At 39.5% G+C, this 112989-nt stretch overlaps 1 protein-coding gene across 1 annotated transcript; it reads right to left on the bottom strand.

The window, feature by feature from the left end:
- Positions 1 to 30360: 30360 nt before the first annotated feature.
- On the bottom strand, positions 30361 to 85314 carry TFAP2D (transcription factor AP-2 delta). The gene is made up of 8 exons (XM_044237664.1): positions 85276 to 85314; positions 83752 to 84249; positions 80128 to 80188; positions 70042 to 70207; positions 69752 to 69870; positions 55697 to 55838; positions 50579 to 50692; positions 30361 to 30806 (listed from the first exon to the last, which is right to left on the bottom strand). The coding sequence occupies exons 1-8, from the start codon at positions 85312 to 85314 to the stop codon at positions 30587 to 30589; spliced, it is 1359 nt and encodes a 452-aa protein (XP_044093599.1). The 3' UTR covers positions 30361 to 30586.
- Between the last annotated feature and the right edge of the window lie 27675 nt (positions 85315 to 112989).

Genomic DNA, 112989 nt, shown 5'->3' with positions numbered 1-112989 from the left:
AGCCTGACCATTGTTTATTCTTAACCTGGCATCTTGGGGCAAGGGCTCTCTCTCTCTCTTCTCTCTCTAAATCAGTGAGCTTGGTGTTATTTTTTACAAATACCTTTCATTTCAGATCTAGTTACAAGGACAGTACCAGAAAATGAGAAACACAATTTTATTTATTTTATTTATTTATTTATTTATTTTTTTGAGAAACACAATTTTAGAGACTGTGATGATGATGCAAAGTGGCCTTTTGCTCAAGTGACTCCAAAGAACAAAGTAACTTTGGCTACAGAGACAAGAGGTCTAAGGCTTTCCTAGTCCCATTAGAGCTATCTGAAGGGTAGAAGTATACTAGCTCTAACCTTTCAGAATCAGGGTGTTTCAAAACTTTCTCTCAACATAATTTGGTGAGTTGAATTATTGTTTCCAGCCAATGGTTATATTTTCTTCAAAAGAAGAAGGGAGCCATAGCTTTTGGAAGGATTATTATGAATAAATTCTAGTACTACCAGCTTACATTTGAGGATAAATGCAGCTTTTCCTCTGCGCATTGGTCACATTACAGACACTTCAATTAAATTAGCAATTTGTGGTTTAACTGGGTAGAAAGACTCAAAGCATAGCCATCATTAATTTTGCCCTTAACATTTATTTTCTTTAGATTGATTAGCTTCTACAGATTTGATGACTGACAATAATAATGCTTCAATTTCTATTACGAGCTCTTCCACTCTTAAATTTCTTCACTGTGATCAAAGCACAGCCTCCCTCTTTCTAGTAGCCTAGTATGACTCAATAATAACTACCATTGGTTGAAATCTCACTGTGTCCCATGCTTTAAGCTAAGCATACTAAGCACTTGAGCTAACTTTATTTATTCTTTGCAAGACCTATGAAAAAGGCATTATTAATTGCGGTTTTCAGATGAGGAAACCAAAGTCCAAAGAGGTTTAGCAACCTTCCCAGACTGTCATAAAATGGGTCAATTACAGAAACAGGATTTGAGCCCCACTCTGACTTCAGAACTATCCCTTTAGCCTGACTGCTAGTCTATTGCTTTTCATTGAGGCTCAGAGTCAGCTTTTCTCTGGCTTCCAAGGGCCAGTGGTGTGTATGATGGCAAAACCAGGTCTTACGTATTAGAGGCAAAAAAGAGAAAAGGAGAACAATAAAATGAGGAGTAAAAAGGAATCAAATGGAGGAAAGGAAAGAAAGATGAATGAAGAAAGAGAAAAAATGAACATAAAGGAAAGAAAACGGATACAGTGTGTGGCAGGCTGTTGGCTTTCTGTCCAGGCAGTGAACCTAATGTGGGGGTAAACTTCACCCCCAGGAAACACTTGGAAACATCTAGAGACATTTTCTTCTTTTAAATATTTTATTTATTATTTATTTGAGAGAGAGAGAGAGAGACAGCACAAGTGGGTAGAGCAGAGGGAGAGGGAGAGAGAATCCCAAGCAGACTCCCCGCTGAGTGAGGAGCCCAAGTTGGGGCTTGATCCCAGGATCTCAACATCATGACCTCAGCTAAAACCAAGAGTAGAACACTTAACCAACTGAGCCTCCCAGGTGCCCCATCTGGAGACATTTTCTGATTGTCCTCATTAGGGGTGTGGGGGTGCTGCTACTCTAGTGGGTAGAGACCAGGAATGATGTTAAACATTAAACAACACCTACAACAGGCACCTGGGGGGCTCAGTCGCTTAAGTCTGAATTGTTGAATTCTTGGTTTCAGGTCAGGACACGATCTCGGGTTCGTGAGATAGAGCCCAGAATTTGACTATGCACCTAGCACTCAGTGCTCAGTGTGCAGTCCTTTCTTTTCTTGCCTCTGGCCCTCACTGAGCTTGCTGGCATGCTCTCTCTCTCTCATTCTAAAATAAATAAGTAAGTAAATAAATAAATAAAATATTGGGAAAACAAAACAAAACCCCACAACACATAGGAGAGCTTCCAGAACAAAGAATTAACAAAATGTCAACAGTGCTGAGGTTGAGAAATGCTGGTCTAGGGTTTGATGGTCCAACCATTAAGATGGGACATTTTAGAATAACTCAACACTTTAGAATAATTCTCAAAGAAATCTTACATCATAATCTTCAAACAAGTCTGGGGTATACAAAACATGAGAGAAGACTTAGTACTGTTAATCTCTTTCTTTCCCTGAAGGTCTGAGAGAGGAAAAAAAAATCTATAATGTAGTTTTGGAGTGGTACATTTTATATCCTTAATATAAATTGGATCTAGGTAATGTTTTTTAATATAAATTACAATTCAACTAAATGTAGTCAACTCGAAAGAAGTAGAACCAGACGGAACAATGTTCTAACTGTTCTGTGTGGGGAATTTGAAGCCTGGTGTTAGAACTGGGAGGAGCCGAAGGAACCATTACACCAGGCCCATCATTTTACAGAGGAGGAACTTAGGGCTCAGACAGGTGAATCACTTGCCTAAGGTGGTAAGTGGCTAGGCTGGGACGAAACCCCAGTTCTTCTACCTCTTAGTTCTCCTCCTCCACCAAGTTTGCTCACAACTAACACACATCATGGAAACACTTAAGCACCTGCCCTTATGATTGCTCAGGACTGTTAGCTAAAATCAGACAAGGACACAAACACATCTCTAACACACGTGAACATTTACAGACTCTCTTGAAAGTTTTGTGATGATTGATAAAATATTAGCTCTTTCCTCTGAGAAATGTAATAATGATGAAGTACTGGACTGTTTTTAATTGAACCAGATTATAGTTTTTTTTTTAATATATTTTATTTATTTATTTCATAGACAGCGATCCCAAGTCAGACAGAGATCACAAGTAGGCAGAGAGGCAGGTAGAGAGAGAAGGGGATTTAGGCTCCCTGCAGAGCAGAGAGCCGGATGAGGGTCTCATTCCAGGTCTCTGAGACCATGACCTGAGCTGAAGGCAGAGGCTTTAACCGACTGAGTCACCCAGGCACCCCGAACCAGATTATAGTTTTGCAACGATGGCTGTTTGTGAACTTTCTTGGGAAAGATTTATTTATTTATTTCAGAGAAAGAGAGAGTGCGTGAGTGGTGGCTTGGGGGCAGGGGCTGAAGGACAGGGGAACCAGACTCCCTGCTGAGTGGGGAGCCGATTTCATTTGATTGGGGGCTCAATCTCTCCACCCTGAGATCATGCCCTGAGCCGAAGTCGGATGCTTAACCAACTGAGACCCCCAGGGGTTCCAGGAGTTTGTGAGTAACTGATGAAAACACTACAAATTCATTGCTGCCCTTTATTTTTTTTTTTAATTTTTAATTTTTTATAAACATATAATATATTTTTATCCCCAGGGGTACAGGTCTGTGAATCGCCAGGTTTACACATTTCACAGCATTCATCATAGCACATACCCTCCCCAATGTCCATAACCCCCCTCCTTCTCCCAACCACCCCCTCCCGCAACCCTCAGTTTGTTTTGTGAGATTAAGAGTCACTTATGGTTTGTCTCTCTCCCAATCCCATCTTGTTTCATTTATTCTTCTCCTACCCACTTAACCCCCCATGTTGCATCACCACTTCCTCATATCAGGGAGATCATATGATAGTTGTCTTTCTCTGATTGACTTATTTCGCTAAGCATGATACGCTTTAGTTCCATCCACGTTGTCGCAAATTGCTGCCCTTTATTTTAATGAAGTTTTCAAATGCGTGTAACTTCCTCATGAGTGTAACTTAACCATGGGAGAATGGAGCTCAAAAATTAAAATCGAATACATGAATGAACTAACCTTTGTTAGTTGTCTGTTGCTTACCTCCAGCTCACGGAGGCAGTGACCAAGATGGCTAATGCTTGTTGGGGGCTTCTCTGCGCCAGGCCAGGGTCTAAGTGTATGTGCTGTATGCATTATCCCACATGCTGCACTGGCTGCTGTACACGGAGATGAAAAGCTTTGCAGTAGGATTCTTCGGTCCTTTGGGAATGTATTTTATTAGGGAAACAATACATATGAGGCTGGAACCCACTTACATATGGAAATGCTTGACCCAGTCTAAAAGGAAAATGGATAAGAGGGAAAGCCAGTACCAGTCAGAACATGATTTGAATCAGAAAGAATTGCTGGGAAAAGGTGGATGTACAGCTAAAACCTAAGGTAAGCAGGGGTGCAGAAAGAAACACAAAAAAAGAGACGCAGGAGGAACGCGTGCTAGGTATTGTGAAAAAACAAAAACAAAAACAAAACAAAACCCTTCCAAAAGTGAGAAACCATGCTAATGATACTGGAATGTGCATTTCATAAACTGATATTTTTTATGGTCCTATTTAAGGTGGAGTTCTAAGGCTAATAAAGTGACTCAAGTGAACTGGATTCAACTTGACCACCCCCGCCCCCTTGAACTTGGGACCTGAAGCCTTTGTGTGCAAAGTCAGAGGGAAGCTGGCCAGAGTGAGGAGGGGTTCTGAGCAGAGAGACTGAGATCTTCAGGGATGTGGAAATAAGTGGAATTTTCTTAACAAGATTGTGCCATTCAGACAGTCCACACCTAAAAAACACATCTAATAATTTGTTTCTTCATCTAGCCAGCAATCTCCCTAAGTGGGAGTAAAAAAGAAAAAAACACAATTCAATTTTCTCAGTGATCAGAAATGTGCATAGGATAAAGGCATAATTGGCTCACTGATGTAGTCAAATATTTTTGTTCTGCAGAGTAACTCACTCAAATATTACATACAGTGAACTGATAAAAAAAAAAGAGCAGCAATAACACCATCTTTTTTTAAAAAACACTACTTAATTAGTTTAAAACAATATTCTAGAGAAATTGTAACAAAATACTAAAGCCTAGGTGTGAAATTTCATTATGTGGTTCATTAAAAATATGTTTAAAAAACACATTCTACTAATTTACCATAATAATTGGGGGGGAGGGCGACCTAATAAAAAAGTTGACCTAATACAAGAAAGGTCTGGTTATCATCTTGTTCTCTAGGGAAAACAGGAAGAATGACAAGGTTAAGAGACAATCCTGGGCTCATGTAGTGAGTGAGAAGCATCACTTGTGTCATTAGGGAGGAGACCATTCTGTTTTGAAAGCAAATCTGGCTCTATTTTTACTTACTGATTTATGTTTGCTTTTACCTTCTTTGGTTTTTTTTCCACTGGTTCTCATTTGGTCCATTCCCTGGATCATTACTCATGTAATCCTTAAAAGGAAGTTATTAGAAGCTGTTGACATTCCTTGTCCACAGGATTTGAAGTCAGGAATAAATTATGTGAAAAATCGTATTTAAAAAGTTCTGTATAAAGGAGATTTATAATTAAAATCAGACATTCCAGATTAATCCCTGATACAAAATGAAAGGAATAAAATGAATGAAATATGACAAAGGAAGATAAATAACACGTGCTGATAAAGAAAACATGTTTCTTTTCATTTCCATGTAGCTTGAGTTTCATGAGGAATGAAACTTCACATGACTCTGAAAATTTGAATTTTGGCATACTTTGACATTTGACAGTGGGAGAAAATATAGCTTTCATTCTCTATGCAAATAATAGCAATATTATACTTGGGCATTCATGGGGAAAAGAGACCGAAAGTTCATTTTAACAAATACTTCAAGTTTTCCTTAAAATATTTTGATCTGAATGAGAAGCCTAAACCGATTTCAGGAATTGGGTCAAAAATAATACAATGAACAATAGTGTCTTTCTAATTCTGAAATATTGGATGGGAATTAAATCTTCCCTTCAACTTCCTGGATTCTGGGTCTACATATTTATATACAAGGGGATAGTGAGAACATAAGTCATTGGACACAAAGGGTGGAGCACATCGTGGAAACTCAGAAACCCGAAGGTGAACATGAGCAAGAAAACATACTTGGCATTCTTTTTGCAGCATTCACCCTCTCCTGTAAATGATCTAGATCTTAAAGCAAATAAGTTAGTTGAACTCAGTACTCGTGGTGTAATTTCACATGGTTCATCATGCAATGACAACAGAGAGACAAGGGAAGCATGAAAAAGAAGTCATTTTGCTTGAATGGTTTTTGCATGTTACAAAAACTAAAAGAAGGACATCAGATTCAGTTTTATGCGTTTTTGGCAGGAATAGCACAGAAATTATGTGCTCTTATTGCATCATATCAGAAAGCAGGGGCGCCTGGATGGCTTAGTCCTTGAGTGTCTCCCTTTAGCTCAGGTCATGATCCCGGGGTCCTGGGATTGAGCCCTGCATGGTTCACCCTGCTCCGCGGGAAGCCTCCTTCTCCCACTGCCCCTGCTTGTGCTCCCTCTCCCCTCTCTCACTTCTCTCTCTGTCAAATAAATAAATAAAATCTTTCTTTTTTTTTTTAAAGAAAGCAAATGATGTCAATGTGTGCTACAGTTGGGGATATCAATGTTGATCATTTGGCTCTAACATTGTCTGCTGGGTGTCTCTGCTATAGTCACTCTTTTTCCCTTATGAGGAGGGAATGCTAGACAAAATTTAGAACCATACTACAAAATAATTGTTAATATAATAAAAGAAACCCAAAGACCTGCTCCATATTCAAATAGATTAAAGAGATATGACAACAGAATGCAATGTGAGATCCCATACTTTCTTTTAGTATAAAAGATGTTGTTGGTGAAATTGCCAAAATCTAAATCAGGTGTAGATTTTAAATAGTATTCTATCAATAATAAATTCCTGATTTTGAGAATTGGGCTGTGGCAATAGAAAATAACGTCTTTGAATTTAGGAAATAGACAATGAGGTATTTAAGCATAAAGCATTATGTCTGCAATTTATTCTTGAAAGGATATATACATAAAACATATGAGGTACGACGTTAATATTTGAAAAATAGGAGTTAAATGTAAAGATCTGTAAAGACTTTCTCAGACTTTCAAATGCAGTTACTTTATAGTCTTGGTGAGCTCAGTTTTACTAGGAATAAACCTTGCTGAAAGGCTGTCTCTCAGGCTCAGCTGATCATAGAGTCAAAATGATTAGTGAACTCTCAGTGCAGTGTGGTGTGACATTTCAGGAAGGGTGCTCAAATGTAGCAGACTTTCAGCCAAGGAAGGCACATTTGACCTTCTCTCTCTCCCTCACTCCTCTTGACTGCATGGCTATGATAGCAGGCATCGTGGACCATGAATAGAATCTTAAAGTTGGAAGCTAGGGCTCAGACAGTGGAAGTGAAGGATGGAAGGAGGCTGGCCATTGATGATTAGAGTTACTGCCCTACTAATAAACTGTCCTTCTCTGAATTTCTTTCATACAAGAGAAATAAACTTTTATCTCACTTAAGCCTTTGGTATTTTGGATTTTCTGTTGAACTCTTTCCCAACTGATTGGCCGCATGACTCTGAGATTCTCAAGAAGACAGTTTCTCCAGGCACTTACTTTATTAAGATATCAAACCTATGTTAATGATATTTTCCCCGGCTTTTCAAGTTTGGAACACATTATGGAATGAGTCTATGCTGAAGACTAAGTTATTGTTCTTCAGCTTAGTGGAGGAAGATTGAGTCAAAACTTCTGCTTCACCTTTTGGATCTTCCCATACAGGTACAGGTGGAGGACCCAAAGGAGTAGTGATGATGGTTTTCTTCTGGTACACAGGTGGTATATAGGTTTCTTCTCTTATTCCAACGCTTTAGAAATTCACGAGGTCTGGGAAGGGAAGGCTTCCACTCATTGGGAGAGGCCTACAATGTTAGGACACGCCTACTGTTAAGAGAAACTTAAAGTAGAATCAGTCGCCAGCACATACCCTTCTAAGACAAACTTGTCAATACCTCCTTCATGTTGGAGAATTCCACTGGCTCTCTAACACATCAAACCCTCTGCCTGGACTGGAAGGCCTCCAAAATGTTTTTCCATGCCCTTTATTTCACCGATCATTTCTCTCAATCTTATCAAGAAATTATGATCTTTGTAAAATCAGCTACGTAATTCCAGTTCCCATTACTAAACTTTTCTTACTCTCTGCCTAATTTCACTTCAGGTTTTATTTTTTGATCTTCCTAATTTTAATATTATTTGGGAACCAGTCCCAGTTTCACCTTCTTTTTTATTTTTTATTTTTTTAAAGATTTTATTTATTTATTTGACAGAGAGAAATCACAAGTAGGCAGAGAGGCACACAGAGAGAGAGGAGGAAGCAGGCTCCCTGCTGAGCAGAGAGCCCGATGCGGAGCTCAATCCCAGGACCCTGAGATCACGACCTGAGCTGAAGGCAGCAGCTTAACCCACTGAGCCACCCAGGCGCCCCTCAGTTTCACCTTCTTGAACTGGCCCCCAGTTATTCGAGTGCTCACTGATTTCTCCAGTTGCAGTGGGGTCAGCACACATAGTTTAGTAATGAATCATTGTTTTATCTGTCATTCTGTGACCATCTCCTTGGACAAGATTAACACTTCCTTGAGAGTGGACAATATGGCTCTATCCCTCAATATATTCCATAGACCTATGGGATATATTCTCTTGTGTACATGGCTTTCTGTATCCATGCTGCTTAATTAGATTTAAAAACATTTGAATGAAGCAAGTAAAAGGTATTTCAAAAAACAATCACTTAACAGGAATGAAAGCTGTGAGGCTAATGGAAGTGAAATAATAATAGAAAATAAATTGAAAAAATAAGAATTAAAGCTTGTTTCCTAGATCATCCTCTTTTGTTAGGTAACACATGTTAGAATGCGAGCTCCATGAGGGCAGGCACAGTAGTTTATTTTATTTGCTGATAGATCCCTGGTGCTTATAAGAGTGTATGGAGCATAGTAGGTCCTCAATAAACATTCATTAATTAACTGAATGGAGGCTTTTGAACCTAGACAAGAATTAGGCTCATTATTAAAAAGGATTATGGACATATCTTCAAAAAGGTGCCAAAGAAGCTTAGTCTATTTGACTGCAAGAAGCAAATAAAAAAAATAGAAGGTGTCATTTATAATAAAGAAAAATACACACAAATATATATGAAGCACCTATTTCTTTCATGTTCTTAGCTGATTAAATGAGGCTATTTTTTGTGTTTATGAAACAAAGCACATTTTTGAAACATGAAGATAAATCATTTTATAAAAATAGAAACTAATTTATTTTAAGAAGTGAAGAATTCTCTACAATTGTGAATTTATCACTATATAAATTTGTATACTCATGTGACAGGTTTGCCTGAAGTGCGGCCAACTGATGATGAAGGAATGAAGACCAGGTTCTTTTACCCATCAACCTTCCACAAACATCACATCCTCGTTAAGAATTATCCTTATTGATAGATGGTCGGACTCCTGGATGGAAATATTTACAGAAGTAGGAATTTAGAGCATTTTTAAAAGTAGAACTATTACATGTTGCTGGGATGCCCTGATAAGTACCATAGAAACCAACCTCAAGTTAAATGGAAAGCCCCTCAAACTGTCCAACCTGGAGTCGTAAAGGCGTATTTCCCCGGAGGGTTTATAAATGAACCATATAATTTTGTGGCTCACAAGTAAGGTACAGTAATGATGTCTTCTCATTTGGTATTTACTTCTACAGGTTGGAGCAGCAGACACATGAGGAAAGATCTAAAGATTAACGTTTGGATCCTCTGGAGGAACCACATCAAATGGTGGAGGCAACCAAGGAGTGTAAACATTCTCCCCAGGAGGAGACATTATGGAAGGGTTACTGGAGGAACCAGGGCCGAAGACTTGCTGCCAGGAAACAACAGACATCTCTCCTAATACCACAGAAACTTTGGGGAGGACACCCACATTGCCCTAGAGTTCTCTGTTCATCAGGAATGGCAACTAATACATCTCTACTGTGGGCTCCAGATCTTAACGTTGCTTCTAAATAATAAAAATAATAATTATTATTATTCCAAATAAGAATAAATGGATTCTCACTTTTTCTATGCATTTGGGACATGTAGATTCTTAGAACATAAGTAATTAGTTCAATTAGAATGAAATAGCCCCGATCTAAGTGAATCATGGGATTGCTCCATCAGTGAAGATGTGAGCACTAGAGGTAGAAAAATGTCACCTTTCCAGCCACTGTGGTTGTATATAAAATTTCAAGTAGGGAGGGGCATCTGGGTGGCTCAGTGGCTTAAGCCTCTGCATTCGGCTTGGGCTGTGATCTCAGGTCCTGGGGTCAGGCCCCGCATCAGGCTCTCTGCTCCGCGGGTAGCCTGCTTCCCCCCCACCTCTGCCTACTTATCATCTCTCTCTCTCTGTCAAATAACTAACTAAATAAATAAATTCAAGTGGGGAAGGGGAAACAATCCTAGGGCTGTGTCTACCATCTTGGTCATAGAGAGGTGAGGGGGGAAAGAAGAGCCAGGGATGTCATGGCACATGTGAAGTGAAGGGTATTATTCTCTCCCTTTCCAATGCCCCATGGGGACTCCATTTTCTCTCAGCTTATCACCTTCTCATGGACCTCCACAATGCTTTTAGTTAGCCCTTCCATCTCCTGGCCCCCCATCCCTCCTTTATTCTGGACTCTCTGGCAGGCTTGAGCTATTGAGGGAGACAGGTGGGCTTTTCTGTGCGTCCTTCTGTCCTCTACTTCATTTTCTCAGCAGACTGGCTGAGAGGAGTCCTTGAAACCCACTGACCCTACAAAGTCCTGAGATGACCTCATTCTATGCGATTAACTCCCCAAACTACCTAGGGATTCCGTAGAGATTTTGCCAGGTTTGAAAAGGTATTATGATACTGAACCTCAATAACCACAATAAGTTAAGGAATGTGATTAAAACCAACAATCCTAGCACACACCCATACACATCCATAAACACTGCTCTGAAAAATCATACAGGTGTCTTCTAGCCTACACAGTTCCCATTTTTTACCAAGAAAACAAAAGGCAATAAAGAAACAGAAAGAGACAGAGAGGGAAGGGGAGAGAGATTATGGTGGATGGGGGTAGATGGATGGTGGGAGAAGAGAAGAAAATTAGGGAATCAAAACAGACTCAGTCCTGATGATGCAGGTATCAGAGGTGTGCTTTCCTGCCCTCTCTGTTCTAACCTTAGTTCTTTGTTCTAAGGTAGTAATTTCCAAACTTGAAGGTGCTTTAATGGGGACTGCACAGGTAATATGAATTCTCAGGCTCACCCCTAAACATCATGATTCTGTGAATCAGGAGTAGGGTCTAGGATTTTCCTTTTAACAAAGACTCCAGATAATTCAGATTCAGGTAGTCCTAAAAAAGTTTGTAGGTGGTAGTGTGTGTGTGTGCATGTGTGTGTGTGTGTGTGTGTGAGAGAGAGAGAGAGAGAGAGAGAGAGAGAAAGAGAGAGAGAGAGAGAGACCTTATTTGAAATAAATGTGACCATACTGGAAATTCAGGGCTAAGTTATTTTGACAAAAAAGGAAGGATATCCAAATCAAAGAAGGAAAGGGAAAATTTCATCAAATAGGGGAGATGTACTGTAATTATTTTTCTGTTGTACTTTTTCAACTGACATATGTGACGTGATGAGATTTAAGATCTGTGCTCCCCAAAATGGCAGTCTAGGCTTCCTCACAAAACTTTCAGTCGGTGGGACCATTCAGACAACAAGCTATATTGGGAGAAAACAGAGTGATAGAAATAACATACCAAACTGACAGCGTGGAGTTCTGGGTTCAGCTTTGGTGCTGTTGGGGGCAAATTTTCTGTTCTTTAGCATCATTACTCTTACCTCTAAAATAAAAAGTCTGGGAAAGATGGTCTTTTGGTTCTCTTCTAGAGCTGAGTTCTGCAGGAAGACTCTATAGTGGCCTTATTGGGTGATCCACTGTTTTTAAAAACTGGATGTCAGGTCAGCCCACAGGCACCAAGTTGTTAAAAGACAAAATACCAGCAACAATTTTACTCAGGTACCAGGATCTGGTACCAGGATCAGCACTTCACTGTGATGTGTATTTTCCCCATTCTCTTCCAAATCCAGTAAGCTGGGTTTCTTTGCTATCATTTTGTAAATGAGGAAAGTATGAGTGAGGGAAGAGAGGTGGCATAATGTAGGGCTTGAGATTCTAGGATTCTAGAACCTCGAGCCGTGGGTTTGAATCCTGACTCCACCACCTACTGACTCAGGGACTTTAAGTCCAGAAAAGGTATTTAACACTCTCTGTGCTTTAGTTTCCTCATTGGTGAATGAGGATTATAATGGCATTTCCTTCAGGGGGCTCTTGTCCACGATACATATTATGTAAGTGTCTGCTTCAATGGTTATTAAATGTTTTGTTAGAGCTGAGATTCAAAGCCAAGTTTGTTTGAATCTGAAACCCATGCTAGTTCCTTGTCCAGTGACTGGAATAACATTGCCGAGCCAGTGTCCAAACCCAAACACGCATTCTACTAACCCAGTGGTTTAAGATGCGTCACCCAAAAGTGAAGGTCAACAGTAGCTGGCAAAGGAGCATTCAATCTGTCCCCAGAGTAGGACTGATTAAAATTTTAAACCATTATATTTCCTATAAACCTTCCAGAAACTTTGAATAAAACTCATGGTTCTGATTAAAATTATGTGATTAAATCTAAAAACCATATTTTAAGAAAATTCACACATACACATAAATACATGGTTTGTCGTCCTCAGTCGCCTTGTTATGTTAGAGTAAAAACTTTAAAGGTCGGTGAACTGAAGCAAAAAAACAGGCAATTATTCACTGAATGTTAAGTATTCTCTTGGACTCGACAGTCCAGTAGGGCTCAGAAGTAAATTAGGAAGTGTATTAAAGAATTGTTGTGATAAGGTCTTTACCACACATTTATTATTTATTTATTGTTTGACAATTTTCCCATGTTCTACCCAAGACCTTTTCCCTCTGTGGAGCACTTCAGTTTTTCAGTTATCTGGACATTGTGTAGGATTCCTACTCATCACACCCGTATCATTTCAAGTGTTATCCCAGTTTTATTCTGCAGGTTTGTAGAAGTTTAGCCTAGTTCTGTAAATACATCATAAATAGTTGCAGAATATAGATACTCAGTATCTTCCCTAAATAATCTACCTATCTATAATCTATATCAAATGATTCAATGGCTAGCAAGCGGTAAATAACAAGCTGATGAATGAAATAAAGGGAGAGCAGCCATTTCTGCCACTGGCTCTGGCAATCTAGTTGATGAGCGATAACGTGCCCCATCTTCCAGCAGAGGGCAGTAGAATACGCTTTCTAGCTTATCAAGACCTTCGGAGCTACTGCTGATATTTTGAAAGCAACTACAGTGTTCAGATACATTTTGAAGAAAGAGTAATGTAAGAGATTTTGCTGAAAATAAATTTAGAGAAAAGTGGGGGTTATGAATCAAAAGAAAAAATTATTTCATTGTAACTTTCTTCTTTAGGGAATTGGTAATTGGTACGTCATTCAAAAACATTCATCACCACACAATCCTGTACTTTTTAAGAATCTTTATTAATTATCTTCTACATTTACATAATATTTTATCTGTATTGTATTTCCCTGTGAAATAGGTTACAGGGAATAAATATCTGCCTTTAGGGTACTAGTTTATTTAATAAAGTAAAACTGTGCCTTGTAATTACTAAAATATTTAGTGGATAAATTCATTTATTTATTTGTTTTTTATTAGTTTATTTATTAGTTATTCAGATAACATTTAAAAATACCTTTAAAATATTTTTAGGACAGAGATAATATTCCAGAGCCTCACCTCTATAGATAATTTTTTCCCCCAAACATTGTTTGGTCATGCCAAACCTGTCAATGGGAAAGGAATGCAGAAAGCTTTCTCAGTCCTCGCCCTTTGATCTCACTACCTACTAGATCATATTTGCATATTCTTTCACTTACGTGTACATATCTTTTTCGTCCACAAATATCCAGACTTCCCTTGTCCTTCCTTCCCCTCTGGTTATCACTGTGCATGCCAATTTTCAATGAGGAAGATAAGAAGTTAAATAAATAAAAGAAGACCCAAACGTTCCTGCAGATCACAACTCCTTGAAATATCCTGGTGTTGGAGACATTTAGCTGTCCCTCAGCCACCATGAAGGTGAAATTGGAATTTGGAGAAACAAACGAATGGAGAAAGAGGGGCCACAACAGAGAGAAAGAAGGGTTTGCTGAGCAAAATCGTCTTCACAGCACTTGTGTCCTCGATAAGATTTAAAGGCATTATCACCTTAAATATTACATTAATTCTTATTTTTTTATAGAACTAAGGGACTGGATCATAGTCCATCTATGACTGGATCATGGTCCATCTATGGTTCCTTCCAACTTCAAATTCTCTAAGTAACTCCTCTTACCTTAGTGTTTATCTGAGCGGTCTGATGTAACAATCTTCACCAACAACTTTTTCTGCCATCCCAGGCACTGTAGGAATAACCTAGATGAGGTTTCTGTTCTCTTGTAGACTTTACAGTCCAGTAGAGATCATAAATGAATACAGAGAATAGTAAATACAGATTTATATAGGATAACAGATGGTAACTTAAACTTATTGTGATGATCATTTCATAACATATATATATGTCAAGTCACTATGTTGTACACCTGAAAGTAATATAATGCAGTCTATCAAGTATACTTAAAAAATAAAAGAAAATGCAAATACCTTTTGATGAAAAAAAAAAAGAATTATAATGTTGCCCCTCCATTTAGCTTTTGCTTATTTATTTGACTAACATTTATTGATGACCTACTCTGTGTCAGGTACCCCATCTCCATGGAGACAGGAAATAAATCATTCAACAAATCAACAGGGTAACTTCAGATATGGCAAGTGCTATGACAAAAGTAAATATAGTCACATAACATGGATTGAATGGGAGAAGAATGTACTCTGATTGGACCTAATTTGGTTTATATGATAGTTTTGGTGGTAGTGAGGGGTATCACAGAAAGCTTACCAAAGGATGTGATGTATAAATTGAAGCCCAAAGATTCGTAAGTGGGAGAGGGAAAGGGAAGGTGGTGGGTAGAGAGCATTCCAGCATGTGCAAGATCTAGGTGGTGCTATTTGCTTTCCCAGGTTGCTGAAAATCTGCAGAATCTTCCCAGGATCTCTGGGGATGGTAGGGTTGGGGAGGCTGGCTGGGCAAAAACAGTGCATGTCTCTGTATCTTGTTAAGGTGTAGGAAAACCTATACCTTTTAGCATGCTTCAAGACTGCCTTTTCTATTTATGTTGAATTTGTGTGTTTATGTAAAATGAAAAGAACTAGGTATCATAAAATGTGCTCAAAAATAGGTTTCTTCTTAAAAATTAATTAGGGGAAGCCTAGGTGGCTCAGCTGGTTAAGCGGCTGCCTTCGGCTCAGGTCATGATCCCAGCGTCCTGGGATCGAGTCCCACATCGGGCTCCTTGCTCGGCGGGGAGCCTGCTTCTCCCTCTGCCTCTGCCTGCCATTCTGTCTGCCTGTGCTCACTCGCTATCTCTCCCTCTCTCTCTCTGACAAATAAATAAATAAATCTTTAAAAAATTAATTAGTAAAATGGTCAAGGTCATAGCTCTTTTGGAGCTACAACTCTGAGATCAAGACCTGAGCTGAATCAAAATCCTAGAGGAGAATGTAAGCAGTAACCTCTTTGACATTGACCACAACTTCTTTCAAAACACGTCTCTGAAGACAAAGGAAACAAAAGCAAAAATGAACTTTTGGGAATTCATCAAGGTCAAAAGCTTCTGCACAGCAAAGGAAACAGTCAACAAAACAAAGAGGCAACTCATGGAATGGGAGAAGATATTCACAAATGACAGTACAAAGGGCTGACATCCAAGATCTATAAAGAACTCCTCAAATTCAATATTCAAAAACATCAAAAAATGGGCAGAAGATATGAACAGACGCTTCTCCAAAGAAGACAAACAAATGGCTAACAGATGCATGAAAAAATCTTCATCATCATTAACCATCAGAGAGTTTCAAATCAAAACCACATTGAGATACCACCCTTACACAAGTTAAAATGGCCCAAATTACAAGACAGTAAACAACAACTGTTGGAGAGGATGTGGAGAAAGGGGAACCCTCTTACCCTGTTGGTGGGAATGCAAGTTGGTGCAGCCACTTTGGAAAACAGTGTGGAGATTCCTTAAGAAATTAAGGGCCATCTGTACCCCGATGTTCATAGCAGCAATATCCACAATTGCTAAACTGTGGTAAGAACCAAGATGCCCTTCAATAGACGAATGGATAAAGAAGATATGGTTTATATATACAATGGAGTATTATGCCTCCATCAGAAAGGATGAATACCCAACTTTTGTATCAACATGGACGGGACCGCAGGAGATTATGCTGAGTGAAATAAGTTGAGCAAAGAGAGTCAATTATCATATGGTTTCATTTACTTGTGGAGCATAAGGAGTAACACAGAGGACATTAGGAGAAGGAAAGGAGAAGTGAATTGGGAGAAATTGGGGTTGAAGGGAGATGAAGCATGAGAGACTGTGGACTCTGAGAAATAAACTGAGGGTTTTGGAGGGGAGGGGGCAGGGGGTTAGGTGAGCCTGGTGGTGGGTATTAAGGAGGGCACGTATGGCATGGAGCACTGGGTGAGGTGCATACACAATGAATCTTGGAACACTGAAAAAATAAAATAAAATTAAATTAAATAAAAAAAAGAAATGGTTATGAAGAATTTCCCTGCCAAACACTTTTTAAAATGTAAATCAAATTAGCCAAAGTATAGTACATCATTAGTTTTTTTTTTTTAAAGATTTTATTTATTTATTTGACAGAGATCACAAGTAGGCAGAGAGGCAGGCAGAGAGAGAGGAGGAAGCAGGCTCCCTGCTGAGCAGAGAGCCCGATGCGGGGCTCGATCCCAGGACCCTGGGATCATGACCTGAGCCGAAGGCAGAGGCTTGAACCCACTGAGCCACCCAGGCGCCCCACATCATTAGTTTTTGATATAATATTCAATGATTCATTAGTTGAATGTAACACCCAGTGCTCATCATATTACAAGTCCCTGGTCAAACTTTTAACAGATTTTTAAGATTAGGGGTCCTTTTGATGGCTACTTGCCAGTGCCTTTAAATGATTTTCAATCTTATACAGAGTATTTTAATTATGACTAATTACTTTTAACTCTAGAAGTCTAGTTAATTTGAAATTCAATATTACAGTATTTTCATGGAACATATTTAATTATTTATGCAATAATTATTATGGCTTTTTATTTTTTTATTCTTTTTAAAGATTGTATTTATTTGAGAGAGAGAAAGAGAGAGAAAACATGAGCAGGGAGAGGGGCAGATGGAGAAGTGGTCTCCCCAGGGAGTAGGGAGATGGACACTGGGTTCCAAGCCCTGGGATCATGACCTGAGCCAAAGTCAGATGCCCAACTGACCAAGCCAGGTGCCCCATTATTATGATTTTTTAAAAAGAGAAATACTACACTTGTGAAACATACAGAAACATCCAACTTTTGGGGTTGCCTGGATAAATGTATTTTCAAAGTACTATAGGAGACAAGACCAATGACTTACTTAGGTAGGCATGGGATTTTTTTAGAAAAAAAAAAAAATTCACTCTTGAAAGATTCATTTTGTTTAAAATGGTTGTTCAATCCAAAGCAATATTCAACTTTGAATACTCTCTTTTTTTGAAAAACAATTGCATGGTAAATCCAGAAGAATTTTACCTGAAATATTTAAACTGGTATAGATTTTCCATTTTTTTCTCTCAAAGATGATAAGGTTGGAATTCTTTTAAAAGAGCTTATTTATTTATTTGAAAGAGAGAGAGAGAGCATGCTTGCACATGCACACAGGGAGAGGGGGAGAGGGAAAGAGAGAATTCCAAGCAGCCAGGCAGACCCTACATTGAGTGTGGAGCCGCCCCAGACCTGGGACTTGGTCTCCAATTCCTGAGATCATTACCTGAGTTGAACTCAACAGTGGGTTGCTCAACCAACTGAGCCACCCAGGCACCTCTGACCTTGTCTATATAGAAAATTAAGTTGAGTTAAAACATTTGAGTATGTATGGTGATGGATGGTAACTACACTTACAATGTTGATCATCTCACAATATATACAAATATGGAATCAATACGTTGTAGACCTGAAACTAATATAATGTTATATGTCAATTATATCTCAAATAAAAACAAAACAAAAACAAACGAATCCACAAAAAGCATGGAGTATTGTTTCCAGAAATACTTGGAATATGTCTAAAACGTCAAGTTCACTTTCTAAGGAATCAACACTGAAAGTAAAAGAAGATGTTGCTTAAGTCTGCAAATCAATTGATTGTCAGAGCCGCTATCAACAAGCATCCTCCCAGGAACTAGAAATCTTGGACACCGAAAGGAGTGGCTCCATGATGATCTTTGGTTGCGTGTCTGCACTGAGGACATCAGCAACCCTGGGTTTTGAAGATGAGCATCATCTTGCTCATGTGATGTGTGTCTCTGTGTCTCTGTGTCTCAGGGTTAGGATGGGTGCTGAGGGCAGGGCAAATACTAGAGTCTGCCCTTGGAATCTCGCTAATGCTCCTTGTCTACCTGGTCTCACGGGCACACACCTGCTTTCTTAATAAGATTTTATTTAATTTTTTAATATTAGTTTCAGGTGCATACAAATTCTATTTTGATTTTTAGAATATTTCAATTTGTTTGGACCCAATGTGAATTACACTTGTAACACAACCAATTCAAAATCCATTTCTACTCCATAGATTTTGGCACCAAAATTATTTTTAGTATGATGATAGTCTCAGAAAAAAAAATTGTATTTGTGTTATTGCTGAACAATGATTTAAAAACACTTACCTCCAAGCTCTCCATATCACCTATCTGCTTTCAAACTAGAAAACAAGTTGGAGGAAAAAAGAATGAGTGGGATAAGAGGTCTAAAGGGTAGATGTTAAGAGACTTCTAGGACCGAAAACCTCAACTGGTTTGCCCACTTTCTGGTTTTAAAACCCTCGCTGGTTCCCTATTTTTCTTGTGATGGAATATGGGATCTTCCATAGGGCCACACAGCCCAGAACATTCCTTCAGCCTCATCTTCATCCTTACTCCTGGCTCACCTGGCACTGGTTTGCTGTATGGCCATCTCTGACCACTGCTGTATGACCTCTGTTTGATGTACTACCTCTGACTGCTCCTATAAACTCCAAGCTCTCTCCCCACTCAGGGGCTCCGCAGATAGTATTCCTTCACCAGGTATGCTCTTTCTTTCCCCCTCGGACTGTTTAACTACGACTTATCCTTCTCCCACCCATTGGAGAGTTTTGCCCTCTCTCTCTTCATCTGAATTAATTCTCTGCCATTTTGTTTATTTATTAATTAATTTTTATAAAATTATAGATTAATGAATATTTACTGTGAGTCAGGTATATGTTAAGTACTATCCATCATTTATCTCTTTTAATTCTCCTTATATTATTTATCCCACCTTACAAGATTTAGAGAGGCTTCGGAACTCCCCAGGGCACACAGCTCCAAGGGGTTCGGTCCATTTTCCAACTGAAACAGTCTGACTCCAGCACCCCCATCACTCCTAACCCTTTGCAAAACTGACTCCAAAAGAACTCTCTCTGTGTGAGGCTCTCTGGTAAACAACTTGCATGCACTTGTTCAGTCAAACCTTACCACAATCCTGGAAGGTAGTGCTGTTAGTATAAACATCCTCATATCACAGATAAGAAAAATAAGGCATTGAGACTAATTAGCCTTAGGTTATATCCAATTTGAAAGTGCCGATTTGCACAAGCAAAAGACCTCATGGGAACATGGCTTAGCCAAGATTACCATCCAGACAGCTTGATTCCAGTTTCGGCTTTAAACCAGTCTATATATGCCCCCCAGGGCTGCTCTCCAATTCTGGGGCTATGGGTGTCAGTTTTGTTTAGCACCACGTACCCAGCACAATGCCAAGGTCAGAAGAGTAAATCAAGGTGAAGTTGTCCTATGAATGAAAAGACAGTGTTCGTTTTTTTAGTCATGGCTGGAAATTTTGTTTGCTTAAATCAACATGTATATTATCATCAGAAATTATTTTCCAGAAACTTACAAATCCATTTGTTCTAGTAAGCTGTTGAAATACTTTCCTCCCTTTGACCATGGGTCCAGTGCTTTTGACAACTCTGTGGAGCATTTCCAACAGACAAATCAAAACTGTCTCACTCAGAGCAAAGGTGACGCACCCTTCCTTTGTCTCTCCGTTTTTCAAAAAGGATGTCAACCTGTTGACAGTTTTTAATTGGCAATTGTTAGTTGCATATTGCTGGGTAACATACTACCTCAAAACTTAGTGGATGTTTGCAGCAACTATTATTTCTTGTAAGTCTGATGGTTGCTGAGCCATCCTGCTGATCTGAGTTAGCTCCATTGTGCTTGGTGGGTCTTGTTGTCATGTATCTGGCTTGAGCAGATTTGCATGAGCAGGTGATCATGTGGTAGGTTGCCTGGTGGCTCATCTGTTTTCCACAAAGTCCCTTCTTTTCCAGTTAGTGAGTCTAGATTTGTCCTCTAGACAGAGGGAGAGAGGGAGAAAGGGAGAAAGAGAACAAACAAGTGCTTTCTCAAGGCTCTGCTTGCATTGAGTTTGTTACTTTCTCATGAACTAAAGAAGGTTATATGGCTAAGCCCTGACCTGGTGTGGGAGGGCACCTCCAAAGTGTGTAAGAGTACTGGAATGTGGGAAAATTAGAACCAGCAGTATCAATAAGCAAAAGGTCAAATAATATTTACCTAAAATGTAGTCACTGCAACCCAGCATCCATTAGAAGTTCAGCTCTGAGGAATAGTTTTCTTAAAGTTCTGACTGATGGATATCAGTTAGTTACTCTAAATATAACCTAGAATTAAGTCAGGCCAATAGAGGGCTGAGTAACTGGGTTATTGTTCTGGCCCCAAACGGTCTTGTTTTCACTAAACTATGTTTTGATATTATGCCATTTGTCTACGAAGCAGTCTTTCTTTTGTTGGACCTATTAAAGTGGTTCTTAATGGACAAAGCATGCCAGGGGGCGTGGCCTCCAGGGACAGTTAGCGGTGTCTGGAGACGTTTGTGGCTGTTGCAGCTGGGGAGCAGTGCTACTGTCATTAAATGGAGAGTCCAGGAATTTCTGCTAAAAAACCCATAATGCATGGGACATAACTGCACAACAAAGAATTATCCAGTGGGTATGTTAAGAATGCTAAGGTTGAGGAACTTCAATCTGCTGAAAGAGTGTTATTCTTGGACCTTTTTCCAAGGATTCTTTGAAAATTCGTTTTGCCCTATAAGTGTCAGAAATAGTTGCATTTCTGCAGAGCAATGGTTTTGGCTTAATCTTCAACACAAATACAAATACAACACAAAATTGAATCAGTCATCAACTTTTCCATTTTTCAATGTCTATTGGAAAGCTCAGAGGGGTGTCTGGGTGGCTTAGTGAGTTAAGTGTCTGACTTGATTTTGGCTCAGGTCATGACCTCAGGGTCATGCTTAGCATGGAGCCTGCTTAAGATTCTCTCTCTCTCCCTCTCCTCCTTCTCCCCCCCCAAAACAAAAGAAAACAAAACAAACAAACAAAGCAAAAAAGGAAGCTCAGAGTTAAATTTGTTATATACCTGTATGTAGCAAATACTCATAATTCTATTTTTATTAGCCTCATTTCTGATTCTATTTTTATTCCTTTACCATTTATTTTCCTTTTTATTTCTCAGCTATTTCTAATTTATAGTAATTTATTATTTGCATAAGTTCCTGAAAGTTATATTAAATCTTAGTTTTGAAGAGTCTAGAAACATAAATGAATAAATGCATAAAATAAAATAAAGTACTTCTAGTCTGTGACCAAGACTTACTTAACAATAAATACATAATGAGAATTGCTACTTATAGCCACTGGAAATGAGCATGAGCTCTCAGATCCAGGACTTGAAAGTAATACGAATCTTGAAGAAACAAGACCAATGAAAACAAAGGACTGAAAAAGATTTAAAGTTCTTGTGCCCAACATATGGGACATCTTCTGGTATATGATTAGCATAGTGACTAGCATATACTGACTTCTCAGTAAATATTTGTTGAATGAATGAATGAATGAATGAATGAGTTTAATTAGTCTCCATTATGATACAGGCTGTAAAAGAGTTTTATTTTAAGCATTTCTGGGTTTAAGAAAGTCTCATTGATTAAATATGATTTATTTCTGATGATTGGAATTTTAGCCTGACTAATTTGCAAAAAAAAATCTGGAATTTCCTAAGTTATCTTTATGTGCTCCAGGAATAAAATACACCTACACATATGTCAGAATAATGCATGTCTAGCCAGACAGCAGGGGGAAAACATACACAGTGTGCCTGGAACACAGGGGTGCTTTTTCTTTCACGTTCTAAAGAAGTTATAGGCAATCTCCAAATCCTTTTCCATAAAACCATTACAACAGTCTTCTGTCTCAAAGTCATTGTAATAGCTTTATAACCTCTAGGATAAAAGACTATAATTTCCAGTGGAATTCTGTCATTCATTAAGAAAACAAAAACTTATCCACTCTAAAATGAAGTTAACTAATTAAAGAAAACATTTATGAAGCCAGAAAGGAAATGCAGCCTTTTCATACCCCCTCAACTACCCTCAGAAAAAAAAAAAATCTCTACTGTGTTAGTAAATAGGCTTCAAATAGATAATTAGGATAATTGGGAACAATAAGCATTTATACTGATTTCAGTGCTGTTTGAGGATATAATTTGTACAAAGAATGCTTTGCTGTAGATGAGACAATAAGTTGTCAGTTTTATTTTCCATTACTCTTTTATTTAAAATTGTAGCTTTAACAATGCGCTTCCAGGATTTATACACTGGAGACATGAGTGTGATAATGACTTTCTGTGTTAATGCATGAGATGTTTTGTGCCTATCACTTTCTACTCTGACACTGTGAATCTGAAAACACTCCTAGGGCTTCTAGTAATTTATGGTTTTTCACCATTTCTTCCAAAGCATATGATGTATTTTCTCTATAGAACTTGGATTGGTATTGAATTTCATCTTCATTCATTTGTCTATCAGTCATTCCTGCCAGGCAGGAGTTTGCTAGGTAGGTACTGGGCTAGTTGCTGGAATTACAAAGATAGGCAAGATACATGGATTCCCTCCTCAAAACCTAATGCTAGTATTGACAATTCCATGGAGACACCTGGCTGGCCCAGTCAGAAGGGCACGGGACTATTCATCTCGGGATTGTGAGTTTGAGCCCCACATGAGGTGCAGAGATTACTTAAATAGATAGAACTTAAAAAAAAAAAAGCAACACAATTCCACTATTTGCAGTAATATATTAATGCTAACTCATTTGGGCCCTTACTATGTCTCAGGCACTGTTATTCTTGTTTTACGTGGAAAATTTAATTTAATTCTTATAATAATGTAATGTGTGTAAATGATATAAATAATATAATCATATTTAATATGGTATTTACACTGATGTAAATACTAAATGTAATATTAATATATGTAATACTAAATATAATATATAATATATATAAATATACATATATAAATAATATATGTAATATAAATATAAATTTACATCAATGATGTAAATACTATAATTGTCCTCATTTAGGCAACTGGGGATTATCTAATAGGAAAGATAATTAAGTAAATAATTATTTAAAAAATTTTAGTAAGTGACATGCTGAGAGAAATGGTAGTAAAGGAGTACAAAGGAGGGAAAAGCAACTTGGTTTAGAGAATGAGAGAAGGCCTCTTTAGTAGGAAGTGTTCTAAAGATGAACTTCCAAGATTTCCCACCTACTCTCCAGGACTCTGAATATAATGTAGTATCACATTAGTAATTACATTACATCTTAGGTGATAAAGGAGTTTTGTGGATGTAATTAATGCTACTGATCAGTTGACTTTAAGTAAATCAAAAGAGAGATACACAATCTAATCATGTGAGCCCCTTAAAAGCAGAAGTTTTCTCCACCTGACAGCTGAAGGGAAAGTCAAATTCACTGTTGATTCAATGCACTGTTGCTGGCCTTGAACACCGAGGGGTCCATGTAATAAAGAAATGAGAATGGAGTCCGGGAGCTCTGAGTGACTCCTGGCTGAAAACCAGCAAGGAAAGGGGGCCTTCATTCGATAACCACAAGGAAATGAATTTTGCCAACCACCTGAAGGAGTTTGGAAGTGGATACTCCCCCTAGAAGCTTTAGATAAGAGTCTGGGCTTGCTCTTATCTTGAGTCAATCTAATGAGAGACTAGGCAGAGACCCAGTTGAGCCTGGCTGGACTTGTGACCTATAGAAATGGCACTAATGAATGGATGCTAATTTAACCCATTAAGTTTGTGGTACTATGTTATGTAACAATAGAAAATCTATATAGTTGCACTGAATTAGTGACTTTTAAGCTGATATCTAAAACATTAGTAGAAGCTGGCTTGGTTAAGGAGGTTAGGTGGAACCTAATGTTCCAAGCTTAGACAACTATAGAGTCAGTCTTAGTTTGTGGATAGTTTCAGGAATTCAAAGAAGCTTGATGTGACTGGACCATGGAGTGTGTATGTGGTGGGCCATAGGAGGGGATATGATGAGGAACATCCTGATTGGACTTGGAACACTAAACAGAAATCACTGTAAGTTCCTTGCTCCAAATACCTCTTGACATAAATGAAGTAATTGAGGAAATACAATGTTAAAGGAAGAATAGCTTTGAAACTTACATCAGACTGGCAATAACTCACATGTACAGATTTACTTATTCTTATTTTTTTCTGCCTCTTACGGGAATTATTATTTCAGATTTTCCTGTGTCTCATTCTTTTTGAATTCTCTGTGATGCAGATGGAAAGTAGCTGAAGTTTAGTTTTTAAGTGTAGTGGATATGAATGTCCGTCTGCCAATTTGGATATGAGAAATTTCACTTTTTTCTGTGACATGATGCAATTTTTATATGTTAGTCTTCTTTTCAATGTGGCAGAAATTTAGTATTAGTCCATTTAGGGTCTTCTTGGGTTGCGTCAACGTCCCACATTTGGAGGAGGAGGGCTTACGTAGAACGATGCTGTGTGGAGGAATATATGGTCTGGATCTTTGTCTACTGATTCTTTGTCTACTGGCACCTGCAGAGACCCTCTTCTATATTGTGGGAGCCTGGGGTAGAAGTCTGAAAGCCATCTTTCTCACAACCCTTTGCCAGCTGGCTTCTAACTGGACTCTGACAATGGAGACACTGGTAGGAATTCAAAGGAATGAGGAGGTGAAAAGAATGCTCCATGTATTTCTCATTTCTGTCAGCTTCCCTTGAGCAGTAGCAGAACATTCTGGTTCCAGCCCCCAACTCCTTTTGTATTCCTGGAGTTAGCCATGCTCTAGCCCTCAGAGGTACCACCAGCATCTATTTCTGAGGTTCAACAATTGTGGGGGGAGGGATGTCTCGGGAGCTCCCACATGCAGGTAACCTCACCTTTTTCCTTATGTCCTTCTATCTGTAAGAGTGATCGCTGCTTTTTTTCAATTATTAATATTTGGGTGAGACTGTGTCTCATTTTTTACTCTTTTAACTTGTAACCCCTGACCAACCTATTTTCTTCAATATATCCTTTCTCTTTGAAAACCCTAGCAGGTTTCTTTTCTCCTAAATGGACTCTAATTGATGTGCTTGAATTCCCATCTGGTCTTTGACACAGGTCTCAGGTTTCTCCTGGGCATGTTTGTGTCCGACCTGTGAGGACTCTGTATGCATCTGGGGGCACCTATAATATCCTCTTTGTGCTGCACCCTCCCTGGGGTGTGGGAATTCCTGCTGTTCTGTTGTCTGCTTCCACCCACATCATCCTGGTACATTTGCACCATGTTGAAGAGAAACTCTTTGGGAGAAAGCCCATGGGGCTGAGACCTATCTGCCTACAGACACACACACACACACACACACACACACACACACACAGAGCTCTGCTAACTGTTTCTGCATTCTGCTGGAAGTTCTTCCTCCCTGGCCTTTCCTCTGGGGATGGGGACATATTTCCTTCTGCCCCCAACCTCACCCCCAGGACATGGCCCATTCTCTGAGAGATCGATCACAGCTGAGCTTCCCTACATTTTTGTCTTCTTCTTTTCCCAAAACAGGACTATTTTCTGGGCCTGTGTGTGTGTGTGTAAGAAAAATCTCCTGACTGAGATGCTTTTAAACCTCCATTCCTCCTTAGGGCCCAAGATTTTAAAACGGTAAACTTTTACAAAAGTTCAACTCTTTTATTACCTGCATTCCATCGGGTCGCCTTCCTGCCTTTAGGCAGTACAGGCAAAATGTTAGCTGCTCAAAGATGGGGGAGGAAGGTAGGAATAACCAGAAATAAAAGGTGCATCCGTTAGTTTTCAAAATAGCATCCTGCTCCAACTATTTTCAATTCACCCAGAACCATAATGTCTCTTTTCCTAATCATCTTTCCCTGTCCCCAGACATAATCCCCACCCCTCCTTTCCAGTTTCCTGGACCGTGCTCTGGTTGGTGTTGGGGCAACTGCTGCATATTTTCACTATAACACTTACCATGTTCTAAGGGCTGGGGTCTTCACAGGAGACTGGGATAAGCTTGCAAAACAATGTTCTATTCTACTCTGTATTTACAGCCTCTAGGACAGAGCCTGGCATATAGAAAAGGTCCAGTAAACTGAGGGAAAACCGATTTCTAGATTAAAAATAGTTTGTCCAAACTAAGTATTAGAGGCCATAGCTAAGAGTCACATAGCACTAGCTATGCCCCTGTTTGCTCTCAGCCTATGGGATACATTAACTCTTTGGTTCTGACAGTAATTATGGAAGTAGGTATCTATTAGTGTCCTCACTTACAGATGGGGAAGTGGGCATACAGAGACATTTGGTACTTTGCCCAAGGTCACGCTGTAGCAAGTGGAAAAAGCCATGGTTTGAGCTGGGTTATTTAGCTTCAGAGTCTATGCTCTTAGTCAGGAGGCCAGGCCACCTTGCGCATAGTGACTTTTTCTGGGCCTGTGCAAGTGACTTGGCTTTTATAAGGACACTGTATGCTCCTTGTGTAAAGGAGTCTCTAAAATGTCCCCAAAGAGGCATAAAAGGAAGAACATACAGGGAAATGGAATAATATTATTTTACTTATCATTAACAAGGACAATTTACTCATACATTTACCTTAAAAGCACCAGGTGACAGAAGATCAAATTCTTATCACTGTCACCACAGGATCAGGATTCTCGTAGGGGTGCTAAAGGGTGATGTTCTGTCCCAGACATTAAAGAGAATATACCCTCAAAGAAGGGAAAAGAAAAAGGAACTGCAAAGCCATGAAGAATTATCCCTGTTTTTAAAGCATCTGAGAAGAGGGGAGCAGGATAATAGACTAGGAGTCTTACCAAGTGCTCTGATATTTCCAGAGGAGAAAAATATAGTGTAATTCAGTTTCATTTACTTTTCTAGAACCACTAAACTTAAGTCAAATGGTAACTCTAATGAAATAGCCATAGAGGTGGCATTTATAAATTGGTTATTGAAATAGCCTTAGACATTTATTTTCATAGGAATTTGGCCTAATCTTTCACAAGTTTAAATATAAAAATTGTACATTTATTAATTGTGGGAGAGTATGAAATTCAGACAGTTTTTCTAGGCAACTAATAGTTAATCTGAAAAATTTTCCATTGCTCTATTATTTCTTTTAACACTGAAAATCAAATAGATTTTTATTGGAACCTCTCTGTACACCCATTTCCTCGTCTGTTAAGTGAGGACACTAACAGATACCTACTCTCATAATTACTGTCAGAACCATAGTTAATTATCCCATCTGCTAAGAGCAAACAGGGGCATAGTTAGTGCTATGTGAATTTTAGCTATTGTCTCTAATACTTAGTTTGGACAAACTATTTTTAATATCTAGAAATCAGTTTCTCCTCAGGTAACCTTCCTTTACTATAAATTGTGAAACTGATTATAACTTCACTTTTGTTAAAGTTCGGGTATCTACATAGTTTTCTTTATTGTCCTATACTGAGTATATCTACTTGAAACTAATATGATATAGTGAAAATTTTACCTTATTGAAATAAAAAGAGCTATTTATAAATTACTATGGAAGAAGCAATCCACATTGAAACACTGAGTTTTGGGGAGGAAAAAAAGTAATAGGTCCTTTGGCCCATCTTGGACAAAGAACACACACACATTCATTTACTCATTTATTTAAAAAGTGTTGAGTACCTATTATATACAAGGCAAAAGTTGGTATGTTAACAATGTCAATTAGAATATGATAATAAATGACTCTAAACATGACCAGTCCATCAATTCATTTATGGCCTAATGGCTGGTTAAGTTAAACAATGGGTGCTGTCCTTTTAAGGCTCTTAAGACACCCAGAATCCTGGTAAATAATATGCACTGTAGTTATTTATAGTTATGCTTTTGTTTCCAAGGCTAATAGATAATAACACCCCACTGAGGTGTTAAGAACCCCAGCTAGTCACAACTATGGGTGGAGGAGGTGGTACTATAAGTCAGATCTAATTTTTTATCTGATTATTGGTGAACATTTGACATGGTATATAACTACATTAAATATCTAGCAGATATGCATATCAAAATGCCATATTAAATACATATGTAATTGGTAATAATAAAAGGAATAAAAGAAAGTGAATATGGAAAATTCATTAAGGAAATATTAGTAGCCCATATTATCTGTATAGAGCCTTCCTATTACTTATCAAGCTGAAATATTCATCATTTTTGTTTCATGTGTATATTTTACAATATGGGAAATTTCATGTAAAATGGAATTGTTTACTTTGTGATGAAATTTGGAATGGCAGCAGAATCCCTGCTTTATTCTATTTTATTTCAAAAACTTTAATCCATGAACAATGGCAAAATTTAAAAAATGGAACTAGATAAACACATGAAATCACAATTCATTACTTTTACATTTATTTTAAGCTCTTCTATGGTATAACTATAAAACACCTTTATCATAGAATTCCTCAGTAGTGTCTTCTCTTTACTGAATTTAGTTTAGAAAATTTAGAGTTTCATTGATTATGGTTCTTTTCTGTACAAGACTGAAGATAAAGATCAAATAATTTTAAGAATTATTGTTAGGTAAAAATATTTTGTGTGCTTTCCCCATGAAAAATCTCGAGCAGTTTCCTCTCAATTAAAAATAATACTAATATTCCCCGTGGGCTTATAATACGGCAAACACTTTTTGAAAGCAATTGAAATGTGTTAGTAAGAGGACATATCTTCATGCTAAACGTGTATCAGGAGTCCATATATTATTAAAATAATTATTTTCATAGACGATGACCTATATCTTTATTTGCCTAGAAGTCTGAAAATTGTTAACAATAGAAAGGTCAGTACAATGTGATACCAGTCAGGTTTCTTGACACATTCAAGTTTAAATGGACCAAACTTTCATTCAATTAGCATCTGGCTTTTGCAGCCAGGAAGCTCTTATTTTCAGTGTCTTAACTAAAGGACAACGAAGGTATAAGAACAAGCTATTAAAAAAAGGAAGGATCTTAAAAGCAAAAGTCTTCTCTGATCATCCTGGTTTTGTTTTCTTTGTCGAACACAGACCCGGATGTTTCTGTGCCTCTAAAGGTTTAGAACACAGCCATCAGGCATTTAGAAGAAGAAGGTAGAAAAAGAATGGCTCTTATTGTAACCAGATAATCATTGGCCACCAGCGCTTCAAGACGCCTCCACCGGTCCCCTGGACTTGTCTCCTATCTCTGAGGGGCAAGAATCCCTGGAAACATCACTGTTCCTATTCCTGTGCCTTTCCAGGCAGCAAAATAGCACTGCTTTCCTTCAGGAGCCCAAGAGTAGCAAAGCTACCCTTCCCTGTATCCATCCTGCCCCAAGCCACTAAGTGCAAGTCTATTTCCTTGAACTGTGAGGTTGGGGATATGAAGAAAATGAATAGAAGAGTTCATCTCTTAGCTCTTCCATATTATGCTGTCTCTTCTTAGTTATGGGTGGAGGGGGGTCCTAGGGTGGGTTGGGAATCATCATACATAAACAGGGCAGATTTTTCTGGAATTTTTAAATACCACCAAGGCACTGGTAGTTAAGTAGGGTAGGGGTGACCAAAATTTCAGGATTTCTGTCAATCCACAAGACAAAGATTTGTGACTGCCCTTTTCAGTTCCCAAAGCATTTATTGATGGATTGATTGCCAGACTAGTCTATTTAATGGGAAGAGGCACTCTTCTGTTCCCAGGGGATTAAGTGAAGAAAGACTGGAGCAGTAAGCACTGGTGGTGGATTCCAGTTGGTCATGCTTTCTAATCCCTAACTACATGGTTGGATAAGAAAGTGCATCAGTTAGATGTGAAAAAGCATGTGCTGTCTCTCCAGAGTCCAGAAGTTCTTAAAAACTGTGATGTATATCATCTGGAACAATAAATTACGTGCACAAAAAGAGTTTATCATAACATAAAATTAAAAAGTGACAATTTCATCACACAGTTACACTGCTGTTTTCCTTTTTTTTTTCTTTTTTTGGGGTGGGGTTTGTCCTTTTTGTTTCATTTTTCATTTCCATTTTTGTTTTTTATGGAGGGTTGGGGAAGGGTAGAGATTTGGTCCACTGAAGATTAATCACCCTCAATGATATATATATTAGAAAAAATATCAGCAGCAAGACTCTCTAGAAATAGATTCTGTTTGATGTAGCTAGTCTGTCTTTTCTGTTTTGCCCTCTTTCACGGCAGCCTCTGAAGTTTTCCGCAGGGGGGCTTTCTCCGAGTTGGCATGTCCTTGGCCAGAATCCGCTGCTCCGCCATTTTTGTGGGTAGTGTGTTTTTCCAAGTAGTTCAGCATTTCACTGAGGACTGTCTGGAAAGTGCTTAGGGCTGCACATATTGCTGGAGTCCCAAAGCCATGAGTGATCAAACTGGAAATGAGAAGTGGTAAGGAAAAAGAAATGAACAACTTGCAGTATGATACAGAACAAGCATCTGATCCAGAACATTCAATCAAACAGGCATTTATTGCGTTCCTAAGGGGTGTCAAGCAGTAGGAAAGATAGAACACAAGTCAATGTATATTTTTTGGCCATAACAAATTCAGGATGCACGTAGATTTGTCATTGATAGACTGGAAAAACACGAATGATCAGCAAACCTAAATATTTAACACAGGATTTGGCTCTGATTCTCTATCTCATTAAGAAAGCCAAAATTAAAAAAAAAAGGCAGAATTACAACTTTCTGTACGTGGGAAGCATCTCATTTCTAAGAATGGCATTTATATTTGTGTGAGTATAGTTCGTACAAGAAGAACTAAAGATTGGCTGAGTATTCTTGATGGTTAGCTGTTCCTTTGACTTCATTCTTCTCTCCTTCACAGTAACAAGTTTTATCTGGGTACACAGTCATCTAGCTGGACATGACATTTTTAAGCTTTCCTTGTAGTTATGTTTGGACATGGGACCAACTTTCCCACCCTAGAACATGAAGTGAAGAGTTGTATGTGATTCCCACCTGCTTACAAGGAAATTGAGTGCTCTTTATTTTTCTTTCAAAATAGTTATGCAGCTCTGCAGACGAAGATCATCATCCTGGTGGTACAGGTAGAACACGGCTGAAGAAACTCACTCACCTTCAGTGTCCTCAGTGAGAGGAAAACAAAATTCTCTCTTATGTAAGCCACTTCATGTTTGGGTTTTAGTGGCTAACTAATTAACTAATAATCATAAATAGTGAGAAAATGTAGAGAGAGTTGTTGGCAACTGCAGCACATGTAACCCTTCCAGTCATGACCACCTCTAGCTGAACAAATACGTAATTGTAGATTCACTGCTGTGAACAGAACACCCCTAGCTTGTTCATTTCGTCAATTGTTTCTGAAGTGAGACTCTGCCTGGCTGCTCCCCATAATTAATATCTTGTAATAATATGGAAATATATGTTTGGCATATATAATGCATATGTTATATACAACACAATATGTATTATACATTCAACAGATAGAGCTAGTAACTGCTCACAAGTCCTAGTATCATTGTTATGACATTAACGGTTTTTAAATCAGACAGTATCATCCTCCAAAATATGTTAACTTGCTTGCTATCCCTCGTAAGTTATGTAATCTTTAGGAGCAAAATAAGGAGATTTTAAAACAATGCAAATGAAGGATTTACAGTCCAAGACAGCCTGTGGATACGCCTGAATGGTGATAATAACAGGATCTATCACATGAAATTGCTTCTATTAGTCCATAAAAAGGGCTCAGGATGTTGCCAACCTATAGTAAGTGGTCAATAAATGGTAGGTGTTGTTGGCTATGGGATACTCATGGTAAGAGTAAAATTTTCTGCAAGTCTCACACTATACTGCACAGGTTGCCAGCACATTTCAACTGAACATTTTACAAATGTCATAATCTGTGCCTGGGTCATAATAAACATATATTAAAAAGGAAAGTCTTCAGTCTTCGATTATTTAGAAAATAAGATCTGTTAGTGCTTAGACAACTATGCATGCCAATATTTGTAGTATAAGACATGATCATAATTCAAGCATCTGCATATCTTTGTTACAGTATCTTGCATTGCTGAGCTGGAAAACTGATCTCAGCTCTGTTTCTCAGTGAGATAACTAGAAGGGAACCCATATGCTTTAAGATCTATCAGGGAATCTGGACAAGAAATGGAATTGATTGGAGTGGTGGAAGAATTAATCGTGGCGGCTGCCACAAAAACAACTGAGTGAACCCGTTCATTAGTGTCGAAATACTTGGCTCTGGTTACAATATGCCTCTCTGCTCACGCTTCATTCCTTTGAGCTCCTTGTACCACAGGATGAATTTTATTGTTCTTTCTAGTGCCATGTCCTCTTGGTGAAGACTGCCCTCTTTATCTATGGCAGAGTATGCAGAATTCAGTTTCACTAGGTTAAATATTCAAGTTAATAAGCCAATATTTGAGTTCGGAACATATGCCAGGCCCTGCTCTACATGCTTCCTTCTGTATCACCTTCTACAATCCTGGAAACGATGCTAAGAATTAGGTATGATTATTTCCATATAATCATATGAAAATAATGTGCAGAGTTAAGTAATTTCTCTGGGAAATCTGATATTCTGCATTGCCTCTGTGCCTATGTTCTCAGGATGTGGGTGTGTTTTATTTTATTTTATTTTTTTAGAAATCACATTCTGTTGGCAGTTTTAGCTTTGTTTTTCAAAGTTGGTTCTGTAGGCAGACTAGTAGACCTGGAAAATGAGAATACTTCTTACTCTTTTAAGACTGAGGTTTTTAAAAATCAAGCACAAAGTGGGTAGATCTATAGAAATGCTTTAATTCTCCATGTGAAGAAGTAGTGTCTCCATAATGAAAGATACTTATGCTGGTCTCCTTCCTTGGCTGATGGTCCTGCTTGCTTTTACACGATGCAATATCATTAGTAGGATACACTTTCATCTGTGCCCTGCACTGAGAACCCACCATGCCATCTTCACACGGGCTCTGGCTGTAGGCACTTTGTGATCTGGAAGAAGTTATTTAGCTTGGTAAGACGACAATAGTCTGACTAGGACATCTGAAAGTTCTTTCCAACCCTGACCTTCAACCCACAGGTGCTAATGCTCTTCTTTAAAGCCAGGACATGGAAAGAAGGTTATGAAAACTGGAAGACCACTGAGCTCAACCGAGAAGTCTAAAATGGATTGTGGAATCTTCAACACCAGGAAAGTAACTGTTTATGTTGTATGCCTGAAACTTAATATAACAGTGTACTTCAATAAAAATAAACAAAACTTAAAAAAAAAAGAAAGGTAATTGTTTGGAATGTTATCTTTCAACATGGGAAACACCACGTAAATAGTTAGTTTCTTTCACTTAACACTACCTACATATCAAAAAACATACATGGCACACTATGTAGGATGATAATAAGTAGAAAAGATAGCTTCTGTTCTAGCAGTTTTCAGTGAGGTCTACTAATCCAATAATTAAAGCAATTTAATATTGTGTTAGAATAGTGTTGAAAATAGGTGTATATCTCATTCATAGTGGCAGACAAAAAGGTGGAAAGGAATAATGTAGAGTTCACAGAAAAAAAAATAAAAGAAAAAAGAGAAATATTAAGGCTGACTTTCAGTCTTAGAAAATAAGCTGAGGTCATCTGTTTATAATCTCTAAAATCTTTGGTAACAGAGATCAATTTTGCCTTTAGAAGTATATTTTTCAGCGTACACTTAATATTGATGTTATACTTGGCAGGTGCATGTATTTTCATCAGATCAACAGGAGAGGGCATTTCACAGGCAAGTATTACCTGGGTTAAATGGTAGCCATGAACGGTTTGAAGTAGGTAGGCAAAATTTAGAAGTTCTTCTAAATTCAAATTCATCTAAAAGTGTATCCTCAGGAACAAGAGAAGTGAAAGAGACAGCTAGCATTGTGCTCCACATGTCCTCGTCATGCCACATTTTCAAAATTGTTGAAGGTGGCAGCCAAGATAAATGCTGTATCAGATTTCCTATCATATTTGCATTTCTCAGGCCTCCTTCCTCCCCTCTTTGCAATCATGTGTTCTAGGTCTTTATTTTTGAAAGGCTGATCTCAGTTTCCTCACTTCTCTATCCCCAAACCTGGTCATTCCTACTTGGGCACCTTCGTTTGACCTCCCTTTTTTTCTCAGCCGAACTGAAGTCCACTGGCCCACTAAAGCTCCTTGGATGATATGGGGGGGGGGGAGTTAGTTTCCTGGTCCCTTGATTAAGACATTGAAAAAGATGTGCTCCTGCCGAAGGATAGAAACTCACCAAAGTGATAAAAGAACTTAAATAGAATTTTTAGGAGAAAGGAATAACATCTCTTCCCCTTGCTACCAAACTGTAAAACCAGAGCCTGGAAGGATCACAGGAAGACAGGGTTAGATCTCAGTCACAAAGGGATGAAAAGCACTGGGAGCCATATTCATGGACTCATAATTCAAGTATGCTAGATCTTAGTAGAATGGTGAATAATATGCCATATGTGTCTCTAAAATTCTGTGGTAATATAAATCTAAATCGGTAATCTAAAGTTATAGTCTCATCTTAAAAAAAAATACAGGGGCGCCTGAGAGGTTAAGTTGTTAAGTGTCTGCCTTCAGCTCAGGTCATGATCCTAGCGTCCTAGGATGGAGCCCCGCATCAGGCTCCCTGCTTAGCGGGAAGTCTGCTTCTCCCTCTCCCACTCCCCCTGCTCCTGTTCCCTCTATCACTATGTCTCTCTGTCAAATAAATAAAAAAAAATCTTCAAAAGAAAGAAAATTAAAAACTCCTTAAAAAATACAAAGTTGTTAAAATAAAAATAAACCATGAATGAACAACAGCAACAAAAACAAACAGGCTGCGTTAGGACACTATCATCAACCTGTACTCTATCAGCCGCCAGCACTTAACTACTGCTGACCTCCAGAGGCAGGAGCCTCAGGCGAGAGTAGTGACAGGGGGCGGGGTACCTCAGTGTCTTGAAAGACTGACTTCATGAAAGGCTAACGTTTCCCAGGCTTCATCTGGGAGTCTCTGAAGCCCATGGTAGTAAGATTCAGTGTAAAGTTGGGTTCCAAGAATGGGAAAGAGGAATGCGGCAGAGAAGGGCAGGGAGGGGAGGGGAGATGGTGCAATGTTAGCAGAAGAAAGATGAAATGGTAATTAAGATACTTGGCCTTCTTTTCAAACAGTTTAATGTTAAAACTGGCAATGATATAATGAATGGAGTTGAGACTTTTTTTTTTTAAGTATAGGAAACTCTTATTTCAGGATAAAGAAAATAGGCACGTGTTTTTGAGAGACTGGAGTTGCTAGGTAATCTTTAAAAAATCTAGGAAGATGGGAGAGAAGGTGTGAAAGAGAACAGAGCAATCTTCCTTAATAATCGAAGGGGGGGGGTGGTGGAAGGACACAGACTTTGGGAACTCTAGTTTATTAAATTACATTTAATTCATCCCTTAACAAGTTTCTTGCAATGGGACATTTAAAAAAATGAAGATTTATTTATTTTAGAGACAGAAAGAGAGTAGGAAGGAACAGAGGAGAAGGGGAGCGAGAGAAAGAATCTCCAGCAGACACTGATGAGCTAAGCTTGGGGCTGGGCTGGACCTCATAACCCTGAGATCAGGATCCTGACGTTACAACCCCAAGCCGAAATCAAGAGTGGAATGCTGAACTGACTGTGCCACCCAGGCGCCCCGGTAATGGAACCTTTTTAAAATCAGGAGCATTGAATGTTAGTTTACATAGGGTAAGATTGACCCTTTTAAGGAACACAGACTGCTGAATTTTGACAAATGCATGCAGTTGTGTTACCACTACAATTACCCAAAACGTTTTCTCATGTTCCTTGCCCATCAATGCCTTTTCTCCCAGCTCCTGGGAATCAGTGCTCTAATTTCTATCCGTGTAGTTATTACTTTTTCCCATAAACTGAATAATAAAGTCTGTAGACTGTTATAACTTGGCATAATAATTTTGAGATTCATCCATGTTGCGGTGCTTATCAATAGATCATTTTTTATTGCTGGTTAAGTATTCCGTTGAATGGATTTAATTACCATTTGTTCATATAGTGGGCCCTTACAATTCTGAAATGTTAATATTTTAAGAGACCACGGAAGGGTTCAGTAAGGAGCCCAATAAAGTAACTGCATTTATTTAAAATATTTTTTTATTTTTAAGTAATCTCTATACCAACATGGGGCTTCAACTTATAACCCCGAGATCCACAGTTGCATGTTCCACTGATTGAGGCAGCCAAACCCCAGTAACAGTATTTTTTAACAAAGTATTATAAAGGACTAAAAATGCATGTTACTATAGGATTTTTACAAAGCACCTTACAAGAATCTCCCCAAATACCCTGTGATAGGTTGAGAGGACACGTGAATAGATGAAGACCAACTTAGGGAGACTCACAGCTGGTTGGGCAATGAGACCCAAAGTGTAGACCTAGGGCACTTGTCAGCTTTGAAGGACGTTTCCGGATGAGTGCACCCAAGACTCTCCCATTCATCCCCCTCTGCCTGCCATGTTAACTGACAGTAAGATTGAAGGCATCCTAGATTTAAGTGCTGGCATTAAAATAGAGAGGAAAATTCCTGCCTTGGATAATGGAACCAACATTTTAAAATATCTTAATGTGGTTAAAAAAAGCATTGTGGTGGGCCAAAATCAAAGGTGTGAAATTTAGGGGAGATTAAAAACATATCCATTTGCACTATCCTGACAGAGAGAACTGACCCAAGAGCAATTCTTTGGGAAAGGCTCACCAAATCAGTAAATCTAAGCTAAACAAACAAACAAACAAAAAAACCCCAAAAACAAAAAACAAAAAACAAAAAGCAAGGGTCAAATTTTAGGTTTGGATCACAACTAGTCAGGCTTACAAGCTGTATTTACCTTGAACTATTCTCTCTCTCTCCCTAACTAGATTCCAGCTCATTGATTTCATTTTCCTATTACAGTTTCACACCGAGGAACAGGAAGGTTCTGACAACTCACTGTGAGCAACACAATTACCCATTGAGAAAATCCAGGCTTGCTATAGTTTATGGCACCTGATGTCAGAGAAAATGCAACTTCTATTTAATTGTCATGGTCTTAATTTTATTCATGGTTTTAAAAACTCCTATTCTGCTCAATCCCCCAATAAACATTCTCAAGAGCATCCTTCTGCAACATAAACCATCTTTTCAAATTGGCTGAGCTCAGAGACAGTAACTATGGCTGGATCTAAAAGATGAAATTCTACTTCTGACTTTCCCCTAAGTGTTAGGATATGTTCAGATTACAACAATTGGAGGGATGGCTCAGAGCAGAACCACCCTTTTTAGGGAGAGAGTATGACTGTGTGCACACATGTACCTGCCGACTTATACTGTTCTTTGTCTTTTATAAGGTGGCATTCCAGGGTCACCCAGGTGGCTCAGCCCGTTAAGCATCAGACTCTTTGATCTCAGCTCAGGTTATGATCTCAGGGTTGTGAATTCAAGCTCCCTGCATTGGGCACCATGCTGGGCAGGGAGACTCCTTAAGATAAATACATAAATGAATGAATGAATAAATGAATGAATGAATGAATAAAATTAAAGTAAAATAAAATAATTAAAATATAAGGTGGCATTCTGGTCTCCTCTTGACCAATATGCTTGACCTGAATAAATTCTGATTATAGACCTCAACTTTTTTTTTTTTTAAGATTTTTTTATTTATTCATTTGACAGACAGAGATCACAAGTAGGCAGAGAGGCAGGCAGAGAGAGGGGGAAGCAGGCTCCCCACTGAGCAGAGAGCTCGATGTGGGGCTCGATCCCAGGACCCTGGTATCATGACCTGAGCCGAAGGCAGAGGCCTTAACCCACTGAGCCACCCAGGTGCCCCTAGACTTCAACTTTTTAAGGGAAAATATATTATCATAGTTCAAACTGTATCCTCTACCAATAAGGTTAAAAATGAAGAAATGGAGACAGAAATGACAGAGGTAATAATAGAAGATGGAAAAGAAGAAATTGCTATTTGAGAGAGAATAAATTATAATCCTCTTCTTTTTCCCTGTGTGGTTTTGCCAATAAGACATCAGGAAAAATCCAGCTTTAACTCAGGGTTTATGCTTATAAACCACTTGCCATAAATGATGAGAATCTATCAGGAAACTTCTGTATAATTGAAATTTCACAAACTTCTCATCACACCCTGTGGTATCTCATTAAGTGCATTTTTTGTTTGTGGCTAAGGCCTTATAAGTAAGTTTTTCTTGAAAATCTTCAGTCATGGCTGGGCAGCTCAGTCCGTTAAGCATTTGCCTACAGCTCAAGTCCTGATCCTGGGGTCCTGGGATTAAGCCAGGCATTAAGCTCACATGGAGCCCTGCATCAGACTCCTTGCTCCATGGGGGGCTGCTTTTCCTTCTCCCTCTGCCTGCTGCTCCCCCAGCTTTTGTGCATGCACTCTCTGTGTCAAATAGCTAAATGAAATCTTCTATTTAAAAAAAAAAGGAGGGGGCCTGGGTGGCTCAGTGGGTTAAGCCGCTGCCTTCGGCTCAGGTTATGATCTCAGGGTCCTGGGATCGAGTCCCGCATCGGGCTCTCTGCTCAGCAGGGAGCCTGCTTCCTCCTCTCTCTCTCTCTGCCTGCCTCTCTGCCTACTTGTGATCTCTCTCTGTCAAATAAATAAATAAAATATTAAAAAAAAAAAAAAAAAAAGGAGGGACACCTGAGTGGCTCAGTTGGTTAAGCGTCTGCTTTCAGCTCGGGTCATGATCCCAGAGTTCTGGGACTGACTCCCACATGGGTCTCCCTGCTCAGCAGGGAGTCTGCTTCTCCCTCTCTCTCTCTCTGCCTGCTGCTCCCCCTGCTTGTGTTTGCTCATTCTCTCACTCTCTCTCTCTGACAAATAAATAAATAAAATATTAGAAAAAAAGGAGACAATCTCTAAAGCTTCAGCCCTTACTTGGAATATAAATTAAGAGAGGATTCTGAAAAGACAACTGCCTAAGCAATAAGAGTTATTTTACTTCCCGTAATCTAAGTAAATATGGTTTATACTTCAGTAGCTTTGTTGTATGCTAGAGAAATGTTAAAAACTGTTTCCATATTGCTCTAGTTGTCATTCAGAAATGCTTTAATTGATCTGTCTAAACTGATTTAAATTAAAACACTAAAGCTATTTTCTAAAACATAGCCTAGAGCAAATGCCTATGGAAACTCCCCCTGAATTCTTTCTACCTAAAGAGTTGGGCCTAGGGTCCAGCACATCCTTTCTAAATACCAATAAGGAAACACTAGTTTAAAATGTATTGAAAAGGTGGGGCACCTGCTGGCTCAGTCAGTAGACCATGTGACTCTTGATCTTGGGGTTGTCAGTTCAAGCCCCACATCAGGGGTGGAGTCTACTTAATAATTAAAAAAAGAAAAAAAAAAGTAAAGAATAGCAAATAAATAAATAAAACATACCGAAAAGGAAATACCAGTCTCGTTAGTATTTTCAGGTGTGTCTGACAACAGTGGATGGATTTTTCTAGATTTCTTTTGGGATACAAAAAGCTGAACGTATTTAGATATTTTTTATACTACAAACTAGGAGACAGAACATGCGTAGAAAATAGCCCATTGTCATCATTTAGGAATCTGAGTAAAAGCTGACTTTATTTTGTCAAATTTCAACTTTCTACCTGGAAAATGTCTGACAAGCAACCATCTCTTCTTCTTTCAGTGCGTATAAAAGTTGAAATAGTTGCGTTATTATTCTCATTACTTTGTTCTGTTGCATCATTCCAATGGGTATTTGCTATCATGTATCTTTGATTCCCCGAATTACATACAGATGCAACTGTCACCAACCTCAGCTCTGTTTTGGCCTCCGGGAGGCAGGCAGGCAGCAAGATTTAAAGGGAAGATAAGCCTCTGTCTCTTTCCCTCCTGGATTATTCAGCTACTCCAAGTTTAGGTCCAAATGTAGCCTGAGGCTCAGTCTGTACTCCCCACTATGGTTTTAGGGGGCAGTCAGAAAAATGCCTTCTTCCACTCATGAAAACAGTGGTGAGTGCAGCAGGCTGGGGAACACCCCTGGAGAACACCAGCAAAGGATTATGGGGCTTCTCTGCAGAACCTTACTTCTTTTCAGAGCTAGGAGGGTAAGGTACTTCACCTCTCGGAAGCAGCGCAAATCCTGAATATAAGTCGTGGACAGAGAGTAGAGGAAAGTAGCTGGGGCTTATCCTCTTAAAAGTTGATAATATCTACCCTTTGTAGCCTATGTCTTGGCCATGGACACAGAGGAAGAGAGGGACTGTCTGATTGTGCTTATTTTCTACATAGATTATATTGTCCCATGGCCCCAGTGGAGTTTAATTAAACTCCATTAAATGGTTCCAATGGGGTTTAATTAAAGTGCATAATGAAGGTATACAGTTCTCTGGTGGTGAGAAATTATTGAAATCTACTCACTAGCAAGACCTTGATAGCACTCACAAACTTTCTGTGCTTCCTTCAGCTAGTGGTTCTCAACCACAGATACATAGAAAAGTCACCTGGAGAGCTTATTAAAAAAAATATCAATGTGTAGGTTCCCTTCCAGAGATCCTGATTTAATTTACTTGGCATGGGTCTAAAACATCAGCATTGTTAAAATAATACCTATTCAATTTAAATGCAGCCAGGAAGCTGGGTATGTTCCCATAGGGCCAAGAAGTAAACCCTTCTTGGGAAGGATAGGCTGCTATCCTTCTCAGGAAAAACAGAATGAAGAACTTCAGCATTTTCCCCTAGAACATCTGTAGAACCTTAGTTCCATGGGCTGTTAATAGTGACTCTGAGATAAAAAGAATTCCTGTGATCACATTTTGGAAACATGGAGCTGAGTATTTCTTCTATTCAAAAAGGGTACTGGGAGTTTTTGAAATGCTAATTTGTAACTGGCATATGTCAAGCAGATTATAATAGGCAGGGTTTCCTGAGCCATAAAACACTTGACCATGAGACACTTTCAAGGAGTACCTCATGGGGCTAGAGTTCTACAAAATTCAAAACCTCTCTTTGGAGAAGTTTATTTATGACTGCCTTAATCTCTGCCAGATTGGGATATGTGCTGCCCATCTACTGCCCTAAGGTCATGTTCCTCCTGCTCTTCTCAGCTACTTACTCAGGTCCCAAAGGGGATTGAGTCCTTGTGATTCCATTTTACTTCAGTCCAGCTCATTAGCAAAGGAGGCTACGGATATAATCATTGCACACGCATTTGAAACACCAAAGTCAATCACATTCAAGTCAACTTTCTGAAGGTAAAGACATTTTTAACACTTGCACCCTACTTTTGCATATAAGAATACAGATTTTAGGAATAAATGGACTATCTCCTTACATTTCTCCCTATCAGACAATTCATATTTTCTATATAGAATAAGGGAATGGAAAGGCTGAGTTTAGGGCTCTTGTGCTTTTTTAGATGAATTCTATTCAGTTATTGACTTTTTACTTATCTCCCTCTCTCTCTCTCTCTTTTTGGTTTAGATTTTATTTATTTATTTCATACAGAACGAGAGAGAGAGAGCATGCATGACCACAAACAAGGCAGAGGGTCTGAGAGAGAAGCAGGCTCCCAGCTGAGCCGGGAGCCCAATGTGGGGCTTGATCCCAGGACCCTGGGGTCCTGACCCGAGCTGCAGGCAGGCTCTTAACTGACTGAGCCACTTAAGTGCCCCAATTATTGACTTCTTAAAATGAACAAATTTTTAAAACATAAAGAGGAAAAGATGAGCTCATACAGAAACACAGCATAAATAATGATTTAACTAACGCAGAACGGTGAATGGAGAATGGGGTAAAATGTCATTGGTCTAGAAGAAGCCTTAGAGATCATCTAGCTTAACTGTATCAATATGTGGATGAATGTACAGAGGCCAGACTGGTAAAAGTTCTCCTCTAAATCCACACTATCAACTGGTAACAAGAGGACACCGGGGTAGGTTCCTGAAACCCATCCCGAGTGCTTCCTGCAGTCCTGTGCTCTCTCCAGACTGTCCTCCAATCCACAGCTCAACAAAGACAGAAATTATTTAAATTCCCAAATATCTTCACCAACTATGCATTCCCCAATTATTCACACATGTTGTTTCTACAGTGCCATGTTTGGAACTTGTTAGAAACAGTTGCCTCTCATTTCTGTCGTTTGAATTACTAGTCTCCCATGTGCTATACCTAAAAATCATTTAACATGTCATCAAGTGATCTTCGAGGGATGCTTTTATACATAGATCTCCAGCAGGCTTTGGTTTGGTGCCATGCAACTTGTGAAGTACAATAAATATTGGCAACTGATTTAATTCAATTTCCTGCTTAATGTTAAATAAACGTAAGTAACTTAACGTAGATTCATACAAGAAGTTCATCATAGCTCCACCTGTCTGCTAAGGGGGTGAAAACTGTTGCCTGTTTTATTTTTAGCCGACATTTTTACTAGTGAAAATTTTACTTCAAGGGAGACTATTTTTACTCTTATGTAAATAGACACTATCCATATTTAACTAGTGAATAAGACCTGACCATTTACAGATATGTTTTTCTTTGCACCTGGGAATGCCACACAGTTTTTGAAGTTTGAGTTTTAAAGTTGAATTTCAATCTTACATAGAGAAGGTTAAGTGGAAATACAGGACTTTTTTTCCTTCATAGTTCAGTCCTGTTATTTTGAATATTCTTAAACAAAATGGTCCTGGAAGTCCTCTTGAATGGGCAGAACATCCAGAAGGAGGCTTACTAATTTTATTTCTTACATGCTAAGAAGCCTCGTTGTATGATTCAATTCATGATGTTTTCTTTTGAGATTAGCAATTAAATGGAAATTTCTTCATTTCTCTTCTGATGCTGAGTAATTTCATAGGATTAATAGAATCATCCATTGCTGATTACCTTCCCTACCACTTTCTCATTCAACTAAAAGAAGAAAAAAAAAAATCTATATACACTTTAGGCTCCTTAGAGGCAACCAAACAGGTCGCGTTCAAGTAGAGACGTGTGCACTCTCCTGCGTCAGCTGCCGAAAGTATGGCTTTTAGAAGATAGTAGCTGACTGGAATTCATGTCATATGTGGAACAAAAAGAAAACAGGGATGGCGCATCTGGGTGGCTCAGTTGGTTGGGCGACTGCCTTCGGCTCAGGTCGTGATCCTGGAGTCCCTGGATGGAGTTCCGCATTGTGCTACCTGCTCAGCAGGGAGTCTGCTTCGCCCTCTGACCCTCCCCCTCTCGTGCTCGCTCTCTCTCTCTCATTCTCTCTCTCAAATAAGTAAATAAAATTTAAAAAAAATAGAAAAGAAAAGAAAAGGGGGATGAATGGCACAGCAAGAGAAAACTCAGACACCAGAGCTGTCTCAGAAATTGAGAGGGAAATGGAATTAAAATGACTATGGAAGGCCCCCAAGGAGTGGGACATTAAGGAGACAGATGTTGCCTCAGTGGAAGAAAGGCATTTCAGATAGATTGTCAGAGATAGAAAGGACATGTAAGCAATGAAAGAACGGCCTATCATTGAAAGTTTTAAAATCTGGAATGGGTGACAACCTAACAAGTACACTGGAGAGAAGATCCAAATGTTGAAGGAGAGTAGAAATTGTAAGGGATCTCCTAACATTGAGAATCAATGAAGAAGATGTTGTCACCAGCAAATATACAGATATCTGGGAAGCACCTTTCTATTTCTTGCTTTCAGGAATTATGGGAAGAGTAGGAGGGTTTATTTCTAAGAAGGTGTGATGTCAATTCACTTTTTGACTAAAAGGGAAGAATTAAGCCTATTGATTATTTCACTTCCCTAACCCATGCTTCAGTTAAAACATCATGGCCCTGGGAATAACCCAGTGGAGAATACATCCAGGACCTAACAGAGATATTATCATAATCCACATCAATGAACATATTTATTGGGTATATACTACACGCTAAGTACTATGGATAGATAGAGGAAAGCATTTCCTAATTACCCCAGGTAATTACCTGTATTGTGCTTAATCCTTTCTTACAAAATCTCTCATGTATTATAAGTTTTTGAAAGTAATTTTCCTCCACATTGCAAGTTCCTAAGAATGGGACAATCCTTGAGTCCCAATCTTTGCACCACTGGCCATGACCACTGTAAAATACAAGGAACAATAACACTTCAGGCTCCTAAGGTGGGTGATGAGAAAGAAAGCTTCCTCCTTTTTCTGACTGGCTGTTTTTTCTGAACAGAGCATTAAAGATAGTCTGACTCCCTCCCCTTCCTTATATTGTCAGACATGTTTTTGCTTGACTTCAGATTCAAGGTGATTATGAGAACGTAAGAGATCAAGAAGGGAAAAGTTCCTATGACCTCCTTGAGATCGCAAATAGGGAAGTTCTTAACATTGCAGAAAATGAGGGCCCTGGGCTTCTGTCTGAGCTGAATCTGTTCTGTCCATGAGGCCCCATACCACCTTTGTCTAACTGCCACTGTTGTTCCTGGGAATTGTATCTGTGGGGTCTTGTGCAGATTTCAATCAATTCTCTTCCCCTTTCCAGGAGTGTTAGAGTGTCTGCGGTGTGCTCTACACTTTTGGTGGTACTCGGTACATTATAAATAATGAATGGGCCTGACTGCTATCATTTTGATGGAAACAAGCAGGTTTCCAGGCTATAGGTTGTGAGAAAGATCACTGCTGTACAGTGTCCCAGAGCACACAGGTATGTCAACTACCACAGAAAACTGGAAGTAGTTATCTGTGCTTTATGAGGTCAGATCATTCCCTAGCTTTATCTGGACATATTCAATGGACTGAAAGGAAGCCACAGCCCTCGAGGTACCAAATCAACCACCCTGTAAGGTATAATTCAAGTGGTCCACATTAGGAAGTATTTTTGACCAAATAAAATAATAGCGAAAGTCAATGTTACTAATTAGAGCATTCTCCATGCTTATCTGATTACACTCTCTCCTTAGTTCTTTCCCAGCCAGAACTCAGCAAACACAGTAGAAAACTCAGATTCCACCAATGGACTGTTTTCAAAGTCGAATGTGTTATGCTTCTTTTCTAACTCATTTTTCTCTTGAACTTATCCTTCTATCAAAATTAAAGTTACCGCTGTCAGTAGGAAATTGTGAAAGAGACACATTCCATGCTGACATGTTTTTACCCAGATTATTAGCAGAATAATAAATGTAGAATCCTTTCAATACAAGACAGAACTTTATATAATTCTCAGTGTCACTTTAAAAATGAATTAGAATTGTTTTTCTTCCAAAGTAAAAAAAAAAAAAAAAGCTAATAGTCTAGAAACATCCTAGGGCTGCAGTCCCTAAAGCTGTCTAACTATTAGAACCAACTTCAGAATTCTGCAAACAACCCAGATGCTCAAGTCTAATGCTAGACTTGACCTGTTAAATTAGAACTTTTAAAGTGTATTCCTCTCTTTGAGTTTGTTTTTGTTTTTGTTTTTGTTTTTTTTTGTTTGTTTTTTTTAAGAAGCTCCAAGAGAGATTTTGCTGTGAAACCAGGTTTAAGGGCTACACTTAAAAAATGTGAATGAAGTCTTTTTCAAGGTCAGGCTACAAACTGACCATTATTGCCCTATTAAGCTATTCTTTTGAGGATTTTTTAAATAAATGTAGAGTAAAAAAAAAAGACATACATTTAACCTTGATATACATCAGGAGACTTTGATTTGGGTTTTAACTGGAAATGTTAACCATGTATCTTTTGTTTAAAAGGACATATAGTTTAAGACATGTAGAAAAATGAAAGTGGACATCTACCTTACCTTATATATAAAAATTAACTCAAAATCCATCAAAGACCTAAACATAAGACCTACAACTATAAAACTCTTAGAAGAAAATGGGGGAAAGCTTCAAGACTTTGAATTTGCCAAGGATTTCGTGGATATGACACAGGCAACAAAAGTTAAAAAAAAAAAAGGCAAGATGAACAACATAAAAATTTTGGTACATCGAAGGACATAATCAACAGAATCAACAGAATAAAAAGGCAACCTGCAGAATGAAAGAAAATATTTTCAAACCCTATATCTAAAAGAGGCTAATATCCAGACTATATAAAGAACTTACAATTCAATAGCAAAAAACGAATAACCAGATTAAAAATGGGTAAAGGACGTGAATACACCTTTCTTCAAAAAATGGCATAGAAACAGTCAAAGGCTTATGTAAAGATGCCTCACATCATTCATCACTAGGGACATACAAATCAAAACCACAATGAGATATCATGTCATACCCATTAGGATAGCTACTATTAAAAACAAAAATAGAGGGGCACCTCGGTGGCTCAGTGGGTTAAAGCCTCTGCCTTCGGCTCAGGTCATGATTCCAGAGTCCTGGGATGGAGCCCCACACTGGGCTCTCTGCTCAGCAGGGAGACTGCTTCCTCCTCTTTCTCTCTCTGCCTGCCTCTCTGCCTACTTGTGATCTGTATTTGTCAAATAAATAAAATCTTCTAAAAAAATAGAAACAGTAAATAGTAAGTGTTGGTATGGATGTGGGGGAATTAGAACCCTTGTGTCCTGTTGGTGGGAATGTAAAATGGTGCAGACACTAAGAAAAACAACTAACATATTTAATTGGGTACATACCATGTGTCAAGTACTGTGGATAGAAAGATGAACGCATTATCTAACTACCCCAGGTAGTTACTGTACTCTGCTTAATCTTCTATTATAAAATCTCTTTCATGTATTATAAGTCTATGACAATTTCTCAAAAAATTAAAAAGAATTACTATAGAATATACGAATTCTTTTCTGGGTATATATCCAAAAGAATTGAAGCAAGATCTCAAAGAGGTATTTGCATATCCATTTTGATAGCAGTACTATTCACAATAGCCAAGAGGTAGAAGCAACCCAAGTACCCATTAAGGAGCCAGTAGAAAAGCAAATGTAGTATATACAGACAATGACTATTACTCAGTTTTAAAAAGGAAGGAAATTCTGACACATGCTACAATATGGATGAACCTTGAGAACATTAAACTAAGTGAAATAAGCTAGTCACAAAAAGACATACTGTAGGATTCCACTTACAGGAGTCATGTAGAGACACAGAGTTAAAATTAAAATCGCAGAGACAGAAAGTAGAATGAGAGTTGCCATGGGCTAGGGGGAGAGGAAATGGGGAGTTGTTTAATGGTTATAGAGTTTCAGATTTGCCAAATGAAAAAGTCCGGGAGAGTTGTTGGCACAACAAGGTGCCTGTACTTAACACTGCTAAATTGTTCATTCAAAAGTGGTTAAGATGGTAAATTTTATGTAAGTGCTTATTATCACAATAAAAAAAGATATAATTTAGGAAGTTTGCTATAAAGTGAATTTTAGTTAAGTGATTTCTATCATCCTACTACCTTCCATTATGAAATCGGAACATCTCAACAAAATAAATAATCTGGAATGTAGTGAAAGCAAAGCAAATAAAAAATCTGGAGAATCTTAAAAAGGGAAAATAAATAGGAAATCATAACTTTCTGATACTTAATATATACTTAAGTATACTTAATATATAACAATATTTATAATACTTAAATAATACTTATAATAACAAAATACTTAATATATAACAATATTCATAATAATAATATATTATATTTGTGCCCATATATATTAATATATAAATAATAAATCCAAAAATTTATTAATGATACTTTTATAAGTAGATATACCATGTAGTGTTAAATTCTTTTAACATATGGCTGTATATTTCCAGTTGCTGTGACTAAGAATCTGCAGCCATACATAACCTTAAGAGTTTTAACCCAAAATATAATCTCTTTTTTAACTGAGGATGGGAGGAGGGGGGAGCAATTTTCAGTATTTGTAGCTTTTTTCTGGACAACACCAGACTAGCTTATTACCATATTCTGCATAGGGGGGAGGTAAATACAAGCAAATAAAGCCTAGGAAGGAAACACTCAGCTCAAGTTTAGAAGTCAAAGTTTTCTCTTTAAGGAGTTCTATGGCATTGATTTGGCAACTAACTACAGTATCAGTAAATTAGCAGATTGTGCCTATGCTGAGCAAACACATGGCTTGCCTATTTATATTACACTGTCGCTAGTATTCAATTTACACATTGATGCTGTATTTTGTTTTGAGTCTGAAAAAGGACAGCTCACTGTCTGACGAAGGCTGTGGCACCTGTAACTAGAAATAACCTCGAAGCTATGATATAAAATCTGAATTCCCCGTGTTTTAACAGTCAATTCTTCTATAGAGTGTATTTGTCACTTCACAAACTTCCTTAAATCAAGACTTGATTTTGCATAAAAATTAAGTTCAGAACTGAACTTCTGTAAAAATTACAAATATCTTTAGTGTGGATAAAAAAATATGAAAAATATTTGTACAGATAGGACAGTGGAGCAAACCATACCTTCTAAACCTTGATTGGCAGCAAAGTAAACAACCCATCATTCACTGAATGCTTACTTTATATTCATTATCTCACTTTATTTTTCACGTATTAATTTATTTAAAGTAAGCTCTATGCCCCAGGTGGGACTTGAACTCACAGCCTCAAGATCCAGAATTACAAGCCAGGCCGGCTCCCCTATATGTGTTCTGTCATGTTAGCTTACTACTGTCATATAATGGAAGGCTTCTTATTTGATTTAAAGCTAGGGAGATTGAGGGTTGGAAAGAATGCATGCTACCCCAAAACTACCCAGCTCACCAGAATGAGGGTCTGGATTTGAAGATGGTTCTATGGACTTCGAAGCCTCTTCCTCTTAACTTCTGGGCATTGCAATTTCTACCAGTGTTATTATACTCACTTTCACTAACCCAACTGAGTGCTGGGAGAAAAGTCCTGTGAGATAGATTTTTGGTCTATCTGGTGCATTTTTAGAAAGTAAACCCAAAATATAGTCTTCCAAGATGTATCTACCATATCTGAAGGAGACTTGTGGCATGATGCCAGATAAAATACTCTATTTAAAAGTCTCTGGTGTTGCAGATAAAATTCCAACTCATCAAAATATCTACTATTTTATATAATGGAGTGTCCTCCCTGACAGCATTATCATTAGTGAGAGGTACTGAAAACATTTTAAAATTTAATGTACGATTGTCTTTACTTAACATTGTTTTTATTTGTTTGCTTGCTTTGTTTTGTTTTAAGTAGGCTCCAAGCCAGTGCAGAGCCCAACGTGGGACTTGAACTCAAGACCTGAGCTGAGATCCACATGGTGAGCCAACTGAACCACCCAGGACCCCCTGCTTAACATTGTTTTTTAAACCAAATAGTGATAGTTAAAAGAGGATAAAATATTTTTTTACATTGATGAGAAATATCATGTAAGGCTTAGAATTTTAGGGCTTTGAAACTGGAAGTTACCTGAGTAATTATCTTCTTCCTTTCCATATTGCATGTAGGGTATAAATTAACCAGAAAAAAAATTCTATTCTTTTTCAAAGCATCTCAGAAAATAAAATATTAAATGCGCTTTCAATAACACATTCCAGGAGCTTTAAAATATACGTGTGTGATCTAATTTGAGTCATTTGCAGCTTCTAATTGGGCAGAAATTATTAATATACACTTGTAAAATCAGTGTATGATGTCCCATTAGTTTGTGTCATATCACCTGTCCATTCAACAATGTACCTCACCAAGATAAAGAAGTTATTTAAATGGTTTCAGAATCCTGATTCAAAAGTGTCTTTACTTGGGGCACCTGGGTGGCTCAGTGGGTTAAAGCCTCTGCCTTGGCTCAGGTCATGATCTCAGGGTCCTGGGATTGAGCCCCGCATCGGGCTCTCTGCTCTGCAGGGAGCCTGCTTCCCTTCCCCTCTCTCTGCCTGCCTCTCTGCCTACTTGTAATCTCTGTCTGTCACATAAATAAATGAAATCTTTAAAAAAAAACAAAAAAACCCCAAAAGTGTCTTTACTTGAAATAATATTGTTCACTGGCAAAGTCACAATTTCCTCAAAATTGCAAAAAGACGCTAAATTTTCTGATCTAAAATGTTTCATGCATTAGTTATTTTTATAATTTGATCTTATATGCTTACAATTTTAAAAGATCCAGTCAGTCACTATATGAATATATAAGTGCTGTCTTTAAATAGAACTGTGATAGGAATACGAAAGTATCTGGGTTAATAAAGATGATTTAAGAATTTAAAAGAGAGTCTGAGGAGATTGGAAAACCAGTCTTACCTGAAATGTGTTAGGTGTCTCTGGATGTCAAGGTCTAGAATTGGAGTGGGTCTGGAGGATCCCAGTGGTGATCTATCTTGGCTCAAGAGATCTTGGAATTCTTTACAAATTTGTCTAAAATAAAAGATTCATCATTGAAGTTGAACTCTTAATATGGGGCTTTAATTTCATCCCACGATATTTACCAAAAGTTTGTTTTCTCATTTAAAGAAGGATGAGATTTAAAAATTATAATTAATTAATTAGATAATTAATTAATTAAAAGAGGACTAGGTTAATGTTCATAAAGCAACCTCCAAAGTTCCATCTACAACAAACAGATGAGGTTCACAATGGTGACTTTGCTCCCAAACTATAAGAAAACTATAAAAATTTTGGAAGTGATCAACAGCCCATGACACTGACAAAACTGTGTTCATTTTTAAGGTGAATATTCACAGATCAACCTCAGCATAAAGATATCTATATGACAGAATCACACTGAACCATTGTTTTTTTAAGAAATTAAAATATGAGTTTTGGAGGGGATATCACGTTTGTAAAAAGTTTAAATCAAGTTACAGTTTCCTTTCAAGGCCATGATTCAAGCAAACTTTGGAAAATACTGTTTCCCAGCATTTCATTAGAATTTAGAATCCTGTGAACTAAATTCATATTTTACTATTTAAAGTACAAAGTCATTTACTATAATTCAGCCCACTAGCTTCACAAAAATGATTGTTATGTTCCATGTAATACTGTTTCTTGCAAAAGGTACCCTTAAGTGTGATTTTCAGATAGTGTGAGTTCACAGAAATTGCCCTTTTCATTGTGAACCCAATTGAAAGTAAAAGCGGATCATAAGGAGAGGAAAAACAAAAAACCAGAAAGAGCCCTGATCTGCTCTAAATCAAACAGGATCCTCCATATCTTCCAGCTAATGTTTTAGTCTCTGAGATATAGCATCTTAATGCATCCTTTTAACAACTGCATGTGTAAATGTTCATTGAGAATATTTGATCTGAATTTATCACTTTTTCTGTTCTGAGTTAGACTTAGTTGATTGACTTTCAGATTTATTACAATTTAAACTAAGTTTTTGATGCCAGTCGGTAGCATCAAATGATGTAATTTGGTAGGGCATCATTATCTGTTACTTTGTGTTACTGAATAGAGTTAGATATATTGTTATCTTTATTTTTTAGGCAATTTCTAAATAAAATTTAAAATCCAGATTCATGCTATCATTTTTCAGACTGGCAATATGAATTACTATTTGGTAGGTCATCAGTAGGAACCATTATTATAAAAAATATTGGAGTTGTTTAAGATGAGTCTTTTAATTTTATATCAGATTAAAATATATTTAAAAATTCAAATGTCGAAACATTGCTTTAGTTCTTGTGGTATGATATTGGAATTATTTGGATGATTGAATAAATTAGTTTATAAGCTGGTAAATCAACTTCCTTATACTGTATAAATAATACAGCAAGTTACAATAAACTTAAAGTTGCTGAAGAAATGAGGAAAAGGCCAAGTGTGGAAAAATTGAACTTACGCTAAGCAATTCAGCTACACTATAAAGGAAGCTGTACCAGGAGCAGCTCCAGAATTCTCGACCTCTGGTATTTGATTCCGCTGCTCTTAACTCACTGATTTAGGACAGCTTCTTGACTTAAAAACAGATGACAATTTTGGAGACTCCCCTTGGGCAATTATGATCATCATCTCATTATGACAGTTACGGAATTATTATTTTTATGAGTAGTTTCGTCCTTATTTTAAATTTTATTTATAAAACTACAATAAGAAATACTCATTTCTCAAAACAAAATGACACATTATGAATTATGTAACACAAGATGATCTTCGGTGAATCATAAATTCTAACTTTATCACTTACGTCACTGTCCTTAAGGACATAATTTTTAAGCCGATGTCTGAATTTCAAATTCTGTGTTTCCCTTTTTGACAATTATTGTTATGGTAACAATTAAAACGTGTTAATGATTCTGCTTTACCTTAATGCAGATCAAATGTTAAGCATATTTAGTTCTAAATTCAATGAAGAAGTTTAATGTGTTTTCTATGAATCAAATGTTTTGTCCAGTACATTTTTAGAATTCAAAAATGGTCTATTTCAGTGTCTGTCCTTCCTATATAATTGTCTACACCAAGATATTTGGTTAATCAACAAAACACAAGAAATTAAGGGGAATTAGGAGGCTCTACCCTTCGTCAATAGGCCTTTCATTTAATTATACAGTTGGCAACACAATTACATACAACTGAATCCATTATTCATAGAGGTAAAAGAGAAACATGTAAGCCAATCCAACAATGCAGATCAGTTATTGGATCTCTTATCCAAAGATTTTGAAATTCATATGTATTTTTGATGCCATTGTCACAGTCTTGTGAACAAAGACGAGCTAACTAGAATGCATGGGTATCCATGTAGGCTACTTAATTTCAATGTTGAAGATTTTAATTGAAAATATCCAAAACTTCACTATTAGGATATTAGAAACTGCTCAGAACACATATTGGATCCATTCATATATTGTAGGAAAAGCTTGTTATTCCTACACATCCCTTAACTTATCCACTTAGGTTGATGACTCCTTGTCTTGTATATATTTGTAATGACTACACAGTCTCTCATTCTTGTTTCACATTGTCCAATAAGAAGATGGGACGGATATACACAACCAAAAAGACAAAGAAAAATTATACAGGCTCTCTCCTAATTTCTAAATGTTTATGACCTATTTACTTATACAAAACTTAAGGTTATTGGAATCAGTGAGCTCAATTCTTGATTATTTAATGGTTTACAAATGTCCAGCTATGGGCAGAAGGATTGAAGAAAAATACATGTTTTCTGTTCTCACAATATTTTATGAAACCAAAGTCCAAAATATCATCTAAAAATAGACATTTTTGAGATCCTAGGCAAAAGGAAAATACTACTCCCAAGTTGAATCCACTACTGTAAAATAGATGTCTCAGCACAACTTGGGCAAATATGAAAATACTTCTCTTAATCTCCTCAAGTTCTAACATTGGACTTCCATGAAAACAAAATCTCTGCATCGGTTTGAATGTACACACATTTAAACAGAGTTATGGGAACTCTCAAGAAAATGGGTACTTGAATGTTAATGGCGGCATTGCTGTAGGCGGTAGAGGTGAGCAGCTATGGAACCCTTGTGGGGTAAGGGGCACAAAAAGAAGGACTGCTCTAGAGTAGGGAGTGAAAGTCTTATAATAAGCCTGATGAAACTATAACAAACGAATTTTGAGGTAGAAAATATAAAGGTGACTTCTCTTAGATAACGCATATCTGGGGATAACCGAGTCATTCAGAAGTGTCTTATGGGTATACATATTGGAAAAATCTGTATAATCCTGCTGGCTAGAAAGAGACCAAGCTTTGGAAACACCTGCAGGACACTAGCTAACTTGTAGCAGTGTATTCTCTTGATCTGAACACGTCTTTATGATATTGAGAATTCGTACTGACGATGTGTACTTTCTGCTCCTCCTGGAGAAACTGAAATATTACTGATGAAGACCCCTCTGGGTCCTCCCATGTAAGGGGTAAGAGCAGAAGCAAAACCAAAGAAAAGATCCCCCAGGAGATAAGCCACACAAAAAATCCAGGTTCAGCTCTTTCTAACAGCAAGTTTTCAGAAGCTTGCACACAATAAGATCTATTCCAAAATCTTAAATCCACATTTTATACCTGCCTTAAAAGTTTCTTTTCTAACTCTTGGTCTTCATTTTCTTTCTCAGTTGTTCCTTTCCCTTTCGTTTTCTTGTTTTACTTTTTTTCTCCTTTTGCCACCACCTTTTGTTTTCCTTCTCTCTGGGGCAAGACGAACCATCTAAGTTATTCTCAGAAGAGTAATACACAGGTATATCCCAAACCCAAACAGTGCAGCCACAAGCAGCACCAATCCCAAATAAGGGACTCAATATCGTGAGCAAGACTGTTGGATGGTAGGTATCCTATTTAAGCCCTTAAACTTGTAAAAACACACAAAAAGACCTATGTGACATTAGAAGTTGGTAGAAGAAATATTTAGTTTTGATTTTATGCATTTTGAGGCCATTTAGACTTTAGCTAACCTGTTGTGAATTCTTTTTCCATCAGTTTCTAAGAAGCAACGTCTTTAATGCAATCTACCTTATATTCTCTCTTTGAAAGTTTTCCCCAAATAAGAAACTAATTTAGAGATGATAGTTTAACCCACTTGAGACTATTAGTTCTAAAATTTGAATATAAAGTTAGGAAATTAGCAAGATTATTAAGTCTATTATGTAGCATAACTTATTTTAATAAAGAGAAGAGAGTAAGAATTAGCTACTGTCTGAAAGATTTTTCTCTAAAAGTTTGAACATGACTTGCAGCACGGTTTGACTATTTTGTTGGGTTTTCATACCATCTATGGTAGTTCTTCCATTCCTTATCAAAGAACTGTCAAGTTTGAAGGAGTTTGAACTCATCTTATGCAAGCTTCCCCTTTCTTACATCATCTCTGTCATTATTTTAATTCACATTTTTGTTGGACTTTTTACAATTTTCAGAAGATTTCTCATACATGACATCTTTTCTTTTTGACAGTATCAACACTTCAGGTGGGGCAGGATAGGGATTGTTTGCTTAATTATACACTAGAAAAGATGGGGGCAGTGATAGTGATCCCTTGGTCCTAGAGGACTCTGTGTTACCTCTCACATACCTGGGTCCTCTTTTTTCATATTCTCCAGACATTCACAGTGTTTAGAGATCTTCACCCTCATGTATCAAGGTGCAGTGAGTGGTTTAGACCAAACCACATAGAAGTTAATGACATATTTGCCTGGAATCTACATTTCCTAATACTTTTCTCCTAAGAATGCCTGCATATTCTGAAGAGGTTTTCTAAAAACTCATCATCACTAAACAAAGGCAGTTTGTAAATCTTGCAATGGCACAAGGCCGGGGCTAAGGGTGTGTCCTTGTGTAATATATCTGCTGAAACATGAGACCCCCTGCTTTAGAGAGCTGGTACTTTCTAGACTCTTTCCCTCACTCAAAGAAAATGGAAAAACTGAGAGAAGGCATACAGAGCTTCCCATTCTGCTTACTTGGTCGCTAGGATCATCTTTTTTCGTGCTGTCTGTTCTTTCTGTTCCATATGTTGTCTGGCAAGATGTTCTCCTACAGCTTTGGCTGGAAACTCTGTTTCACAAGTGTAGCCAAAATCCCGAGCCAAGTGTAAAGCTTCCCCTGTTGGCAGACAATAAAAGTCAGTTTTCCACAAATGTCTAAACTCAGTAAGAGTAACACTTTATATTTTCCTCAAGCCTCCTCCTTCCTTGTGGTCAGATAGATCATTTTTTCCTATTTGTTCTAAATAATACTAAGGAAAAGACTTTTGGGGTGGGGGTAGATTAGGAGGAGGAGAAACTGAGGAACAGAGAAGCTACTTACCAGGCAGGGGCGTGTGAAAAACTGTGGCAGAAAACAAGAAAAACAATCTAGGAGTTTTGATTTTCCTAGAGACCAGTTTAGCTTCTCAGATCCTACAGGTTAATGCCAGAGGGAAAAACTCCATGGGTTTGCCATTCTGTTGTTGATCAACCTAAAACCTAACCTTAGTGTATTTGAAACATTCAGATATCTTTCCTAGGAGTTCTATCAAAATATTGACAAAGGGTCCAAGTAACTTTCCAAAGAACCTGGAACACATTGGAAAGGGGAGAACAATGAATTTTATCGATTTCATACCACTCTGTTTGCAAGGATACAATATTCTGTGATTATAGTACCAGCATATCAGGCTTCATGGCAGTCTTCAGTACCTTTTAGCACAGTGTGCAATGCTTCTTATGCACACTAATAAAAACATAGTGCTTTTTAAGTATAGTAAAATCATAAGTAACTTTTAGTCTTCCACAAAAATCTTAAACCTGAATAAATTGGTAAGAAATGAGGTAAAAATGGCTTATCTGCCAAGTAAGATTTGGGGATAAAGTTCAACCTTGAAAACAATAGTAGTTTTAAAGCTCAAGCCAAATTTCACTTGAGCACGAAAACTCAAAAAAACAAAACAAAAACAAAAACAAGCTTTCACTGCACATATACTGAGCTCCTACTTTGCTCAAGGTGCAGTGCATATGTAGGAGTAATGAGGGATATAAAAGGGCAACGACAACTACTCCCATAACAGTAGCAAAAAACACCTTAGTAGCACTTTCTAATTTACGCAGCAACCTATATGAGCGCTATCATCTGCTCATGTTTACTGACATTATGTTGTTATTATTTATAACACAAGCTATTGTACTACAAGCATCACGTGAGTGTTAGAGAGAAAACGTTTTACTGATGTTCAAAGGGGGAAAAGGTGGTCAACATGGGGAAATTAGATCAGATAATGCTGTGTGAATTAGGGATCATGATTTCCACACCCTCCCCCCCATTTCAAAGCAGTGGCCAGTTTTTAGTTAAGATTCACATATTCACATGGTAGGAAACATCCTTCTTAGTCATCCACTCTAAATAGGAAGAGGGCATAACTACATGCAGAGGGTCCCTATGTTGAGGAGTCTGGATAGGGCTGGTTATTGAAGGGTCACGGTTTTAGATAAAGCTGCAAGGTACAAGAAATATTTTTAAAGGGCTTATTACTAGCAGTTTATCCCCCTAACCAATTGAGAAAGAAAATTTATGCATATTTGACAGGAAAGTGGCACAAAGTTTTTTTGGAAAAAAATAAAGGCATCGTGGGATGCTTGGGTGGCTCAGTCGGTTAAGTGTCTGCCTTTGGCTCAGGTCATGATTCCAGGGTTCTGGGACCAAGTTTCGTATCAGGCTCCCTGCTCAGTGGGGAGCCTGCTTCTCGCCTTGCCTGCCATTCCCCCTGCTTATGCTCGCTTTCTCTCTGGTAAACCAATAAACAAAATCTTAAAAAAAAAAAAAAAGACATTGTAATGCCATATAGGACGGTCACTTTTGCTAGAAAAATGACAGAAGGGAGATAATTCAAGACATTTCAAATTTGAGGCATATAGTCTAAAGCAGTGACCCTAACACATGACAGAGGATAAGCTCATGTGATCTTGGGATTTACAAGTATCTTACCACTAACACAATAACCCATTCGCAGTGTCATCTTTGTACATTGTGTTGAGTTATGGATATTGATATATCTGCATATTGCAATATTGTCACAGAAAGATATTTGGAAAGCATTTTCACAGGTATACACACACACACACACACACACACACACACATTTGTCTTCTACTGTTTGTGCAGTAGTGAGAGAAGTGAAACAGTATAAATGGGAGGGTGGCCGCATGTCCCTTAAATTTGACGTTAAAACCTGACTCTGGTCCATTATATGCAAAGCTCTCACCGTGTGTAGTTTTTAAAGCAGTTTGAACGGAACAGCTGCTATTTACATTTACACTGACAGCCAGATCCTTCTTTCCCTTAGTTCTGTTTACTGCTTTCTCTCGCTTGCAATGTAACATTGTTACTGGATGTATAGCTATGTTACATTAAAAGAAGTGGCAAGTGAAGGCACTCTGATACGTAGTTAAAATATGTGTATCACGCTACAAAAGCTTTGTGTGTAAGGACCCAAGAATGAATGAGTAAATGAATTGTGAATTAAAATACACATGATATCCAGCAAGGAGGACAAATCTGTATTTAAATTCTGTACAGCAGGTACCTTAGAATGAACAAGTTTAAGAAAAATAGGAATTTTAGGATCATAAAAAGCATGTGAAGGGGAGTCTGGGTGGTTCAGTAAGTTAAGCATCAGACTCTTTAGTTTCCACTCAGGTCATGATCTTGTGGGTTATGAGATCAAACCCCACAATTGGGGGGGGTCCATGCTCAGTGGGGAGTCTGTTTGATGCTCATATAATATTCTGTAATTTTACTTCTGTTAACTTTTTGAGAGAGTTACGCAGTGTGTCACCTACTGCTGATGTTAGCATTGAAAAAAATGAATACTTCTTAGGGGTTTCTATTTTTTATTGGAAAGGGAGATAAGGACTACTTAGCTTATAGATCCTAAAGACTTGCACTTAACATACTCTTATACAAACAATAACCCTAACCCCAAATATCCATCCTACATCTAAAATATCCTTGAAATAATACAATATAAGGTGGTCATCCATGCTGGAGTCAGTGTATTGCCTGGTCGTGTGAAAAAGGGTGGAAGGTCCTGGTTGGTCAAGTGGCACAGTGCATTAAGATTTCAAAATGACTTAAACTTGTTTTGCAAACAAAAACTAGGGCATCCTACCTCATCTTACAAGGCTATGAGGTGACACGGCAGTATTTGCCATATGGAAACAGAAGGAAAAATGTTCTCAGCCCTTCCTGAATCATTCTTCTACCACAGGTTGCTATACCTGCTTTTGCCCTACCAAGGAGACACAGAAGTTCATTGATCTTTACCTTCACAAATCAGTCAGATCCCCTAGAATCTTATACACACGCTTTCTTTTTAAAAAAGAATTTGCTCCCTGATGTCAGGGCACTCATTTTTCACTCAAAAGCAAAAAGTGAACAACTAGGGGAAATTATTAAGAAAAGTTTAAATGAACTTCACTGATGCAGCGTAGAAGTAGAAAGTTAATGGGAAAATGTTTTCTGGATTACCTGTTTTACCGACTTTCTGGGCTCCTACATTATTTTACAAGAAGATCTAAACGTACATTTATTTATTTATTTATTTTTAAAGATTTTATTTATTCATTTGACAGACAGAGATGACAAGTAGGCAGAGAGGCAGGTGGTGGTGGGGCGGTGGGAGGCAAGCTCCCCGCTGAGCAGAGAGCCTAAGGTAGGGCTCAATTCCAGAACTCTGAGATCATCACCTCAGCCAAAGGCAGAGGCTTTAACACACTGAGCCACCCAGGCTCCCTTAAATGTATTTTTAAATAGAAATAAATAACCAGCTTGTCAACCTTCTATGTCACTAAGGATTTTTCCCTTCCTTTAGAATTGTCGTATTTTAGAGAAAAATGTACTTCAGATAATGAAAAATCAACATCTAGTACACTAATTTGCACTAAAGGATACCTCTATATTGTGATTACCAGATACTGCCACTGTAACAGTATTGCCTTAACAACAATTTGTTTAACTTAGTATTGCAATACCCGATGTTATTAGATAAAAGCAATGACTCATAAGTGTTAACCTCTAGTCACATGTCTATGATTCCAATTTTACTTATATGTATGGCAAACTAGCACGCTGAAATCTATCTGTGGGATTATTCTAAGAAGTACGTATTAGAAAGCAAATCTGAGAGACACCTGACTTCCTCAGTCGGTAGAGCATGTGACTCTTGATCTCAAGATTGTGAGTTCGAGCTCCACACTGGGTGTGGAGATTACTTAAAAACGAAATCTTAAAAAAACAAACAAACAAACAAAAAACAAATTTGAGAACATTTTTAAACCTGGATAAGATACTCTATTAAATAAACTGTAATACCAAGCCATAGTAAACCCTAGAGCTAAAGGATAAAATTAATATATTATAGGTTTCCCAAACTATTCAGAAAAGGATGTAGTCTATATCACTACATATAATATAACCTATGATATAAGTAATTGTCTTATAATTTAGTAATTCCCTAGTTTAATGATGATTTTATTTAAACAACGCTTTGTTTTTCAAAGCAATAGTTTTATTCCCCATCGCATGCCATACACTTAGCACAGCCCTGATTCAAAATAGGTACTCAGTAAACATCTGTCATGTGAAAAAGCTTTGAAATATCTTATTGGTTAATTACAACAATAGTCTTGTGAAGACTTCTAATGAAAATGGTGAAAAACTAGAACAAAGGATTGGTAGAAAGAATGAACATATAGTTCATTCTAGAAGATCCACAAAAATAGAGTATATCCTTCTATCAGTGGAACCATTTTATAAAATAGACTATACCTATACTTTTCAACACTCGCTACTCCCATAACCTGGGGTTTGTGTTTTGGTTTTTAATGTCCGGGTGTCACTCCATATCATTCTCAGGGTATTTGCCTATTCTGAGGCTCCTGAAATAATCTCAGGCCAACATTAAGAACTACTGTCCCAAGGTGAAGGGAAAGTGTTACATAGGGATTAATTGTACACTGTCATGAAATACAAGAATTCTGTGGCTTATACAAAAGGAAAGCAGTCACTATACAGTCAATTTTAAACTATAAAGATCTTTGTCTATCAGGGCTTTTGCAAAAAGGGTTCTGCCTTACTTGGCTGACATAGTATAAACTCTAAAAACAAAACAAAAATTAAAAAAAAAAAAAAAAGAGAGGCACCCGGCTGGCTCAGTTGATAGAGTATTCAAATTTTGATCTCAGGGTCATGAGTTCAAGCCCCACACTGGGAGTAGAGCCCACTTTAAATAAATAAATAAATGTTTTAAAAAATAAAAACAAAAAAATTGAAATGTAATGGTAGAAGGAGAAACAGATAGCACTGTTAAGGAAACGAAATAAGTCTACTGAAAAAGTCTATGTGTATGGAGAGATATAGTGTGAAATGAAGCTTGCTTTTCTTTTACTAGTAGGGAAAATATAGGTTTTCAAGAAAAGGTGTTGGGACAACTGGGTGGCCATCTGGAAATAAGCAAATAAAATTGGATCTATACCATGCATCTAACAACAAGGTCCAGATGGATTAACAATTTAAACATAAAAGGTAGAACCACAAAGTAATTAGAACATGACAGAATTCTTTCACAGTCTGGGGATAAAAAAGTCTTTTAAAATATTACAAGTAAAACTAAAAACTATGATATAAAATATATGAGACATATGATTATACTCATATCAAAAATTCTGTAAGACACAGACCTAAACAAATAAGCAACCAACAGAAAACTCATAACGGCAAACAGACAAACTAAAGCTCGTGGTTGGGAGTCCTTGCAATGCAGATCAGAGACACACAGCCAGCTTCCTGTTACATAATGAGCACTTACCAATCAATAAGAAAATATTTAAAAATATCCCATAAGGACAAAGTAAATGAATAGGCAGCAAAGCTCTCTAAATTCTTCTAGGAATACTCAACTCAACCTCTTTCATAACCAAGGTATCCCCCCCCTTTTTTTTAACCCATCAGATTAGCAAAGATCTGAAAGTTGCCTATCTGCAGAATTATTTATGTAAGTGTGAAGTTACTCATTGTAGCATGATTTGTGATAGCTGAAGATTGAAAACATCTATATAATATTCAGTAGGGAACTGGTTAAATAAATTATGAAACACTCAAATAAGGAATATCATGAGTGTTTAAAGGAATGGACAAGTTGTAAGCCCTGAGAAAAAACACTATTATAATAATGTGAAAAAAAGAACCCAACAGTAGAATAGTGTGTACAGAATACTATAATTTCTTTAAAAAATGAAAATGTTCCACACACACACACACACACACACACACACACACATCATTGGAAGGAAACAGAGAAACCGTTTGTTTAATAGAACATTTGTTTTCTGCCAGGAGGGGAACTGGCCAACTAGGGAATAGAGTGAAAAACAAATATTTTACTGTATGCTCTTTTGTAACTTTTAAATTTTCTTCTAATATCTGAATAAATTATCTACTTAAATTATATTAATTCAAAAGTAAAATTACTCTTTGACTCCATTCTTAGAGAGATTTCATTCTAAACTCAAATATTTGTTGTAAATTAAAACACAAACAATTCTAAAACTGCCATTGCTATTCAGCAGGATATGGACCTCAGTAGGAAGAACTACACTCTATACTTTTATTAAAATGTCTATGAATTTTGATAACTCTAAATCATGGAAATAAAGAAGAAACCGAGTGTTTGAAAAGCACTTTAGTCAAGGCATATGTGTTGAAAGAGAGAAGAATGGAAAGAAGACAATAAAATCACGAGGGAGGTAACACAGTGGCGTGTTTTTAAGTGAGTAGCGCAGCCTGCAAGACTGAGAAGTGAAAAGGACCAAAGTGGGCAAGGGCAGGCAGGACTCAGCCAAGTGGGAAAGAAGCTGTGTACTTCTGCCACCATGGCTCTCTTTCTTGTGAGCTTAATGAATGGGGTTCCGAGGACCTAGAGAAGGGAATAGTTACAGAGGGAAGGACTCTGGGTCCTTGACTGAAACTGTGAGAAAAGGCCCTTGGTGAGGTACACCCACATCAAACTATGATGAGAAACCGGCTTCTATCATGGTAAGCCGCTGATAATTTGGGAATTAACTGTTATAATAACTAACATTATCCTAACCACTATAGTTATTATTATCTTTATTTATAAACTAAGAAAATAAAGCTGAGTCAGGTTAAGTAACCACCTCAAAGTCTGACAAAATTTCAACAGTGACTTTATTGGGGACTCGGGAGGCATACTTGCCCAAGGGGAAATACATCTAGCTCATGCGGGACAACTGGTTCATGTGAAGATGTGCAGGGCAGGGTCTGGAAGGTTACATTTTTTGAAACTAAAGAATGAAACAACAACAAAGAAGGATTTTAACTCAAAATCCTTCGACTCCTGAATGGAGATTATTTTACAATATTTGTAAATGATCCCTTTCCTGTTGCTGATGTATATTCACATCCTTCTCTGCCCCATGGTTTTGAAATACACACACACACACACACAGAGGATTTGACCTCCTGTCACAACAAACTACAAGTCAAGGTATTTATGTTTAGGGACTTAAATGGTGCTTTCAAAACTCCTGGTGTTGCCCGAGAATGTTAGATGAGCTTTTCCAAATTCAGCAGAACTGTCCCAGGAAAACATCCCACTCTGGAGCACAAAACCAGCCACACTCTGGTTTTGTGCAACACTCTGCAGCTTTGGCCATCCTGGAAAACGTCAAGTGAGGGGGAAGCAATGGGTATGAATAACTACATCATTGACTCCTCATGTTTATTTTAACAACCACCAACTCCACAAAGATTATTCTGGAATAAAATACAGAGGAGGCAGCTAACAGAAACTGCTGATTCATAAATAATAAATATATAGTAAGAGTATTAGAATCAGAACAATAATATTGGCCATATTCTTTGAATGTTTTCCAAAGATAGAATTATTACCACTATACAAGAGGTGGGGATTACCCCACGATCTCCTCAGGAAGAATCATGCATTGGGTTAAACAGCTCTAACCCACCACATTTTCTGGAGAGTAGCATCTCTCTGATGTCATAGATAACCAGAAAGAGACAAAAGAGAAGTCACAGGAATATAACTAAAACAAGGGGAAACAAAAAGGACATCAAGTTTATGATAAAGTGGGGAAGAAGATGTTCCAACCATTAGTTATATATCTAAAACCCATTCGGTGAAGATGGATAAAAAGGGGAAATTATCTACTACTACATTCTGAGGACTCTGGATTCAAATAATCATATCATATTCTAGCTCAGTTATGTCTGTTACATGGACGCCCCCTCCCAATAACTGACTTACCAGAATGTTCACTTTTCAAACAACTCTATGAGGGGAAAAGAAGTCAGTTTTAAGTTCTTCATCTGGTGGTCACTAGGTACAATGATATTTGTAACAAATGTTGTGATTTAAGTATAAATTTGTATTAAATAGTCTTCTCCCTTAAATTCCTAAAATAATCCCCAAATAATTACTTCAATATGTTGATTTGAGAACAATGCTAGGGTGGTCCTATCAACTGAGTGACTCCATTTAAAAGAAACACAGGAGATTTATTATAAAACAATTAAAAACAGAATGATGGTAAAGCCCAAGGCAAGCATGGAAATTTGGACTATCATAATGAAAGTAATGTTATTTATGTCAGTGAGAGGGATAGTTCTTGAAAAACCAATGTTTGGGTGTTTTTATTTGCTAATTTCAATATCCATTTAAAATGCACCTTGCTGTTCACCAATTGGATCTTTACAAAGGTTATATAATTTCTTTTTTTTTAACATTTACTTATTCATTTACTTATTTATTTTTAAATATTTTATTTATTTATTTGACAGAGAGAGAGATCACAAGTAGGCAGAGAGTGAGGAGGAAGCAGGCTCCCCAGTGAGCAGAGAGCCCAATGCGGGGCTCTATCCCAGGATTCTGGGATCATGACCTGAGCCAGAGGTAGAGGCTTTAACCCACTGAGCCACCCAGGTGCCCCGGTTATATAATTTCTGCATGGGATGCCTACCAGAGTTTCCATGAACTACCTTTTTTTTTTTTTTTAAAATTTTTCTATCAAAATAGAAACAATGGCAAGGCTGTATTCAATCCTCCCCAGAAAAGGCCTGACAAGTATGGTAACATCATGGAAAGCTGACTTTCATGAACTTTATTTCAAAGTCTGGTGTATGAGAAATAAAGCCAGTTAGATATTATCTCACTTATGCTCAAGTCCTGTAGCAAAATGGGGATGGCGTGGGGTGTGTGATTTAATGCTAATAATATATTGGACCATCAGGATGTTTGAGAAATAACTATAAGAGTCTTAATCAAGGGCCTTAAGAGATATTTAAGATACATCAAAATAAAAAGTTGTACAGCGGGGGCGCCTGGGTGGCTCAGTGGGTTAAGCCGCTGCCTTCGGCTCAGGTCAGGATCTCAGGGTCCTGGGATCGAGTCCTGCATCGGGTTCTCTGCTCAGCAGGGAGCCTGCTTCCTCCTCTCTCTCTCTGCCTGCCTCTCTGCCTACTCATGATCTCTCTCTGTCAAATAAACAAATAAAATCTTAAAAAAAAAAGTTGTACAGCAAAAGACATAATCAGCAAAACTAAAAGGCAACCTACAGAATGGGAAAAGATATTTGCAAATGATATATCTGATAAATTGTTAGTACCCAAAAGATATAAAGAGCTTAGAAAACTCAAACTCCAAAAGACAAATAATCTAATTTAAAAATGGGCAGAGGACCTGAATAGACATTTTCCCAAAGAAGACATCCAGATGACTAACAGACACATGAAAAGATGTCCATCATCACTTACCATCAGGGAAATACAAATCAAAACCATGGTAAGATATCACCTCACATCTTTCAGAATGGTTAAAATCAACAACCCAAGAAACAACAGGTGTTGGAGAGAACGTAGAGGAAAAGAGCACTGGTACACTGTTGGTGGAAATGCAAACTAGTGGAACCACTGTGGAAAACAGTATGGAGGATCCTTAAAAAATTAAAAATAGAACTGCCCTACCATCCAGCAATCACACTGCTGGGTATTTACACTAATTCAAAGGGATACATGCAACCTCATGTTTATAGCAGCCTTATTTACAATAGCCAAGATAGGGAAACAGTCCAAGTGTCCATCGATTGATGAATGGATAAAGAAGCTGTGATATATATAATGGAATATTATTCAGTCAAAGACAAGAATGAAATCTTGCCATTTGCAATGACATGGAGGAAGCTAGGATTAATAAGTCGGTCTGAGAAAGACAAATACCATATCATCTCACTCATATGCGAATTCAGGAAACAAAACAAATGAGTAAGGGGGAGGAGAAAAAGAGAGAGAGGGGGAAAAACCAAGAAACAGATTCTTAACTATAGAGAACAAACCAGTGGTTACAGGGGTCAGGGGAGAGATGGGGTAATTTGGCGATGGGGATGAAGGAGGGCACTTACTATGATGAGCACCAGGTGACGTATGAATTTGTTGAATCACTATATTGCACATCTGAACTTAATATTATACTGTAACTTAACTAACAAATTAAAAGACAAACTTTTAAAAAAGCCATTTAAGAGAAGCTAAATTACTAGGTATGGGTATTCAAATATATATGTGGGTTATTGCAGAAAATCTAGGAGGTAAAAAGGAGATATCAATACAAATGGTAAGAAAAATACTATTCCTGGGGCGCCTGGGTGGCTCAGTGGGTTAAGCCGCTGCCTTCGGCTCGGGTCATGATTTCAGGGTCCTGGGATCGAGTCCCGCATCAGGCTCTCTGCTCGGCAGGGAAGCTGCTTCCTCCTCTCTCTCTCTCTGCCTGCGTCTATGCCTACTTGTGATCTCTCTCTGTCAAATAAATAAATTAAAAAAAAATACTATTCCTTCCCATAAGACCACCGATTCATAAGAGAGTTGATGGACCATTTCTTGATGACTAGGAATCTAGTTTTGGAATTTCTGAAAAAATTGACCTGAAACGTTGCTGGCTCTTACAGAATATGTTTGATAGAAAGAGGAAAAAAGGATCACTCAAAGACAGGCTCAACTCAAAGTCTTAGGGACACCAACTGGTAAATATGGGAAAGTTTTAATTTACCACTTAAAACTACACAAGCAAAACAAATCCAAAAGAACTAAATCAGACCCATGTTAGTTCAAAAAAGATCAAGTTTCCAAAAGTACTGAAGAGAAGCATTAGCTATGTCAATCTTCCAGGGGCTTGACAAATCCAAACTGAGTCACTGTTATTTCGTATCCATCCAGCATCACCTACACGATTCCAATGACTATGAGCCTAATGCAGAAAGAAAATGGCATCTTGGTGGCTGGAGAAAGTCATCGGCTGTCATCATCAACCCAACCAAAATGTGGGAATAAAAAGATACAGGAGAGTCCTCAACTCTACAACTGCTTTTCCTGTTAGCCAGGGATAAAATAAAGCCTATTTTAATTTAGATGGAATGTCCCTGTTCTTCGAGTATTAAGTTCTCTCCGTGTCCTCAGACAACTTGTAGTTTTTTAAACTGTGTGTCATGACTCAGGGTGAGTCTTGAAATAAATTCAGTAGGTTTATCATCAGCATTAGAAAGAACAGAAAAATATGGACCAGAATAGAAATCAGAGAATATAACACACTGTAATAAAACTTTTAAGTGTGTGTGTGTGTGAGAGAGAGATAGAGAGAAAGTGTGCATGTGTATTTGTGGGTTATAACTTGTGGGGAGTTAAGGGATGCAAGAGGTCCTTTGCCTCTGAAGTTCTTTTCCTCGGTTCCATCACAGTCTGGAATTAAACAAAAAATATGTATTTCTTTATATCATGAAGATTTGGGGGATTTCAAAAGGATCCAATTAAAGTATCTGGAAAGAATTAAATCTTGGGTTTCATCCGCCAAGGCTAATTGTGACTCCTCCATGAACACAAGCCAGAAGAACAGAGAACACAGATATTTCTGTGGTACCATGAAGATCACCCTAGGGGTTCACATATTTAACTTTCACCTCCTCTGTTACTACAGATTGAGAATTCCCACTCAGAATACTTTAGTGCTTGGCCTCCATAAAAAATCAGTAAGAAGGTTTGTGAATATACCCTTTCATATTTGGCTCTTCAGCTTCTATTAGCCAGGATATTCACGGACACCCCAGAAAATGGTCTTTCTTAGGGCCTTTAATTTTCACACCAGTTACAAATCTCACAAGAATTCAGTCAGTGCATCCTAGGAAGTGGAAAGGATCTCAAGAAACATTTAGACCAATGATCCTTAAACTTCATATACATTAGATTCACTGGGGATATTGAAAAAGAAGTGTAGATGCCTGGGTCATACCCCCTTACAGACTGAGTTTCAATTGGTTTAGGGAAGGGTCCCAGGTATTTTTTAATAAACGTCCAGAGCTGATTCTCCTACAGAGTTGGGTTTAAGATCTAGTCAACTCTTACTACCCATATGATTCTTTTTTTGTTTGTTTTTAAAGATTTATTTATTTGACAGAGAGAGAGAGAAAGGAGAGAGACAGCGAGAGAGGGAACAAGCAGGAGGAGTGTGAGAAGGAGAAGCAGACTTCCCACTGAACAGGGTGCCAGATGTGGGGCTCGATCCCAGTATCCTGGGATCATGACCTGAGCCAAAGGCAGATGCTTAATGGCTGAACCACCCAGGCCCATACCCATATGATTCTTGAATCCACCTCATTATATTCTGAATAAGTGTTTTGTTCTATTGTTAAACAGCTATAATTATAATTATCTTCTTCCTTAAATTGAGCAGGAATCTGTCTCCCTTTAGAATCAACCCATGTGTCATTTTTTTCTACCAGGTCCTTCCCCAGTACCTCCAACCCATATGAGTGGATGACACATCAACTTCCTCTGGCGTCTGTTAATTCTTAGTATTAGCATCGACAAGCAAACACATCATAAGACATAAAATGCAGTAACAGTAACTAACTTATTAAATGTGGGTGGTCAGTAATATTACTGTTGTTATCACTATTATAATTAGGGAACAAAGCGAAGATAATAATTAATAGCAAAATCACCAAAGCAATTTTGCCCAGACTAATGTCTAGAACATACTACTTCAGAAAGTGGTACAGTAAAAGGTATGAATTGATAATCTGGATAAAGTCAAGATGTTTGTGTTTGTGTTTCCCTTACTCTTCACATTATGAGACTCTTTACTTCCCATAGTGCCTTGTAGACAAGAGAGTAACCAGTTCAAGAAAAGTGTCACAGGTGTGTTCAGGTGAGAATGAAAATAACAGCATTCTGGGTTATGGGAGAACTCTAATTTGGCATTCAAAAGTTCTCCCATAAAGTCAAAAATAAGTCTCTGGTAATACCTCTTCTTAAAATAAGTTTGAATAAGATTATGTAGTTTAGTCCCTACAGAAGAAACAAAAGGGAAAGGGGGAGTTGGAAAAAAAAATAACTTCTGGGGAGATATTTTTACCTCTGTCTCTATATCACTGATTAACCTTAACCTTCTGGGACTCAGCTCCACCTAGAAAGCCATGGAATGCCACTGTACCTTAAGAGATGCCTACTAGGATTAACCCAAAATGCTCTCAGGCTTGGTATCATGCCTAGACTCCTGTGATCCCTATATAAAGTGTGATTAATTCTCCTATAGGTCAGGGTGCACTGAATAAGTTAAGCTAGATTTATCTGAACCCTAAAATAAACACTAATAAAAATGACAAAACCCAGCCAGCTTTTTGGTTACTGTTATTTAGGAAATACTGGTTGAAGTACTTAAATCTTGTATTATCTTCCATATTATTGTCAAGATTAGCATATTAAATGACATTTTATGAATTATCTGAGCCTTATGCTGTCTAATGTAGTCATCTTTATCATGATTAATTGGGAAATTCACCCAATTTGTTAACTGTCCTACTTAATACCATAGTCAAAAATAAAACAGCATATTCTAACAAGACTGAGTTCCAAGAATTGTTAACTTTGTACCATTCCTTTGCCGAGCTGAAAAATCATACCTTCAACTAAGGAAGTGAGGAGGGTAACGTTGGCCGCTTTCCGTCTTCCTGCTGGCAAATTCAGGCCAAGCCTATCCAGTTTCTCTCTCAGGCAGCGACCCCCATTCTTGGATTTTGCTCTGTCCAAAAACAAAATAAAAACTAAGTTTTGAAAGTTCATATTCTGAGGGAAATGATGAGAAGATTGACCACCAATTCAACGTGAGACAGAAGGCCGAAGGACTGAGGGTTGAGGAGTACGGTGTCAGTACAGTTAGAAGACACGATGTGCCAGAAAACAGGTATCTTACCTTCTCAAAATGCCTCCCAGGAGTGAAGCATTGAGGCATTCCGGTGGTGAGAGGCGTCTCTTCACCTCGGCAATCGTCACCTTGTATTTGGAAGTTGAACTGAGAAGGGACAAACGGCCAGGGACAGAGCAAAACAAGTCTGTGGGGTTCACCACACAGGTGCCACCTTGTGGGGGGAGGGGAAGTATATTACATATTAGTGACAGTGAGAGAAGATAATTGCATGAAAGACAGTTAACATCAAGGCACCACTTGGGATTTGGGAATACACAACAATTGTTCTCGTATATACATCATCGGGATCATCTCAGAAAGCTGCTCTGAAGATGTCCTTTCAGATAACAATAAAAGTTTTACCTTTCAAATATCATATAGAACATGTTTGTGGGGGTACAGTTTTTTTTTTATTTTTTTCCCAATTTATTTATTTTCAGAAAAACAGTATTCATTATTTTTTCACCACACCCAGTGCTCCATGCAAGCCGTGCCCTCTATAATACCCACCACCTGGTACCCCAACCTCCCACCCCTCCGCCACTTCAAACCCCTCAGATTGTTTTTCAGAGTCCATAGTCTCTCATGGTTCACCACCCCTTCCAATTTACCCAAAAGCACATACCCTCCCCAATGTCCATAACCCTACCTTCTCCCAACCCCCCTCCCCCCAGCAACCCACAGTTTGTTTCGTGAGATTAAGAGTCACTTATGGTTTGTCTCCCTCCCTATCCCATCTTGTTTCATGGATTCTTCTCCTACCCACTTAAGCCCTGTGGGGGTACAGTTTTTTAATTTAAGCAAAAATTATCCTACGTATCGCTGGCTGGGCCATCAGTGCTAATTTTGACATCATACACACAAAAAAACCATTTCAATTAATTGAAAATCCCAAACTCTGCCAGTTGAACCCACAGAGGGCCTGTATTACTTTTCCATGGCTCTGTATACGTGTGTGCTTGTCTGTGCAATAGACACAATGGATGGCTATATTTTATCCATGATTTATTATACAGACCAAAGTTTTGGAATCTCTTTTCCAAATTTCTTGAAAACTGCCATCTCTTTTCCCTCCTCCACCTACCAACTATAGGGACTAGAATCACTCACTTCTCAGGCACCACCAAAAATAATCTGCCCATTGTCATAAACTTTCAACCCATGTGGGTAGATGGTAGGTCACATCTCTCTACCACATGTCAGCCCTTAGGACTGGCACACACAGTCAAATACAGCACAAGAGGAGAACATAATAAGAGCCACGTTAAGTGTTAGTGGCCAATAATATTATTGTTTTGGTTGTTGTTTTCATTATTACTATTAGGGAACAAAGCAAGATAACTGGTAATAGCAAAATCACCAAAGCAATCATGCCTTTGGCCTCTGAGTTCCAGAAAGCCCCTAGAGCTTTACTCTCCTCCAAGACAAAAGAGTACATTCCCTAACCTCAGGCACCTAAAGGAGACTTGAGAACCCAAGATGATAATCCCTGAGAGCTTCCTGCTGCCCAGTCTTCCCATACTGCAAAAATCCTGATCCAGTGTCCATACTACCAACATGGTGGCTACACAGCCCTGGCATTCAAGGCTGCCTCTTCATGTACTGAGCCATCTGAGGGCAGAGCTAATGAGGTTCACTGGCAAGTTCCAATTCAAGGCTTGCTTTCCTAAGCATGCATTTTATTTCTTCAACTATGGGAGACCTTAAGACTCATCTCTACAAAAGGTCAAGTTCTATGAGAGAAAAGACAGAAAAGTAGCTGGAAGAAGAAAAACAAGCAAAAGACTGTTGCCCCAAATCCTTTTACTCAAAGGGTGGTTCTCAACTGGCAGCATTGGCATCTCCTGAGAGCTTGATAGACATGTGGAATCCCAAGCCTAACTCCAGACCTTCTGAGTCAGAATCTGCATTTTAACAAGATCCCCATGGGGTTCATGGGCACATTACAGTTTGAGAAGTCCTAGTCTGCGGCTCACCACTTGCTGCCCACAAAGCTCCTCCCCTCCTTTACTAAGCTGCTCAGGGAGGATGTTGTATTGCTGGAGTCTCTGGCATTCAGGTTTGGGTATGTTCTCTGAGCACAGTGCTTAAGGAACCAGGGAAGATGTTTAAAACGGTGAAGAGGTCCTGGATCCTGGTGGAAAGAACAGGTTAGTTCTACCCCTGTCTTAAAATGTTTCTACCCCTGTACTACCTGGAATTCTTCCAGGCTGTCTTAGAGTCATCCAAGGTTCCCCTGAAAGTGCTGCAACTCTTTCTCCTTAAGCATTCTAAGGCTGGCAATCACCCTGAATGACTCCCCCAAACAGAAGAGAGGGTACTGAGAACCTTAGAGTAACCAGCCCTCTCCAGACCTGAAGATGAGTCCTGCATGCTTGGCCCACATTCCCAATGTTAGTGCTGGTGCCAGGAAACTGACCCTCAGTCTGAAATCTGAGAGGTCACAATTTCATCTGTCAATTTGAAATCCTTTTCCCGGCATTAAACTTGTGGTCAACATAGTGGAAAACCATGCAAATGCCTGTCTTGGGAGCCCCAAACAGGAATTCATCTGCACTTCCCCACTTAACCTTGTCACAGAGAATTTTAAAGCTGATCCTCCTCCCTCGTCCCTCCTCTTCCTCATCATCATAGTTTTCGCAGATTTGGGGGCCTGGAACTACCATTATCCTCATTCACTGATGCTCTCTCTTTATACCTATAGATGCAAAATGTATTTTACAAAAAACTCGTGACTTCTCAAAAATTATGATGAACAGGCTATCAGTGAAGCTGGCCTTTAGCATCTTATTGTCAGAATCAGGAGCCTGGTAACTTTAGGACTTTGGTCACTGTGGGGTCATCTGAAGTAAAACATGTTAAAGAATCATAATATCTATATTCAAAATTCACAGAGCCCTCTTCTGAAAATGGGCTTCCATCCATTGTTATGGAATCATAAACAAATTCACATTTTACATAAACCCTCCTCTCTGGTAAAATAGCCAATACGAAACTGAGGACACAAGCAGTCTCACCTAATGGGTCTCAAGTAAATTATGAGAGAAGAATGTTTGTGCATGTGCTACTTTCCCAGTAAGTCAAGGGAAAAGAAGGACACAGCTTTAGACCTTTCCTATATTCACCAATCTACAATGGATCAGAAACCTAATTTAGGGAGATACAGAAGATTATAAAAGATCTTTGTTGAAAAAAAAAAAGAGTCAAATAAGATTTTCTCCAACTGAAAAATTGCCCCCTTTTGGCAAAGTGAACCCTGTGTGGTGAAAGCTAGCTGCTTCCAGGGAAGTCATTGGATCTGCTATCTAGCCAAGTGCTACCATCTTGGGCTCTGGGTCTTTCCTGCACGCAGGTTAGGCTTCTGGCTTTAGCTCAAATAAGCATTTATTAGGTAAGTTACACCAGCTGTATATTAAGAGTATGCTTTATGCACACACAAACTGCCTGGAAGATTTATTTTGTATTCAGGATTAGCCATCAACTCTAGAGTCTTTTATTTTTTATGTCACAGCATCTTTAAAGGGAATTTCTGTTGCTTTGATAGTTGGCATTGCTGCAGCCTTGGGGAACTCTCTCTTCCTGGCTAAAGATTTGGCAACTTGTAGAGTTTACAGCAGCTAGGGGAACCTGATATCTTTCTTCCCAGTGGTTTATTTTGGGGGGAGGAAGAAGAGATTAATAGGTCAACATAACCAGATTTTTGTGTTTAGAATGAAGGTCCGAGGAGGGGACCCAGACTAGAGATAGCAATGACGAGATTTCAAAGGAAAGCCATGAGAGTCATCCATGCCAAGGCATTTGCAGTATTCATCCCCAGGGTTACCAGTTCTTCATGGTACCTGTGTTTCAGGTGGGCTCTTATTGAAATTACATAACGTTCATTCTAGATCCAGCACTCCAGTTAAAGATGCCTATGGAGCCAGAACCAGGGCACTCATGCAGAGCTTTTCTCGAGTACATCCCTTTTCCATCATAGTGCACAGAAGGAATACTCTTATGGAGGGCACTATTTTCAAAATTGAAATTTGGTCATGGGGCTTCCTATTTCCAGTGATACTCAAACTCAGATCTGTAGCGACAGAAACAGCATAAGAAGTCAGGGACTATCTACTTAAAGTCATTTGTCTAGAGCATGACTAGCATAAAACGGATAACTCTGCCATAGCTACAGGGAAAAGTCAGGCAAAGAAACTGCGCAGGGGACAAAACTGGGCACAAAACACACAGAATCAGATCCTTCAGCTGCCAGACCTTGTTAGATCCCATGAGGCCAAAGAAAAACGGAGTCGGGCTGTGCCCTTCCGGGAGTGGCTGGAGATATCTGGGCCTGTGTTGGCAGGCACAGCCTAGGGAGTGGGAAAAAGAGTGCAAGTAAGAGGCTGGCCAACTAGCGACCCATGGGACCTCTGATGAATAACTCTGGGCCCTGGTCTGTCCATCTGAAAAATGGGGATGCTCACGCCTGCTCAACTTAATTCCCCAGCTCATGGGAGGTGCAACGGGAAAGGGACGCACACGTGCTCAGCATCCTGAATAAAGCCCACCGAACTCCACCATCCTGTCGAGCAACTACCACCGCTCAGGGGCACGAGCTTTGGAGCACAACAAGATCCCCACCCACCCTTTGCGCGGCTATGGGATAGAAAGACAAGCGCCCACGCCTGAGTGCGCTTTTCCTTTTCTTATCCAGGCAATTAGGGCAGAGGAAACAGCCGCGACCGTCTCCAAGGAGCTGTGGCTCTCCTGGCGCCCCTAAGGCTGCCTGTAAGCCACGCGCCCCCTCTGGGTGCCTTCCTCTCAAAGAACGGAGCTGGTGATGGCTAGAGGCCCTGCGCGCTCTCCAGGTGCAATCAATACTTCCTGGCTGGCTTCCGGGCGCGGGCCTGACGCGCGCAGCCTCTCCAAAGCCGCAGCGCCGCCCCACTCCCCGTCGCTTCGGTGTTGACATAATTAGACCAAATCTTGAGAGCAAAATAAATGTTCTGTTCGCCTTACAGCCAAACAGATGTTTACAATTCAAATGAAAGAAATACAAACGGCAGGGATTTTTTTCTCCCCTTCTTCATCTCCAGTGATCGCTCGTTTTTTCTGACACATTAAAAATGTGTAAGCGATTATAGGAGTTTCCTGTCCCTGTTTGTTCTGCGGGTGCATTTCTGTGAGGTGCGCGTGTAAACTGGGTGGGGTAGGATCATTCTCGGCTGCTTCCTTTCTAGCCCCTCACCCTGCTCAATCCCAAACCCCTCGGGTAATCCCCTCCCCGCTTCTTCCCACCCCTTCGCCGCAGATACTCATTGTAATCAAACAGCAAAGGGATAGCGGTTTAACTGCAATCAAATAGGCCTCAAATGATGCATCAGCCGCTTACTGCGTTGTTTGAGGGGGAGAATGTATCCTTCCAGGTATAACTGGATTACGAGGTTTGGACACGCTCCTCCCTGTGCAGATTCCAGGCAGAACAAAAGAAAGGGAGGTCTGCACAGAGAGACATTGGTTTAATGTGCCGGTGGGTGTGTAGTTGTGTGTGTGTGTGTGTGTGTGTGTATTAATCCCCATTTCTCAATGCAGGGATTGCTTTGGTTTTGGTGATTTTCACAGCGATAAAGAAAATGGAGAGATGGCAGTGGGCTACGGAAAGGAGCTCCCCTCCCCCACAAAATTTTTCCCCCCAAAACCAAACCTATAGATCCTTTGGTATATAAATTTTCGCCTTCATATAAAGGAGATTGAGTTCTGAATCTGCAGCATCTGTATTTGGGGACTAACAAGGCAGGAGAGGTGTGTTTCTGGTTCTATTTTCAAAATGGATGAGCTATACAGATGATTTGGGGTAATTCTAGTGAAGAGAGGTTCTGGGGGCCCTGACAAAAGAAGAAGAGGAATGCTTCCCACGCCACTCCAATTGTACTCCTCCTGGAAGTCGCTGAAAGAGCCAGAGGCTCTTTCTAACTCGAGTTCCAAAACTCAGCACCCCGGCAAAACTGAAAGAGCAGAAGCAGCTCATCTTCCTGCCCAAGCAGCTTGTGGGCAGCCAGCTGTGGGGACTGTAGAAGGGGAGAGTGGTCAGGTCCATCCACCCTCTTTTTGGCAGACTGGGCGAGTGCTGCTAAACTCCGTTTCACAGAAGCATTTTTAAAAAATTAAATCAGATCTGACAATGTTTGTACCTCAGTGTAAATGCCTCCTCCTCAGCGTGCCAGTCACCTCTAAGCGATCTGACAAATTCCAGCTCCCTTAAAACGTGCAGAGTTCAGATCATATTAATTCCCCCAAAATGTTTGATTCAAAGTAGTTTGTATTTTGTGTAGCCACGGGCAATCCGGAAAGTGCTCCTGCCTGCCCATAGCTGGGTCCGCTCCCTCTCTGCGTGGCCCAGAGGCTATGGCGGTATTTAAGCGTCTGAAATTAGCCTGGGGCTGCAAGGCAGAGTGATCACAAAGCAAAACAAGGGCGCTTCCCCTCTTCACTTTTTTCATTTTTTTCTTTCTTCTTCTTCTTCTTCTTCTTTTTTTTTTTTTTTTTCCGAGTTGCCATTCCGATTTCTCAAAAAAGACCAGGGCCAAAATGTCACTTCCCACCCAAATATGGAAAAGCTGGGTCTTCTCATCTCATCTCCATCTGCGTCTGCAGGCCATAGCCCCCTACCCACTCGAACCCCTACCCCTGCCATTCCAACCTGGATCCATTCATTCTTAGCAACATCATCATCGTCGTCGTCGTCATCAACATTGTTCTCCTACTATTAAATTCTCAGAGTGAGAAATGAAAGGGACCAGTGCCTGACAAAGGGGAGGGGGCCATGAGGGAGCCTCAGAAGATTCATGGGGAAAAGAAGAGTGGGTTTTTCTTTCTTTTTTTAATGATTAAAAACACAGACGACTCCTGTAAATAGAAGCCTCATTTCTTCAAGAGACGCCTTTTGAAACCTAGTATCTGAATATTCAACGAAGGCAAAGCTCCACTCTGTACGTACAACATTAATATGATCTCTGCAGAATTTGCTACTCAGAAATATTAACATATCAAAGCCGAAGCCGGAGGCGAGAGAAGCTATCGATACGAGAGCACAGGGTAAAGTAAAGATTATTGGTTCTGATGGTTGGAGTGGCGGAGCTGCGGGCAAAATCACGCACACCATTAAGTGAGAGTGAGCGTGCGGGAGCTGCATCTCAGAGGCGGTGGCAAATATTTTATCTAGGTGGTAATTACATTGCCGCTGCCCCTCTTCCACGCTTCCTTTGGCTCCTTGGCCTTCATTATAGGCAAAGACAACGTAACTGCCACTTACTGAAGTGAGTCAGAGAAATGGTATTTTGTTCTTTGCAAATAGAGATAGCTAAATTTAAAGAACTGAGTGCCCCCCCCGCCCCACATACCCTGTAAACCAGGACAGCCTCTCCCTGGTGAACTCATAGGAGGAACTTAGGGATCTTTCTTCTAGAAGAGGAGACTTTGGAAGTGAAATCTGTTTTGTTCCTCCCACAATAAATCCTAGAAATCATTAGAAATGTAAGTTTATCAGAGAACATAGCAAGGGAGGGAAAATTGGCAAAAAGTTGTGGTTTTCAAGAAATCATGTTTCCTGTGGAGAGTTACCTGTAAACATGGATTAGAAGAGAAACAGACATTCCTACCTAAACAAAACCATGACACAATATGGCAATACGGCAGAGTGCTTAACTTAATACCCTCCTGGTTTTTGATGAACGAAGGTGACTCTATTTAGTTTAAGATTCTGGTGCACTACCATGACAAGAGAGAGAAGGGCCTTCCTCAGCTTTTCTTCAAAAACGAGGAGTCCTGAGATGAGGGGCTGGGCAGGTTCTAGTAGGATGTACAAAACCTTTTAAGCAAGAATTCCTTGCTCTCCATTTGTAAATTGTCATGAACATTGATTGTTTCAGAGTAACAGACACACACTTGGTCTCCAGAGCTCAACCAAGTTAATTGGCCTTTCTCTAAGACATGTGGAAATGCAATAAATTCAGCAGCTAAATTCTGAATTCCTTTGCAGGGAGCGGGGCTGGGGTGGGGGGTGAAGCCTGGGATTTAGTCAAACAATACAGATGGACGCCCCCAGTTACCACCCCTTTCTCTTTGGAGCTATGCTGTTCTCCTAAAAGATCAATGTTTGGTTTAAAATCACAGGCTCCATGCTGATTTTCAGGTGAAACGAAGTGACACGGGATTCTGTAAATAAAACATGACCCAAGGAAGACCATTTCTGTGGCTCTAATAGGACAGGACCACAGTTCCCATTTTGTGGTTATCCAGGATCGTAGGCCTTTCTCGGGGGAATGCTGAGCGTGTGTCCCCTAAATCTCTCTCCAAAAACTTCAACTGATTACACAGCCACTTCCCTGCCCGCTCTCGCCCTCGGTCTCAAATAATTCCCACCCTCTGCCAGCTATTGTAAGGTCTGATGCGATTTCCAAGCATTTGAGAAGGTGATCTTGGACTAAGTGCGCAACTGAACGGGTCTACCGCAGTCGCGCCAGCCGGGCTCTGGGAGGAGCCGGCTTCGGGCGCTAATTAGTGGCGCTGTCCTTCAGCACCACCGACATCTCCGTGCGCCCTGAGTGCTCAGCCTCACCTTTAGCGTGACCGCCGCGGCAGACCCAGGTCCGCACACCTCACCTGACCCTTCTTTCACCATGCATATTAATGCCTCCCTCCAATAGCATGTGAATTTTATTTCAATTTTTACTAGTCTTGGGCCTATTTCATCTCACTTTAACATGGCTGAATATTAGCCTAACTGACAAGCTTACTATTACTCATTAAAAAAAAAAAAAAAAATCCTTACTGAACAACACTAGTGGTTATTAGAAAAATAGTTTCAAATCTCCCTGGAGTAAAACAACGGAGTCTAATAGCTATTTTACATTTAGTGGAAGTTCCAAGTGTCCACTATGACAATCCTTAAGTTCCAAAAGAAAAGCAGTCTTTGTTTTTGTTCCTCCTAAATTTAAATGGAATTTCACATTGGACACTGGGTTGTAAAACCTGTACTTTAAACATGAAAGAATCCATTGCTTTCTTTGGAAAAGCACTGGACTCTTTCAATAAGCTTTGAAGAGGATGGACAGGGACTGAAGGACATTTATTTGGTGCCACCAGAAGTGACTCAGTCTTTAGTAGTTCTGTTACTAAAGACAACTGCGGCCCTGGAGCTGGAATTAGTCCTGGTGAATAGGCCACATCTTATTAATTCGTATGAAGTTGGGATAACAGCTGGTCCCCTTGCCTGTGTGCTCCTCGGGTTACTCAGCTTTGCTGGGAAAATAAGCTTCAGAGGCTCTGGGTACAGTTAAGTGGGGAAGCCAGCAAAATCTGCACCGCCTTGAGGCCCTTAAAATGTCATAGTTCAAAACCTTTTGTCAAAATGGAACATCTGAGATGCAGCCCCCTTCAGTGTCTGAGCCAAAATCAACAGCTCTCAACTCTTGCCTTCCCCCCACCTTCCAATTCCATGGGTAACTCTGGATTCAGATGTTTTCCTCAACAGATGGGAACAAGAAAGCTTTATCCGGTACAGTTAACACCACCTCCTCCTCCCACCTCCCTTAAAGAAAGAAATGTTCTGGACACTTAGAAAAATAAGGGCAGCTACAATATTGGTGTTTCATTAGCCTTCCCCAAAGCCTCAATGAATCTAGCCTTTCATAGAATCCTTCAAAGCCTCAAGCTAACACCATCACCTCAATCACCCAGGCTGTGGCTGGCACATTCAGGACTAAAAGAGACCAGAAATTCTGCTTGAGGTTGTGGTGATGGGGAAAGGAGGTGTGACAAGGATTTTTTCCCCTTTCTTTTCTTTCTTTCTTCTTTTTTTTCTTTTTCTCCCCCTCTAACTTTGATTGTGTCACTGTTCCATGGAGAATAGCAAATCTCTTCTATCATAGCTCTTTGGGGCACAGTGTGGGTTCAAGCCTCAGTGAAGGAGGGGAGTATACCATGTGGGACCAAAGTAATTGACCAAAAGTAATTGTTTTCTTAATCATCAGGCAAGGGATCCAATGCTCAAAAACACCACCAGATCTTCAAAGTATCAGATGAGAGAAGAACATTTCATTTTAACATGTCACTTACCTCTTCTTATCACTCCACCTTGACCATTGAGAACAAGTCCACACTGGGCTTCCACGGAGCCCTTAATAAAAGAAAAATAAATAAAAGCACTCTAATAGGTACTAATAGGTATGACCACATGAGTTAAGTCTTTCAATCTACCCCATTCCTGAACCCCATATCCCTGTAGTAGACAGTTAAAAGCAACCACTGAGCTGGAACAAGTTTGGCAGCACACATGATTTTAAGGGGGAAAAAGTGTCAGAAAAACCACAATCTAAAAGTTGTATAAATCTTAAGGTATGCATTTTGCAGCACCATACAATATTACACTTCAAAGTACCTGAGAGTCTTTCATCTTGGCATAAGGGAATGAGAAGCCCTTTGAGTCCCCATCAAGGCAGATAGCATATATACAGACAGTTTCCACGGCACTTTCTGCGTGGAGCAAATTATACTAAAAGTGTCAAGTCTGGCACTGTGGGTTTCTGGGGAGCTCAGAGGAGCCATTTCAAGTGCAGCCTTCAAGATATCTGATGTTGGTTCTGCTTTACCACAGAAGTAGTAGTATCCTACCCAAAATATGCCTTAGAGAGGAAACATCTTCAGGTTCACTCACTGTAGATCTTCAGGCTCCTAATGGATTGAGGGATCATTTGAGCTGGGAAGTAGGAAAGGGTTTGCTGATTTTTGATAAAGAAAAATAAAAATTTCTCTCTCTGTCTTTTTTCCCCTGAGTTGAAATGTGTTAAAGGCTCATTTTCCTTTACAAACAAACGAGGTATTGGACATGAAAGAGGCCTTGAAGGGTGTTAACCTACCCAACAGCCCGTGAAGAGTTAAGTAAATGCGGAGAGAGTCGGTGCATAATAAAAACCCACTTTACAAAACAACCTTTACAGCCCTGGCTCCCTTTTGCTTCCCCATTTTCACCATATTGAGGCAGGCCTGTAAGACCCCCCTTTTCAACCTACTCACGAGCTCTTTCTTATTTTAAATGTTCTGCCTTAAAGTGATTATCAAATCAATATGAAAAAAAAAAACTTGGAGACTGAGCATAAATTAAAGCGGTGATGGGAAAAGGTGTGACAGTTTCCTTTGTTGGCCATAGCAAATCTTTTTAGGGGACTCAAAGATGGAACTGAAGCCACAAGACTGTTTGCATCTGTTAGGCAGACTTAGACCGCCCTGCAAACCATTGGACTTTCACTTAAAATTCTGTGCAGGGAAAAGTATATTTACATTTGTTGCATTTGAAATGAGGCATATGCTGATGAATGTTTTAAAAAGGAAGAAATAAAAGGAGAGAGACGGGTTTCTCCCACACATCCCCTCCCTATTTCTCTTTTTAAAAGTAGCTATTACTTTTTTTCTCTTTCCTTTTCATTCTGCCAACTAAGTCCAAGAGGAGTGCAAGAAAATAACTTACCAGATTTACAACTTGTTTCATATATATATATATATATATAATATATATACACACACACATATATAGCATATATATACACACACATACACAATGATATGTACATATATAGATATGTCTATAGACATAGATACATAAATACATCACATATCAAACTCTTCAACTTCTTCTAAAATGTTGGAGTGTTTCTCTCAGTATGAATATTCCCTCAGTATGAGCAATAAACTAAAAAACTAAAAAAAGACTATAAATATAAAAAAGACATAAACTGAAGAAAAGGTCTTTAAATATCTGAAATGTAGAAGGTAAAGAGCCTCGAAGCTCTCCAAGGGAGCGAACCACTCTCCCTCCCGTTCTCTGGCGCACTGTTAAGATGTTTATTTTCTCAGAAGAAACGAATCTTGGTCTCTACACTTAACAAACTTTTCCCCCTCATAAGTAAAACATGTTGTTTGGTCGGATGACATTGCATAAATGACCAGTTGAATGGCACTAAGTCGAAAATTGGATAAACTACGGTGTTCTTTTGCACGGGATTCGCCCTTTGTTTGGTGCTTGCAAATGTTCTAATCCCCTCTTTTGAAAAATGCCCGGCTTTGTGCCTAGCACAGAAAAAAAATTTGTACAGATACAAAAAAATCAGCAGCAGACGCGGCTATTAAAAGGAGTAAATAGGTTTTAGTTGAGCTAAGCATTGAATGGCAGATTTTTCCCCCCTTGAGACATAAGGGGATCCTTGTGAAAAATGTAAAAATGTTCTGAGCGTATAAAATTATTTTGTGAATATAAATGTAGAAAGTCAAGGTTTATGGAGCCAAATCTTTTTTCTTGTGTGCCGATCTTGTGCCCACGGCTCTTTGTTGGGACTGTAAGGGCTTTCACTTTAATTTTAAAATGATCCCTTGCTTGGAGGTAAATGAGAGGCAAAGATTTTCCGTGCGCAAAAAGGGATCTCTTACGTCTCCAACTTGTGCTCTTGGAGTATCTCCCCTTTCGTTATGGAGGCTGTGGAGAGGGTGGCCAGCTTTGTGTGGACTGAAAAAGTAGACACTCAGCTCAAGCTGTCCTTTCAGCCAGGAGAAGCTATAAATTCATGTCTTTTCAGTTCTTTTTTGGGATATTTGTGGGTTTATTTGTTTGCAATGTGGTTGTGGCAGTATGTCTGAAAAATTATAAATTCTATTGTTGGCAAAAATGTGCAAAAATACATTAAGAAAAATGTAAGAGAGAGAGATCATCTGATTGATGGCTTCCACAGTATCTAGATTCCTCCCTCCCTCCCTCCCTTCCTTCCTCTCTTTTTGCTCTCTCTCATCCCTCCTTTCTTTTTCTCACTTCTTCCTTCCTTATTTCTTTCCCCTCTCCCCTCATTTATTTCTTAATTTCCTTCTTTTTAAGAAGTTGCATCTTGTGTAAAAGTTAATAACCCGGTGAGAAAAATAAAGTTGTGAATTACCCAACTGAGTGGTGGGATTGGGTCTCCTTAGACAGACTTGGGTTCAACTCCACAGCCTGGTGAAGTGCATTGTGCAGATTCTTTGATTGGTGTGAATTTTGAGACTTTCAATTGCAATTCTTTACTATCCACAGCAATCTAGTATATTCGGGGAAACTTTTGCTAGAGCCCAACAAAGTCGCAGTACAAACCAGCGCCACCCCCCCCCCGCCCCCGCCCAGGTCTTAGTAAGTTTCCACAAGCTCAGTCTGGGACAGACACCTAAGACGCCGGCGGGTAGACCCAGCAAAACGCAGAGAATGAAGGTGCGATTGGTCATCATCTTATCGAGTCTTACTCGGAGTCCAGTCGGCTCAACCCAGCCTCCCCGATCTCCTCCGCCCCATCCCCTCAGGGACAGAAACGAGGATTCACAACCGATTTCTGTGCAGACCGACTGAAAGTGGGGGCCCGCAGCTAGCCAGACTCCCGGGCGTCCAGGTGAAATGCCTTGATCCAATGAGAGTGACAGAATGGCGCACGCCTCCTCTAATTGTTTTGATAACTTTCCATAATAAGTGGGGTGTGTGTGTGTGTGTGTGAGAGAGAGAGAGAGAGAGAGAGACAGAGAGACAGAGAGACAGAGACAGAGAGAGGAGAAGAGAGGAGAGGAGGGAAGAGAAGAGGAGAGAGGAGAGGCGGCTTACAGTTAGAGCTTTAACGGTTCGGGAGGGGGAGGGCAAAGAGGGGAGGGCGCAGACAAATTGGCTGCATGCTTATTTACCTGCAAGTCGTCCGCTCCCGCGGCGGCCAGCCCCAGGCTGGGCCCAGGCAGGAGTCTTTGATCTGGGTGCATTCCATACTGAGAGCCATGGCTCATGAGGGACAGGTCGTGCCGGCGGTAGGCATCGAGGCAGCCCAGCTCCCGCCTCTGCTCGTCCAGGCAGGACGACTTGAGCGCCCGCGCATTGTGCAGGTTAATAAAGTCGGTGGGCTCCCCGTGGTGGATCTGCTGGTAGTACTGTTGCGAGTGGTGGAGCGAGTTCAGAGAGTAGGCGTCGGGGGTGACGGCCGGGTGGCTGTGCTGAAACTCGTAATGGAAGGACTGGTGGTGGAGCGGGGTGTACTGGTGGTTAGTGGAGAAGTAGGGGGACGCGAACTCGGTGCCGGTGGTGGAGTAAGTTAAAGGAGAGGAGGAGGAATAGGCGACAGTGGAATTGGCTACGGACTCCAGACAGCCAAGCTGCATCAAACGGTAGCTGTTTGATCCGTCGTGACGTATCTGGAAGGAAGAGGGGGAAAAGGGAGAGCAGAAAAACTTGAGGTTTGTCATTTTGCAACCGAGACGCCGCTCTCCCGGAGCCAGAAGCTTTCTCTGGCTCTCCAAGGGGAGCGAGCACGCAGGGCTGGGGCCGAGCCGCAGCCCCGGCTCAGCGCCTTTGCCAGAGAGCCTTTGCGAGCAGGCGAACTGGGGGTGGGCGGCCTCGTCCTCACAGTCGAGAGGGCGGAAAAAAATCCCCCACCCTATATAGGTGCGGGTGACACACCACACACACACACATACACACACACGCGCGCGCACACACACATACACACACACACAGCCCCTGCCTAACTTGCACAGGGAGCTGGGCGCTGAGAGCCAGGTTTACGCCTGACTCCGGGGCGGCGGGGAGCAGAACCCGAGTCCACACGCACAGAACGCGGGCCGGCGCCTCGCCGCTGCAACCAGATCCCAACACCGGGATTCCGCGGCTGTCCTTGCTGAGTTGTTCCGCCAGAGCTGCTCAAAATCATTATCCATATATTTACAAAATCCAGTCTGTGCAAATCGTTCAACTTGTTCATTTCCTTAACCATTTGGGGCAAGGAATCCGACTCCCCTCTTTCTGCTTCACTTTCCTAGAATAAGCCCATTCCAAAGGGGTGCGTTGTTCCCCACCCCCTTGTCCACCTACCGCCCCCCATCAATCTCTTTACTTTGCCTTTCTGAGTATCTTTTTTTCCATCTTTATCTCTTTCTCCTCACCCCCTCCTTCCTTTCTTTATTATTAGGATTATGTTTTTCCCCTCATTATGGCAAATGTTTCTTAACATGGCAGAGAGTTGCCCTTCCTGGCGACAGATGTCATAACGAACTTTCTCCCCTTTCCTTCCTTAACTTCTCCCGAAAGCCAGATTATAATTAAACGTAACGGTCCAATATAGATTAGAGACAGGGAAAGCTGCCACCACCGCAGCCACCGCCGCCGCCGCCGCCACACACACGCGCGCTCAAAAAAAAAAAAAAAAAAAAAAGTAATAATACCTCGGCATCGTGGACTAGTCCCGGAAAGGTAGTTGACATGTTGGGTTTCTCCGAAAGCTTACGATGCAATTTCCCTCTCCAAAAAAAGAATCGGGAAAAAAATCCAAACTTCTTGTATTTTCCAATTTTTTTTAAGGAAAAAAAAATGTTCTATAGATAGAGATCTAAATTGTAATGGCTTTGCCCGGATCAGATAGCTCCTTGCCTTGTACCCACTTAAAAACCTGTAGGAACAAAATTTTCCCTCTGCACAAAAGCAGCTCCCTGGAACAGATTTTGTACTTGCTGAGTATTTCTTTGGCTGATGTCGTAGGTCCCTTGGTAATATAGAAGTTTTGAAAATTAAGCATCAGCACTGAGAACTGGGAGGACAATAGGCAGAAGAGATTTATCCCAGGAGACAAGGAATAAATATTGTATCTTCGCCTAATAAGGAACTGGAGGTTCTTTCAACATTTTTATCCATTTTTTCCAACCTTTATCATGCTTTTCTATACCGACTGAGGTGGGGACTCATCTCTAAAGAGAGCATTTGCACACATTTTATTGTGAAGATAAAGATCCAGCCCCGATATGTGTATATTAGAGATAGAAATATATAGTAATTAAAGCTTCCTTTTACATGAGTAAGTGTTCATTCCTATTGGTTCCACTCCCTAGATGCTGAAGACTGCTTTTCCCAACAAGCACCCAAATCAATTTCACCCAGATTGGGGTGTCTGCCTTTACCCAAGTGGAAACAGTATTGCTCTTTCAATATTTACATCGAATTTGGGTTCTTTCCCCTTTTTTGAAAGGCAACACCCTGTGGTAGCTTACACTTTCAGCAGCTTTTAAAATAAATAGCCTCGGTGGACAGCCCCAACTTTTCATCATAAAGAAATGGTGTAACTGGCAATATATTTAAGAAAAATACAAGAGAATAAAGACGTGTGGCAAGATTCTACATTTAGGTAAAACGTTGTCTTCCACTCCCCAACCCAGCCCATTTTCCCCCTCTTTTGTGTTTTCCTTTTTCCCTTTCTGAAACAGAGCTGGATTGGGGAGGAGGGTGAAGACCATTTAGCAGTGACACCAGGTATTTGAACACTACTAACCCAAAATAACCCTTAAATGTTTGAAAGTTATATTTTACAAAGAGAGGGCAGAAAGGAGGCAGTGCACACCTATCTCTGTCTCTTTGATGGATTTCTTGACTTTCAAACAGTATTTGAGCTTTACTTCGTTCAAAATTCAGCTTCCTGCACCAAGTGTTCCAGCACCTGGCAGGGGTAGCGGTGGCTACATGCCGGGAATACTGAGGCTTTGCAAGGTCCTCTCTCCAGCCCTATCCCGTCAGAACTGGCTGGCCCCACAGACTCATCTCAGAGATAGAAGGAGTAATTTAGTCTTAATTGCCATTTCATTTGGTTAGCTTTTAAGTGTTTAAGCTGAGAAGGTGTCTTAATAATAAGCCGCAGGCAAGCAGGCATGTGGCTTTTTTTTTTTTTTTTTAGGTCGGGGTTTGGGAGGGTTTATTAGGATCTGCTCATGCAGGCTAACTGGGGCTGTCACTCAGCGCTCTTTGCTTTATATAAATGGACAAAGGCACACGACAAGAATTGAAATGCACTGTCTGAAATGGAGATCCGTGATACTTCAGTCCTGCACAAGGGTCAGCCCCCAACACTTGCACCCTTTTTCAAGGTGCGCAAGCGCCCCCGCCCTCACCCCACCCCCCCTTGAAATTCTATATTTTGGTCTAATGAAGTCAGGAGAATGAAAACCCAGTGAAGATGAAAAGAAAGAATGCCCAACTTAATCTTTAAGCAGGAGGGGGTAAGATGAGTGCCCTTGGCACCGAGGGGCTGAATCCCAAAATGCTTGCAGCGGAATCTTTTGTTTGTCAGGACTGAGTGAGGCCTCTATATTCCACCCACAGAGGAAAAAAATAACCGTCTGTGGGAGCTCGACCGGCCCCCTCGACCTTACCCCAGGAACCCCCGCCTCTGCGACGGTGTGACCTCTCTCACCACCACCAGCCCCCATCCTGGGAGGGGGTAGAACCCGCAGGTTCTCTGGGGAATTGCCAGACACGCTTTTCTAAGTAGATGATGTTGGTCTGAGCTCAAATGGAAAAGGATGGCCCCTTCTCAGACAAGCTGTAAACCCCTCCCCCAACTGCTCTACTGTCAGATACGTCTTCATTGAAGGCGAAGGGACCTTCTTTCCCCGGCTTAGGTCCAGGCAGCAGGCGCAAAACCCTCTCCCCTGGGAATGACCAGGAGGCTCAGGACGCGGTGGCCGCCTGCTCTGCCTGGTGTGCCAGCGCGTTTGGCCCATGTGTTTGTCCCCGTCCGGGAGAAGATCCACACGCAGCCCCCGCACTGCTGACACTCTTGGTAATGAGCTCTGGCCTGGAGCTGGGTACATCCACAGAATGACCTCTAGCTGTCTCGTCCCTCTAAGTCCTTCTGGACATCACGGAAGAACAGGCAATCTGAACTCTCCATTCCACTCCTTATCCCCATTTCGTTTTCCCGAGTGACTTCTAGATACCAAGACAAAAGGTGTCCAGGGTTCATTTACTGTTTCTCGAACCTTTGTGGAGTTAGAGGAAACTAAAGATCTGGCAGAATGAGAAAAAAAACAAACTTGTATTTGTATTTAAAGGAAACGAAAATGGGAGGGTGACGTGCGTTTCTTAGCTTAAGGGTCTACTTTGCCAGGGTCCACATCTGCCTTGAAAAGCTGTCCCCCCACTCCAGTGTCCCAGCTTCCCACACCAGTATCTGAACGGTAGGGAAACTCCATTTGGCCAACTGCTCCCTCTCGCCTCATCCCAACAAAAAGAAAAAGGAAAAAAAAAAAAAAAAAAGCTGTCTGTCCCTGAAAGAAAAGTTGGGGAAATCATCCGCGCCATATGCACATACTGGTCAGCGCTCCCTTCCATCTGCTATGGGGTTGCTCGGCGCGCCCCTTTTCTAAAGAAACTCTTCGAGGCAGGTGTATGGCTGCGCTTGTTGTGTGTGTGTGTGTGTGTGTGTGTGTGTGTTCCGCGCGCACGCGCGCGCACGCGATTTGTTTCTGTCATTCTCCCCGCCCCCCACCATCTCCCCTTCCCATCCAATTAATAGTCTTGAGCAATTAATAAGTGCCATCCTGCTTGACCCAAAGACTGGGCTTTTCAGCAAAGCTAATTCCTTTCTCTGCTTTGCCCTTTTGCGGGAGAGCGATTGGCCACACATTCTCCAGCGGGCGCTTAATTGAATTAACTGGCCACGGCGCGTTGGAGACTTGGCGACAATCGCCTGGGGCTCCCTCCCTGGAGAAACCGGTAGTGAGCATCCTAGCCTGAGCCTAAGGCCCGGCCAGCTCCCGCCCACTCGAGAGAGCTCATAAAAGCACAGGAGAACCCCCCCGCCAGCCTCAGGCCCTAGAAGCTGAAGAAGGATCTCCCCTAGCACCCAGAGCTTCTGTTCTGCCTTCTGATTCCATGTTCCACACCCCAGGAGGGATTGTTCTACTGCAGTCGCTTTAGGAATCTTCAATATATCTATATTATATCTATTATTATTATTATCTATTATTATATTTTATATATATTAAATCTATCATTACTGTCTTAGTTAGGGTCCAAGGTAGAAAAGGGAGGTTTTGAACTGTTTCTTACAGTTCAGATGCTGGGGTGGGAAGCGCAGGTCTGTTCCTGAGCTGCTTCTGTGCTGGTTATCATACAACTCGCCTCAGTCGTCCTCCAATCCCAAACATCTCTACTGAAAGAGTCCTCCACCCATCGCGTTTTTGAAGTTGGTGAACAATCACCAGCAAACAAGTGTTTACCCTAACTTCATTAAACACATTTCTCCTTTTCCTTCTCCTCTCCCACCCCCTTCTCCCTCAACCCTCCTCTTCTTTCTTTTTCCTACTTGGGATTTTCCTTGCTCCTCCAAACAGATTTTGTGTGTTTTCCTGTTGTCTAAATAGATTTTCCTCACAAAATTGCCTGTATAATGCTAAATGAAATGGAGTAGAGATTGTAATTAATGCAATTATTTGGACACTTTTAACCCAAATTATTTCCTTCGATATATTAATTAATCTGAATCAACCAGAGTATCTTCTTTCTCTCTTTTTCCTTCCTTCTTTCTTCCTTCCCTCCCTTCCTTCCTTTCTTCCTTACCCTTCCTTCCTTCCTCCCTCTTTAGAGAAAGGTAGAAATGAGACTGAATCCATTAAACTTATGCCATATCAGGGCATGTGTGTACATTATCTAACAATGAAGTTTAATGTCTTCTGCTCCAGTGGGGCATGCAGTTCCATAACCCAGACATGAGTTGAGGAGATAATTTTACAAAACCCGGCTTTGGTAGGATACTAGTATGGGGGAAAAAGCAGAGCACTGAAGATCCAACATAGTAGGCAGACCTTCTTTCCACAAAGCAAAACAAGAGGTGTAGATCTGAATATCAGTACCTCTCCTAATCCTTCCAATCCTTTCCTTCCACTTTCTGTTTTGGATGCGCGTACAGAGCAGAGGGGCCTTTAGAGAGCCTAAAGAAAGCCAATGACCGCTGTGTCCTATCTTTTTTTCTTTTAAAGTAAGTTCTGCACCCAATGTGAGGCTTGAATTCAGGACCGAGAGGTGACTGCTCTATGGTCTGAGCCAGCCAGGCACCCCTGCTCTGTCCTATCTTAGTGTGTCTGGTTCTATTCTCTCTCAGGCACCCTTCCACCTGTTCTTGAGTCCCCTGCCCCCCCAGTGCCTCCATCCTGGCTGGATAAGCTTCTGAGCTCAGCCTGGGGTTCCTAGTGCCACACAGAGGGAGGTCTCAGGGCCCTCTGGGGGGAGGGAGTCCAAGTTTCACAATCTCTCAGGATTTTAATGACAATGGAAAGGTCTTATCCAAGGACTTCCTCAGGTTTGGTTCCTCTTATCTCTCCCAATTACAGGTAGGCAGGCGGGGGGTGGGGCGGGGGAGAACAATCCTTCAAGTCTTTGAAAAGCAAAGGGGTTGGGTCCAGGACACAGTATTCTGAACCCTGGATCATTCATTTTTTTCCTCATTAGTAATGAATGCAAGATGGAGAGAGAATAGTGTTCCAAATACCAGGAAAATTCTGGTCAGAAGCCAAGAAGCTAAAACTTGGCCCAGTTACAAGGGCCAGGATATTTGAAGAGAAAAGGCTTGTGCAGGACGGGCATTCATGCGTGGGCACTCCAGGTGAAACACCCCACCCCCCACCCCAGCTTGCCTTTCCTACTTCTGTTAGCCTAAGCTGATGCTGACCCTGAATGTCTTTTTCCAGTCAGGATGTGGTAACTCTTCTGCCTTCTTTTGGTATCTCGCCCGCCACCTCCACTTGAACAACAGAAGGACCCCTTTGCGTAAAATGTTACCTAATTCCAAACGAGAAAAGGCAGACCATTTTAAAAAAGAGCTTTGGAGTATTTAACGGAAATTAACATTTCTGACAGACTCTCCAGTCATTTCAGTTTAAGGGTTGTCATTGATTTTTCTAAATTCCTTTTTCTTACTTACTTTTTTTTTTTTTTCTTACTTACTTTTTTTTAAACCTCCTCCCGCACGACCCTACCCCGCCCTCCGCGCTGTTTGTCAAAAGCCTAGCGCGGATCTGTATTCCGCTTCAGCCTTGCAGCCGACAGGCAACACGGATTCCATAATCGTACAGAGAAGATGCATTTGCAAGCAATTAAAAAGCCTCGCGAATGTATTAGTCGAAAATTAAATAGAGGAACTCGCGTCTGAAGTCTTGTCTTTGATAACAGTGCAAGTTGGAGCCAAGGCCCTCACGCGAGAGGGCAGTCTCCTCGCCCTTCTGCCTCGGCTGCCGAATGGGACCCAGGCAGGGCACGGGCACAGGCTCGCGCACCCTCTCCGCGCGGCCCGGGCGCCGGGGGAGCCGGTCTCGACAGCCCGGCGGCATCCTGGGGGGCACTCACCCCTGGCAGCCTTGAGCCCGGGAGCGAGGGGCGCCCCGGAGGCCTCCTGGCTCTTCAGCTAAGGTCTTGCTCTCTCGGGGGAAACTTGCTCCCTTCCGCGAAGACTTGCGTGAGTTCACAAAGGGCCGCTCTCTGTCCTCCTCCCCGCCCCCAGTATTTCAGTGTTTCACCTTCCGGGGCGCTAGGGGTGTTCGGGGTCATTCGGGTCGTCCATGGCGCCTTCCTTCAACAAGCACCTTTGCAAGTATTGACTCATTTGATCCTGAGAACACTCTGGTCCCCACAACGCAAGGAGGGAGGATTTGCATAGTTATTACTTTGTTTTTATAGAGCAAAGACTAGCAACAAAGTAATAGCAGGAGCCAGCATTTAGGGAGCACTTGCTGTTTTCAGACTCCTTACAAGCATTAGGTCGGTTAATCCCGACAACAGTCCTAGGAGGTAGGTAGAGGGTGTGCTGATATTAGTTGGAGGTGCGGCAGGGTAAGTGCCCCTCTCAGGGGAAACTGAAGCACTTGGAAGTTGCTCAAGATTCACCCGCCCCCGCAGGTTAGGCAAGCCTCCAGAAAGTGAGGCTTAAAAGGGTAGGAGTGATCGCCCAGGTGTCCTACTGCTACATCTTCTGGCCCGTGCTGTTGAATGGAAACTATTCCAGAGTTTTCATTTCTTCCGTTGTATCCCTCAGTTCTAGACTCCTGACGGACGGAAACCACCCACCTGGAGGCCTTGTCTAGATTTCCTCTGTAATAAGAGATGCGCCACATTGACACCTTCTGGGGGAAGCCTTTTGGACTCCCGAGATCTCAAATCTAGCCTCCCTGATCTCACCTCTCTCTTCTCTGGTGGCGACTGTGTGCCGGGCTCCCCGAGCCCGTCCCCTGCCCTGGAGCGCCGGCCTCGGGCCCTAGCCCTGGGAGTCAGTGGCTCTGGCCTGCGGGGAGTGCGGAAGAGGAAGACAGCCAGAGGGAGGACGCCTGGGACAAGCACAGGGTCTTGCCAGTCTCCCTCAGCACCTGCTCCCGGGCAAGGTGGAGGGTGCCTCTCTGTGGATCCAGCGCTAGACACTGGGACCCCTGCCTCACCCGTGCAACCACAGGGCCTGGGACTTCAACCCCGATTCTACCTCAGCCAGTTACTTAATTTTCTTGCCTGTAAAACGGGAAAAAGACTATGAACACTTAGCTTATCAGAACACTGTGAAGCTCAAGTGGATATATATATCTCTTTGATCAGCCCGGGGCCGAGGAAAGCTCTTAAGAAATGTTGGGTGTTATTATTTGGAAGGAGGGAGTGTTGTTAAGGAGGTAACGGAAAAGAGACGTTATTAGGACAAACTAGCTTCCTTAGAGTTGGTCTTTGCAGCCCTTGGACAGATGGCAGCAAAGAAAATCCAGCTGGGGGAGATGTAGGAGGTCATCGGGTCTTAGCCTTTTTGCTCAAGTCACACAGCTAAGCAAGTGACAAGGCCAGGGCTGGGGCTAGAACTCAGAAGCTTGCATCACTTGGTCCAAAGTCTCTCTCACTCAATATCCAGGGAATGGACAGCTTAGTCCTCCTTCCACACACCCCACGCATTCCTTGTCCTTTATGGCTAATTATTTCCAGTGTTTGCTCCTGGATTAATGAATATTTTGGTCTTTTAAAACGTTGAGTTTCATTTCTTCCTCTTTTCTTCTCTCTCTTCCCTTCCCTTCCTCTCTCTCCTTCCCCCCTCCTTCTTTTTCTCTCTACTTCTTTCTTTTCCTCCTTCTCCCTCGCCCTTCCCTAACTTTTGCCCCAGGGTCCTCATACACACGCCCTCCTGGGATTCTGCTCTGGTTTAGCTCCCTCCCTTCCAGTGTCCACAGGTTTCTGCCTCTCTTGGGCATTTTCTCAGTAACATGAGGGCTGAGAGATTGTGTGTGTTTCTCCATTTGTAATACTTCAAGTTCTGGTCACTCTAGTACATATCTCATTGTCTACCTTCTAACTGACCCCTGTTGATGTGTCTGGTGGCTGACCCTAAGCCCCTGCCTCTTCTCCCTCTTAGTAGCCTTGAGGAGCTTTGAGGCAATCAAGGCCTCCAGTTACCTTTTTTTTTTTTTCCTTCCCTGAAACAGCTTTGTCTTCCTCTTCTGTCAATTACCCCAGCATGCCTCTCAGAGGTCCCGTTTATTTTTCCATTGACCTTTTCTTCCTTATGTACTGGAACAATGCCTTATTATTTTATTTATCTTAATCTCTGGTGCAATCGCCCTTTATTCTTCAACTTGGCTGTGCTAGTGTTTGCCTTTACACTTTCTTGACTTCATTATGTAATCTTGCCGAATCTCCACGCTCTGTGCATGCTGTTTAGACCTCACGTCTGTCTTTTACTTACCCTTGAATAGTTTTGTTTTGAAACTCCTGGTCCATCCATATTTACCTTATTCCTTTGTTTCCTGCTATCTGTCTGCTGCCTGGAATGTTCAGGGACATTGTCCAGAAATGTGTACCTGTTCTGCCTTATTACGTATCTTACCTAACAGGACATACCATTAAATATTTTTTTCCTGCCTTGGCCCTGACATTTTTGGTCACCTGAGGTAATTTCCCTCCCAAGTCTCACTTCTGGTTATAGGCATCATATGGGCATTAGATATTTGCTAGGATGAATTTATCTCTTTTGATTTCCCTCCACTTTCGAGCAAGTAGAGGATGGCGAAAGATGCATAGATTCTGCCACTGATGGGCTCTGTGACATCCGGCAAGTCACTTAACCACTCTGCTCCCTTTCATGGATGGTTTATAGTAAATATATATGAAAAAATATATATGGCTAAATATATATGGCTAGATAGATACAAATCAACTTTGTAATTGGTAATGAACTTTAAAATGATTAGGTAAGATTTATTTCTGCAAATTACCTTCCTGCTGGTAGGCCAATGCTTCTCATGGGTTTGTATCAATCCTAAAATGGTGAAGAGGATTGCGTCTCTTCCATGACCCATCCTTTCCAACACTGAATTCTGGTTTGTTTGTCTTCGTTGTTAACATTTCTACTGATTTCCATGTCAGAGTACTGTCTTTTTGCCGTCTAGATTCAGAGGGGACAACTTTGCTCAGGCCTCTTCTTCATTCTGGTGCTGTGAAAAGCCTTGAGGGAACTTACAGGCATACTCCTAAATCCTCTCTGCCTCGCAGTGTTCTCTGCCAAGGATGGAGGTAGCAATCCCAGAAACAACCTATCACCCTTGCTGCCCTCTGGTCATCCTCTCACTATTGGTATTTTTCCTGCTCTCAATCGCTCCCTTTCTCTCTCTTTGTCCTCAGATAAAGCATCTTTAATGAAGAAATTACTGCGGAAAAGAAGGTAACCCACTCTAATGATTCTTGGAGTCTTGTCCCCTTAGGAGTATCGTGTCCATCTGGCTGGGACAAGGGCATGTCATGATTCCATGACATTTTAAGAAGTTCAGTGAAACGGGGATGGTACAGGTTAATGTAAATCCTCAGATGTAAAAATAACATCTCTCAGGCCCTCCTTTTGGAAAATTAGAGACTAAATCTAGCATTGAGACTTTTCTCTAGTATAAGACACTGGGAACACGTATAGACTGTGATGTATTAAATATGTACCACATATTAGAAATATCAGTAATGAATGCAGACATTCTGATAAATAATACAGTGTAAGGTTCTTTGTATGATTGAACACTATCTACTTCTCATATATTTATGTGCCAGCAGTTAAGGAGAACAGGTTTCTTTCCCTAGTTAAATACATTGAAACAGCATTAGTCTTTGAGGAGTGTGTTCCAATCTGAATGCTAAGATTTAGATGGTGACAAACTAAACACCTGTAGATGCTCTGTGCTGGCACAGCCAGTTTTGACTTAGAGGAGGAAGCTCTTCCATTAATTATCTGGACTCTGGCAGGGGAGGAGGAGTAGCGATGCAGAATGTTAGAGAGACATCATTTTCATGCATTTTTCATTTACAAGGTCAAGTGTGTCTCCGGTACAGTTGATGACAAAATTCAAAATCCTTGAGATGTAGGAATTGTATACTTTGACAATATGTTTATTTACCACCATTATGTAGATTATGGTGGCCAGAATAACCCAAAAGGGTTTTATTTTCAAAGGTCCAGGATTTCAAATGGTTCATGCTAACATCTTTCTCTCCCTTTTCACAATCAAGAAACCGAAGATCACTCCAAAATCTGTGATTTTCTGTAGAACATGGAACCTACTCCTATTTCCACAGAAAAGTAAGACTACTGGCCTCTTAAGAAATAAGTATAGAAAGTTCATCCTGTCCCTTCCTAAGGTGGTATATCTAGCATGAGACAGAGGCTCTTTAATGATTCTTGCTAGGTTGGGAAGAATGCCCCTTGGTGGCTTGGAATGACAAGAGTTAGGGTTCCTATGACACTGTAAAATCTATTCTCAAGAAGTGATTCATTGACTGGAAATCAGGAAATGTAAAAGGATAGGGAGGTGTTTCACCCACTTTATTTAACTGCTCATGGAACTACACCTTAATGTGAAAAATTGGGTCATCTTGACACCTAATTACAGAACTCTTTACCATGAAGTCAGTACATTACATTATAGGGAAAGGATATAATAAAAAGAGGGACCAAAAATATCCAGAGTTCCTTTTAGCAGTGAAACTTGCACAAACTTTTTATTCTACTGATAAATGTCCCCAGTCAATGTGAGTCTCTAGCAAATGGACACAATTAATTTCAAATTGTCTATAATCGTACTGTTTTATGCCTAGCTGTATGTAGTTATGGAGTGCCATTATGGACCGAATTGTTCCCTCCAAAATTCATATATTAAAAACCTAACCCCCAATGTGACTATATTTGGAGATGGGGCTTTTAAGGAGGTAATCAAGGTTGTATGAGGTCATAACAGCAGGGCCATAAGGTGGGTGGGGGAAGGAGTAATTGGGTGATGGGCATTAGGGAGGGCACGTGATATGATGAGCACTGGGTCTTATATGCAACCGATAAATTATTGAACATTACCTCTGAAACTAATGATGTATTGTATGTTGACTAATTGAATTTAAATAAATTTAAAAAAAGAGTGGGGGCCCTAATCCAATATGACTCATGTCTTTCTAAGAAGAAGAACAAGAACCAGGAATGTGTACCCACAGGGGAAAGACCATGTGAGGACACAGCAAGAAGGCAGCCAAGCCAAGGAGAAAAGCTTCTGCTGACACCCTGATCTTGGACTCCAGCCTCCAGAGCTACAAGAAAATAAGTTTCAGTTATTTAAGCCTCCAGTCTGTGATATTTTATTATGGCAGCCCTAGCAGACAAATACAATCACTTTGATAGAAAACTAAACTACTCTACTCCCCAGCCCCGCATAGCCCCACAAATGGCTTCTGACATCCAGGAGTTGAACTAGTATTATCAGCTAGGCCACGGTGTTGCTACAGGCTGGCTTAACTCATGTTCAGGTGTTGGTGTTCTGCTGAATACAAACCATCTCGCAGAACATCAACGTTACACAGGGCCTCTCTGTGACCATGACAGATTTAGAGGAACGCAAGACTACTCTGCAATCATGTCTGAACACAGACAAGACACGAACATTGTTCACTCCTGGAAATACCCAACATACTCCTTTCCTGGCTAATGGCTAATGCAAGGGACTGCTGCTTCTTTACTAATTATAGCTTTTGTTTTAGTCTTCCCTCAGTGTAAAACGTTTATTGGGATACCTATTCACAAAATTTCCCCCTCTTTCTGAGAATACTCAATCCAATGTGAACCTCTACTTCCTTGGACCATTCCTGGAAAAACTCAACCGAAGTTCAAATCCTATATGATCCCTCCTAACCCCCTTTATTAAGATGTTATGATTGTTATGTTTCAAGATTCCCTATGAGGTGCATACAAGTCATAAACCCAATTTCTTCAACTACAGGTGTGTGTTTGGTGATTTTAGCTAGAAGACATTGGCAATTTGAAATAAAGTTAGTTTAAATTGAGCTGTGCTGAGAGTATAAAATACACAACTGATTTTCATATACGTATTTGAAAAAGAAAATTTTAATCATATCAAAACTTTTGTATTGACCATAATGATAATATTTTGATATATTAACAAATACATTATTAAAAGGAAATTTACTTGTTCTTTTTTTTTTCTTTTAAAAGTATTAGTACTAGAATTTTTAAAATAACTTATGCGACCTGCATTTTATTTCTGTCGAGCAGCACTGGTTTATAACGTCCCAAGAAAGGTCAATCGTTGGCAATTCTGACCATGGGAAGTTTGCTATTTTTTTTTTTTTCTTTAAAGGAGTTTATTAGTCAGATTAGGACCTGTTGCACTGTGGTAACAAATAACTCCCAAATCTCTGTGTATTAACACAACAAAATTTATTTCCCTCACACATATAGTTCATCATGGATCTGGACACCTCACCAGGGCTATTATTCTCCATATGGAGGTTCAGAGATCTAGTGAGATCTTTATCTCTGCATTATCACAAGGTTATGTTAGGGAGGGGTCTGGAGGTTCTGGCACAAGTAAATAAGTTCTTTGTTGCAAGCCAGAGCCAGTCATGAGACTGTGGTTAACTACAGGGCAAAGAGAGAACGTAATCTTCCCACATACTGAGAAGGTGGGGAGAACTACAACTGAGAAACAATAGTTACATTTCCCATATATAAATAGAATGCATGTTCTAGGTCTTAGTTTAACAAAAATGTGTGATATATATGATATATGCCAAAGATATTTTATTTTGGAGACTTTGACTCAGATGATATCAGCACTGATATTGAACATACCATCAAAAAGATTCCTAAATTTTCCAACTCATATTTCTGTGAAAACATCTTAATGTTTCAAGGCACTTAAATGAATGCAATGTGTGATTACCGATAGCTCATAATTCCTTACATCTTTTTCTTTTACCCAGATGAACTTTTTTTGTTTTTTTTGAAGATTGTATTTATTTATTTGACAGACAGAGATCACAAGTAGGCAGAGAAGCAGGCAGAGATGGGTGGGGGGAAGCAGGTTCCCTGCTGAGCAGAGAGCCAGACTCAGGCTCGATCCTAGGACCCTGAGATTGTGACCAGAGATGAAGGCAGAGGCTTAACCCACTGAGCCCCCCAGATGCCCCCCAGATGCCCCCCTGATGAACTTTATTTTTTTAAATTTTTTTTCAGATTTTTATTTATTTATTTGACAGAGATTACAAGCAGGCAGAGAGGCAGGCAGAGAGAGAAGGAGGGGAAGCAGGCTCCCCGCTGAGCAGAGCCTGATGTGGGGCTCCATCCCAGGACCCTGGTATTATGACCTGAGCGGAAGGCAGATGCTTTAACCCACTGAGCCACCCAGGCGCCCCCAGATGAACTTTAAAACAAAGTTAAAATCTTGTTTGAAAGCAGTGTGCCAGTAGAATAAATAGAAGAAACTTTTCAAGATCATTGATATTTTTAAGTTGGTTGATCAGGCTCTATGTCCATCCAAATCTATGCATCTATTTCCATCTCTTTTATATACATACTCGTATATACATGCACACTCATATACTCTCACACACACACACACATATATATTGCATACGTACACGCAGACATGTATTACTTTCTTTAACAAGGTTTTATAACATTAAAAACGAATGTGATCCTTGAGATTTCATTAGTTAGAATCCTCCCATCTGCAGGAGGGATTCCTAAAATGCAGGCGAACTTGCCTTTATCTTCAAAGGTTTCCTCCTAGCATCAGAAAAGTTGTTTGTAATAAGCCCAGGGGAGGGAGGAGGGTCTGACAAGCTTTCTCCTCCCCTTTTGTGGCTGAACTGAGAAAGCTTCTAGTATAACTAATTTTACCAATATAGATCAGTAGGTTAATTTCTGGAGGAGGCAAGCCTATGGCTGTGTGGGGTATAAGGAAAAAGGGGGAGTCAGCACTTGATTTCACTCTCCTGGCCTCTTTTCTCTCCTGTCTTCAGGGTCTGCCACTGCCCTCTTAGACTGCTAGCCCCCAGCGCACAGCCTAAGAGAAAGGAGCTGTCCGTTCAGTACCAGGACCACGTGCAACCTGCCCGCCAAAACACAAAGAACTGAAATATTAATTAAAAAAAGCCAATCTGCTCAATCCTCCGCCCGCAGGCAGGCTCTAACGGAAAACCGCATATGCTTTCCCTTTCTCCTCAATAAATCTTCATGTGGGCATTAAAATACCTAAAAGGATTAGTCATTAAATGCTTGTACATTTGGCTTAATTCGCAAGAAACTGTATGTCACAGGGTTACATCAGAACTGCAGTTTAATCTAATTTGCAGTATTTGCGTAAATGCTTTATTTCTTCTGCTGATTGTTACAGAGGATAATATTAATATCCCAAGTGTCCAGAGGGAGAAGGTTAACACACGAGCACGGAAATGAGCTGGATGCTGACTGATGTATAAAAATATCAAAGCTTCTTTTAAGGTAAAACACAGAAAAGAATAAATGGGAGTGTGGCTTTTCCTCCTCAAGCTGCATTTATTATTATTATTTATTATTTGATCCTCAGGTAATAAGGAAAATGCGTTTTTTGAAAAGGATTTTTGCACTTCAGTTGGGTAGGCTGTCCTACATATTGCATTCAAAAGCTGTCTATATGGAAACAGTGGCACAACTCTTCAAAGGATTTAATTGCAGAATCATTCTTATTTTCTTCTGAGACATTTCTGTTGTAGCAACAACAACCAGTCTGGTTATATGAGCCATCCCTTTCCCCACCCCCTGCCAAACATTTCTTCTTTCACTGAGCTACTGGAGCATGCACTGTTGTCTGTTTTAGGCATCTACATCTGGCACTGATAATTTACCTTTTGGTGCTCCTACTTATTTTTGTACACAGTTCTTAAAATTTTACTGGACGCTAAGTCCCCAGGCAAAGCGGATCAAAACCCTAACACTATCTAGAAATATAACTGTATTCCTTAAATACATGTTTATTGATTGACTACTCTGTGGAAACACTCTGCTGGTTTTTACTCATAGTGTATTTTCTGAAATTATTTTTTGTTTACATATTGGAGACACATCCCAAATTGATGAAAGAAGCCCTTAATTTGGGTTGATTCTTGCTTTCTTTTGCCAGAATGCTCATAGAATACAAGCTTATTGTACTTATTAAATGCATTTTTTTAAAAAATCAAGGTTTGCACCAATTTTAGTAGAATTCATTTTTAAGAATTCAGCAAGATATTTGAATAGGAAGTCAACGTTTGAGTGCCCAAACTTTATCTACTGGTAAAAAGTAGCCTTAGACAAGAGGCCGTTTCAATTTAGGTTTTTCCTTTGTCCATGACGTACTGTATGACATAGACAATAGAGCCGTAAAGACTCTATTGATACATTGTGCAGGTGGTGAAAAAAGAAGATAAATGCACAATTTGAGGCATTCCTTGGAATAGAAGAAGTTTTTTAGGGTATTTATAATTGAGCCAGTGTGTATTATTATACATGATAGATAAGCGAATGTCTGTCTATTGCGGTATAAAGGGCATATTGTGAGAAAAAATACACTTATAGATTTAGATATTTTTTCTATTCTTGGTTCAGTCACTAATTTTCACACCCGTAGTAAATCTCTTGGTCTCTGATCCTTATCTCTTATGTTAAGCAGGTATATCAGGCACCTTTAAGATTTCTTCATGTTCTGACCTTCTAGGAGTGTAACTGAATACTTCCAACTTCTGAAGTTTTCATTCCATGTCCTATCATGACATTCTTTTTTTTTTTTCCCAAAAGATTTTATTTATTTATTTGAGAGAGAGAGTGGGAGAGAACATGAGAGGGGAGAGGGTCAGAGGGAGAAGCGGACTCCCTGTGGATCCAGGAGCCCGAGGCGTTACTTGATCCCAGGTCTCCGGGACCTGAGCCGAAGGCAGTGGCTTAACCAGCTGAGCCACTGAGGCACCCATGACATTCTTTTTTGAGTTAAAATGTATCACCTTTGGTGTGGCTGTCTGGCTCAGTTGGAGAAGCATGAGACTCTTGATCTACGGGTTGTGAGTTCAAGCCCCACATTGGGTGTAGAGATTACTTAAATCTAAAATCTTAAAAAAGGCATGTCTTATTTGAGTCACTCTTTTTAGTTTGTTTCAAATACAGATAAATAATACCGAAATTTTGGTCAACAATTAGAGTTGAAATCATCAGATTATTTCACCTTTTACTTATTTTCTCTGACAATTTATGGTTTATCTGTTATTTTTACTTCCATCTACTTTATCTTGTATTATTATTAAATAATGAATTCTTTGTTGAAACATAAATGATTATTATTGCTCTCTTAATTGTTAATCAGGGTCATGATGATTTATTTATATCAAAGTTTTGTTTTTATTTGAAGAGACTGAATATACAAAATTAAACTGAGTATCAACTGTTAAAGTTGACTTAGTTAACTTAGTATTTTGCCCTCTGTTAGATGTAAGTTTAACATATTAATTCTCAATAATTCAATTAAATACTAAAAAAATAAATAAACACCTATTTTATTTATACCTAATATCTCATTAGATAGTAAGGAAGGCTTTAAGAAGTGAATAAAGCATAATTTTCAGAATTTGAGGAACTTACAATCCAGTTGAGGAAATAATACTCACATGTAAAATCAATTATATGAATGGCAGTCAATTACATAAATGGCAAAATGTAACAAATGTGACATAGAACATGGGGCAGAATGGTTTAGGTTAGTTTCCTGGGACTTGGTGGGGAGAGGAGTTCTAAAAAAAACATGGTCATAGCCAAAGCATTCATATATGGCATTAAAAATCAAAGTTACAGAATCATAATAATTAGTTCACATTTTCTACCTCTAACTCTTGTTTGGCAGATAATTTTTTCTCCTTTTATGCTAGAACGAGGGTATCACTTCTATTTTGTTCTTTACATTAAACCTTTCTCTTTGCAGGAAAATCTTATGTTTTCTTTGCTCTTAGGAGGAAAATGATACTTAAATTCAAAGCATAAACCCCAACTTCCCATGGGACTGCTTAGATGATAACTGGATAAGAGAATTACATTAGGGTAGAAGTGTGGATCATATCATATCAAACCAAAAACATGAGGCTAGAGTCAAGTTTAGTGAGTTTTCCTTGTGTCAGATTCTTTCCAGGCCAGTTCTACTATTTAACCTTCCTTAAATAAGGATGATATTCTTGTCACTGAACAATAAATTGTATTTTTCTAAAGCTATAATCTAGGTAACAGAGTACCACCAACTCGGGAATTAGATGTGATCTGGAATGAATAACTTCTAATTAAAAAAAAATAATGACAATTAAAATATATGAACCATAAAGCTGATTGTATGAGCTCTTAAGGATACTGCCTTTTAAGCAAGTGCATCATTTTTAATGCACTGGTAATTCTAGGAAGGGAAGTTTTGGGGAAACATCTACAAGACTATTTAATGTCATCTGTTGTCTACAAAAATACATAGCATTTACATCTAATTTGTATTTTTAACAATCATTTTGAGAAAATTCTTGCTATGACAAACACTTTTTTGCTAATATATTCTGTCTGTTACATTTGATACATATTTACAAACTCTGGAAAGAGAATTTAAGGTAACGGATGCCATAATAATTAAAAAAATATACATTATGAGCAATATAATGCCTTTGTCTAAATAATGTTTGAGTTGTAGTTTTACGTTTCAAAATATGAGGTATGTTCAGTACAGACCCAGAATACGTATATAAAACTTAGAACCCGAGTCCAAAAATATAATAATACATTATATGGAAGTTTTTTTTTTCTTTTTTAAAAAAATTTTATTTGTTTTTTAAATTTCTTTTCAGTGCTCCAGAATTCATTGTTTATGTACCACGCCCAGTGCTCCATGCAATACATGCCCTCCACAATACCTACCACCAGGCTCACCCAACCTCCCAACCCCCTCCCCTCCAAAACCCTCAGTTAGGTCCTCAGAGTCCACAGTCTCTCATGGTTCATTTCCCCCTCCATTTCCCCCAACTCCCTTTTCCTCTCCATTTCCCTATGTCCTCCGTGTTATTCCTTATGGAAGTTTTAAAACATGTCTGCAAAATTTTTTACACTCTTTCCATCAAGAAGTGTGTTTGTGCTGCTTATCCTTGAGTCTAAGCTGATTTTAGTTATTCTTTTCAGCTAATAGAATGTTGTAGAGGAGATACTGCATGACTTACAAAACTGGAAAAGCTTCCACCCTGTCTGTGGGCTGGGATTCTTGTTTTGGAGGTGTTTTTGTTTGTTTGTTTTTGTTTTTGTTTTGTTTTAGAAAATGAGGGGTGGCTTGACAGGGAGAGAAAAAGAGAATCTTAAACAGGCTCCATGCCCAGTGCAGAGCTGATGCAGGGCTCAATCTCACAACCCTGAGATCATAACTTGAGCTGAAATCAAGAGTCATCCAGCTTAACCAGCTGAGCCACCTAGCCAACTGACTGAGCCACTGAACTAGAGCTTATTTTCTTGTTCAGCCTAAGAATACCTTTATTATTCTAATATATATATCTATATAGAGATCTCTATAGACCTATATAGATCTATAGAGATCTATATCTCGAAGTGGGGAAGAAGCAATAAGTGATGCTAGAGTTTTACAGTATTCTCCAAAAAAATTGTAGTTCAAGGTGGTCAATTTTTTGTTTCTTTCTGTTTTGCCATGTTTGTACATCTGTCTTTCCTTTGATGTCCTCAACTAGATATATTAAAGTCCTTATATAATCCTCAGCCTAGGTGAAGGTGAACATAACAATATGACTATCTTTATGAGGTTTAATACTAATTTAAACTATTTGGTCTAACAGCTGACTGAGATGGCAATGCCACAGTGTTCCACTTCAATCCACCTTTCTTGGGAAATAAACAGACCTGTCTTTGCCTTCCTCAGTTTCCACAGAAATGCAGTTCTTAATAATGATTGGTTTGGCACATAATATGTTCTAGAAGCTGTACTAACTATATATATTGTCTTTTTATTTATCACTAAAATTCTATGAAGTATTCATTATTTTTTTTCCATAATTCATAGATGAGGAAATTGGATTAAAGACATTAAGTCACTTGCCTAAAGTGACCTGTTTAGTAAGAATAGGAGCCAGGATTTAAACTAACTATCTTACTCCAGAGTCTGGAATTATTTCATTTTCTTAGAATCTTCAAGCAAAACACACACACACACACACACACACACACAGGACCATTGGTATAGCCACTATGAAAAATAGGAGGGTCCTCAAAAGAGTAAAAATAGAACTACCATATGATCTAGCAATACCATTTCTAAGTATATACCCAAAGGAAATAAAATACTACCTCAAGGAGATATATGTAGCTCCATGTTTACTGTAGCATTATTAACAATAGCAAGATATAGAAACAATTGAAATGTCTGTCAGTGGGAAATGGGGTGTGTGTGTATAAAGTGTATGCATATATATGGAATTTTATTGTATATATTTTACTGTATGGATTATAATTATTATATTAATATTATATGTATATAGTAGAGTATTAGTCAGTCTTTTTTTTTAAGATTTTACTTTTTTATTTGACTGAGAAAGAGAGATTACAAGCAGGCGGAGAGAGAGGGGTAAGCAGGCTCCCCGCTGAGCAGAGAGCCCAACACGGGGTTTGATCCCAGGACCCTGAGATCATGACCTGAGCCAAGGGCAGAGGCTTAACTCACTGAGCCACTCAGGTGCCCCAGTATTATTCAGTCTTAAAAAAGGAAGAAATCCTTACATTTGTGACAATATGATAAAACTGGAGGACATTATGCTAAGTAAAATAAACCAGAGATAGAAAGAGAGATACTGCATGTAATGTCCACAATAGCCAAACTATGGAAAGAATCTAGATGTCCATTGACAGATGAGTGAATAAAGAAGGTGTTGTATATATTCACAATGGAATATTATGCAGTCATCAAAATGAAATCTTTCCATTTGCAACGATGTGGATCAAATTAGAGGATATCATGCTAAGTGAAATAAGTCAGTCAGAGAAAGACAGTTATCATGCAATCTCACTGATATGCGGAATTTGAGAAACAAGTCAGAGGATCAAAGGGTAAGAGGGGAAAAATGAAAGAAGAAATCAGAGAGGGAGAAAAACCATAAGACACTTAATCTCAGGAAGCAAACTGAGGATTGCTGGAGGGAAAGGGGGTGAACGGAATGGGATGGTTGGGTGATGGACATAGGGGAGGACACTGGGGAGACTGTGGGGGCCGCTTTGTGTTATGTAAGACTGATGAATCACAGACTTCATACCCCTGAAACAAATAATACATTGTATGTTTTAAAAAAAGACAGATACTGCATAATCTCACTTATGAAATCTGACAAAAAAAACACAGAAAAAGAAAAAGAAGAAGGAGGAGGAAGTGGAGGAGGAGGAGAAGAAGAACTCATAGTTTCAGAGAATAGAATGAGGGCGAAGGTCATGGAAAGTTATGATTTAATGGGTCTAGAGTTTTAGTGTTGCAAGATGAAAAGTATTTCAGAGATAGATGATGATAGCACAACAATGTGAATACATTTAATATTACTGAACTGTAAACTTGAAAATGGTTAATATGCTAAATCTTATGTGTATTTTAGAATAAAAGAAATGGAAAAAAGGAAAACATTTAAAAAAGAAATTGTCCATTTTCCATGTTCTTGCTTAAGTACTCATATGATAGTCATCCCTCAGCCTCTACTAAGCAGAGAAAAACACTGTCCGAAGTGTAAAAGAATAATGAGATAGCAAAAACCTTGGTCTGAAGGACCACACTGAATAAACCTGCTCCTCTAGTGCAAGCCACTTTTCATGTGTGGAGAAATAAACTACTTCCGTCAATGCCATTGCATTTTTATATTTATTTGACACCACGGTTTAGCCTATAAAATAATCAATTCAGTCTTTTAAGTTAAGTTTTATTACTAAGAAATTAAATGATTGAGATAAATTAAATGATTATTCTAAGGTCACACAGACCTAGGTACGTATCTTTAAATTCCATGCTCATTTTACTTCAGCATATCAGTTCCAGACACAAGAGGAGGGGTCCTAGGAGCTCCAGTGGAGTAGATTTGGGAAGCTCACTGAAAATCAGACTTGTATAGTCTAATTGTGGAGGCTGTCTGGGAGCTTTCCTTGTATACTTGGTTGAGACCCATCGACATATTCTAAGAACTTTGTGTGTGAAAGGCATTTTGCTGACCATTGGGATTAAAAAGTGAGTAAGATCCAGCCTCTGTCTTTAGACTGTCATGTGAGTAGAGGTTATGGCGGGAAGGGGAATTCAACTACGATGATGCAAATAATGAGACTTAAATGAAATGACTACAAATAGTCATTTGTAGAGATATGGCTGGGGTTAAAGGAAAGAAGAATGTTGAGTTACCCAAGAAAAATCAATCAGTAGATGTAATAGTAGGAGACTGCTAAGACTGAGGAGAATAAACTAGTGTTATTAGAGACTGATGAGAGCTGAATCAGACAGAAAGGGGCTCTCAACAGGAGCTGACCCACAGCTTCTTCTGGCGAAGACATTGTTGCCACCCACAGACCAATCCAAAGGGAAAAATAAATGGCCACAGAGTCCAAATGGCCACAGAGTTGTTTTGTGTTGCTGCTATTATTGATGTACAAACTTAGGGTGAACCTACTGGGATTCCGAGAAGGGCACAGAAGGGTGGGGTTCCCTTCCCATAGAAGGGTTCCTAGAGGAAGCCAATTGAGAAAAACTAGCACAGGGTTTTTATAGCCTATTTTAAGAAGTGGGAGTGGGGCAGTGACCCTCTGTGCTGATAGACAGAATGTAATTTTAGAAATGTATTTTAAGTCTTTAACATCACCTAAAATCTACCCTCCTTACTGAATAGAACAGATATGCAGGTTTCCAGTGGCCTATTGAACTCAGTAAGTCTTGGTGGAAGAAGCATGTCAGAGGAGAACTATCCACTACTTACTAGTTTAATATTAGATGACCAACTATTATGATTTTATTAAGGTAGTTACAACTAGGAGATTGTATGCCACGGTTCCCTCAAAGATTGTCAGACACCACAGCTAGCATATTTCACACCCTGATATCTTTCCTGCAAAGCCCAAGTTTTCCATTATTCACAGAATGGTGCGACTTGTCAAGATTCTTTATAACAAGCAACCCAAACTGATTTTAGCTGATTATGTAGAAAGGAAGTTATTAAAAAGATTTTGAGTGGCTCACTGAATTGCCAGAAGATTGGATAAATTGACTTGGAGAACAGACAAGGTAAAGGAACCAAGAAGTGTGAACCTCAGGCATAAATCATGGCGTAGAACCATTCTGCTGAGGGAAAGACTCCCTCTGCTTATTGAACACTGAACCATTGTTACCACCTCCAACACGCATCCACCACCACTCCGGAGTTTTGTCCTACTAGAAGCTGTGGGAATCAGACTTGGAAGAACTATGTCTGATTGGCCAGTCCTAATTCATGTGTCCTGCCTAGCTGTAACAGAAGCCAAAAAAGCAAGTATCCAGATTTTTAGTTCTCCACCTCCCACCAGGGGACAGATTCTTTCCCCTACCAGGTCCTACAAAATAAGGAATTCTTAAAATCTAGAAATAGGATTAAAATACTGGGAGTCGTACATGTTAATTTCACCTGGATATCCATTTTGGATCTATATCTTATACATAATAAAATTTATTATATACATATTATATGTGTACATATATAGAGATAAAAAGACTGGATGATACAAAAACAAAACAAAAGAAAACAAAACTCTGTCTTAGGAGGGAAAGACACTGACAATTATTGACCGATGTTCTCCCAACTCTAAGTGTAATATTGATCTTCAATGATAAGATAACTTATTTAAAAGATCAAAAAGGTAACACTGGTGTAGAGTAAATGAAATCATTTAACACTTATATGAGTGCCTACATCTAAGCAAAGAGAGAAACACAAATCATGCATTCGAAGGCTTTCTTAGAAGGTCCACACATGGTTAACAACACTTTATAAATTTCGTTTTAAATCTCCCAATTGGATTCAACAATGGTATGGATTTAGTTTTAGACCAAACACATTAAAAATTCACTGTTTAATGGTACATTTCAGCAGCTATGCCTCTGAAAAGGACTTAATTATCACTACACCTGCAAAATTTCATTTTTTTTCCAACTCAAAATAATTTATAAAGATGGAGCTTTTCCCATGTTATCCTTCAGACTGGGACTGAAACCAGGACTTGGACTCCATTTCAGTGTTCATTTTCCTTGTAATTTGTTTGAGGAGTAAGTAAACTTGAGTTACATCCCTCATCTCCTTGCAATCTTGGCTATAATCATACTAGTAATAAGAAAACGTAATGTATTTTGAATGGGGGTAGACAATGCTGGGATTTTTAAATTTCATTTTGAGCTGACTCAGAAGTACACAGAGAACAGCTTAGTTGTGGACATAATATGTCAGAAAAATTTCTTGTTTAATTTTCATTTAGAGTAACAAGGGTTTCTGTTTTTGAATAACGATTCAGGAGTGATTTGCTGACTGGAGAGACAATATGCTTCAAACATATGTTATTCAAGATTGGAACAATTTCCAGAGTCCAGTCTTAAATTATTTCTGAGGATGTCCTGTGGAAGAAAAGTGAATTAGAAAGGATCTGATAAGGGAAATTCATTTGCATCCCACGTACAGCAGAGAACCTGTTGAATGACATTTAAAAGAGGATTAAAGCTGATTCTTACAAGCTCTAGGATAATCAGATTTCTAAGCTAAAGCAGAATTAGGACTTCCAATTCATTTACAAAGTAACTGATGTCATTGTCCAGAGGGCTTGGCCCCATGCAGTTGCTTCTGGACATATGATCCCTCTACCTTTTATCTTTCAAGACTTTTCTTTTTTCCAATATTTTTTAATAACCGGGGGTAATGTGTTGTTGTTTTGTGTTGCTGCTATTATTGATGTACAAACTTTAGAATAGTATTTTATAGTCACGACGAAATAGGCCATGGCATGGTTCCTCAGGTTCCACTACATTTACTTGAATAGTATATATACTTCCTATAATGAGTATTAACTTAAAGACATAAACACAGTGTTGAACAGAGCATATTCCTTAAGTGAGTAACAGAATGACCATTTTGGTGATATCAGTGTGAAATGCCCTTTTGAGATCATGCCACTCTCCCTTTGGAAAGCCTAGATACTGGGGTTTATGGGATCTCCTTGGGAATAGCCTGATGTTCCCATTATACCTTCCTTCTGTATTTATCAAATTTGACTCTGTGAAAAGCAGATTTTGAGTATGCTTTCTGGGCTGTGAGAGACAATGAGAATCTTTTCCCACACTATTTTTTTTTTTTTTTTAAATTGAGATCTAACATTGTGTTGATTGAAGGTGTAGGACGTCATGGTTTGATACATTTATCTATTGCAATATAATTGCCATGCTAGCATTATCTAATACTTCTATAATGTCCCATGATCATCATTTCTTCTTTGTGGTGAGAAAAGTTCAGATCAAGCCTCTGAGCAACTTTCAAGCATATGATGTAGTATCCTTGACAGCAATCACTGTGCTGGGCATTAGATCTTTAGAAGTTATTTATCTACTAGAAAGTTGGTACCATCAAACTACATCTCCCCAGTTCTGCCACCCATACTCCTTGGTAACCACGATTTGAGTCTGTTTTTATAAGTTACTTAGATTCCACCTTAAGTGATATATAGTATGTGCCTTTGTCTGGTTTATTTTACTTTGCATAATGCCCTCAAGGTCCACCCATGTTATTACAAATAGCTGGATTACAACCCCCCCCACCCCGCCCTCACTACTCTTTTTAAAAAAATTCTTCTCGCTTTCAGTATCAGTTGGTGTGATAGTTAAGATTATTGTTCAACACATATTTGCTCTCTTCCCTTCTTACTGAGGGTAGATACACTTTATTGCCCCCTTTAATGTCATCTTTGGCCGTATGACTTGCTTTGGCCCATGGAATGTTATAAAAGTCTAAAACAGCTTTCATAGTTTTGCTTGGCTCCTGGACTTCTGCCATTTCCTGGTAGCTGCTGTCCCTCAACCTGACCCTGGAATCAGACTCATGGAACAGGCTTGACCTAGCCCTTGTCCTAGAGCCAAGTCTGGTTGAGCATGGCTGAGCTCAGCCAAACTTCAGCTCCTATGAACAAGAAAAACAAGTACTTGTTGATGTAATCCATCTAGAATAGGAGGTTATTTGTTATGCAGCATTATTGTGGCACTAGGTGATGATACAGAGGGTGAAGTCATTGACCAAGACAAGGAAAGAGAATTCCCGGGGTGTAACTGAATTATTAAGAAGGCCTTGGAGCTATCGCTTTATTTTTTTGAGAGTAAATGCTTATTTTACAATACTGTGGATGATATTTAAAACTAATTGAGCCCCTACTATGTATCCTGAATTGTGATAAATGCTTTACACAGAGTAGCTCATTTAATTTTCACCCTAACACTGCCATTGTTTCTTTAGCTCTAAAGTAGTTGGGTTATTACTGCTTTAGAGCTAAGGAAACAATGGCAGTTATTTTATGGCTTGTGATGGATCCAGGATTCAAACATAGAAGAGGCAAGTAGACTCAAAGCCCACACTCTTGACATTGACATGACAAAGAAACACTTCTTTGGGTGAGACAAACAGCCCATTGTGTCCATTCCTGACACATTGACAGGAAGGCAAAATAGTATTTTGTGTGAAAGCATCACTGTCTTTACTTACTTTTACCTAAAAAACTCTGAGATATGAAACTGGATTTCCCTTATCTAGTTAATACATTTATTATTTTGATCTCTTTCCATGTATATGTCTATACTTCTTCTTGATGCAACTATTTGAGGTAATCTGTATGATAAATTCCTATTCACAACGGTGATTTGTTTATCCTAAAAATATCTCCTTCAAATTTCATGGTGTGGGTCTTGATTGTGAAGATTTCAAATTTGGTGAAAGTTTAACTGACTTTACTCATAGTTTTAGCACAAGGTACAAACATTGCCGTTTGAAATTGTATTTTCTTAAGATTCCTCCATCTCTCTAGTTAACGATCTTCTGTCCAATTTTCCCTAAGTTCTCCCCCTGCTTTTTTTTTTTTTTTTTTTCAGGGAGAAGTTCTTATTTTGCATCAGAGTTAAGTAATACTTTCAATTTTTTTTTTAAAATATTTTATTTATTTATTTGAGAGAGAGACAGTGAGAAAGAGCATGGGCGAGGAGAAGGTCAGAGGGAGAAGCAGACTCCCCATGGAGCTGGGAGCCCGATGCGGGACTCGATCCCAGGACTCCAGGATCATGACCTGAGCCGAAGGCAGTCGTCCAACCAACTGAGCCACCCAGGCGTCCCAGTAATACTTTCAATTTTGTTTCTAGTTGCCCTTCTGGAAATCTCCAGGATTATTCTGAACCTGCAGACCTTGGCCTTATCATTTTTAGGGATGTACCCTCTTTAGAGGGACTTTGCCTCACCTTCTGAATTATTCAGCCGTACTTAGCTCACATTTCACTAATGGTACTTTACTTTTCCTAAAATAAGCTCTCCATCAAATTACGGTGAGTCAATTCTGCAGTTCTCTCTGTGGTAAGGATGCTTAGATTACAAGATTTTTGTTGGCTTGATAATGCAAATACTTAAGAATTATCCATGTATGTTAAAGCTACTTTTGAAACATTCCTGACAAATACCATGTAATAGGAGGATTGTAAGCATGTCCTTGCCAAAGTGTACGTGTGATGGTGGGTAGTGAGGTGTGGAGTAAAAGTGAACAGTGTGCTTAGCTATGATCTTCTTTTAGCTATGACAGACACAAGAGAGGACACATAAATATCAAGGTGATACATGTTTCCTCAGGCCAATCAAAAGCAATTATATACAATCTAAAGCAGAGCAACATCTAACCTTGTTGTTTGGGTTGGGGGCTGGGATGGTTCAGGATAGGATCTGTTCATTATGATTTATCTGACTTCTCATTGTTTCAGTGGGAATGTGTTGCATGGTTCCCACAGCGATGAAGTAGGCCCTCCAAAGTGTCAGTGCAGAAAGTAACAAGATACACACACACTCACGCGTGCACACACTCACAGGCACCCATACATACTTGGCCTGTGTTCCCTATCAACTGGACAACTGATATAGATATTGATTTCTCAGAACCAATTTTTCACAAATTTGTGATCTGGGTGGGGTCCAAGGGCTCAAGACCAATCATGTGATAGTATCATGACTCTAGATAGATTTTACTTTCTTCCCTTTTCTGGGCTGATCACAAGGGTAAACAGAGAGACTAAGAAGTCTTGAAAAATCCATTTTCATCCATCTTAATGGTAAATGTAACTTCTACATTTAATATTTCATATTCGTAAGGAAAGCTCAGGGCCTCATATGAAAATACAGGGGATGTGACATCCATTATGTGGCAGTTTGTCATGGAATGGAGGCTAGTATGATAGTTCAAGGTTTTTACATCGTCTACCAGTGGAAATGCACAGGGATATTACCAAAAGATAGGAGAAATTATTTCTTCTATTCAGAAAAGGAAGTGCTGTGGAGGTTGGAGAAATGATTCTCTGGGTGATTTTTAGTCCTGTTCTCACTTTAATTGGGATTGGTTTTGGGTGCAGCAAGAGGCTACACAGACATAATGATGGTTTTTGTGCAAGGGTATGTAAAAACATTCTTATACTGATTCCTTTTTCTAGGAGCAGCAGGGGCCTTGGATCATCTTTGCTCTGTCATTCAAGTTTATGACTAAC

The sequence above is a fragment of the Neovison vison genome, chromosome 1, assembly GCF_020171115.1.
Source record: "Neovison vison isolate M4711 chromosome 1, ASM_NN_V1, whole genome shotgun sequence".
In the NCBI taxonomy this organism is placed as follows: Eukaryota; Metazoa; Chordata; class Mammalia; order Carnivora; family Mustelidae; genus Neogale; species Neogale vison.
This window is presented reverse-complemented; position numbering and strand designations above follow the sequence as displayed.

Coding starts and splice junctions, on each gene's coding strand:
- TFAP2D (XM_044237664.1), bottom strand. CDS start 85,314: ATGTCAACTACCTTTCCGGGACTAGTCCACGATGCCGAG. Junction 69,871..70,041: donor CTGGGAGGCATTTTGAGAAG/GTAAGATACCTG, acceptor GTTTTTGGACAG/AGCAAAATCCAAGAATGGGG. Junction 30,807..50,578: donor AGACACCTAACACATTTCAG/GTAAGACTGGTT, acceptor TCTCATTTCCAG/TTTGATCACTCATGGCTTTG.